The sequence below is a fragment of the Anolis carolinensis genome, chromosome 4 (genome assembly GCF_035594765.1).
Source record: "Anolis carolinensis isolate JA03-04 chromosome 4, rAnoCar3.1.pri, whole genome shotgun sequence".
Classification (NCBI taxonomy): Eukaryota; Metazoa; Chordata; class Lepidosauria; order Squamata; family Dactyloidae; genus Anolis; species Anolis carolinensis.
The window spans coordinates 116,527,680-116,671,858 of NC_085844.1; the positions used below are offsets into that span (position 1 = coordinate 116,527,680).

The following is a 144,179-nucleotide window of genomic DNA, read 5'->3' on the forward strand; positions in this document are numbered from 1 at the left end:
TTTCTTCAATGCCACTGTCGAACATTTGTCCAAACCAAACTCCATGCTGATATCAGTGCTAAAAATTCGGACAGTGTTGGTCCGAGACTGGATTTCAGTTTCCGTTTTCCCATACAGCTTCAGGTCATCCATGTACATCAGATGTGAAATTTTGTGAGATTTCTGAGATGTTTGATAGCTGAGATTTGTTTATTATTATTATTATTATTATTATTATTATTATTATTATTATTATTATTATTATTATTATTATTATTATTACACAGCAAACAAGATAGATATGCTGGATTTTGTTTCACAAAATCACAAGTTGAACACTTCCCAAGTGTCTAGGACTGTGTGATGGTGATGATGATGATGATGATGATTATTATTATTATTATTATTCTCCTCTTGGAGAAAGGTCCTTATGAATGGGGCTGCGCTCCCACGCCCAGTTTCCCGAGTGGGGAGGGGAGGGGCGAGGAAAAATCCTCCTTGCTTCCTGAGCCTCCTCTAAAAAGACAATGCTGCCGCAGAACTCACTCCCTTTGGCCCCGCCTCGTAGTGCGCCTGCGCGGAGGGAATGGCATCCTCATAAATAGCCGGGGCGGGGAGCGGGTCCACCCACTCCCACCTGCAAACGCGAGTGTTGTGAGAACCGGAGACAGAGCCGCCATGCGGGAGATTGTACACATCCAAGCCGGCCAGTGCGGGAACCAGATAGGAGCCAAGGTACTATGGGGGGAGAATACGCGTGGAAAAGAGCCACGCGTGGAAAAGAGCCACGCGTGAAATGAAGCCGCTTCCATTGTTGAGCACGGGTGGGCGTGAGGCGCTAGCGGCATCCTCCATTTTCCTAGGCTGGAGATAAGAGATAGTTTCTAACAAAGCTTGGGAGAGCGTTTCCCCACAATCACGCGTGGCTTTGTGTCCTTTTGTGGAGTTTTCTTCCTCGTTCCTCCCATAGCTTTGTACTGACGCTACAATTAGGGCCTCCTTCGAGCTCCACTTTGAGAGCCACACCATTGTCTTTTCTCCTATGCCTAAATTCTCATGTATTTGTATGAGAGCAACTCTGGCTCCTGGGTGCCTCGCCCTTTTGATAGGGGATGGAAGAAACCTGTCTTCCTGCCACCGTGTCAGAAAGCGTGAGTGGGAAGGGAAGATCACAAAGCTCAATGGCAACACGCAAGGACGCCAACCATTTCTCTGGATTTAATGATATCGTGCCCAGCCCGCCCTCTGGCCACTCCCACAAATTATTATTATTATTATTATTATTATTATTGTATGACACAGCAAACAAGATAGATATGCTGGATTTCGTTTCACAAAATCACAAGTCAAACACTTCCCAAGTGTCTAGGACTGTGTGATGTATTTTCGGATGATGCGCGCAGATCCCAGTAGGGTGGCCTTTTGCAGTTGGCAGATCGTAATTTTGTCAATGCCTATTGTTTCCAAATGCCGGCTGAGATCTTTTGGCACCGCACCCAGTGTGCCCATCACCACCGGGACCACCTGCACTGGTTTCTGCCAGAGTCTTTGAAGTTCAATCTTGAGGTCCTGATAGCGGCTGAGTTTTTCCTGTTGTTTTTCGTCAATGCGACTGTCACCTGGGATGGCACCATCAATGATCCAAACCTTTTTCTTTTCCACAACTGTGATGTCTGCTGTGTTGTGTTCCAGAACTTTGTCAGTCTGGATTCGGAAGTCCCACAGTATTTTTGCGTGTTCATTTTCCAATACTTTTGCAGGTTTGTGATCCCACCAGTTCTTTACTGCTGGGAGGTGGTACTTGAGGCATAAGTTCCAATGAATCATTTGGGCCACATGGTTGTGCCTCTGCTTGTAGTCTGTCTGTGCAATTTTCTTACAGCAGCTGAGGATATGATCAATGGTTTCTTCGGTTTCCTTGCACAGTCTGCATTTTGGGTCATCAGCTGATTTTTCAATCTTGGCCTTAATTGCATTTGTTCTGATGGCTTGCTCCTGGGTTTCAAGGATCAGGCCTTCTGTCTCCTTCTTCAGGGTCCCATTCGTGAGCCATAGCCAAGTCTTCTCCTTATCAGCTTTTATTATTATTATTATTATTACTACTACTACTACTACTTTCCAGACACCTGTTGGTGCTTTTTTAGGGATGATAAAGGCCCACTTCATCACATTGATTAAATTCCACTGAGTGCTACACTTAAAACCCGGAGTTCTCATCACATTAGTTTGGCTTCAAGTGTAAGATAGAGCATTATTTACATTTAGCATTTAGAACTGTGTGATGCATTTTCGGATGATGTCTGCAGATCCCAGTAGGGTGGCCTTTTGCAGTTGGCAGATCGTAATTTTGTCAATGTCTGTTGTTTCCAAATGCCGGCTGAGATCTTTTGGCACAGCACCCAGTGTGCCCATCACCACCGGGACCACATGGACTGGTTTTGGCCAGAGTTGTCGTCATTGTCGTCGTCGTCTTCTTCTTCTTCTTCTTCTTCTTCTTCTTCTTCTTCCTATTACTATTACTATTACTATTATTATACCATGTCTCCATGCTGTGCAGTCCTGGGAGTCATAGTTTCCCAAGGTCCATACCCTTCTCTTGGTGCATTTACACTATGGACTGAATGTTCTTTATCCCCACGTTAAATACCATAGCCTCATCCTATGTGGTCCTCAGAGCTATAGTTTCCCAAGATCCATACTCTTCTCTGGATGCATCTGCACTGGAGAATAAATGCAGTTGGAACCTATTTTAAATGGCAGTATTATTATTAAAATACGATGTCTCCATGTTGTGCAGTCCTAGGAGTTAGTTTCCCAAGGTCCCTATATCCTTCTCTTGGTGCATTTACGCTATGGAATGAATGCTCTTGGACCCCACTTTAAATACCATAGCTTCATACTATGTGGTCCTGGAAGCGATAGTTTCCCAAAGTCCACACTCTTCTCTGGATGCATCTGCACTAGAGAATAAATGCAGTTGGAACCCATTTTAAACACCAGTATTATTAATATACCATGTCTCCATGGTGTGCAGTCCTGGGAGTTATAGTTTCCCAAGGTCCCTATACTCTTCTCTTGGAGTATTTACAATATGAAATGAATGCTCTTGCAGCCCACTTTAAATACCATAGCTTCATAGTATGTGGTCCTGGGAGCTATAGTTTCCCAAGGTCCATACCTTTCTCTGGATGCATCTGCACTGGAGAATAAATGCAGCCGGGACCCATTTTAAATGCCATTAAATAAAATGCCATTATTATTACTGTTGTTGTTATTGTTATTATGCCATGTCTCCATTCTGTGAATTCCTGGGAGTCATAGTTTTCCAAGGTCCATACCCTTCTCTTGGTGCATTTACATTATGGAACGAATGTAGCCGGAACTTACTTTAAATACCATAGCTGCATTCTATGCAGTCCTGGGAGTTATAGTTTCCCAAGGTACACACCTTTCTCTGTGGGGCAGCCAAGAGAGAGAAAGAGCATAGCCACTTTCCCTCCCTGCTTCCGGAACTGAAGACACGTAACAGCTGAAATCTCAGTGTGATGAAGTGAAAAGTAAGGTAGATGAATAGGTCAGCTGGCCTCCTATAGACTTTCCACCCTTGTGGTTTCCCTCTTTGAAGTCGTCCAGCAGAGCTGGAAGGCATTGGGTTGGGCAGCTTTGCAGCATGGCATCTTTGCAAGGAGGGAGGGCATGGTTGGGTGTGGCGTGGGTCAGGTCGGCTTCCTTGGCATCTTTTGGCAGCTCATGGCTCTCGAATTCTATTGTAGTTCTGGGAAGTCATCAGTGATGAGCACGGCATCGATCCCACTGGCAGCTACCAAGGAGAAGCTGACCTGCAGCTGGAGCGAATCAGCGTCTATTACAACGAAGCTGCCGGTAATAAATAGCACCACTTGCAATTAAAGTGTCCCTCCATTTGTGGGTTTCCTTCAAGGCATGTCACTACAGAAATTGGGTAGAACAATTCAGATAGGGCCAATGGTGGTGGTGGGGGAGGGGGGGGGGGTGTCAGAGAACTGGTTTTTATGACAACCTGGTTATTGTTTCAGACTTACAGCAACCTTGAAGCGAAGTTATTTTGGAGTTCACTTCCAAAGGCTTTCATAGCCAGAATCACTGGGTTGCTGTGGGTTTTCCAGGCTGTATATCTATCTGTGAAACACCCAGGCTGGGAGAAAGAACTCTTGTCTGCTTGAGGCAAGTGCAAATGTTGCAATTGGCCAGCTTAATTAGCATTGAATAGCCTTGAAGCTTCAAAGCCTGGTTGCTGGGGGAATCCTTTGTTGGGTGGTGTTAACTGGCCCTGATTGTTTCTTATCTGAAATTCCCCTGTCTTTTGAGTGTTGTTCTTTATTTACTGTCCTGATTTTAGAGTTTTTTAAACATTGGGCCCTGATTGTTGCAATTAATTATTCTCTCTTGACGTTTCGCCCACATCTATGGCAGGCATACTCAGAGGTTGTGAGGTATATTAGAAACTAAGCAATATATCGAGGGTGGGAGAAAAAACTCTTGTCTGTTGGAGGCAAGTGTGAATGTTGCAATTAATCACCTTGATTAGCATTGAAAAGCCTTGTAGCTTCAAAACCTGGCTGTTTTCAGCCTGAGATAATCCTTTGTTGGGAAGTGTTAGCTAGCCCTGATGGAGCCTCCAGTGGCCCAGGGGATAAAAGCCTTGTGACTTGAAGGTTGGGTTGCTGACTTGAAGGCTGCCAGGTTCGAATCCCACCCAGGGAGAGTGCAGATGAGCTCCCTCTATCAGCTCCAGCTCCATGCGGGGACATGAAAGAAGTCTCCCACAAGGATGGTAAAACATCAAAAACATCCAGGCGTCCCCTGGGCAATGTCCTTGCAGACAACCAATTCTCTCACTCCAGAAGCAACTCCTTTTGCTCCTGACACGAAAAAAAAAGCTAGCCCTGATTGTTTCATATCTTGAATTCCCATTTTCAGGGTGTCGTTGTTTATTTACTGTCCTGATTTTAGAGGGGTTTTTTTTTAACATTGGGAGCCAGATTTTGTTCATGTTCATGGTTTGTTCCTTTCTGTTGAAATTGTCCACATGCTTGTGGATTTCAGTGGCTTCATTGTGGACAATTTCAACAGAAAGGAGGAAACAATGAAAATGAACAAAATCTGGCTACCAGTATTTAAAAAACTCTAAAATCAGGATCATAAATAAAGAACAACACTCTAAACAGGGGAATTCCAGACAGGAAACAATCAGGGCCAGCTAACACATCCCAACAAGGGATTCCCCTAACTGAAGTTAGGAGTAATATACCAAATGTATTGTTTATATATAAGACCTCATGTTATTCTACATTTTACTAAGTTTTTAAGGTCCCTTTTTTTTAGATTAATGGTGATATTGTCATGAACATGGTTCTTGATAAGGCCCGGGCTGTGGCGCAGGCTGGTGAGCAGCCAGCCAGCTGCAGCCAGCTGTAACAAATTACTCTGACCAAGAGGTCATGAGTTCGAGGCCAGCTCGGAGTCTATGTTTGTCTTGTCTTTGTTCTATGTTAAAGGCACTGAATGTTTGCCTTATATGTGTAATGTGATCCGCCCTGAGTCCCCTTCGGGGTGAGAAGGGCGGAATATAAATACTGTAAATACATAAATAAAGAAGTACCTAATAAGGCTGCTATGCCTACAAGCCTGGCTTCTGTTTTCCCCCCACAGGAAACAAGTATGTTCCACGTGCCATCCTTGTTGACTTGGAGCCTGGAACAATGGACTCAGTCAGGTCTGGACCTTTTGGCCAGATCTTTAGGCCTGACAACTTTGTCTTCGGTACGTAGTTCTTCTTTTAGTGCCTGCAATCATACATCTTGCCTTGTGTCAAATTTTATCTCAACTAGCTCTGGTAAAAGGACAGACAGTTACTTGTTCCAAATGTTCTATCCACTTTTTATGCATGAAATTCAGAAACACAGGCATATCTGGATATGTAGTAGACACCTAAGTTCATTTATCATAAGTAGTGTTTGAATAATCCTATTAATTCAGCTTTTTTGTGACCATAAATATAAACTGTGAATGACAATATAGGAAGAAGAACCTGAGCATTGATGGCCTAGTAGGCTTGTGCACAGATTTAGTTTGGTTGGTTCCCTTCGGCCAATCCGGCTTGTTCAGCTGGTCGTAACGGGCCATGCAGCAGCCGGTCACGGCTCCTCCTCCCCTATTCGGCATCATGTGGCATACGAAGAGGTTGCCGTGTGCTTCCACGGGGTTTCCCTGTGAGCCCTGCCTTTTGGGCCAATCAGAATAGAAGAACGCTGTGACTTGTCTTACACAAGCTGTGTCTATTTAATGGGGAAAGCGCCTCCATTGCTCTCAGTTGCGTCCTGGCTCTAGAGATGGAAGGATCCCAGGAACTGAAAAGGGAAGCCTTGTAAGTTCCCCATTGCCGCCAATAGGCTAGATCTTCCTGGAAGTTTCGGCAGCCCAACCGAAAATAGATTTTTCCATTAGCCGATATTAGGGAGACTCCCAAAAATGGATCTGGGCACCCAAAGAAATTCGGATTCCAAAAATGGATTGCCCTCCAACTGAATTGCACAAGCCTATGGCCTAGCTAGCAGAAATGTGGTGCAGCTAGAGGCTCTGGTGGCCTAGGGGATAAAAGCCTCGTGACTTGAAGGTTGGGTTGCTGACCTGAAAGCTGCCAGGTTCGAATCCAACCTGGGGAGAGCGCGGATGAGCTCCCTCTATCAGCCCCAGCTCCATGCGGGGACATGGGAGAAGCCTCCCACAAGGATGGTAAAACATCAAAAACATCCGGGCATCCCCTGGGCAACGTCCTTGCAGACGGCCAATTCTCTCACTTTTTTTCTCTCCTGCCAATCTATTAGTTCAAAAACATGCAAACATGAGTAGATCAATAGGTACCGCTCTGGCGGAAAGGTAACGGTGCTCCATGCAGTCATGCCGGCCACATGACGTTGGAGATGTCTACGGACAATGCCGGCTCTTCGGCTTAGAAATGGAGATGAGCACCAACCCCCAGAGTCAGACATGACTGGACTTAACGTCAGAGGAAACCTTTACCTTTACCTAGAGGCTAACTTGACATAGATTATATTAAGAGTGGGGTTATTTGTGGATGGACAAACCATCTTGCTTATCATCTTGCCCCAAGCTAGTGAAATCTGTTGGGAAAGGCAATCTGACAACTGTTGGTGCCAGGCATGTAGCTGGGGGGGGGGGGTGTCGAGGGGCTTCAGCCCCCCCCCCCCCCCCGAAATTCTCAGGGTGGTCCATGAGAAAGCCTTACATTTATTATTTAAACTGTTATGTTTATTCATATCATGATCTGATCACCATGCTCAATATATCCCATATACATGGGGGTATTGGGATAATGATACGAAAGGTTTGGTAGGGTAGATCATCTCTCACTCAGACTCAGCCCCCCCCCCCAAACCAAAGTCCCACCCCACCCCACCCCCCAAATCAAAATCCTGGCTATGGGCTTGGTTGGTGCCAATTTATTTTTCTATTTTGTTCTCTGGCACAAGAAATATCTCTAAACCCACTCTTTGATTCTGCCATCAGATGATCGAAAAGATGAAGGAAACTCAACATCTCTAGATTTTTTTAAAGTTAGTTAAATCTACAAAGGATCCCCGGTGGCGAAGTGTGTTAAAGCACTGAGCTGCTGAACTTGCACACCGAAAGGTCCCAGGTTCAAACCCCGGGAGCGGTGGGAGCAGCCGCTGTTAGCTCCAGCTCCTGTTAGCTCCTGCCAACCTAGCAGTTCGAAAACATGCCAATGTGAGTAGATCAATAGGTACTGCTCCGGCGAGAAGGTAACAGCGCTCCATGCCATGTCATGCCAGTGGCCACATGACCTTGGAGGTATCTACAGACAACGCCGGCTCTTCGGCTTAGAAATGGAGATGAGCACCAACCCCCAGAGTCAGACATGACTGGACTTAACGTAAGGGAAACCTTTACCTAAATCTACAAAGTTTCCTAGGCCAGCAATGGAAAATTATTTTATCATCACTGTAGACAATTAAAGAGGAGCTTTATAACCTGTGCTTCTGCTTTTCTGATAGGTCAGAGTGGTGCTGGGAACAACTGGGCCAAAGGCCACTACACAGAGGGTGCCGAATTGGTGGACGCTGTGCTGGATGTGGTCAGGAAGGAGTCCGAGAGCTGCGACTGCCTTCAGGGCTTCCAGCTCACCCATTCGCTGGGCGGTGGCACCGGCTCTGGGATGGGCACCCTCCTCATCAGCAAGATCAGGGAGGAGTATCCCGACAGGATCATGAACACCTTCAGCGTAATGCCCTCACCCAAGGTGTCGGACACAGTGGTTGAGCCATACAATGCCACCCTCTCCGTCCACCAGCTGGTGGAGAACACAGACGAAACCTACTGTATTGACAATGAGGCTCTCTATGACATCTGCTTCCGCACACTGAAGCTCACCACGCCGACCTACGGGGATCTCAACCACTTGGTCTCGGCCACCATGAGCGGGGTCACCACCTGCCTCCGGTTCCCCGGACAACTCAATGCAGATCTTCGCAAGCTGGCGGTCAACATGGTGCCTTTCCCTCGCTTGCATTTCTTCATGCCGGGCTTTGCTCCGCTGACCAGCCGCGGCAGCCAGCAGTACCGGGCCCTGACGGTGCCAGAGCTCACCCAGCAGATGTTTGATTCTAAAAACATGATGGCGGCCTGCGACCCACGCCACGGACGCTATCTGACTGTGGCGGCCATCTTCCGAGGCAGGATGTCCATGAAGGAAGTGGATGAGCAGATGCTCAACATCCAGAACAAGAACAGCAGCTACTTTGTGGAATGGATCCCCAACAACGTGAAGACGGCCGTATGCGACATCCCGCCACGAGGCCTCAAAATGTCCGCCACATTCATTGGTAATAGCACAGCCATCCAAGAGCTGTTCAAGAGGATCTCAGAGCAGTTCACAGCCATGTTCCGGCGCAAGGCCTTCTTGCATTGGTACACCGGTGAGGGCATGGATGAAATGGAGTTCACGGAAGCCGAGAGCAACATGAACGACCTGGTGTCCGAATACCAACAATATCAAGATGCTACTGCTGATGAGCAGGGTGAATTTGAGGAGGAGGGCGAAGAAGACGAAGCTTAGGATTGAAGTTGGTTTAGTAGTGTTTGGGATGCAGTCTGTTTAACTCTACTGGTGCATGCTTTTTCATTTATAATTTGTATTGATTTTTTAAATTCTCACCTCTAGCAACTGTTTTTGCGATCCTCATGTAAGTCCAATGTTTATTCATACATTAATTTTCAGGATCATGTGATCTAGAGCAGTGGTTTGCCAACTTCCAGATTCCCTCGATCTCTTGGTTAAAAGTCAGGGATTCTGAGAGTTCTAAAACATTTGGAGAATCCAAAAAATGAAAACACTGCTCTAGAATGAGATTTAACAAATGAAAAAGTCATATAGGTGATATGAATTTGTCCTCGTACTTCAGTGACTGTCTTGGTAGTCTAGAAATAACTAAAATAATTCTTAAATCTTAGAAATTAACTGCTGGGATTAAGCAATATCTTGTTCTTGTATTGCTGGCATTAGAAGTTATATTGCAGAGATTTTAATAGAGATCTTAAAAATAAGGGGACTATATCAGCTGCTTTACAATAAAATGTAGTGGCTAAACTGTTTTTCCTCTACTGCAGTGGTTCTCAACCTGTGGGTCCCCAGATGTTTTGGCCTTCAACTCCCAGAAATCCGAACAGCTGGTAAACTGGCTGGGATTTCTGGGAGTTGTATGCCAAAATACCTGGGGACTCACAGATTGAGAACCACTGTTCTCCTGGAAAGTAGAATTCCTGGATGCATTAGATTGTGAAGCAGTGCATTCTCCCATTCACAACAATGGAATAGATTTTGCAAGGATCAAGAAACTATAATTACAGCAGGGGCAAGGGCTGTTTGAGCCTTTTGAGCAACTCCGATCATTTGCTAGAGCTAATGAAAATTGTAATGCAGCACCCTTATGGCTACATGGCTCCTATCCGTGCTGCAGAACTGCACAGATTTATGGTATGAATATTTTGCCTCCTCCCCCCTTGTCTTCCTTGGGTTCTCACAATGCAGAGTGTTTTTATATTTGCAATATTGTGTCCCAAGTATGCAGTATGTTTTGTGGGAAAATGTCTTTTAGGGCAGGACCCTCATCGCTGGGTTGTACAGTTAGGAGCTATCTTTCAGTCCAACAGTTAGGATATATTTCTGATCTCATGTCTGCCTGTTAGTTTTTCGATGTAAAGCTGGATCTAGCTTAGATCTTACTACTTTTAGAGGATGGAGAAATATGTACGGTCTGGTGGGGTGGGTGTTGGAGGGGGTGGGCACATCAGCCGCTAGAATGCAAATAGAGTAGGCATGGATTCTGATAGCAATGACGACGCATGCTTTCTGTGGCAGTGTGTGATGCTGGCATTCTTTTGTGCATTGTGTAAACTCATCAAAGATGTCTGTCAGGAAATTAAACTATACAGCGGCTTTTGTGTGGTGTTCATGTTTGAGGACTCTATATAAAGGCATGCATTCTGAACAATGATTTCTGTTTTTCTTCAAGATGGATCTTGGCAATAAAATATTTATTACAATTGGTCCTGGTCTCTTAATTATTGCGGCGTTGCTAATTAACACAGGAGTCCTTGTTAAGCAATGGTAGGCTTTAATCCTCATTTAGTATAAGTTAAAAAACCACACGGGGAATATTTCTTCATATAGGAAAACTGCTGGCACAGAGGTATGTTATAATTTGGGGACAATAAGAACACAGAGAAATTTGGTTCCCTTTCCATCCCATCCCTGCTACTATGATTATGAACACACAAGTGTTTGGCAAGCATTTAATAGCAATGCTTTATAGAAGGGACATTTTGGGGGTTTCGAACTCTCAGCCAGGCAGTCCCTTGAGAACTAGCCTCTTAATCCTTAGGCAAACTTGGCAGCTTTATAGAAGGAACTTTTCCACCGCTTTGTTAAATTCTTCTGCAAATCGTAGGTGCAGATTATGTTTTCCTTCAGGCACAAAACGTAACCTGCAAAATATAAACTCTGAATCAGTTCAGGAGTGCAGGGAACAATTCTTTACTTATTCGTTACATTAAATATTGCACAACTAATCTGTTCATGAAACCAAGTTACCATAATGGAACTGAAATAGGCAGAAATGACTTCAAGGTTGGGGCTGCTGTGGCACTGCAGGTTAAATCACTAAGCTGCAAAACTTGTTGATCGGAAGGTTGGTAGTTCGAATCCACGAGATGGGGAGAGCTCCCATGGTTAGCCCCAGCTTCTGCTAAGTTAGTAATTCAAAAACATGCAAATGTGGGTAGATCAATAGGTACTGCTCCGGTGGGAAGATAACACTCCATGCAGTCATGCTGGCCACATGATCTAGGAGGCATCTACGGACAACACTGAAATGGAGATGAGCACCACCACCCAGAGTCGGATTTGACTAGACTTAATGTCAAGGGGAAACCTTTACCTTTACCTATGGAAACAGCCTAAATTCTTTTCCTAATTCCAAATAGAACAGATGACAATTTAACAGGAATTAATTCAGTGAGCTTACATTAGTATGTTATTATTATATTAAGTCTATCATATTAACTTAATTTTTATACCCCACCATCATCTCCCCAAAGGGACTTGGGGCGGCTCACATATGGGACAGAAAGTCCAGCAGACATAAAAGCAAGCAATTAAAACAAAACCATCACTGAAATAAAATAATAACAAAGTAAAATACAACAATCTGTATAAGCGCAATTAAAATAAGAGAAAAATCAGCAGCACTGAGGCTCTATCAGACGGTGTTCAACAAAAGCCAATGACCATAATTACAAAAATGGGTGTGACCTGGCTATAAAAAGGTCAGGCATGGGAAAGTGCAAAACAATGTACGATAGGGCTGGAGAAATGGATGAGGTTCAGAGAACAGAGTACTATATGGCGACCTAGGGACTGGGCATTGATGCAGTGGGTTAAACTGCTAAGCTGCCGAACTTCCTGACTGAAAGCTCGGCAGTTTGAATCTATGGAGTGGGGTGAGCTCCCACATTTAGTTTGAAAACATGCAAATGTGAGTAGATCAATAGGTACTGCTCCATCTGGAAAGTAACGGAACTCCATGCAGTTATGCCAGCCACATGACCTTGGAGATGTCTACGGACAACACCGGCTCTGCGGCTTAGAATGAGATGAGCACTAACCCCCAGAGTCGGACTTAATGTCAAGTGGAAACCTTTATATATGGAAACAGCCTAAATCCCCTTCTTAATCCCCCCAAAAAAGATGACAATTTTAAAATAATTAATTCAGTGAGCTTACGTTAGTATAAGTTAGTATGATGAGCCTAAGATATTTTGCTGTATTGTCCAGGATAACTAGAGAGAAATACAGCCCATTTCTTTAAAAAATAACATGGGAACAAACACAATCACGCTTGGATTACGGCCTTGTTTTAACCAAGAAAAAAGTATCTTCCTGTGACTCATTCCTTAAAGGATGACATAATGGCAACATGGTTATTTTTTATCAGTGCAAGAAGTTCAAAATGTTAACAACTGAAATATTTACATAAGTCCAGAAGACTTTAAAAAGTGACTCACTGTGAACCTATGATATGCTTGTGAAGATACTCTGGGTGAGCACGTGGTACCAACGGATCTTTCTCCCCATGTAGTATTAAGGTTGGGCACTTAATATGAGGCAATACAGATTGACAGATGCTACCTGTGATGGGAGATAAATGACAAAACATGCATACATAGCTCAGTTAATGAAGTTGCTGTATTCCTGGACATTTTTTATTTAAAAGAAATGTTTACCAGAAACAGAAACAACAAGAATAGGGATAGGTTCCTACACTCTCCAAAGGCAATTCAATATGTTCCAGCAAACTTTTTATTTAAAACTATGTAACAATATGCATATATGAAATGAAACAACATGACCAGGTAAGCCTTGCATAAGCAAACAAGACAATTTCAAACCTTCCAAGGAGCACTTGAGGGTTTATCCCAAAATGAATCCAGGGTTGACTTTCTTTTAACAATTTCCACATTATTGTTGACACAAAGACATAGTATGACACAGCAAATGAGATGTATATGCTGAATTTCGTTTATTTATTATGTGAATTTCCACATTTTATTATTATTATAAGTATGACACAGCAAACAAGATAGATATGCTGGATTTCGTTTCACAAAATCACAAGTCAAACACTTCCCAAGTGTCTAGGACTGAGTGATGTATTTTCGGATGATGCGCGCAGATCCCAGTAGGGTGGCCTTTTGCAGCTGGCAGATCGTAATTTTGTCAATGTCTATTGTTTCCAAATGCTGGCTGAGATCTTTTGGCACGACACCCAATGTGCCCATCACCACCGGGACCACCTGCACTGGTTTCTGCCAGAGTCTTTGAAGTTCAATCTTGAGGTCCTGATAGCGGCTGAGTTTTTCCTGTTGTTTTTCGTCGATGCGACTGTCACCTGGTATGGTGACATCAATGATCCAAACCTTTTTCTTTTCCACAACTGTGATGTCTGGTGTGTTGTGTTCCAGAACTTTGTCAGTCTGGATTCGGAAGTCCCACAGTATTTTTGCGTGCTCATTTTCCAATACTTTTGCAGGTTTGTGATCCCACCAGTTCTTTGCTGCTGGCAGGTGGTACTTGAGGCATAAGTTCCAATTAATCATTTGGGCCACATAGTTGTGCCTCTGTTTGTAGTCTGTCTGTGCAATTTTCTTACAGCAGCTGAGGATATGATCAATGGTTTCGTCGGTTTCCTTGCACAGTCTGCACTTTGGGTCATCAGCTGATTTTTCGATCTTGGCTTTAATTGCATTTGTTCTGATGGCTTGCTCCTGGGCTGCAAGGATCAGGCCTTCTGTCTCCTTCTTCAGGGTCCCATTTGTGAGCCAGAGCCAGGTCTTCTCCTTATCAGCTTTTCCTTCAATTTTGTCAAGCAACTTTCCATGCAATGTTTTGTTGTGCCAGCTGTCAGCTCTAGTTTGTAGTGTGGCTTTCTTGTACTGGTTTTTTGTCTGCTGTGCTTTGAGGAGTTTCTGATTTTTGACTTCAATCAAAGCAGGTTCTTCACTTTGCTTTACATATTCTGCCAGGGCATGTTCTTCTTCTTTGACTGCTTGTTTTACTTGTAAGAGTCCTCTGCCCCCTGATCTTCTAGGCAGATACAGCCGGTCAACATCACTGCAAGGGTGCAGTGAATGATGAATGGTCATGAGTTTTCTTGTTTTTCTGTCCAAATTGTCCAGTTCCATCTGTGTCCAGTTTATGATGCCAGCAGTATATCTTATGACAGGTATGGCCCAGGTGTTTATGGCCTTGATGGTGTTGCCTCCATTGAGCTTGCTTTTGAGAATTTTTCTGACCCTTTGTGTGTATTCTTTGCTGACCACAGTTTTCACATGTTCATGCTTGATGTTGTCCAGCTGTAGTATGCCCAGATATTTATAGGCCTCTGGCTGGTGACACTTTATTGTTTGGCCATTAGACATATTTATGCCCTCACTTTCAATGATTTTTCCCTTCTACAATGCCACTGTCGAACATTTGTCCAAGCCAAACTCCATGCTGATATCAGTGCTAAAAATTCGGACAGTGTTAGTCAGAGACTGGATTTCAGTTTCCGTTTTCCCATACAGCTTCAGGTCATCCATGTACATCAGATGCGAAATTTTGTGAGAATTCTTAGATGTTTGATAGCCGAGATTTGTTTTTTGTAAGACTGTTGACAGAGGGATCATGGCAATAATGAAAAGCAGAGGGGACAATGAGTCTCCCTGGAAAATTCCTCTCCTGATGTTGACAAGTCCATAGCTTTCATTTCCAACAAACTGTTCAGTTTTCCAGTGCTCCATCATGTTTTCAATGAAGGTGCCAACGTTTTTACTAATCCCGATGGTGTCCAGGCACTTGATGATCCAGCTGTGTGGGAGTGAGTCAAAGGCCTTTTTGTAGTCAATCCACGTCATGTGAAGATTAGCTTTTCGGCTTTTACAGTAATATATTTTTATATTTGTAATTCAAATGTAGACATACTTGGGGAAGGTGATGAGGCAGGCTTATTTACTCCCCCTTTTCTCTGTTTTGCTGTTTGTGCACTCAAGAAGGGAATCTGGAGTCAACTGTCAAGTCTGTGGGGTCTTTTGATATTGTCCTTATGTATTATGTTTTTTTATTTTTTGGTTTGGTTTTTATATTATGGTTAATTTTTTGTTTGGTTTTTTGTTATTATCATTTGTGTATTACCTTGTAATTTGTGTTCTGCACTGTGTTTCTACTTTTTGTAAGCTATCCCGAGTCCTGTTTGGAGAGGGGCGGGATAAAAATAAAGATGGTGCTGATGCTGATTATTATTACCTTGCCTGTTCTAGTTAGTTATGGTAACATTGGCTAGAAGAATACTGCTATATTTATTGCAACATTATTACATACACACATGCTGCTGCAACCTAACAACAAATGTCTAGAGCAGTGGTTCTCAACCTGTGGGTCCCCAGATGTTTTGGTCTTCAACTCCCATAAATCCTAACAGCTGGTAAACTGGCTAGGATTTATGGGAGTTGTAGCCCAAACCACCTGGGGACTCACAGGTTGAGAACCACTGGTCTAGAGCTTCTTCTGTCCTCTCAGTCTTCCAGTATCAATGGCGCTAAAAATATTTCGGAAAGACAGAAGATGAGGAGGAAAGAGGGCTTTGTGGACATAACAATACTTGGTTAAAAATGTAGCTCCTTGTGAACAAGGTATGTCTTCAAAAACAACCATGAAACTATATACAGTACAGTAGAGTCTCACTTATCCAACATTCGCTTATCCAACATTCTGGATTATCCAACGCATTTTTGTAGTCAATGTTTTCAATACATCGTGATATTTTGATGCTAAATTCGTAAATACAGTAATTACTACGTAGCATTCCTGCATATTGAACTACTTTTTCTGTCAAATATGTTGTATAACATGATGTTTTGTGCTTAATTTGTAAAATCATAACCTAATTTGATGTTTAATAGGCTTCTCCATAATCTCTCCTTATTATCCAACATATTCGCTTATCCAACGTTCTGCTGGCCCGTTTATGTTGCATAAGTGAGACTCTACTGTAGTAGCATTGAACAGCAAGAGAAAATAAACTATTTATGGGTTTACAAAACATTGTAAGAGTCCGAGGGTATTTCCAGATAAATCTACAGAAAGTATAAGTCCTTATGAAAAAGTTCTTTGGGTTTTGCTGGTTGCTATTACCTTTACATCCACTTATTCCATTCTTTTGGAGAACTGATTGTAACCATTTATTAGCTAGGACTCTTCTAACTTAAAAAAAAAAATTCAGGACATGGTCTGCTAAACTGCCCCTCTGGTTTGAAGGGCAAATTTTCTCCTCTCTGAATGTGCAATTTATTTATGTACAATTATAGTACAAACGTGCCATTTCACTAATGTGTTTTAGCACTATAAAGCTTTTGTATAAAGAAAGAGGAACATATTGTTCTGGAATGTCTATGAATGAGAAAGGAATCCATTTAATAGTGGAAACAAATATTGCAGTTTGTGCCACAATGTAGTTCTGGATAACAGAAAGATGGTTATTTTTAAAATACCCGAGAACCATAGCAACAAATACTGCAACTTCCCAGTGTTTTTGTCATATTGAGATGAGTCCTTATTTACAGTATTTATTTTTTATTTACAGTATTTATATTCCACCCTTCTCACCCCAAAGGGGACTCAGGGCAGATCACAATGCACATATACATGACAAATATTCAATGCCATTAGACAGACGACATATAGACAGACACAGAGGCAACTTAGAAGACTAGCAGTTTGGAGTCTAGCTGGCTTAGTCGCTGTTGCAGCAACCTGATTCCATATGAAAAGTCTGCTGAAATCTTGGAGAGGCTGGTTAAGTGAAATTGTGTTTGTAGTGTTTCTATCATTTTGGCCTAGCATTTTACTTTAGTTGGCTTTTGTGAGTGTTAAAAAGTTTTCTTTTACAGTAAGCCCGCTTCATCTGCAAGTTTCGGTTTTGTGGAATTCATTATTTTCAGATTTAATTAATATGTCCTCTCCAGAAATCCATAGGTCTCCCAGTGTGACTCTATTGTCAACCTCTGCTGGAAATTAACTATAGGGTTGAACCCAAGGACCTAGAGATGCCCAAAGATATTAACCAAATCCGAGAATAATCATAAATAAATTTCTGCTAGAAAATGACCACTGGGTTGCACTCAAGGACCTGGAGAACACTTCTCTAGACATTTATAAATCTTCTAGTGCAGTGGTTCCCAACCTTTTTTGACCAGGGACCACTTTGACCAGGGACCACTCTCCAACATTAGTACCAAAATGGTTACGAATCAGTTTTTGGTCAACTTCAGATTCAGTTTAGTTATTTGGGGTACTGATTCAAAAAATTGCATTGGATAGATCACATCAGCTCCAGTTTCTGATACAGAACATATGTCATCCAGTAGTTACCATCTCTTTGATCACAGAAAACCATATTTAATAATCTAGAGCTGATGTGGTCTATCCAATACAATGGTCAGCTCTATGGAAAGAAGTAGAAATAAAATAAATAAATAAAGAGGAAGGAGGTTACGGACGAGATTTTTGTTCTTGCAGCCCACTGCTGGATCGTGGCCCACAGGTTGAGAACCACTGCTCTAGTGTAAATTTATGGTTGAGCACTAAGTTGTGTGGGGGACCTAAACTAGATCAACACTCCCATATAAACCAGTATCTGATCACTGATTATCTGCTTTGAACTGGATTTATATGAGTCTACACTGCCATTATATTATACGGCAGTGAAAATGGGGCCCTAGAGATTTCTAGAAAAATATTCTTTCAGAACAATTTTTTTTATTCTAGAATTTACCACTTTTGCAGAGGTTGTATCCCCTTAACTTCAGATAATGTTGGGGTTATCTATTATACTTCTCAAGAAGCTATAAACATTTTGGTAGAGGCTAAACATATAAAATATATATTACTATGGATACTGATATGGCATTTTGTGTTCTATACATTAAAAATATAGTATGGTACCCGCGGGAGCCCCGGTGGCGAAGTGTGTTAAAGCGCTGAGCTGCTGAACTTGCGGACTGAAAGGTCCCAGGTTCAAATCCCGGGAGCGGAATGAGCGCCTGCTGTTAGCCCAGCTCCTGCCAACCTAGCAGTTTGAAAACGTGCAAATGTGAGTAGATCAATAGGTACCGCTCCGGCGGGAAGGTAACAGCGCTCCATGCAGTCATGCCGGCCACATGACCTGGAGATGTCTATGGACAACACTGACTCTTTGGCTTAGAAATGGAGATGAGCACCAACCCCCAGAGAGTGGTCACAACTGGACTTAACGTCAGGGGAAACCTGATTTTGCATAGACATGCAAAACTATGTTTAATAGCGAACCTGACTGGAATAAAGAAGTTCTGGCCTGAGAAAACCACAGAGTTGTGCTGGAGGACCTAGAAGATGCCTAGGGATGATGTATTTTGATAGACATTGATGCATGAAACCATGGATGCTAGATCCATGGATATGGGAGTTGTATTGCAATGGATTCTACATTTCAGAAGTGCATGAACTGCAGAAATGTAACAAAACCATGTTACTGAATTGTGAAGATGCACACCTATTCACGGGAAAGAATGTTCCAATATGCAAGTGGTACTTCCAATGTGCATTAGGTATTGTTTTAAAGTTTATGCCATGAATATAACTCTTTTCATGTTCAGAATCATTACACATCAGGATTTGTTAGTTTTTCGAAAGGAACACATATGCACTAGTATTTCTTGCATATTGAGTGTGGTCAAGATGTCAAAGTTGTGGATAATTGCTAATTTCACTTATTGTTGATGCTAATTCTGTGTCCTTAACTGATTTAACCTCTTTGTCTTTGCTATGCTGAAAAGCACCTACCATTCAAAAGGCACTTTTGATGTCCTTGGTAGAAAATGTAGAAATTAGTCTTGAACAGTTATTGCTTTTTAACTAGCACAGGTAATGATTGACTCAGCCTGAAAAATATACGCAGGGAAAATTAATTTGTATTTAAACTGGAACAAGGAAAAAACACACCTTATAAGCAATTAGAGTGTGTCCTTTCCCTCCTAGGCTTTTCAACAAGCTTACTTACTCAAAAACAGAACTACTAGGGAAATGTACACATTTGAGTAGGTCAAAGCTAATGGGAAGGGGAGAGCCAGTTTCAGAGCTGTTGAAATTTCCGTTTATTTGCATATGAACTGCCAGTGCAACTCTGTGAAAGCAGCTTGGGTTAAATTTTGTCTGGAACAGACTGGTTTTTTCCCAATCTAAAACATTTTAGCCAGCATACTTACCATATTTAAAAATTCCATGCACATAAGATTCCCATTTTTCAAAACAGGGTCATACACTGAGAATGTGTAATGAATCTGTGCTTTCTTGCTGCATGTCCAATGTAAACTGCCAACTCTTTTCCATGCACTGTAGTGGCATATAATTGCCAGAGTGAAAACTAGAGAGGGGGAATTTTAGCAGGCATTGCTTGTTATACAACCAGGTAATAAGCAACAGCTACCGAAATGTCCTCTGCTACACAGCTACTGAATGCACAGGTGCATTATATTCCAGAATGAAAACTGGAGAGACTGTAGCTTCTGTGTAGAAGAAAGAAAGAATGAGCCTGCCTCTATGGTTAAAAGACTGTGTCACGTACAAAGGTTGTAAGACATATAGAGGACATGGATATACAGTTTGGAGTCATCCAAAAGTTATTTTAAAGATGAACACTGATACATAGTTTTGGCTTTTTAGGCCCCTTTTACACTACCACATAAAATCCAAATTATCTGCTTTGATAATCTGGATTATATGGCAGTTTAGGGCCTTAGAAATAGCTACAGGGGCTGCAAGCAGCCAACAGGCCTAATTTTCCCTATCCCCGAGTTAAATATTGTTTGATGCTCATGGATTATCGACTGACATCTAGGCCATTTATATATATACTAGCTGTGCTCAGCCACGCGTTGCTGTGGCGAAGTATGCTGGTATGGGAAATAAAGTATTGAGGGATTGGTGGTAGTTAACGTAAAGGGTAAAGGTTTTACCTTACATTAAGTCCATTATAAATGGGTTCTATAGCTGTGTGGAAGGGCCTTGAGTCTACACTGCCATATAATCCAGTTAAAATCAGATAATCTGTATTTTATAGGCAGTGTGGAAGAGGCCTAAGTGAGGCCTAACTCTGCCTGTCCCCTGGGCTGAGTGGGTTGCTAGGAGACCAAGTGGACGGAGCTTAGCCTTCTAACTGGCAGCAATTGGATAAAAACAATTCTTCCTCTCCCTCTAATTAGGACTTTATTTTTATTTTATTTTTGTTGTATGAACGTAGAGGCATGGATGAGGGGTTGTGCTGCCAAGTTTAGTGTTTCTGGGATGTGTAGTTTTGTTGTTTTGTCCTAGGATGAAATTTCATTACTCTTTTATATATATAGATAAATGTAATGTGCATAATTCCCATGGAGTAAACAACAAAACCACTAGACCAAATCACACCAAATTTGGCCACAAAAAGACATAATCATCCAATCTATGTCTTTCCATCAAAAAACCCTATAAAATTAGATCCAAATTACAGAAAAAATCCCAAAACCAAGAATTACTAACCACGCATGCGCAAAGGCCCTCCGGGAAACTTGATGACAATAGCTAGGTGGGCGGGGCTTCAACGGCCACTGCATGCTGACGGCGAGGCATAGATTGGGTTCCTGAGAACCATAAAAATGAACAAAACCTGGCAGCCAGCATTAAAAAACTCTACAATCTGGACAGTAACTAAAGAACAACACTCTGAAAATAATGGTATCCCAGACAAGAAACAATCAAAGCCAGCTAACACTTCCAAACAAAGGATTCCCCCGGGGATGAAACAACCATGCTTTGAGGCTGAAAGTCCATTCAGTGCTAATCAAGGTGACTAATTAGAACATTCATACTTGCATCCACAAGCAAAAAACCCACTTAGGATGACGCCACAGCAATGTGTAGCTAGTTTCCTTCTAAAATGCAAAAGCTGCGTGTTGGTTGGTGTGTACTGTCAGATTAAGATTAAATGAAAATATCTGTATCTTTTCACTATATCAAGTTCTTGGGAACAATCCCACAACTAGAAAATAAAAACCAACTTCAGAGAGAGTTGCTATCTGCTTGCTATAATTGTCCAGAGAGAGGAGGAGTGAACAGATATGCCCGTTTCTCATTTCCAAATCCTCCTTGCAGAAGTTGAAAAGTTTCTTGGTTCTTCAGGCTACGTGATGCTTTGCCAACCCATGGCACTATGTTAGAAAATGATCTTCGCCTAACGGAGGCTTTCCCAACCTAAGTGCTCTCTAAATTTTTGGACTACACTTCCCACCAGCACCTGCCAGCAAGTTCAATGCTCAGGAATGCTAGGAGGTACAGTCCAAAATATTTTAAAGCTGAATGGAAGGTGCCTTTAAGGTAGGATGAAAAGTCTGTGAACAGGATGCACTTCAGGGAAATGTTTCTCTGCTGAGTCCCAATTTGCTATGCACGGCAAAGAACTATTACAGCTGTGTTCAAAGTTAATTGAGTTATTTGCTGCCACAGGTGGTCATTATTGTATAATGTATTCAAGATCTCTGCATCCCATTTCTTCAGCCCAAGGGCTCCCACATAATTTTTTTTAAAAACTATCATGAATTCAAGGTCATCTGTGTTATCCAGACCTTGCATGAGCTACTTCTTTGGGTAACTCCCACGGTCATGCTGGCTGGGAGAGTCTCAGAGTCTAAAAAATCAACATTTCCAAGTTCTGGTTAAAATGAAACAAATCTGTGGAGTGGGGTGAAAAGGGGAGATGTGGTTTGGGGCCATCTATAAGGTTCTGACAAGAATGGGAATTGGGTTGTTGTGAGTTTTCCACTGTCCATGTTCCAGTAGCATTCTCTCCTGATGTTTCACCCACATCTATGGCAGGCATCCTCAGAGGTTGTGAGGTCTGTTGGAAACTAGGCAAGTGGGGTTTATATATCTGTTGAATGTCGAGGGTAGGGAGAAAGAACTCTTGTATATTTGAGGCAAGTGTGAATGTTGCAATTGGCCAGCTTTATTAGCATTTAATGGCCTCGCAGATTCAAAGCCTGGTTGCTTCTTGCCAGAGGGAAGCCACTGAAATCCACAAACATGTGGACAGAGAAGCCACTGAAATCCACAAGCAGGTGGACAATTTCAACCGAAAGGAGGAAACCATGAAAATGAACAAAATCTGGCTTCCAGTATTTAAAAAAACTCTAAAATCAGAACAGTAAACGAAGAACATTCAGAAAACAAGAGAATTCCAGACAAGAAATAATCAAGGCCATGTAACACCTCCCAACAAAGGATTCCCTCAGGCAAGAAGTAACCAGGCTTTGAAACTGCATGGCTATTCAATGCTAATCAAGGTGATCAATTGCAGCAGTCACACTTGCCTCAAGCAGACAAGAGTTCTTTCTCCCAACTTTCCACAGATATATAAACCCCACTTGCCTAGTTTCCAACTGACCTCACAACCTCTGAGGATGCCTGCCATAGATGTGGGCGAAACGTCAGGAGAGAATGCTTCTGCAACATGGCTATACAGCCCGGAAAATTCACAGCAACCCAGTGATTCTGGCCACAAAAGCCTTCGACAATAGAATGGGAATTATAACCTATGACTTTTCAGTCCAAGAGCAACAATATCCACTGTGCTCTTGGGGTGGTTTTTAGCTCCCATCAAAGCAAGTTAGAGCCCCTTTGCAGTCTGTAGCCTTTTGTTTCTTTGAGGGCTGGGTCAATGAGGGAATGTCAGCAGGTGCCAGGCTGGAAAAGGCTCCACCTGCCACCATTCTTTCAACAACACAACTGTCAGGGCACAACAGCCTTAATGCTGGAAGGCTGTATTTTTAACCTCTGAAGTGCTCCAAGAAGACAGTGATGACTCAATTAAAAAGCAAGGAGGTGAGAGGGAAAGAAGGATGGAACTAGATAGATAGAGTATTCCTTCCTTTTGCTTATCCACCCTGATTTTTTCAAAACTTTCACAAATTTAGTGCTAACTTCACAAGACGTTTCTTGCCCTTCCACCACACTAAGAGAACTTCTAGAGGCATCTGCTTATCCATGGCTGCAGACAGAAGTGCTTTATTCCCAGAGCATGACTGAAAAGTGCTTGTCAGAGGCCCCTTCTACACTGCCAAATAATGCAGATTATCAAAGCAGATAATCCACATTATCTGCTTTGAACCGGATTATATGTCCATACTGCCGTATAATCAAGTTTGAAGCAGATAATCTGGATTTTATATGGCAATGTAGAAGTTTCCTCTAAATTTTACTTATTTTAGTTTCCTCTAATTTTTACTTAAATAAATCATGGAACCCCGGTGGTGAAGTGTGTTAAAGCACTGAGCTGCTGAACTTGCAGACCGAAAGGTCCCAGGTTCAAACCCCGGGAGCGGCATGAGCGGCCTCTGTTAGCTCCAGCTTCTGCCAACCTAGCAGTTCGAAAACATGCCAATGTGAGTAGATCAATAGGTACCACTCCGGTGGGAAGGTAATGGTGCTCCATGCAGTCATGCCGGCCACATGACCTTGCAGGTGTCTACGGACAACGCTGGCTCTTCGACTTAGAAATGGAGATGAGCACCAATCCTCAGAGTCAGACATGACTGGACTTAACGTCAGGGGAAACCTTTACCTTTACTTAAGTCATGGTGGAGTGTGAGAGTCAGCACGGAGTAGTGGTTTGAATGTTGGACTTGGATTCTGGGAGACCAAAGTTCAAACCACACTTACTGCATGACTTTGGGCAAGCCACACTCTCAGCCTAAGAGGAAGGCAAGGGCAAACCTCCTCCAAATAAATCTTACCCCATAGTATTGCCATAAGTTGGAGTCAACTTGGCACGCAACAGCAACAACAAAGTCATAATGAGAAAGCGTCTTCCATTTCTCCAGAGAGCAGGAGATGAAGCCAGGTCCCATAGCATACACAAATCCCAACACACAGGAATAGCTGGAAACTGAGGAGGAATAGTAGGATGTTTCCTAATACCATCTGCCTAAAGCAGATGTCTCACTCTGCCAAATGGTAGGGCCAGATTTTCTGGGCTACAATAACCTTTGGTCCAATTTCAAAAAGCATGTTATATTCTTACGGCAGCGGCTACAACACAATCCTGTTTCCAAGTCCATTTCCTTTCCTTCTGTCAATTGCACATCTTTTCCTGGATATTGCATTCATTTTTATCAGAGTGGGTGTGGGTGGAAATATGCATATTTAGCATGATTGAGAAGAATATTTTTTTTGCATATTGCTGAGAAGAATGCTTTTTTTGTGTGTCAGGAGCAACTTGAGAAGCTGCAAGTCGTTTCTGATGTGAGAGAATTGGCCGTCTGCAAGGATGCTGCACAGGGGACGCCCAGATGTTTGATGTTTAACCATCCTGTGGGAGGCTTCTCTCATGTCACCACATGGGAAGCTGGAGCTAACAGAGAGAGCTCACCCACTCTCTCCGGATTCGAACCGCCAACATGTCAGTCAGCTGTCCTGCCGGCACAAAGGTTTAACCCATTGCGCCACCGGGGGCTTCAAGAACACATATGCATGTATGGAGCATACCAATATTAATTTGAGAATGACAAGGGAGTGAACAACAAAAACAAAAAAAATCAGAGAAGCTGAAACTTTATCTTCCCTGGTCACTTTTCTCACCATTTGGCTGATATATAAACTGGCAGATGCCGTCCACCCAAGCTGCACAAGTTTTGCTCAAGTATTCACGTCCATACATTTCTTCCATTGGCTTCCTTGCTTTTTCACTCCATTTTGAAATATCACGGATACCTATAGATAACAAAACCAAGCATATACATTAAAGGCTTTTTCAATAGCATGAAAAGGCTCACTGCGACTTGATTTTTAAGGTCTAAAATGTCACATTTTGCAATTAGGTTAAACTGCCTGAAGCAAATTTTAAAAAGAAAGACTACAAGGCTGAAGAACAGATCGTCTGGTATTTATTTGTTCACTAATTAGGTCTTAAAATATTTATCTTCTGCTTAAGGCACATGTGTCAAACTCAAGGCCCTAAGGCCAAATCCAGCCCACCATGTTATTTTATGTTGCCCTCCAGGTGTTAGACTATAACTCCTGTGTTTCTCATCATTAGAAATCAACTAGAGCTGATGGGGTTTGTAATACAATACATTTTGGAAAGGCATGACCTTTTAGAGATCATAACCTTTTGGAAAACCAGGAATACAACCTTTTGGGAGTGTGACCCTTTTGGAGATTAATTGGCATTCACGCTATTTGGAATAATCATAACCTTTTTGTAAAGTATCATCTTCCTGAGAAGAGTTAAAAACTCACTTGTGTAAATCTTCTCCTTAATGGTAAATATCCACTAATATTCATTCAAGGCAAATCAGGCTTCTCAGTTGTTACTGATATACCTGGTTATCTCTCTAAACTGTCAAAGATATGTCAATGCACAAAATATATAGCAGATCTTCAGAAGTGTTATTTCAGTTACCCAAAAAACATCTAGGTAAAGGTAAAGGTTTTCCCCTGATGTTAAGTCCAGTCATGACCGACTCTGGGGGTTGGTGCTTATCTCAATTTCTAAGCCGAAGAGCCGGCATTGTCCGTAGACACCTCCAAGGTCATATGGCTGACATGACTGCATGGAGCGTCATTACCTTCCCATCGGAGCGGTACCTACTGATCTACTCACATTTGCATGTTTTCGAACTGCTAGGTTGGCAGGAGCTGGGGCTAACAGCGGGAGCTCATTTCGCTTCCGGGATTTGAACCTTGGAACTTTCGGTCTGCAAGTTCAGCAGCTCAGCGCTTTAACACACTGTGCCACCACCAGCCCCCCTCCCCCCAAAAAATCTACTCTCCCATAAAATATATTGGTTCTAAATCATGCTCTCAAGAAACGAAAAACAGGTAGTCTCCATTAAAAGTTAGCATAGCTGATTTATTTACGAACATCATGTATTCAGCATACAAGTACATTTCTTATTGGTTGATTGTTTAAACAATAAGTTCTCTAAAGCATTCTGTTTTAGCCTCTTCTCTATTGCATACAAACTAAAACTCTCTTCAGTCTAATACATCACTGAACATTGACTCAATAAAGACTGACTGTTCACTACAGCATACTGACATTACCAACTGCATACTAACACTGCTGAGTTCATAAACTGTACTGTATAAAATCACACATTATCTGCTTTGAACTGGGTTATATGGTAATGTGGACTCAGATAACCCAGTTCAAAACAGATATTGTGGATTATCTGCCTTGACATTCTGGGTTATATGGCTGTGTGGAAAGGTCCTCAGTCTAAATAATCCCAGATCTGGTCACATGGTCTGCAGTTCATCCCACAACCTCAAACAACATAGAGTTAAGGGAAAACTGCATATCAGTATATTCATACACTATAGTAAGGGGCCTCTGGTGGCACAGTGTGTTAAAGCACTGAGCTGCTGAACTTGCGGACCGAAAGGTCCCAGGTTCAAATCCCGGGAGCAGAATGAGCACCCGCTGTTAGCCCCAGCTCCTGCCAATCTAGCAGTTCGAAAACATGCAAATGTGATTAGATCAATAGGTACCGCTCCGGCGGGAAGGTAACGGCGCTCCATGCAGTCATGTCGGCCACATGACCTTGGAGATGTCTATGGACAATGCTGACTCTTCGGCTTAGAAATGGAGATGAGCATCAACCCCCAGAGTCAGACATGACTGGACTTAACGTCAGGGGAAAACCTTTACCTATAGTAAGTACAGTCGAGTCTCGCTTATCCGTCATAAACTGGCGGGCAGAATAATGGATAAGCAAAACTGATGGATAACAAGATGGGTGCTCACTCGTCCACCCTCCCTCCCTCACTCACTTACCAAGCCCGGTCCCAGCAGAGGCGGCAGCAACACTGGGACCCGGCGGGGTGAGTGAGTGAGTGAGAGAGCAAGCGAGCGAGGACATTTGCCATTGGATAATACAGAGTGTCGGATAAGCGGGACTCTACTGTAATCACAATTATATACATAAGAAATAACTAGTATAGGAGGCTTGTAGAAGGTTGCTATTTCCAACAGTAAAATCTGGAAGGCTGCAGTATGTTCAGGATAGTGGAATTTGAATTTAGATGCAAGTCTTGTGGATGCGATGTCTGACTTCAAAATGTCCTTTAAACTTTCCCTAACCTCAGAGCCACAGCGCTGTTGGATTGCAATTCCAACTATCCTTAGTTTGTCTGATGGATAATCAAAAGTGACTGACATTGTCATTCAATAACATCTAGGGACCGAACCTACATTGGGTAGAAACTAAAAAGTACTGACCACCATGTAAAAAAAATAAAGTTGGTCCTCTGTATGCATGGATTCTTAATCTTATGGATTCAAGGCTACATACATCTGATGTAGCCCTTGGCAAAATGAAGCTGGACACTCTTGGCTTAATGGCTTAGTCAATCTATGGAAAGAACCACAGGATCTGATTCAATTTCTTCCATATTGTTCTGGAATATGTGTAGTGGAAATATTGTGGATATTGAAAAGGCAGTATGGTATCACAACTGCTCTGTTTATTCCCCTAAAAGGCCTTAAGGGTTAGAAGCTTCTTTAAGCTCTATTTTTGCTGAATATGTATCTTAAAAGTCAAATTTAATTGGGAAGGTATGACCTTGAAATGCAGGATATCTTGTACTGGGGAGGTTGCTCTGACTATCCAGTAGACCATCATTCGCCTGATTGGGTTGTCTGGCCAGTGTCTACTTATTTAATGTTTTCAGTAGCCCAATTAAAGGCATAAATATGATTGAGATATAACGATTAGCTCAATCAAGTAAGACAAAGTACTCGGGCAACTGAGGTGTCTATATAAGTCAAGAGAAGTCAGCTTAACATTTAACTTCTCTACAGATCAAGATTAGTGCTGTAGATTGGCATTGGGGCACTACTTCCCACTGTTCCTGGAGTTTCCAACAGGCTAAACGGAGGGAAAAACTTGCTAGATTCGTATACTTTCTGTGGTGCTTTGCCTATTTTTCAGTAAAACCTTGTACTCTTAACCACGTGTATATTTATTGCCCTTAAATCCAAAAAGAATCCTTTGCTCTTGGCAAAACAATATGCAAGTTTTGTTCTCTACTTCAGAGGGTTTCTCATTCAAATACTTTGTGACCCTTCAAACTCTTTATGGTTATTTAGGGGACACTGATTTTTAGGAGATGTTATTTCTGGGCAGATATAGGTCAACGGGGTGGTCATGCAACGGGATCTGGTGGCCCAACAGATGCTTCTCTAGTCGTGCAATTTAAATATTTTAACCAGTGAGCAATATGGGGTAGGAGGAACTCTAATGTTATGTATGTGGGTGGGTTGAAATATTTTGCCTCCTATGTCATAAAAAAGTTATGAATGAACATATAACAGCAGAAGTTGCTACAGATCATAGTCTGAACTATCTTCTAAACAAAATTACTGTTCAACATAGGTAAAGGTTTTCCGCTGACATTAAGTCTACGTGTCCGACTCTCGGGGTTGGTGTTCATCTCCATTTCTAAGCCAAAGAGCCGGCGTTGTCTGTAGACACCTCCTAGGTCATATGGCCAGAATGGCTGCATGGAGCACCGTTACCTTCCCACCAGAGCGTACCTATTGATCTACTTACATTTATATGTTTTAGGTTGGCAGAGTAGTGGAGTTTTAGGTCAGTGGAGTAGTGGGTTAAAGCCTTGTGACTTGAAGGTTGGGCTGCTGATCTGCAAGCTGCCAGGTTCGAATCCCACCTGGGGAGAGCGCGGATGAGCTCCCTCTATCAGCTCCAGCTCCATGCGGGGACATGAGAGAAGCCTCTCACAAGGGTGGTAAAACATCAAAACATCTGGTCGTCCCCTGGGCAACGTCCTTGCAGACGGCCAATTCTCTCACTCCAGAAGTGACTTGCAGTTTCTCAAGTCGCTTCTGACACGGAAAAAAAAAGTTGGCTAACAGTGGGTGCTCATTGTTGTGACTCAGCTGGGGTCTCAGCGTGACTCTGATGGGGATTGTGGGATTCAGGTTCCTGATGTTCAAGATGATGGGATTCAGGTTCAAGATGACTCTGATGGGAATTATGGGATTCAGGTTCAGAGTGTCCCTGCTGTGAGAGATGAGGAGCAGGGAGACATTCCCACGGCAGGGAATGGGGTTGTTGATAAAGAAGATGATACCGGAGCTAGCCAGGTGCAAAGGGAGGCTCCTGGTTAGATAATGTGCAGACAGAGGCTGCTGTTAATGAGTTCTCTGGCCTTGACTGAACAGAATCTTCTCTGGATCGAGCTGGCTGTTTGGAATTTTGGCGCAGGAGTGTTAGAATAGCAAACAAGAAAGAGAAAGAGGTCAGAGGCCAAAGAAATGCATTCATGCTGTGCAGAGAATATTAAAGGATGTGCTGAGAGAGAAATCTATCAAAAGCAATGTCTCGTTTTGGAGTATAGAAGCCAGCTCTTGCTTTCCTGGATTACCTTACAGCCTTGTGTATTCAAGTTATGGGACTTTGTCAAGCATTCATGGAAGCTTGTTTTATGCCTTATGTTTTCTTGGATTACTCTTTATAGCCTTGGTTTTGCAACAATCTTTGGGATCTTTACTTTTGCTTTTTAAGAACTATTCATTTTTTATTTCCTAACTACAAAAGACTTCAATCTGTGTACAATCTGGTGTGTTCAGCATGGTGAGGCTAACCTGAGGTGCGACACTCATTCCGCTCCCCAGATTCGAACCACCAACCTTTCGGTCAGCAAGTTCAGCAGCTCAGCGGTTTAATGTTTTTATGATACAGAAGGCAAAACTTTTTGACTCACCTGCGTATATCTAGCTCTGTATGACATAGCCACCCTGCCAAACACTGATGGTCTTTCCTACTCACCCAAGTCTTCTGTCTATCCGCTCACCTATTCTCAGGTTATCTTTGCCCACCCACACATCACAATGCTCTTTCTCTTTCACCCAACTAGGTGGTATTTCTCTCTTCCTAATAGTATTTTTCCTTCTTCATCTAATTGACCTTTCCTCTCTCCTAGACCCTGGTGATTTATCTCTTTTCCTTTTCTTATACTCACCCAATCAGTGCCCTCCCTCCTTTTGCAAGCATCACTGTATTCCTATTCCTTTCCATCTTTCTTACATATTTGAAAAGGTTGGGCCCCTATGGAGGGATTCAGTAGTTATGGCCAGCATGCTGATTCCCTATTGAACTTCTGCAGCTGCCTAGAGGCCCTTTGGAAAAATAAATATGCCAGGCATGACTAGTCCGTTGGCATTTGTGGTTAAGCATTCACGTATTTGATTATTCATGGATTACTGTATCTGCTGATGCTCTGCTGCTGCTCTCATTGTGGCCGAAAAAAAATACATTATCTACGGGCATTTCTAGGTGAAATTTTATGATTAACTTCCACAAAGTTATTTTTTGTCCACATTATTTCAGTTTTGTAATCTTTACAGAGGTTTAGAAAAAAGTTAGGAACAGAGCTTTACTTGTCTAAGGGCTCTGCCACACTGTCATATAACTCAGAATATCAAGACAGATAATGCACAATATCTGCTTGGAACTGGATTATCTGACATATAATCCAGTTCAATGTTTATTGTATACAGCTATGTGGAAGTGGCCTAAGACTTACCATTGTAAAGGTTCACATCCTCCTCTGTAATGCTGGAATTGGCTCCCCAAACCACCATTTTGTGGATAAGATCTGGATATTTTGCAGCAGCAATGAGTGCAGTTATCCCGCCATCACTCCATCCCAGCAGAGAGAATTTCTTAAACTTCAGTGCCTTATTTAATAGATAAAAAGAGAATGGAAATAACCAATGTTCGTGGCTGAATGCCTTACTTGATGAGAGATGTCGGTTCAGAAAGAATGCTTCCATTCTTTGACCTCATGTTTTGCAGCCCTTAAATCAGAGAGCGTCCCATTGGGATTTAGTGAGGATCTCAAATCTCGTTCCCGGTTCATGTCCTAGTTCAAGAACCAAGATTATGGATGCATATTATAAGAGGTTTTATACTATGTATACCCGCCCCTCTCAAATCTGAACATGCCCACCTTTTCCAGTTCTTGGTTAGGATGCTGATGGATGTATTTTATGATGTTTTTACTTTTCTTATTTTAATAGTTTTAATTATGTATCTTTGAATTTCTTGTTTATGCTCGGCTTGGTATTCATGTAAGCCGCCCTGAGTCCCTTCAGGGAGATGGAGGTGGGATAAGAATAAAGTTGTTGTTGTTGTTGTTGTTGTTGTTGTTGTTATTATTAGAGAGACCAAGAAGTTTTAACCAGAATAGTAGGATTGCCCTCAGTGAAATCTGCCTACATCTGCAGCCCTGATTGATAGTAGCCAAACAGAAAATTTCTTTTAAGTCTTTCCTCTGATTTTGAAATAAAATGTTATCTTTGGGAAAATAAATTCTTGGATGGACCCTCACGATTCTCTCCATGGGCCTTATTAGGACAATTATTACATTTTAAATGGACCCAAGAGCTAATGGCTTGGGTAGCTGCACACTGCCCACAGGACACATTTCACCTGCTTTTGGTCTGGGAGAAACACAAAAAGCATCCTATTTCCAGCAACAACCAAATATGATATGAGCACCAGGTTGAGGTTAACAAAAAATTAGTGGTGTTTGTAGCATGACTTTAAAATGTTCTTTTCCACTTGTATATCTCTAGTACTGGTGTAGAGATAGGAAAGATTTTGTATTATTTTATTTTATTTATATTCCTCCCTTCTCCCCGCAAGAGACTGGACACGTGGGGACTGAGATAGGCCCCTTCCACACTGCCCCTATAGCTAAGGATCTGATCCCAGATTATCTTCTTATCCCAGATTATTTGGCAGCGGAGACTCATATAATTCAGTTTAAAGCAGATAATCTGGGATCAGATCCTAAGATATAGGGCAGTATAGATCCAGCCATAGAGGATAGTAAAATTGAAAGTCCAGCATGTCATTGACTTTTGTAAAGTCAGAGTCCCCTTTCTTAAGCAGAGATCACTAGATTTCTCAATAAGTACCTACAATGCTACACCTGGACATACATTTAAGAACTATATAGGTAAAACTTGCAGCTTCTTGTTCCTCTATCTTTAGGTTCTTTTGTTTCTAAATATATTAATGGTTTTGAACACTTTCATGATGCATTTTGTGCTACTGTTGGCCTCAAAAAATACATCACTGCTTTGTGTATGTTGTATGTTGTTGTGTTTTGTTCCATGGTCAACACACCTATCCTTGGATATGTTACTTGAATGGAAAGCTGCAACATCTGGAGCAGGATGGGAACATTTGTTTTCTAAAGCCATTGGGATCCCTTCTACGCTGCCATATAATCCAGATTATCAAAGAAGATAATCCACATTATCTGCTTTGAACTGGATTATATGAGTCTACACTGCCATATAATCCAGTTCAAAGTAGAAAATGTGGATATTTATGGCCATGTCAATGGGGCCTGGGATCCACAAACCAATATCAAAGCTGCAGTATGGTGGCAGTTGCTGCTAGTCACTATACTGACATATAATCCAGATTATCAAATCATGTAATCCACATTATCTGCTCTGAACTGGATTATATGAGTCTGCACTGCCATATAATCCGGTTCAGAGCAGATAATCTGGATTTTATATGGCCATGTTGATGGGGCATGGGATCCACAAACCCATATCAAAGCTTCAGTATGTTGGTAGTCAAAAAGGGAAATACAGTAGAGTCTCACTTATCCAACACTCGCTTATCCAACGTTCAGGATTATCCAACGCATTTCTGTAGTCAATGTTTTCAATATATCGTGATATTTTGGTGCTAAATTCATAAATACAGTAATTACTACATAGCATTACTGCATATTGAACTACTTTTTCTGCCAAATTTGTTGTTTAACATGATGTTTTGGTGCTTCATTTGTAAAATCATAACCTAATTTGATGTTTAATAGGCTTTTCCTTAATGTCTCCTTATTATCCAACATATTCACTTGTCCAACATTCTGTCAGCCCGTTTATATTGGATAAGTGAGACTCTACTGTATAAGAAACTATACAGGAGCCATGCAGCTTTCTTCAAAGGAAAATTCCTGCTTAGTTCATCCACTTGGTGGCAAATTTGCCACAGGAAGCAGGCACAAAACCAGGAGGGATTTAATAGACTTTGAATAAGTTATTTGAGCAAATACTAGAAAATATTCCAAATATACCCAGTTCCTGCATGTATTGACTGTACCACACCTAATGCTTATAAAATTGCCAAGGCATGCTCTATTATTTAAAGGGTTATTTATTTATCCCTATGAATAATGCTGAGTTAAAATCCCAGAAAAATAAAAGGTAACCATTTCTCTGAACAATGTCTTACACCAGCAGTTTCTTAGCATAAAAAAGATTTACCTGCATCAGGTCAATAGCATCTTTGGCGTCTCTTTCGAAAAAATCTGGAGGAAAATCTCGATCCGGGGGGATAGATTTTCCATATCCCCTTGGATCCCAAGCGACTAGAGTGAAGAGCTGTTTGTTCATAGACTTCAGTTGTGGTCCAAAGTCAGTCTGGCCACTTCCTAGAGGGGAAAAAGTAAAACAAAAAGTCTAAGATTTTACATCAAAATATAAACTAAGTATGCAGGCCATAGGAGTAAAGGAGGAACATGTGAGGTCTGTTGTAAAGTGGGGTTTATCTATCTGTGTAATGTCCAGGGTGGGAGAAATAATTATTATCTGTGTGAATGTTGCAATTGGCCACCTTGATTAGTACTGAAAAGCCTTGCAGCTTCAAATCATGGCTGCTTGCTGCCTGGGGGAATTCTTTGTCGGGAGGTGTTAGCTGGCCCTGATTGTTTCTTGTCTGGAATTCCTCTGTTTTCGGAGTGTTGCGCTTTATTTACTGTCCTGATTTTAGGTTTGTTTACTATCAAATAAGCTTGGCCTAGATTTTGGTTACTTTCTCTACCGTCTTCCCCTAGTTTTTCTCTTAAAGATGAGAAGGGTGTTATGATCAAAGTGCATAAAACCATAAAATACGTCATGTCTGCATGCTGTGTTCGCTTATCATTCAACTTGAGTTAAAGATACTGTAACAAGGTACGGAGAAGCCTACACAAATGAACAATGAAATGTTTGAAGACAGTTTATTACTCTGATTTTTGACATAATCTTTTATTTTAACAATTTAAGCCAATGTTTACAGAAGCTTGGAAAAACTAGCACAACTTCTCCCCACCCCTAAAGCTTGCATGTTAAAAATGAAGCAAGCTGGGGTGGGGGCTGTGAGTTGATTCCAATGTAAAAGAACCAAAACATGATACTAAAAATACATTTTTAGTATCAGGTACTTATTTCTACTTATTCTATGTCTATATTCTATACGAATTCAAACGACCTAAAAAAAATTACAGAATTGGGCCAAAACTAGCAAAATGAATTTCAACAAGAAGAAATTTAGGCTGTTCTACTTAGGCATTAAAAATGAAATGCACAAATACAGAATGGGTGATGCCTGGCTTCACCTAGAATACTTTTGGAAAACAAGAATCTCCATAACGTTTTGGAGAAAAATGGCATTCACAACCATTTGAAAATCATAACCTTTTGAAAAAGTATGATCTTCCAGAGAAGAGCTAAAATAACTTGTTGGGGTAAATTCTTCTCTTCAGTGGTATATAACCACATGTACTCCTGTAAGGCAATTTGGTTTCCAGTTATATTTGATCTGTTAGAAACAGAGATCATGACAATAAACAAAATATAGCAGTTCTTCAGAAGTGTTTTCTTTCAGTTGCACAGAAACACCTACTCTCCTATAAAATATCTTGTTTCTATATCACAAAAATAGACTGGTTTACTCACAACCTTCATGTATTCAGCATACAGGTTAGGTACATAACTTATCAATCCAGTTACAGATAGATTTGAAGTGCTTTCTCTGTGCAGATAACACAGGGCATCTATCTTACAATCAACAGCAACATGAGTTTGCCCTTAACAGTTCAAAGTTTCTGAGTCTGAGATCTGAGCAGTCTCAGATCTGATCATGTGGTCTGCAGCCCCTCCCACAACCTCAAAAAACACAGAATAAAGGGAAAACTACATACCAAAACATACATATACAAACAAAATCATATATAAAACAAAGTATTAGTGGAGGCTTTAAGAAGGTTGCTAATTCCAAAAAATACGGTATCCAAATATTATGGACACCACAATTTAAGAGGGACATTGATATGTTGGAGGGTGTCCAGAGAGTGACTAAAATGATCAAAGATCTGGAGACCATGAATCCCTATGAGGAGTAGCTTAAAGAACTGAGTCTGTTTAGCTTGCAGAAATGAAGGTTCAGAGGAGACATGATTGCCATGTATAAAAATGTGAAAGGATGTCATAAGGAAGAGGGGGAAGGCTTGTTTTCTGCTGCCCTGGAGACTAGGGGCCCTTCCACACTGCCCCTGTATCCCAGGATCTGATCCCAAATTATCTGTTTATCCCAGGTTATCTGGAAGAGGGGACTCATATATTCCAGTTTCAAGCAGATAATCTGGGATCAGATCCTGGGATAAAGGGCAGTGTGGAAGGGCCCTAGGACTCAGAGCAATGGGTTCAAATTACAGGAAAGAAGATTCCACTTGAGCATTAGGAAGAACCTCCTGACCATGAGAGCTGTTCAACAGTGGAACTCTCTGCCTCAGAGAGCAGTGGAAGCTCCTTCTTTGGAGGCTTTTAAACAGAAGATGGATGGTCATCTGTTGAGGGTGCTTTGATTGTGTTTTTCCTGCATGGCAGGGAGTTGGACTGGATGGTCTATGCAGTCTCTTCCAACTCTATGAGTCTATGATTCTAAGATCCCAAATGCATAATACTGTATTTTGAGCTGCTCATTTTATGAAGGGCATAGAAAAATTGGAGCAAGGTAAGAGAATAGCATCAAGAACAATAAAGTATGGAGAACACATACGATAAGAGGTTGAGGGAGCTGGACATGGGCAGCATGGTGAAGAGAAAATTGAGGGATGGCATGCCTCTGAAGCTGTCATAGTTCTCTGCTACCCCAGAAGGTACGAGGGTTGAATGAAAAGTAATGCCTCCACCTTTGTAACTCCTCAACAGATGGCAGTACTGGTATGCGGCAGGTACTGGCTTGTTCAGTAGACTCTCATCTACAGTTCCATTTGGTGGGAAGCCTTAGCATTGAACGGTTGTGTTGTTAAAGTGCAAAGTATGGAACTCTGCACAGACGGTCGGTCAATGCGACTTAAGCAACATGCAGACATTGAATTCTTGACAGCAGAAGGTGTCACCCCAAAGGAGATTCATCAGAGAATGCAAGCTGTTTATGGTGATTGTGTTGATGTGAGTACTGTGCGTCGTTGGGCAAGTAACTTTAAAGATGTTGAGATGGGAACATGTGACTTGCAGAACAAACAAAAAGTTGGACGTCCTGTGACAGCAACCACCGAGTTTCACAAGCAAAAGGTTGACAGATTGATTCAGGACAACTGTCGTATCACTCAGAGAGAAATTTCAAGCATAATCAGCATTTCACAAGAACGTGTGGGTCACACTATTGCTTTGCTTGGCTATTGGAAGATCTGTGCACGATGGGTACCCAGGATGCTGACGCTTGAAATGAAAGTGCACAGACTTGAAATTTGTCAGGAATTCCTCTCGCATTATGAGAATGAAGGTGATGCCTTTCTCTTCAATTGTGATAGGAGACGAAACGTGGGTACACCAGTACGACCCAGAGACGAAGCGTCAGTCTATGGAATATCAACATAAAGACTCGCCCCAGAAAAAGAAATTCAAGACACAGCCCTCAGCTGAAAAAATCATGGCTACAGTGTTCTGGGTTGCAGATAGTGTTATCCATGTTGATTTCCTTGAATGTGGAACAACAATAAATTCAGAGTGTTACATTACAATACTGCAAACTTTGAAACGACGCTAACAAGGGTCCACAAGAAAAAGGGAAATGTTTTCCTGCAGCATGACAATGCCAGACCACACACTTCACATGCCACCACAGCAGAACTTCAGAAACTGCATCTCACAACCATATGGCATCCTCCATACAGTCCAGATTTAGCACCGTCTGAATTCCATCTGTTCCTGATAATGAAAGAAGATCTGTGGGGACATCATTATGCTTCCGATGAAGACGTTGAGAGAATTGTGAGACGCAAGTTGCTGAAACATAGTGTCGACTTCTTCCGTGACGGCTTCAGAAAACTTGTTCATTGTTGGCAGAAATGTATCCAACTGTCTGGTGATTATGTGGGAAAGTGAATAGTGATAGTTAAAGAGCACATTCTAAGGATTATTTCTGGGTTTGATTTATTAAAATATTCCCATCCAAACCCAAGGAACGAAGGTGGAAGCATTACTTTTCATTCAACTCTCGTAGAAACAGGTCTAATGGATTTAAGTTACATTTTGGCTGAACATTAGAAGAATTATCATGACAGTAAGAGTGCTTTGGCAATGGAAACAACTGCTTGGAAAGGTGGTGGGATCTCCTTCTATGAACAGCTGCTGATGGGAATGCTTATGCTGGAGATCCTGCATTGAACAGAAAAGTCCCTTCCAATTCTATGGTTCCTTGAGCTTTAGAGTGTATAACACATTGGTCAGAATAGATCTAGGCCAAGAGGATCTAGGATGAAACCTTTATCGGCTATAAAATTCAGTAGATGTGGTCTTGAACCACAACTACTGAGTCCACTTTGGGGAGATAATACTAATAATAATAACTAGTAACTTACTTCTTATGAATAAATAACTCTACACTACAGACTAGTTCAAGAAAGGGAAACCTCTGGTAAGTTCTACATAAAGCAAAAGCTACAAACCTAACATGCCAGGAAGTAGCAGGACGACGTGGTTTCCATCTCCTGTCTGCTGATAATGCAGGTGGACACCATTCACTTCCACTTTTGCTGAGGTCACTGCAGTGCTAGAAAAAATATCCCCCCAAAGAAACATTCAGCATTTTAGCTCTGTTGTATTGAAGCTATTTAACAAATAGATAGCTATTGGTCACAGATGTTGACTTGCAATCAACATGAGTGCATGGTGTGTATAGAAATGCTCAGACTCTCAAGAATATCCTTCTGCTAAAACGAGAAGCAAATAGCTCAATTTAAAATAAAGCAGTGGGAAGCAGTTAGCAGCAGACTCTCAAGTGAACTTGGAATACTTAGCATTCATATTAATATAGTCACACTAACATAACGGACTTTAACAATTTCAATGAATTTTACAGATCTGACCAGTTATAGGTAAAAGGTAAAGGTTTTCCCCTGACGTTAAGTCCAGTTGTAACCGATTCTGGGGGTTGGTGCTCATCTCCATTTCTAAGCCGAAGAGCCGGCGTTGTCTGTAGACACTTCCAAGGTCATGTGGCCAGCATGACTGCATGGAGTGCCGTTACCTTCCCGCCGGAGCGGTACCTATTGATCTACTTACATTTGCATGTTTTTGAACTGCTAGGTTGGCAGGAGCTGGGGCTAACAGCAGGTGCTCATTCCGCTCCCGGGATTTGAACCTGGGACCTTTTGGTCCACAAGTTCAGCAGCTCAGCGCTTTAACACACTGTGCCACCAGTTATACATAGTAGCTATTAGTATGCATTCATAATGTTACATTTTCTCCCTCAAAAATCAATTATTATTACTATTTTTAATCCAGGCATCAACTCCCCATCCCCAAAACTAACAAATTGAAGTAATGAGTGACACATTAATTCCAAGTTTAAGGACTATGAGCATTTTCTCCATGATGTGTGTATATTTTATGACTTGGGATTGTGATTCATTGATAGAAGATAGGCTCTAGTTTGGCATCACTGCTGAAAAGATAAAAGAAGCTATACAAGTCTTTTTGTGATTAAGGGCTGAAGATCTGCATGTACCAGGGAATGTGGGCTACTTCTCGTTAAGCAATCTATATACAGTAGAGTCTCACTTATCCAAGCCTCGCAAGTTTCTGGATTATCCAAGCCATTTTTGTAGTCAATGTTTTCAACATATCGTGATATTTTGGTGCTAAATTCGTAAATACAGTAATTACAACATAACATTACTGCGCATTGAACTACTTTTTCTGTCAAATTTGTTGAAAAACATGATGTTTTGGTACTTAATTTGTAAAATTATAACCTAATTTGATGTTTAATAGGCTTTTCCTTAATACCTCCTTATTATCCTTTTTTATTTTTGGTTTTTTTTTTTTTGCAGTAAGACAAGTGACGATTTAATGGAATTCCAATATATTGCATTCATTAAATAAAAGTAAACAGAAAATACTGAAATATTGAACATTTCTTATTGAAATTCAGTAAGTTAGTGGTATACAAAGGGTGTTCTGGGATGCAGAAGAAATGCCTTCCCATGTTAACCTAGTTTTTTTTTTAAAAAAAAATATTATTATTATTTCTTCATACAGATAACAAAACAATACACTGCAAACCTTTGCCATCTAAATGATAACACAAAAACTGATTACAAACTTTATGGCTGGGATGCAGGTTCCAATTGTGATTCCCTTTACCATATATCTTAATTAATTACCCCTTTAAACCCCCCATCCCACCCACCCTTACCACCCTCTTCCAACCCCCCGCCCATCCCCATCTGGGTTGCTTGAATCAATACATTGATTTAATTGTCTGGAAGGCCTGATTTAAAGTTTTGTACCCATCTTTTCCTTCCATTTTGTCGATTAAACAAGACCATTTCCTATGCCAATCTTGTCTTGACTGAGTATTCAAATATTTATTTTTCTTTTCATGGATGAAATAATTAATTAAATATTCAGAGAGATACGACCACCAAGTTTTCAGGTCCCCCTCCTTATTATCCAAGATATTCGCTTATCCAAGCTTCTGCCGGCCCGTTTAGCTTGGATAAGTGAGACTCTACTGTATATATAAAAATGTTCTGATCGTTTCTGCTTTAAGGTAAACAGCAAAACTAAACAACCAAAACAGACGAAATTTGGCCACAAAAGACATGATCATCCGGACTGTGTTTAGACATCAAAAAACAAAAACAATTCAATTGGGAAGTCACTCAAAACACCCAAAAAACTAATACTGCTCTCTGCGCATGCGCTGAGGAGCCCCTACCCTTGGAATGCATACGTCACTGACAGGCAGCAGCGTGTGCATCCCAACCGAACTTTGAAAACTGTTACTGCACTGGCCGGGGCAGGCAGATTGCGTAACGCAAGGGAGGAGGACATTAGGCCTACTCAACCACATCAGCCAAGTCCTCCAGAGTGTGGAGGTGAACGAGGCAGAGGAGGAAAGGATAACGGGGAGCTTTCTCCTTTACCTGCTTTTAAAAAATTATTTTCTTTTAATTCAGTCAGGGACTTCTCTCACAAAATGGGCCCCCATTCCCCCTTCAGCGGCTCTTCCATCCTCCCTCTCGCCCTCCCTCTGGCCGGACCCGTCCGAAAAGGGCAGAGTGCAAACGCTGGTGGGAGGAGGGAGGGAGGACAAAAGAGCCGGCAGGCAATAAGCCCCTAACATCTTATAAACAACAAGGACAATATACATACTAATCAGGGAAAATACTTCCAACATTGTGAAAACAGGGAAATTCCAAACAGGACACACCCAGGGCCAGCTAACACCTCCCAACACAGAATTCCCCCAGGCAGGAAGCAGCCACTCTATCACGCTACAAGCCCATTACATGCTAATCAAGGTGACATTCATGCTTGCGTCCAACAGACAGGAGTTCATTCTCCCACACTGCACAAACTGTATTCCACAAGTATATAAACGACACTTGCCAGTCTGGTTCATAGCAGAGGAAATCCATTGAAAAACAACAAAACCTCGCTCCCACTATTACAACACTCTTACTTACTCTGGAAAAATAATACAAAACAAAATCATGTATAAAAACAGGACAACAAATAAAGGGGAACCATCAGAAAACAAGGGAATTTCACAAATAAAACAATCAGGGCCAGCTAACACCTTCATACAAAGGATTCCCCCAGGGAAGAAGCAGCCAGGCTTTGAGGCTGCAAGGCCATTACATGCTAATCGAGGTGACTAATAACAGCATGCATACCTGCTGCACCGAGACAATTCATTGTATTCCAGCTCACCAAAGTAGAATTCCCCTAGGAAGAAAATGGCCAGGCTTTGAGGCTGCAAGGCTATTCACTGCTATTTCACTTAAGCCACAGCAACGCGTGGCCGGCAAAGCTAATCAAATCATAAATTCTGTCTTCTACTAAGGAACTATGGTAATTTCCCCTTCTATCAAATATCTCATCCCATTATGACCGGAGTTGCTTCTGGAGTGAGAGAATCAGCCGTCTGCAAGGACGTTGCCCAGGGGACGCCCGGATGTTTTTTTTAAAAATAATTTTTATTAAAATTTTTATCAACATAAAAAGAGTGAGAACAATAGTGAGTAAAGGAAAGATAGTGAAAGGGGAGGGGGTCGTGAGAATGGGAGAGGAAAAAAAAAAAAAGTACTTCCCGTCTTTTCTTTTGGGTAATGAAAAATTTCGTATTTGTTGTCACTATAAGTCCACTCCGACATTATGGTTCTGTAAAAAAATTTTCTTGTTCTATATAGGTCGTTAGTAGTGTCCAATCCGTTTCTTTTATTGGTTTGCCATGGTGGGTCTTCATATAGTATGTCAATGTGTCCATGTTCTTTATGTCCATGATTTTTAATATCCATTCTTCTTTAGTTGGTATTTCTGTTGATTTCCACTTTTTTGCGTAGACTATTCTGGCTGCGGTTACAAAGTAATTAAATAGAATCTCTTGATTTCTATTGAGGTTCGTATCAATCATTCCTAATAAAAAGTATTCCGGTCTTAATTGAATGTTAACTTTAATGATTTTTTGTATCGCTTCTTGTATTTTTTTCCAATAACCTTTTGCCAATTTGCATCCCCACCACATATGAAAGAATGTGCCTGTCTGTTTCTCACATTTCCAACAATGATCCTTTACATTTTTATAGCACTTTGCCAGCTTTTGAGGAGTCATATACCATTGGTACATCATTTTGTACCAATTTTCCTTGAGATCGTATGAAATCGTATACTTCAATTTGTGGTTCCACATTTTCTCCCATTCTTCCATGTTTATTGGATGTCTCACATAGGATGCCCATTTTATCATGCAGTCCTTGACTTGTTCTGTTTCTGTAGTCCATTGTAACAATATTTTATAATTTTTAGTTATTTCTTTTCTCTCATTAAGTCTGATTTTATCCCATAAGGTATCTTTTTCTGCAAACCCATTTTTTTTTATCTCTGTTGTAATATTCTTGAATCTGTCTATATTGAAACCACGAGACCTTTTGGAATCTATTTCTTATTTCTTCTTGAGTTCTCAGTATAAATTCCCCATTCTGTTTTTTCAAAACATCTTTATATGTTGGCCATTCTTCCCATCTTAATTCTGTTCTTTGTATCGCTTCTATTGGGGATATCCAAAGAGGTGTTTTCTGATAAAATCTTGCTTTATAATTTTCCCATATTTTGATTAGGGCCGATCTAATAAAGTTATTTCCAAAATTCTTTTCCACTTTTTTCTTATCGTACCACATATAGGCATGCCAACCATATCTTAGGTCGAATCCTTCTAAGGTTAAACTTTTGATTTTGTTTAAATTTGACCAATCTTTGATCCAGGTTAGACCACCAGCCTCATAATATGATCTCAGGTCTGGTAGTCCCAGTCCTCCTCTCTTTTTTTCATCAATCAAGTTGAGGAGTTTTATTCTCGCTTTTTTCCCTGTCCAGATAAATTTAGTTATGTCTGAATTCCATTTTTTAAATATTTGATAGTTTCTTATTATAGGGATTGTTTGGAAGAGGAACAAGATTTTTGGTAACACGATCATTTTGACCGTTGATATTCTTCCGAGTAACGATAGATTTAGATGTTTCCACGATTCCATGTCTTTTTTTATTTCCCTCCATTTTTCTTCATAGTTATTCTTTAATAGTTGCGCATTTTTGGGTGTAATGACTATTCCTAAGTATTTTATTTTATTAGTAACTTTTATTCCTGTTATTTTTCCCAATTCTTCTTGTCTTTTCCTTGGAATGTTTTTAGTCATTATCATTGTTTTATTCTTGTTGATTCTCAGTCCCGAGATTTTACCAAATTCTTCTATTTTTTTTAGCCACTTTTGGATGCTTTCTAGTGGGTTTTCGATTATACAAATCATGTCGTCGGCGAATGCCCTTATTTTATAGTCCTTTTTTCTTATCTTTATTCCAATTAATTCTTTGTCCTCTCTTATGTTATTTAGGAGCATTTCCAATGAAATAATAAAGTATGAATAATAAAGGTGAGAGTGGGCAGCCTTGTCTTGTGCCTTTTGCTATATTAAATTTTTTTATTTCTTGGCCATTTATATAGATCTTTGCTTCTTGTTTAGTATATATTGATTTTATTCCTGTAATATATTGATGTCCCATGTCCAATTCTTTTAACAACATAATAAAGAAATCCCAATTAATATTATCAAACGCCTTCTCCGCGTCTAACGCGAGGAAGGCACATTCTTTTTGGTTATTTCTTTCATAATATTCAATTGCATTTAATATTATTCTGACATTATCCTTTATTTGTCTCCTTGGAAGGAATCCGGCTTGGTCTTCTTTTATCCATTCTGTTAAAAAGGTTTTCAATCTCTCTGCCAGTATGTTTGTAAATAATTTGTAGTCTGTGTTTAAAAGCGAGATTGGTCTATAGTTTTTAATGTCCTGAGAATCTGATTTTTCTTTATGAATTAATGTTATTGTAGCCTCCTTCCACGAGTTTGGTATTGTCTGGTTTTGCATTGCTTGATTCATTATTCTTAGAAGTAGTGGTGACAGTTCTTGTTCAAATGTTTTATAGTAACACGCTGTGTATCCATCGGGTCCTGGAGCCTTTGAGGAGTCCAGTTTCCTGATTGCTTTGTGTAGTTCTTCTTTTGATATTTCCTTATTTAGATATTCTCTATGTTTATCTGAGATTTTGGCTAGTTTCTGGTTACTTAAATACTTAGCAATCTCCTCCTTTTCTATCTGGTCTTTTGTATATAAGGTTTTATAAAATTTGTAGAATTGGTCCATTATTTCTTGATCCGACGAATATTCTTTGTCCTCTACTCGTATTGAAGAGATGTGTTGTTTTTGTCTCTTCTTCCTTATTTTAGAAGCCAACCATCTTCCCGGTTTGTTGGCGTTTTCATAGTGGCATTGTTTAATAAATTTCAAGTTTTTTGCTAATTCCTCTGATTCTAGATTTTCTCTTTGTCTATGTAACGCTTGTAGTCTTTGTTGGGTATTCTTATTATTGGGGGATTTTTTTAATTCATTTTCTATTTTGCTGATTTCTCCTAAGTTTTTCTTAATATCCAAATCTCTCTTTTTTTTTCCTGATTGAATTTTGTTGAATGAAGTACCCCCTCATTACCGCCTTGGAGGTATCTTTCAAAATTTCCTTATTTTTTTTATATCCCCTTCTTCCTTTAGTAAGTTATCGTTTAACCTCCATTTCCATATCTTTTTTCCTTGATTTAATGTCATTTCCAATGGGCAATGGTCTGTATGAGTTCTGGGCAGTATTTTGATGTAATTAATACTAGTAGTTAGTGTGTTAGAAGCCCAAATCAAGTCAATCCTTGTCTATGTTCGGTGTCTATTGGAGAAGTAGGTGTAGTCCTTCTCTTCTTTATGTTTCATTCTCCATATATCCTTCAAGTCTAGATCTTTATAAAGTTTCATAAAATTAATTGGTGTGTTAAGTCTTGGGTTTACATATATTACTACTCCACGCTTTTTTTCAGGAGCTGAAGAAAAATATTCTTGTCCAATTGATTTTTGAGTCAGATGTGATATATGTTTTTGGGAGATATGGGTTTCTTGTAGCGCCGATATGTCATATCTACCCTTCCTAATGGCGTTGAATATTTTTTTTCTTTTCTGTGGAGAATTTAGTCCGTTGACATCCGTAGAATCTGATTTCCATCGTCTTTGTTTTCCTCTTCCTCTTCTACTCCTTCTTCTTCCTCATCTTCTCTGTCGCAGTTTTCTTCCTCTTTTCCAGATTGGATATCTTCTTCTTCCGGGGAATCAAACCTCGCTCTCTCTTTTTTTTTGTGTCTCTTGGATCCTTACATTCTTTAGGTTTACTTTCTCCCATATCACTTTTAAGTTTTTTGTGGAAGTCCCTGGCCTTCTCTTCCGTTGTCAGCCAATATTTATTCTCTTTGTAGGAGACCATAATGCCCTCCCTTCTTTCCCATCTAAATCGTATTCCCAATATTTTCAGATCCTCCGTTAGGAAGAAATATTTTCTCCTCTTTATCAGAGTCGATGTTGGAAATTCTTTGAGTATTGCTACCCTTTTCCCTTTAAATATGGTTGGGGTTTGGCTATTTTCTTTCAGGATTTCATCTCTAATTCTTTTTCGTCCAAATTGGACTACCACATCTCTATCAGCTTTGTTTCTCTTGGAGTAGTTCGTAGTTACTCTGTATACCCGGTCGATGTTTTGGTCTGCTTGGTCTTCCGTCATCCGTAGTATCTCTGCCACCATTTTGGTTATGATTGCTCTGATGTTTTCCTTTGCTTCTTCTTGGATATTTCGGAATCTTAGTTGAAATTCCAATTCCTTTTGCTCCCATTGTTCGTATTTGTTTTCTAGTTTAATATTTTTTTCCTCTAATCCTTGCATTTTATTACATATTTTGTCCTGGGTTTTTTCTATTTTCTTTGTTTCTGTCTTTGTTTGTTTCATTTCTTGTCTTAGGTAGTCCAAATCTTTCTTCATAGCCCCTAGTTCCATCGTAATTTCCTTTTTTAATGTATCCATTTCTTCTCTCATTTCTTTTCTTGCTTCCATTCTTTGTTCCTCAGCTATCTTTTGATATGCGTCTTGTTTTTCGGAGATTTTCTGCATCTCCTTCATCAGATCACGTAAGGATAGGTCGTCCGGTATTGAGCCTCTTCTTCCTGCTCCCACTCCCGTTGCCTTCTTGTCTTCTTTAATCTTTAGGAACGACATTTCGCTTTTCTTTTATTTTTCTTTTCTCAGTTTTGATACGTGTTTCTCATGCAAAGAAACAATTTAGCTTTTACTGTATTGCCTTTAATTGGTCTAATTGATTTTGTTTAATTGATCAAAATTCCATGTTTTTTATAGTTTGATTTGATTTTTTAATTTATTTATTTATATAAGTGTTATATTTAATTTTGGTATTTGATATTTAGTATTTAATATTTGTCTTTATCAATTTATTCTGTCTTTTCTTTATTCGTATATTAATATAGTATATTGATATTTAGATGAATTTATTTTGATTGATCTCTTGTTTGTAATTCCATAAAATATAGGATATAGAGTTGTTGTTTTTTTGTTTTGTTTTGTTTTTTTTGTCCCTTTAAAGTCCTACCTCTTCTATATCCAGTCTTTTCTCTTCACTTCTATCTCTTCTTCTTTTATTCCCCTTTTAAGGTGGCCCTGTCGTATACCTGCTTTTCTCCTTCTTCCCGTTCGCTCTTCTCCTTTCTTTTCCACCTATCAAGCCTTTTGGGCCCCCTCCCGTATCTTCTTCGTTTCTTTCTGTTTTACTTTACACTTGGTTCCCTTCCTCTTATCAGGGTGTTTTCGCTTTGAGCTTTTGTTTCCCTCCGTGCCAAGATTTGAGAGCACCTCGTCTGTCACAGTTTGTTTTCCTCCTCTTCTCTCCCCTGCCCGTATCTCCCTTGTTGGCTTCTTCCGCCCAGACTTCTCCTATTTCCGCCCTTTTGTCTTTCCACCTTCCGTCCGCACCTTCCCGCTCCTTCCACCTCCTTTCGTCGCAATCACTCAATCAATCTCCTCCGCCTGTCTCCTCTCCTCTCCTGTTTCCGGTCTCTCTGGACCTTCCCCCACAGAGCACTCCCTTTCCAAACTCTTTGTTTATTGCAGGAGGCTCCGTAGACACAACAATTTTCAGCAGATCTCTTCTTCAAGGTCAGTGCGGTCCCATCGCCATTTTCTTGAGGTTTATTTGCGTTTTAAACTCAAATGAGTTTAAAACGCAAATAAACCTCAAGAAAATGGCGATGGGACCGCACTGACCTTGAAAGATTCTCAGATTCAAATAGTTCTTTTGAATCTTTCGCTTTCTCTGTTTCTTTTGATTTTGAGTGTGGTTTGAAATAAATTGTAGAGCCTGGCGTCTCCCAGTCTCAATGGTTATCCGCTGTTTTCCGTTCTTAGTATGATTATATAGTTATAGTTGTCATCAATATGAACCCACCTAAGTAAGTTAGCGGAGGAGGTCCCCCTTAGAAAAGAACGTTTGTTTCCACTTACTTTTTTTGTAGTCTTCAGCTTCTTAAATTTAAAAATGGGCATTGGTAGGCTGTTATCCCGAGATGCTTGCCTTGGTTCTCCTAGCGCTGCCCTGGGGGTCTATCCCGCTGGATCTCGGACCGACCACCCTTGAGGGGTAGCCGGACACTTGACCCTGGGATGATACCCTATGGGCTTGGCTGTCCTTCAGGCATCTATCCGTCTGAAAGTGAGAGTAGATTACTCTTCTGAATCGCCTATAGGAACTGGCGTTGAGAGAGCCCTCTCGCCGCCCTGCCAGCCTCCATGAACGCCTCACCGGAACGGACGCCCGGATGTTTTGATGTTTTACCATCCGTGTGGGAGGCTTCTCTCATGTCCCCGCAGGGAGCTGGAGCTGATAGAGAGAGCTCATCTGCACTCTCCCCGGGTGGGATTCGAACCTGGCAGCCTTCAGGTCAGCAACCCAACCTTCAAGTCACAAGGCTTTTATCTCCTAGGCCACCGGAGAAATCAAGCAAATAAGGTTATCTCACACATGGATATTCAAGGAATCTCATATTGTACTTCTGTTGTTTAAGGTTCAAAAGGTTCTCTGCTCTTTGTCCAGAACAGATAAGAGGAAGAAAATCCTTTCATACCTAATCTGCAAGAAAAACCAGAATAGCAGCAATATAATCTACAGAATTCTTATTCTAAGCACCAACATAGGCCTTCAAGGTCTCACAATGACTGGGAAGAGCAGCAAGTTAACCCAAGCAGCATCTGTTGCAGGTTTCCACTGGGGAAAGAAAGTCAAAATTGTCCTGCTAAATCTAGGATTGTAGCTGCTTTCTCTTTCTCTGGAATAATGTCCAAGGTGGGAGAAATAACTCTTGTCTGTTTGAGGCAAGTGTGAATGTTGCATTCAATGCAACATTCAAGGTGATTAATTGCAATAGTCACACTTGCCTCCAACAGACAAGAGTTCTTTCTTCCAACCTGGAAATTCCACATATATAAATCCCCACTTGCCTAGTGTCCAACAGACCTCACAACCTCGGAAGATGCCTGCCATAGATGTGGGTGAAATGTCAGGAGAGAATGCTTCTGGAACATGGCCATACAGCCCGGAAAACTCACAGCAACTCAGTGATTCCATGAAAGACTTCAACAATTCTGCTGTTAAAAGGCTGCTTTCAGAAATCTGGCAGAATTTTAAAAAGAACCCTGGTGGCATTCACCATGGTGGACTTTGACTCCCCTCTTACACTACCATATATTCCAAGTTATCAAAGCAGACAATCCACATTGTCTGCTTTGAACTGGATGATATGAGTCTGCACCAGTGGGTTAAACTGCTGAGCTGCTGAACGTGCTGACCGAAAGGTCGCTGGTTCGAATACGGGGAGCGGGGTGAGCTCCCGCTGTTAGCCCCAGCTTCTGCCAACCTAGCAGTTCGAAAACATGCAAATGTGAAATCAATAGGTACCACTCTGGCGGAGAGGTAACGGTGCTCCATTGCAGTCATGCCGGCCACATGACCTTGGAGGTGTCTACGGACAATGCCGGCTCTTCGGCTTAGAAATGGAGATGAGCACCAACTCCCAGAGTCGGACATGACTAGACTCAGGGCCATAGGCAGAAAAAAAATTCTGGGGGGGGGGGGGATGAAACATATTTTGGCAAATCACGATGAGGAGTTCCATAATGCAAAATACTGTAGAGTCTCGCTTATCCAAGCTAAACGGGCCAGCAGAAGCTTGGATAAGTGAATATCTTGGATAATAAGGAGGGATTAAGGAAAAGCCTATTAAACATCAAATTAGGTTATGATTTTACAAATTAAGCACCAAAACATGATGTTATACAACAAATTTGACAGAAAAGTAGTTCAATACGCAGTAATGTTATGTCGTAATTACTGTATTTTCGAATTTAGCACCAAAATATCATGATACAGTAGAGTCTCACTTATCCAACACTCACTTATCCAACATTCTGGATTATCCAATGCATTTTTGTAGTCAATGTTTTCAATTTATCATAATATTTTGGTGCTAAATTTGTAAATACAGTAATTACAACATGACATTACTGCATATTGAATTACTTTTTCTGTCAAATTTGTTGTATAACATGATGTTTTGGTGCTTAATTTGTAAAATCATAACTTAATTTAATGTTTAATAGGCTTTTCCTTAATGCCTCCTTATTATCCAACATATTCGCTTATCCAACATTTGCCGGCCCGTTTATGTTGGATAAGTGAGACTCTACTGTATATTGAAAACATTGACTACAAAAATGGCTTGGATAAGTGAGACTCTACTGTATTAGAAATCAGCCTCTATGGATAAACTTCAGTGGACACTCAAGACCAGGGGTCCTCAAACTTTTAAAGCAGAGGGCCGGTCCACAATCCTTCAGACTGTTGAGGGGCCAAATTATCATTTGGGGAAAAAAACGAACAAATTCCTATGCACACTGCACATATCTTATTTGTAGTGCAAAACAACAATAACAATGAAAGAACAATACAATATTTAAAAATGAAAATAATTTTAACCAACATAAACCTATCAGGATTTCAATAGGAAGTGTGGGCCTGCTTCTGGCCAATGAGATAGTCAGGTTAATTAGGGTTGTTGTTGTGTGTCTTCAAGTCATTTCAGACTTTGGGCGAGCCTAAGTCCAAAATTATTTATTTATTCATTTACTACATTTATATCCCACCCTTCTCACCCCGAAGGGAACTCAGAGCAGCTGTATGTACATACAATATATTATATTATTAGCATAGCACAATATTAGCATTATACTATATTGAACTATACCACTATACTGTAATATTATATGTAATATATAACATATAATTAATATTATTATATGGTATTATTGTTAGCATTATATTGTATAAAATGATAATATTCTTATCAATATTATATGTATATACAATATATTATATTATTAAAACTGATATAAAAATATTATATTATAAATGAGGGCGGGGGCCAGGTAAATTATCTTGGAGGGCCGCATCCGGCCCCCGGGCCTTAGTTTGGGGACCCCTGCTCAAGACAGATAAACTTCAGTGGACACTCATGGGGATTTGGTTAATCAGTTATAATTCAGGAGTAAACCAGGTTATTTTTTAAAACCTGAAATTTTTCAGGGGGGGGAGGTTGAACCCCTACTCCCCCCTCCCCCCCCCCCCCCTTGCCTACAGCCCTGACTAGACAATGTCAAAGGGAAAACTTTTACCTTTTTACACTGACATATCACCCAGTTCAAAGCAGGCCATTTGGAGCAAATGAAGCCTATGAATCTTGGGAAAGAAATCTACACTGTAGAAACAATGCACTTTGACCGCACTTTACTTGCATTTACTCTATGCTACCAGATCGTGGAGGCTGTGGTTTGGGGAAGCACTGGCGCTGTTGAGCAGAGAAGGCTCTTGTCGAACTACAACTCCCAGGATCCCGTAGCATTGAGCCATGGCGGTCTAACTCCAGGCGAAGAGCTCATTCCACGCCCTCCAACTCCAACAGCGAGCAAACCTTGGTCACCGACCACGCAGGCGCGCCCAGGGCAGGTTGAGCAGGCAGCCCTTCCCGCCGCTTGGCTGCTTCCCTTCGCCTTTGCGAGCAGGCCTTTACCTGTAGAGAGCCGGGGGCGCTCTCCGGGGCCGGGTCCCCCGCGCGGAGGGGGAGAGGTGGGCGAGGAGGCGCAGCAGACCCCCGCCTCCGGAGCGAGCCATCTCCCGAAAGCCTGCTTGCCGCTCGGCTTCCCTTGAGGCAACGCCCCCGCCTTCGCCTGGCTCCCTCCCCGCAGGAGTCAAGGGGCTGCGACGCGAGCAGGCGAGAGTCCACCAGGCCAATCGCTCGCCAGGGCCAAACGCCACGCAGAAGCACAGGAGCATAATAATATAATAATATAATAACAATAAGAATAGTAATAATAAATCTTTATTTGTATCCCGCTTTTCTCCCACAAAAGGACCCAAAATGGCTTACAACATATTAAAAGCAATACAAGTCCAAAACAATTAGAATATACAAAACATCAGTAAAGATTTTTTCGACATTAAGTCTAGCAATGTCCGACGCTGGGGATTTCTAAGCTGAAGAGCCGGCGTTGTCTGTAGACACCTCCAAGGTCGTGTGGCTGGCATGACTGCATGGAACGCTATTACATTCCTGCAGGAGTGGTACCTATTGATCTACTCACATTTGCATGTTTTCAAACTGGTAGGTTGGCAGAAGCTGGGGCTAACAGCAGGAGCTCACCCCGCTCCCCAGATTCAAACCACTGACCTTTCGGTCAGCAAGTTCAGCAGTTCAGCAGTTAAACCTGCTGCGCCATCGGGAGCATCACAACACATAAAACCATCTATAAAATAAAACATAAATATGTATTTAAAATAGAATAACTTTTATTGTCATTGTTCATCGTACAACGAAATTATATGCCATCCCCAATGCACATTATATATGTAGAATTACAAAACAAAACATCCATCCTTCCATTCTAATCCGTACTGCACAGCTCCTAATGCCATATCAGTGTGAAACCCTAGAGTTCAATAGGATAAAAGCTATCTCTCCATTTGCCCTCATTCTTATCATCCTATACCCAAAATAAAGTCAAAAGTCATAAAGCCTTGTGCCCACTTATATTGTTTTTCCTAAAATTGTAGGAATTCATGATGATGATGATGATGATGATGATGAATAATCATCATACTCCTGACCTCATGATTGTGTTAAAAAACAAAGTATGGATTGTCGATGTTGCAATCCCAGGGGACAGCAGGATTGAAGAAAAACAGCTGGAAAAGCTGACACGATACAAGGATTTAAAGATCGAATTGCAAAGACTCTGGCACAAGCCAGTCAAGGTGGTCCCAGTGGTGATCGGCACACTGGGTGCAGACTTTGACCTGCACTTAAACACAATCGGCGCTGACAAAATTACCACCTGCCAGCTGCAGAAGGCCACCTTACTGGGATCTGCACGCACTATTTGCCGATACACCACACAGCCCTAGACACTTGGGAAGTGTCCGACGTGTGATCCAATACAACAGCCAGCAGAGTGTCTGCTGTGGACTCATCTTGTTGTGTTTCAAATAATAATAATAAACTTTATTTATAACCCACCCTCTCTCCCTGAAGAAACTCGAGACGGTTTACAAAAAAAGAAAAATGGCAAACATTCAATGCCCAACAAATTAACAGCAATCAAGGCAAATCAATAAGTAAACTCGATATAACTTATGAACAACGAAAACCAAGGGTTAAACTAAATAAACATAATAAATACAAGGAGTCAAATCGATTAAACCACAATACTGTACATTAAAAGCATAATATGATAAATCACATCAACAGGCTAAAGTAAGTATCCGATGTCACAGCAAGAATATGTGTAGGAATGCTAATCCTCCTCCTCTCCATAAACTAGATTACACAGATGGGTCTTTACAAACTTTTTAAAGGAGAGAAGACAGGGACCATTTTTTTGTTTTTTAGGGAGGGAGTTCAAGAGGTTGGGTGCAGCCATGGAGAAGGCCACCTCTCTCATTCCCACCAACTGCACTTGAGATGGGGGTGGGACCGAGAGCAGGGCATCTTCTGCGGATTGTACCCGGAGATGAGGTTTTTCAAATAGTCTGGGCCTGAACAGTTTAGGGATTTATAAGTAATAGCCAGCACTTTGTATTTACCCCAAAAAATGGACTGGCCAGTGGAACTGCCGTAACATGGGAGTAATTCTCTCCCTGTACAGCACTCCAGTTAGTAACCAGGCTGCCGATCTCTGAACTAATTGTAGTTTCTGAACTATCTTCAAAAGCAGCCCCACACACGGCCCTTCCACATAACCCTATAACCCAGAATATCAAGGCAGAAAATCATACAATATCTGCTTTGAACTGGGTTATCTGAGTCCACACTGTCATATATCCCAGTTCAAAGCAGAAAATGTGGGGTTTTCTGCCTTGATATTCTGGGATATAGGGCTGTGTGGAAGGGCCCGTAGAGAGCATTGCAGTAGTCCCAACGGGAAGTAACCAAGGCATGGACTACCGTGGACAGATCTGGCGTCTTGAGTCTCATGAACAGTTTGGCAATATGTTCTAAAATACGTGTATTTCTATCCTTTAAATTTCATGGCATTATTGAAGGGGGAGAATACTTGCTATATAAAATTCAGAAAAAGAATAATCACATTTTTATCATTACTATTCCAGCAGCATCAAGGTGAAAATCTGGCACCATATAAAACATTTTTATGGCAATGAAAGGAAAAAAGTGAGCATGTGCTACTTGTAGAAAAGTTGTCTCTCAAAGAGCAGAGTTCTCTGCTTGTCTCTCATTTCTTATTCATTTCAGACTCCTGGTTAATTTTTACAAGACTGTTCAGGAGATCAATCTTCTGGCATGCATAGAGGGCTAAGGCCAGCTTCCCCACAGTCGCCCCTTTGCTGCCTTCTCTCATTTGCCACCACTGAAACATCTGGTAATTTTTTTTTTTGAGTCCATAATATTTGTAGTCCTCTTCAATTTCATCCAACTCTGGATCACTGAAACCCAAGTTACGGGCACAGTATTTCCAATGCTTTCCCAAGTTGCTCCTTACAATGTTGAGATGTGTGTCAGAAATGGGAGCAGTGCTCTCTGGCGGTGGAGAAAAGGAAGGGAGAATAATCAATGACAATATAATTTCCCCTTTTCCCACAGACAAATCTCCCAATGTATTAAAAGTGTATAAGACCAGATAGTGAAGACTAGATCCATTAGAACATGTAAAACATACTGTCTAAAAAATTCCAAATTCTCAGAAAGGAAAAGCTAATTTATAAAAACCAAAACTGCCAGAAAGCCATAGCATTCCTGGCGGGGAAACAGGAACTGATGTCAAAAAATAGCTGCTTTTCCAAAGCCTGGACATCTATCTGTCTGCTTATGTGGTTCTTTCCAAGGGAAGATCCTGATCCATTCAGGAAATGCATTCAACACATGCGGTTATAGGTACATGCGGAGATCTACTTCACATAGTAAAGTCCTTTTCAATCCATGTGACATTACACACCCCTGATGCCAAGTCCCCAACTAAAGGACCAATGGGAGTGTTTCCATCCAGCACTTTGCTTAAGAGCTCCAAGACATTCCTTCTCTGTATGAGGAACAATGCAGAGAGATATAGCATTCTTAGGGCGCATCTACACAGCAAAATAATGCATAGCTCAACACTGTGGAATTCTGGGATTTGTAGTTTGGTAGAGGCACTACCAAACTACACTCAGTGGCACAGCGGGTTAAACCATTGAGCTACTGAACTTGCTGACTGAAAGGTCAGTGGTTCGAATCCGGGGAGCGGAGTGAGCTCCCACTATTAGCCCCAGCTTCTGCCAACCTAGCAGTTCGAAAACATGCAAATGTGAGTAGATCGATAGGTACCGCTCCGGTGGGAAGGTAACAGCGCTCCATGCAGTCATGCCAGCCACTTGACCTAGGAGCTATCTACAGACAACGCCGGCTTAGAAATGGAGATGAGCACTAACCCAAAGTTGGCAGAACTAGCCTTAATGTCAGGGGAAAACCTTTACTTTTACCTTTAGAGGCATTAGCACTCTTTGTTAGAAAGCCCCCTGCTCTAACTGGCCGACTAGAAATGTTTGGGCATGATGTACCTTGACAGAATAAATGATCTTTCGTTTGACTCAGTGCCAAAACTCTGGTCCCTTCTACACTGCCATATAATCCACATTATCAAGGCAGATAATCCACATTATATGAGTCTACATTGCCATATAATCTAGTTCAAAACAGATGACCTGGATTCTATATGGCAGTGTAGATGGGGCCTTTGAGAAGTAAAAGCAGAAGAAAGTCCGCTTTGCTTTTTTACTTACCAAATAGCTCACGGAAGGCTTCGTGATTATAGTGAAAAGGAGCTGGAGGTGTGCTGGGCAGTGACTGGTCTTTAATTTCCAAGTGGTTGTAAGGGCCTATTTGAATTCCAGTACAGTTAAACATGTTGAAAAGTGGAGGTTCTCCTGTACATATGATATTTTAAAAAACACAACCACAGTAATTTTTCAAAAGAAGCATAAAATGACATAGAAACAAATATATCTGGGATAATATGAATAGTAGGAATGCATTTACATATACAGGTAATAACAGCACGGCAAATGTATTCTTTATATATGACATTTCTATAGTATGTAAGGTTACCGGTTCAAATCTGCGAGACCAAGTGAGCTCCCGTCTGTCAGCTCTAGCTTGTGGGGACATGAGAGAAGCCTCCCAGCAGAATGGTAGCACATCCGGGCATCCCCTGGGCAATGTCTCTGTAGATGACCAATTCTCTCACACCAGAAGTGACTAGCGGTATATTTTCAAATCACTTCTGACATGATTTTTAAAAAATTGTTTCATTTCTATACTGATTTTCTCACCCCTGGAGGGGCTCAAAGTGATTCATAAAATAATAATGACAAAATTCAATGCCTCACATAATATAAAATACATCACATATCCAAACTAACCAATAACTGTGGATTAAAACCATTAAAACTATAAAACGTCTTGCATAGACATGTTGGTCCGGCTTCAACCATGGGCCTTGACATTTTTGAATTTCTCAAGAACCCGGGATTTGAAACTGGGACCTTTCGGTCTGCAAGTTCAGCAGCTCAGCGTTTTAACGCACTTCGCCACTGGGGCTCCAACTTAAGTGGTCCGTAATTTATCTACTTGCAGCTGCAGCTTAGGTGGACAGTAAACTAGGCTATTAAACAGTTGGGTGTTTAATCCGACTCGGGCTTCGAACTTGCCACCTTCCGATTGGCAGTGACCTATTGCTGCTGGCGATTAACCAGCTGCACTACAGCCTGGCCCTTTCGAAATAGACACATCGAAATAGACACATTCAGCAATATAACATAATTACCTTACAACCAAAATATCATAAACCTGTTAAAACACACTAAAAATAAAAAATAAAATATTTTTAAAAACCCAATTCATTGTAGATCCGTTAATAAAGGGTTCAACAAACCAATGGACAGGATTAGAAGATGAATGTGGACAACTATAAAAGGGCTGGGCCAGGAACAGTGCAACAATTTATCAAAGGGCCAGGGAAGTGGATGAAGTGCAGGACAGAGTGCTATCTGGTTACCTAGGGACTGGGCCTGGAGACGAATCATTCTCGAAAATTTGCTGGAACATTTGGGTTTTCAGATCCCTATGAAAGGAGGACAGTGGGAGCTTGCCTAATTTTATTCAGTTGTATGGAAAGGGCCTGAGATATCAGTATGGAAGTGATATATACAACACTATTGTTAGTTTTAACCAAAGAAGATCCTACTAACAAACAATATTTTTTCTTGGTCTTGTTCTTTTTCATTTCATTCTCACTCGTTTCACATATCTGAAATAAAATTATTCCCATATTAAAATCAATATACAATGTCATTTATGGATTTGAGACATGATGCTGCTGGTGTTGATAGTAATAATAATGACCCAGAATGAACTCAGGAAAGAATAGCCCCGTGCCCATTTATATTTTTTTATTAAAAGTATGCAAATGCATAAATAATTTGGCAACATGTAAAATATCGATCCCTCTTTTAATTTTATGGTGTCGTTATATAGAGAGTAGCGAGAGTATAGAGAATAATCACATTTTTATCACTGTTATTCTGGCAATGTCATGATGAAGATCTGGTAGCATTCAAAGCATTTCTTTTGGCAATGAAAGGCAAAAGCGAGCACATGTCACTTGTAGAAAAGTTGTCTCTCAAAAAGCAGAGTTCTCCAGATGTCTCTCATTTCTTATTCATTTTGGACTCCTTGTTAATTTTTACAAGACAGTTCAGGAGGTCTATCCTGTGGCATGCATGGAGGGCTAAGGCCAGTTTCCCCACGGTAGCCCCTTTGCTGCCTTGCCGCATTTGCCACCGCTGAAACATTTGGTAAACTTTCTCTTTGAGTCCATCACGTTCGTAGTCGTGGTCAATTTCATCCAACTCTGCATCACTGAAACCCAGTTTACGGGAACAGTCTTTCCAATGTTTTCCCATGTTGTCCCTTACAATGTTGAGATGTGTCTCAGAAACAAGAGTGGTGCTCTCTGGTGGTGGAGAAAGGACAAGGAGAACATTCAGTAACAGAACAGATTTTCCTCTTTTCACGAGACACCTTTAATGTCTTAAAAGTGTATAGAAGCAGATAGGGAAAACTGGATCCATCAGAACATAGAATATTTACTCTTGTGATTCAAAACTCCCAGAAAGGAAAGAGCTACAGAAAGTTACATTCCTAGCTGCGAAATTTTATGAGCTGAGGTCAAAATATAGTCACTTTTATGAAGTCTGGGTTCTACTCTGCTCCTAACATCCAACCATCACGTGAAGCAGCTTTACATGCTCGCCTGTACATCTATCTGTCTGCTTGCTTGTGTTGTGAGGTTCTTTCCAAGGGAAAGTCTTGATCCATTCGGGAAAAATCTACACATGCAATCATGAGTACATGCACAGATCTGCTTCACACAATGGTCAAAAGCCTAGACATTTTGTGTGCTTTTAAGAAATTAGTTTTGCCCAAACCACTCTAATAATAAATCTGCTGACCAATGCATTTCTAACCTGCCCTACATTCAAGGAGCACCAATGAAGCCACCTTGTTATCCTCATGATCCCCTTGTGAGAAGATCTCATGCTTTTCTTGATGCCTGTGCAAGCCTAAAATTCATACCCCACCATCTGTTTTGATTTGTCAGAACCAGTCCATTAATCCAATTACCTTTTCCTTTCCCCCTTTATCCTAATCTTACTTCTATTGCTGCAAAACTGTGTACAACACACAAAAGTGGTTTGCACTCAATTAATTCACAGGGAGGCTCAGTAGACTCAGGCAAATGCAAACTGCTGCAACCTCTCTTGGCATATCTATTCTTCCTCGTCAATTACTTTAACCATCAGTGCACTCTGATGTCACTTGTTTCCTGATTTTCATTTGTGACAGGTTAGAGAATATGTCTTAGCCTTCCCCAATAGTCCCCCAAATACAAATACAGTAGAGTCTCACTTATCCAAGCCTCGCTTATCCAAGTTTCTGGATTATCCAAGCCAATTTTGTAGTCAATGTTTTCAATATATCGTGATATTTTGGTGCTAAATTCGTAAATACAGTAATTACAACATAACATTACTGCGTATTGAACTGCTTTTTTTGGTCAAATTTGTTGTAAAACATGATGTTTTGGTGCTTAATTTGTAAAATCATAACCTAATGTGATGTTTAATAGGCTTTTCCTTAATCCCTCCTTGTTATCCAAGATATTCGCTTATCCAAGCTTCTGCCGGCCCATTTAGCTTGGATAAGTGAGACTCTACTGTAACTATGCTATACTAAGGGCCCTTCCACACATCCCTATATCCCAGAATATCAAGGCAGAAAATCCCATAATATCTGCTTTGAACTGGGTTATCTGTGTCCACTGCCATATATTCCAGTTCAAAGCATAACGTGTGGAATTTTATTCAGCTGTGTGGAAGGTGCCTAACTACTTTAACTCAAGGTCAAGAAACCATATATTGAGCCTGGAAGTTACATCTTCCCTGGAGTTTTCCTTAAGCCAGATGAGTCCACACACCCATGACACCAACAAGTCCTCAATTAAAGGACCAGTGGGCGCTTTTCTGCAAAGATACAGAATGGGGGATGCCTGACTTGACAGCAGTACGTGCGAAAAGGTTCTTGGAGTCCTCGTGGACAACAAGTTAAATATCAGCTAACAATGTGATATGGTGGCTAAAAAAGCCAATGGGATTTTGGCTAGATCCAGGGAAGTCATGCTACCCCTCTATTCTGCCTTGGTCAGACCACACCTGGAATAGGTAAAGGTAAAGGTTTCCCCTGACGTTAAGTCCAGTCATGTCTGACTCTAGGGGGTTGGTGTTCATCTCAATTTCTAAGCCGAAGAGCCGACATTGTCCATAGACACCTCCAAGGTCATGTGGCCGGCATGACTGCATGGAGCGCTGTTACCTTCCCGCCGAAGCAGTACCTATTGATCTACTCACATTTGCATGTTTTCGAACTGCTAGGTTGGCAGGAGCTGGGGCTAACAGCGGGTGCTCATTCTATTCCCGGGATTTGAACCTGGGACCTTTTGGTTCACAAGTTCAGCAGCTCAGTGCTTTAACACACTTCGCCACCGGACACCTGGAATACTGTGTCCAATTCTGGGCACCGCAATTGAAAGGAGATGTTGACAAGCTGGAAAGTGTCCAGAGGAGGGCAATTAAAATGATCAAGGGTCTGGAGAATAAGCTCTACAAGGAGTGGCTGAAAGAGCTGGGTATGTTTAGCCTTCAGAAGAGAAGGCTGAGAGGAGACATGATAGCCATGTATAAATATGTGAGGGGAAGTCATAGGGAGGAGGGAGCAAGCTTGTTTTCTGCTGCCCTGCAGACTAGGATGCGGAACAACGGCTTCAAACTACAGGAAAGGAGATTCCACCTGACCATCAGGAAGAACTTCCTCACTGTGTGAGCTGTTCGGCACTGGAAATCTCTGCCTCGGAGTGTGGTGGAGGCTCCTTCTTTGGAGGCTTTTAAGCAGAAGCTGGATGGCCATCTGTCGGAGGTGCTTTGAATGAGATTTCCTGCTTCTCAGCGGGGGGTTGGACTGGATGGCCCATGAGGTCTCTCCCAACTCTATGATTCTATGATTCTGATTCTATTTTCTATCTGATGCTTTGCCTAGAAGCCCTCAGCCAGAGGTGTATATCATTCTCCGGGTGCACCTACACTGTAAAATTAATACAGTTTGACACCACTATAATTGCCATGACTCAATGCTATGGAGTTCGCGGAGTTGTAGTTTGATGAGATACTAGAACTCTTCAGCAAAAAAGGCTAAATATCTTGTAAAACTACAACTGCAACTTGTAAAACTATGACTTGACTGAAGAGATGATTCAGTACTAAAATTCTTGAACACTAAAAGCTGAAGAAATCAGTTTTGCTTTCCTACTTACCAAATAGATCACGGTAGACTTTGTGATTATAGAGCAAAGGAGCTGGAGGTGTGCTGGGCAGTGACGGATCTTTAATCTCCAAGTGGTTGTAATTGCCTATTTGAATTCCAGTACTGTTAAATATGTTGAAACGTGGAGGTTCTCCTGTAAACACGATATTTAAAAAAAACATGACAACACTCATTTTTTTAAAAAAAGCATAACATGAAATGGGGACAGTTTAAAGAAAAATAAGGAATGTACTTACAGATAGTTTGCATTTAAAATAGAAATATTACTAGCATGATAAATGTATTCTTTACAGACTATATGTCTATAGCAGGGGTCCTCAAACTTTTTAAGCAGAGGGCCGGTCCACAAGCCCTCAGACTATTGAGGGGCCAAATTATCATTTGAAACAAACAACAAAATGAACAAATTCCTATGTACACTGCACATGTCTTATTTGTAGTGCAAAAAAAAAAAGAAACCCAACAACAATGAAAGAACAATACAATATTTAAAAATAAAAACAATTTTAACCAACATAAACCTATCAGGATTTCAGTGGGAAGTGCTGGCATGCTTCTGGCCTGAGATAGTCAAGTTAATTAGGATTGTTGTTGTTGTTGTTGTTGTTGTGTGCCTTCAAGTCATTTCAGACTTTGGGCCAGGTATATGACCTTGGAGGGCCGCATCTGGTCCATTGGTCTTAGTTTGGGGACCCCTGGTCTATAGTATGTATTTTCATAAAAGTTAAAGAAGGTATAATGCCCTTTCCTAGATTTTCCATTCCAAGGATGGATTCACTCAACCAAATTTCCATCTCTGGCGGATGACTAGTATAGTTACTTTTGTTTTTCAGTGTATGCTGAAATCTGAGCAATCTTTTCACTTTCGTTAGTTGGGGATCTAATTCCTCATTCAGGCCCCTTCTACACTGCCATATAATCCTGATTATCAAAGAAGACAATTCACATTATGTGTTTTGAACTGGATTATATGAATCTACACTGCCATATGATATAATCCAGTTCAAAGTAAATAATCTAATAGCTTAGAAAGGACCTCAGTTTCTTCTTGATGAGTAATTTTAACAATTTTCTTCCAGCTGTGAGAAAATCTTTGCAAACCACACAACAGTAGAGTCTCACTTATCCAAGTTAAACGGGCCGGCAGAATCTTGGGTAAGCAAATATCTTGGATAATAAGGAGGGATTAAGGAAAAGCCTATTAAACATCAAATTAGGTTATGATTTTACAAATTAAGCACCAAAACATTATGTTATACAACAAATAGTCAGAAAAAGTAGTTCAATACGCAGTTATGTTATATTATAATTATTGTATTTACGAATTTAGCACCAAAATATCACGATGTATTGAAAACGTTGACTACAAAAATGGCTTGGATAATCCAGAGGCTTGGATAAGCGAGTGTTGGATAAGTGAGACTCTACTGTATTTATAATTCAGGACTTTTTCTGTGCCAAATTCACACATTGTTGTTTTGCACAGAAAACAGCATTTTATGAATAAAAACTAGCCTTTTAATGTAGACGTATTAATTTCTTTTTCACAATTTATCAAATATTTCTGAATATTCTTTTCATTTCCAAGTTATTTATATCTTTAAGATAAAGGAATGTGCTCCCTAAAGATACTACAGCTGGATTTCCCAAATATGAGACCAAAGCTAACTATAACGTTCTTCGCTAGCCTCAAAAAGGGCCTCAGATGAGCATTCTGCCCTATGGCCTCTCCATGGTCCCATCTATAGTGACCATGTAACTCAGTGCAAAGCTAGCTTCAAACTGCAGCAGGCAGACAACAAACTCAAAGAATCATAGAATGGGAAGAGACCACAAGGGCCTTCCAGTCCAACCCTCTGTCATGCAGGAATACACAACCAAAGCACAAACAGATGGCAATCCAACCTCTGCCTAAAAACCTGAATTTGTTAAAAGTAACAAATTCATCATTTCACACTGCCTGCTTCATTTCCCACCCTCGGCTTATACTCGAGTCAGTAAGTTTTCCCAGTTTTTGTGGTAAAATTAGGTGCCTCGGCTTATATTCGGGTCGGCTTATACTTGAGTATATATGGTAATCATAATAACTAATTCAACTTGCCCATCTCTGGATTTTTATAAAATGTTATTTTACCTGTACTATCCATGGGTGTGGCTGTATAGGGAATGTTCTTCTTTGTAACAGGCCTTGATTCCCTTGGACCTAAACAGTTATGCAAAAGATAATCTATAGTTTATACTTTTAAGAGTATAGCATGCCTTCCCCATTTGTAGTTTTGACTTTGGTGTATTTGATGATTCACAGATTTAAGATGTTCTGTCAAGCAATCTCTAGGTTCCCCAATGTGACTATATAGTCAGTGTTTTCAGTTACACTAGATTAGTGGTTCTCAACCTGTGGGTCCCCAGGTGTTTTGGCCTACAACTCCCAGAAATCCCAGCCAGTTTATCAGCTGTTAGGATTTATGGGAGTTGAAGGCCAAAACACCTGGGGACCCACAGGTTGAGAACTACTGCACTAGAGGATCTGGAGATCCTCTCTCTAGGAATTTCTAGGTTCTCTAGTGCAATTCTATGGTCAGCTTCCAGGATAAGTTGACTATAGAGTTGTGCTGGAAGACCTAGTGTTCTTTTAGGTAAAAAAATGTAACAATGTCTGTAGTCATGGTTTTTCACTTTCACAGGGGTCCTGGCCCTCCAACCCCATTGAATATGGAGGTCTGAGTATACAAACACATTAATTCAACCAATCCTCTGGTGAGAATACTGCTGTGTTTCTCCAGAGGATGTCGGACTGCAACTCCCATGACCCTTAACCATTTGCTAAACATTTTAAGTCTGATAAAGGTTGCAGCTCAAAAAATCTGGAGGGTCCACATGTCCTCCAGCCCTGATTTAAAAGCAGTAATAGCAGTCAAAGTTTTTTTACAGCAATATTCTCAACAAATGAGAATGATAAAACACTTCTCAAAGAATAATTCAACACTTAATCATTTAGAGGAAACAGGGATCCAAGTAATTAAGCAGAAAAACTTTAAAATATAGTTTGTGTGTTTTAAATTGGTATTTTTTAAATGACTAGCCAGGTATGTTTTTAAAAGAAAACTAGACTACTTAGAAACATGATTTTCCATTATGCAGTTTATTCCAATTTATAGAAGGGTTAGGTCTGCACTTTTTGTTCAGCACAGCATTGATATAATACTACGCTTAGAACAAGCTTCTCCAGCACAGCACTCTTTAGGTGTGGGGTATAACTCCCATCATCCCTATCATTGGTCCCACTGCCATATAAAATACATATTGTCTGCTTTGAACTGGATTATATGGCAGTGTAATCCAGTTCACGGCAGATAATATGAATTATATGGCAGTGATAATATGGATTATATGGCAGTGCTGAAGGAGCCTTTGGTAGCATAGGACCCCTTCCACACTGCCATATAACATCCAGATTATCTGCTTTGAACTGAATTATCAAAGAAGATAATCCACATTATCTGCTTTGAACTGGATTATATGAGTCTACACTGCCATATAATCAAGTTCAAAGCAGATAAAAAGAGCCTAAAAACCTGGCTTTTCACCCAGGCCTTTGGTTAAGATCGCCCATAATCATAATTATATTCCCCAACCTTTTTGTATTGTATTTTGTACTGGTTACTTTACATTAGCTCAGAGCTCCTCTCATCTCAAATTGACCTCAAACGAATTTGTGGCACTTTATCCATGTTTCTAAGTTCGCAACTTATAATGTGCACTTTGCTAATGTATCATTACAATCTCACTGTTTTTAGTTCTATGTTTTTAGTAAGTGTGTTTCATTTTTCTGGTCAATGTTTAAATATTATAACTGGTGCATGTTATTGTTTATTGATGCATTGTACACTGTTATTATTTTGTATCTGATATTTCTGTGAGCCGCCCCGGGTCCCCTCCGGGGGAGATGGTGGCGGGATACAAATAAACTTATTATTATTATTATTATTATTATTATTATTATTATTATTATTATTATCATCATCATCATCATCATCTAGATTTTATATGGCAGTGTAGAAGGGCCCTTAGTCTAACATAATTCATGGGATTTCTTGTGAAAATAAAATGCCATGTGGTGGCAGATCAAAAATGATAGCATAAGTAGAGTGAGACTGAAGTATCAGAAATGTATATATGTGTTCACTGCTCAATATGAGTTTGAAGTGGGGGAGTACGGATATATTTATCTGAGCAATGGGCAATGTGAATTTTTGTCAGAAAAGATAGCAGGTTCAAACACAGAAGAGCGAATTGCCCATTTCCATTTGTGATGTAACTTGGGAATCACCGTTTTCTACATCAAGAGTGGGTGATAATGACATTCCAGATGTTTTTGAACAGCAATTTCCCTAATCTGTCAGTATTGGTTAAATTGGCAAGCTTCAGTCCAGCCACTTCTGGACGACTATCTGCTCCAACAGATTTCCAGGTGATACTTTGCTGCAGATTGGCAAGGTTTTCTGGCTCTCAAGGATTTAACAGCAACATTTATGCATAAATACATACATCAATCTCTTACTCCTTTCCTGCTCTAAATTATTTTGCTGAAATGAAGGAAGTTTGGGGCAAGTAAAAAAAATTTTTTTTGTGTGAAAAGACTGCAAGATCCCTGAGTTCTGGTATGCAACACACCAGATAACGAAAACGATGGAAAAATATTTAAGTTCCACTACAAGAAAATTTAGATATATTATTAATGGGAGTGCTAGGCAATGCCAGAATCAATACAAAAGAGCAAGAATTTTTCAAAAGTATGATCCGGGAAAGGCAAGCAATAATAGCATGGGGGTGGAAAGACAAAAAAATGGATGATGAAAAATTGGAATAATTATTTACCAGGTTCAATTTCAAATTATAACAAGTGTAACGGGATGATACGCAAGAGGGCAAAATAGAAGAAACAAGAAATAAATAGATTTTTTTTCTGTGTCAGGAGCAACTTGAGAAGCTGCAAATCATTTCTGGTGTGAGAGAATTGGCTGTCTGCAAGGATGTTGTTTGATGTTTTACCATTCTGTGGGAGGCTTATCTCATGTTCCCACATGGGGAGCTAGAGCTGACAGACGGGAGCTCACCTCACTCCCCGGATTTGAACTGCCAACCTTTCGGTCAGCAGTCCTGCCGGCACAAAGGTTTAACCCATTGCGCCACTGGGGGCTCCATATATGGAATGTTTTTAAAATGGTGAAGCCAAAACAATCATAAAACAGAAATTAAGACAACTTGTGTACATGGATAAAGATAGCAGTAGAGAGAAAATATGTGGTCAGAGAGATGGATGAGTAACATGGGTGTTTGTTTATTATGAACAATTGGTTAAATGTTAATTTTATAAAAGGATGTATATAGGAAGACATATGTAAACAGTCTGCCGAATGAACGTGGAACGTCCCAAACAGCACATGTACAACCATACATTGTAATTTTGCAGAATTGTATAAAATAAACTTTTGGAAATGCTAAAACACACACACACACACACACACACACACACACACACATTATGGGCCTCCAAATACATTAATTCTGTATTTTTAAACCTAGCTTTAATTGGTGGCTTTCAAAGTTTAAACAAAGTAGATCATTTAAGTCTGAAGCTTGCTCACTCTTGATATACCTAAAGATTACTGTGTGCATTTCCCCATCAAATTAGGTAAAGAGAACAACACCCATTTACTCACCAGTTTGAGTACTGAGGCTTTTAGGTACATCGTGAGGAAATCGATCTATTTCTGATTCTGGTACAGGTGGTTTATAGAAACTAAAAGGACTGGTTGAGTGCGATCTGTACATATCTTCGGCGCCGAATGAACTGAAATTTGAAGGCCTTGCGCCATTAGGACTCTTTCGATCCAATGTTGCATTTCCATTTTCTGGACCTGGCCCAGCTGGTGATAATGGCCATGGCCAAGGAGAGGTATAAGGGCCCCCAAAGGCATTGCTAGGATTGATGCTGGAGCCAGAGTTTGCCTCTTGTGCCCGAGGGGCAGCGGGCCCCTTTGTAACTGGGTCATTGGACACCTTCATCTTCCTCTTTTCATTCCACGCCGCAGCGCTGTGTGTCGCAGAATAGTTCTCTGGCCTGTCCATTCGGCTGCCACGCGTATGGTAGTTCAGCTCATCTTGCAGTTTCCTCTCCAAGGTTACGAAGGGATCGGAGGCATTTTCACAGCTCTCCACAGGTTCATTCTCTGGACAAGCAGAAAACTGGGTGTCATCCACAGTGTTGTTCCCAAGTTGCTGAGAGCTGTGTAGTGAACTGGGAAGATCTGCAAGAGAGTTGGCAAAGGTTCTTCATCCAAATCAGCAAAGGGAAAAGTTACATCTTTGGATAACCATTCCCATAGTCTCCCAGTCACTGGAGATTTTGGGAACTGTAGCTCAAAACTAACTGAGACCCTTTCTACACAGCTGTATAAAATCCACATTGAACTGGATTATATGGCAGTGTAGACTTATATAATCCAGTTCATAGCCGATAATGTGGAGTCATCGGTTTTAAAGAAGAATTTGGCTTACAGGATGCCTGGAGACTACATCACGCAAATAAAAGAGATCACACGTTTTATTCAAGTAGACACAAAAGCTGGTCCAGAATAGATATGATATGGACCACAAAAATGCTAACATCTAATAGTAACAATAATGATAGAATAAAATAATAGATGCAATAATAATAAATAGAATAAAATAATACATGCAATAATAATAATAGAGAAAAATAATAAATGTAATAATAATAGAGAAAAATAATAAATGTAATAATAATAAAAATGTAATAATAATAACAATGTAACAACAAGGAGCCCCGATGGCAAAGTGCATTAAAGCACTGAGCTGCTGAACTTGCAGACCAAAAGGTCTCAGGTTCAAAACCCGGGAGCGGAATAAGCGCCCGCTGTTAGCCCCAGCTCCTGCCAACCTAGCAGTTCGAAAACATGCCAATGTGAGTAGATCAATAGGTACCGCTCCAGCGGGAAGGTAACGGCGCTCCATGCCGGCCACATGACTTTGGAGGTGTCTACGGACAACGCCGGCTCTTCGGCTTAGAAATTGAAATGAGCACCAACCCCGAAGTCTGTCACGATTGGACTTAATGTCAGGGGAAAACCTTTACCTTTTAAAATTAATATGATAAAGGTCTTACCCAGGAGAGATTCAGACCACTGCCTGATGGAAACTAATATAAATCAGAGAGTTAAAAGTAGAAAGTGGAGACTGAATGAAAACTTATTGAGATCAGAAGAAGACATAGAAAAGAATAGAAAAGCCCTCAAAGAATACTTTTTGCTTAACAACACTCCTGGAATAGACAATCAGGTGATTTGGGACGCAAGCAAAGCGGTGATGTGAGGCAATTTCATACAACAAAATGCAGTTAAGAATAAACAGAGAAAACAGAAAATGAGACCAATTCAACAGGAGATAGAAGTTACAGAAAATAAGTTAAAAGTACACCCAAAAGACAACAAACTAACACGAGAAATTGCACTTCTAAACAAGCAAAAGAACTTCAAGGAAAAAGCTCTATTTGTGAACATGGCTGCGATAATGTGAACTGCTTTGATCATACGGATTATATGGCATTGTAGAAGGGGCCTAACTCTGTCAGCACAATCTTAAAGGAGTTATTTATTTATTTATTTATTGTATCAGAAGCATAACCAAGTGTACAGTTGTGATATATTTAAAAATACAAACAAAGTTTTAAAAAACTGAATGTCCTTTGATCAGTAGCTGGCCACTTGGAGTGCCTCTGGTGTTGTTATAAGAAGGTCCTCTATTGTGCATATGATCTTAAAGCAGTGGTTCTCAACCTGGGGTCCCCAGATGTTTTTGACCTACAACTCCCAGAAATCCCAGCCAGTTTACCAACTGTTAGGATTTTTGGGAGCTGAAGGCCAAATCCCCCAGCATCTGGGGACCCCAGGTTGAGAACCACTGTTTTAACAGGTGCAATACTGAGAATGCATCCAATTAAATCCTCCTCCTAAACTTGCTCAGGATTGCATTATATGTATGAGAAATTCATTCAGTTGCCTCCATTTGTAGCAGATTCACTTCTCTGCTCTCTTGCAAGCAGCCATGTTCACAAGTAGAGCTTATTCCTAACACAGAAGATGAGCAAAAAAAAGTATGCTAATAAAGAACCCTTTCAACACTTCCATATAACCTGTATTATCAGATAATTCACATTATCTACTATGAACTGGATTATGAGTCCACACTGCCATATAATCCAGTTCAAGACAGACAATATGGATTTTATATGGCAGTGTAGACGGACCTAAGATGGGGATGATGGGAGTTATACCCCATACCTAAAGAGTGCTGTACTGGAGAAGCTTGTTCTAAGGGTAGTATTACACCAACTCTGGCCCTTTGAATACTGCCATATAATCAAGTTCAAAGCAAATAATCTGGATCTCTAAGAGCTTTATACAGTGCTCCCTCGCTACTTCGCGGTTCGCTTTTTGTGCCCTTGATGTTTTGCGGGTTTTTGATAAATATTAATAAATATTAATGTAAACCATTTATCATGGTATTTTCGCTGTTTTGCGGGTTTCAAACAGTTGAAAATCAACTAACTAAAAGATCTCTCCAGCTACTACAAAGATAATCAACTGAAGCATAACCCTGCCAAGACACAAGTGTGTCCTTTCCATCTACGTAATCATAAAACCAACAGGAAACTGAAGGTTACCTGAGAAGGCCAAGAGCCTGAACAGTTTCAACCCTATATATTGCGGCATCACCTTAGATTGAACACTAACATTTAGGAAACACTGTGTGAACACCAAACACAAATTAGCTGCACACAATAACATCCACCACCACTTCTATCCCACAATGGCCTGCCTCATGCACAGAGGAAGAACTCTTTAAAGCTACAGACAATGCAGTCGCTGTTGCCCGTTTTTGGTCTAAATCTATTTAGCAGTTTGTGATCCCTTTATTTTATCAGTTTTAAACTTATCTATTTATGCAATGCTTTTGACACAAAATAAATAAATAAATCTGGATTTTATAGAAGGGGCCAAAGTTTCACTATTTCTGCTTCATTTGTTCATTCATAATATTGATATGTAGCATTCTGAAGTCAACACTTGCCAACATTTCCCAACATATAAATTGACAATTTAAAATCCATGCAAATTTAAAATAATAAATCATCCTGAACTATAACTGAGTGGAAACCAAGAAGTTTAGGAACTTCTAAATACAGTAGAGTCTCACTTATCCAAGCTAAACGGGCGAGCAGAAGCTTGGATAAGCAAATATCTTGGATAATAAGGAGGGATTAAGGAAAAGCCTATTAAACATCAAATTAGGTTATGATTTTACAAATTAAGCACCAAAACATCATATTATACAACAAATTTGACAGAAAAAGTAGTTCAATACGCACTAATGTTATGTTGTAATTACTATATTTATGACTTTAGCACCAAAATATCATGATAAATTGAAAACATTGACTACAAAAATGGCTTGGATTATCCAGAGGCTTGGATAAGTGAGACTCTACTTTATTAAACAAACAAAAAAAGGAAATATTGTTAGAAGTTACAGCTACACTGACAACTCCTAAAGCAAATTATTACTTCTTGAAACAAATTCCTAAGATCAGGCATACATGAGCAGTGAGGATGTTGTGGACGTCAACTCCTAGCCAGCATGGGCAGAGGTAAGAGAGAATGGGAAATGTAATCTAAAACCATTTGGAGGCCTGAAGGTTCTCCATCTCTGGGATATATGGTATACAAGGGTCCATACCCTTCCCATCAAAACCCACCAGATGAAAGGCATTATAAAATGTTTGAAATAAATAAATACCAGTTTGGGAGCTGTTACTTGGTGGTTCTGCCACAGCATCTACTTGGAGAGACTGCATCCTTTTTACAACTTCAATTGGTTCAGGATACACTTCCTATGCACAAAACAAAATAACAATCAAGCAATAATTTCAAATAAACAGGTATTTTATGGTTAAACAGCTCAGGATACCATCCGTCAAGGGAAAAAAGCCCAATCAATTATATAACTAAGGGTATCATAATTTTGTAAAACATCAGGCTGTGGCGCAGGCGGGAGAGCAAGCCAGCTGCAACCAGCTGCAATGAATCACTCTGACCAGGAGGTCATGAGTTCGAGGCCCGCTCGGAGCCTATGTTTGTCTTGTCTTTGTTCTATGTTAAAAGGCATTGAATGTTTGCCTATATGTGTAATGTGATCCGCCCTGAGTCCCCTTCGGGGTGAGAAGGGCGAAATATAAATGCTGTAAATAAATAAATAAATAAATAAAATTTCTGAACCCTAGGTGTTTGATAACTTACTTTTATCTTCTTCACATCATCTTCAACATACTTTTCATAATTCTCTTGGTAAAATGGCTTGTATATTATATTGATTTCTGTAAAAAAAAAAAAAAAAAGACAGATGAGGATTTTATTTGCCCCCTTTTTTATAGAAATTATCCAAAATTGATGATAAACAGTTAGCTGAGAAGTAAAACTGACAGATCCCTTTATTCTGATTACCTGCAAAAGTTAGGCGTTCCTCTGGCTTTTGACTCCAGGATTGTTTCATTAAAGTAATAATTTCCCTTGGACATTTGTTTTCTACTTCTTCCATAAGTGGCCTCTCCCCGTTAATGATACAAAAGCACACTTGCATGTCATTTACGGCATCTGTAGAGGGTGGTGATAGTGGTAGAAATGAACATGGTAAACATGACTTTGACTAGAAACAGCAGGAGTCCAAAAGATTCTTGACTGCAGACACTTACTCTCGTAAGGCTCTTTGCAGGCAAAAATGGCCCATATTACAATGCCAAAGCTGTAGACGTCGGACTTCTCCACCGGCACAGTGTTGATATGTTCCAAATGCTCTGGAGCCATGTAGAAAAGGGTGCCGGCGTTGCTCTGGGAGCTGCACTTGATCTTCCTCTGCCGGCTGGTCTCTTCTTTAGTCAGCCTGCTCCAGTTTTTGAAGCAAGCTACACCAAGGTCTGCTATCTGCAAGACAAGTTGGGAAACATTTCTGGTGGGAGAAGGACAGAGGAACTGGAATCCAACCGAGAAGACCCAGGATCCTTATGTAAGGCGCAAGCTGGTGAGCAGCCAGCTGAGACCAATCACTCTGACCAAGAGATCATGAGTTCGAGGCCAGCTCGGAGCCTATGTTTGTCTTGTCTTTGTTCTATGTCAAGGCATTGAATGTTTGCCTTATATGTGTAATGTGATCCGCCCTGAGTCACCTTCTGGGTGAGAAGGGCGGAATATAAATGCTGTAAATAAATAATAATAAATAAATATCCTGTTGATTGAGGCATTGTATGAGCATTTCGTTCAATGTTTTCATTGACACTGATTCTCTGCTTCCTGCACAGAGTCAAGACAGCTCATATGGTCCTCCTGCTTTGTATTACAACAGTTCTATGATGTAATTTACGTTGGAGTTCAACCACATACTGCCCAAGTTCTGCAGTCCTCAATGAAGAGTAGTTACCGTATATACTCGAGTATAAGCCGACCCGAATATAAGCCGAGGCACCTAATTTTACCACAAAAACCTGGGATAACTTACTGACTCGAGTATAAGCCGAGGGTGGGAAATGCAGCAGCTATGAGTCAAATTCAAAATAAAAATAGATACCAATAAAATTTCATTAATCGAGGCATCAGTAGGTTAAATGTTTTTGAAGATTTACCGTATTTCAAAGAAAAACAATAAACTAGCTCTATAAGTGGAAAAGTAGGGGCAACAAAAACAATATGGTATCAACAATAACATAATAATAATAATAATAATAATAATAATAATAACAACAACAACAACAACAACAACAACAACTTCATTTGGATCCCATCCTATCTCCCCTTGGGGATTCAGGCCGGCTTCCAACATAGTAACAAGCAAACATTCAATGCTTATATAAACAATGCAAAGCTAAATATAGATCTATAATTATAGATACTAATTTCACATATGCATTTCCCCCTGAAATGTTTGCAAATCCCGTGTGCGTACGCGCACATTTCCCCTACAATATTTGCAAGCCCTGTGTGTGTGTGTATGTATATGTGTATGTGTGTGTGTTTGTGTGTATATATATATATATATATATATATTCATATCTATCTAGACATGTCTATATATATTTGTGTGTTTATTTCCCCCCTGTAATATTTGAAAGCCCTATATATAGGTAGGTAAGAATATATTCATATCTATCCAAACATCTCTCTTTATATAGATATTTGCAGACTTGCAAACATATAAGGGTAAATTCATATATAAAAATAATGTATATGTATGGCTACAGATACACAGGTACATGGATCTATATGTATAAAGGATTTGCAAAGACCTGCAAACATATGAAGGGAAATTCATATATAAAATTAATGTATCTAGATAGATACACATATAAAGGTACATAGAGATGGCAAACACTTGCAAGTGGTTAATGCCTATATATCTGTTAGAGAGTTTAACAAATATTTCAGGGAAAAATGCTTTTATAAGATTAATGAATATATATTTTTCTTCTTCCTGACTTGCAAGGGTGTCTTTCTCTTTTCAAAACATTCCCTTGATTAAGAGCGAGGGAGGCTTTGCAAAAGAAAACACACTGATAAGCCAGGAGGAGAGAGAAATAGATCACATATTGCAAGCAATAGCCTGCAGGCTCTGTTGCTGGCCTTGACCTTGACCCGATTATAAGCCGGGGGAGGCTTTTTCAGCTCATAAATAAGGGCTGAAAAACTCGTCTTATCTTCAAGTATATAGAATAGACTGAGGGAAATCTCCCCCCCTCTCCTGAATGACAGTTGGAAGGTAACTATTTCTTCTCTCCTCTGTTTTTGCTCTCATTCTGATTGGTTGCATTGAATGAATACTTTGCAGGTGCATGCCTTCTGTCTCTGACTTCTACTGTTCATCTTGGTGTGTGCTGGATGTATTGAGATCTCTCTCTGCTTGTGTGTCAGGAGAGATGCAATGCTTAGAGATTTCCCCCTCTCTTTGAACCCTAGAAGTGATGGGGTAGGACCTAGGTCTTTACTACTAAGAAATGTAGATGTTATTTTTGTAAATAAACCTTTTGTGATTTTAGAGATTGAACTCTAGATCTTTTCCTTCTAAGCTCTAAACTATTTACAGCCACACGACACTTCACGCTCTGCTTGCTGTGAGCTGTATGCTCAACTATAAGTATTTTGTTTTTGCATGTTTTGGATGCTCTGCAGTTTTTGGGTAGTTTTCCCTAACACCCAGAAAATCCTAACAGTTTAGACTACAAGAGACAACAGTGGCCCCCCAATTACCCATAGAGTTTAATGGTGATATGTGAATTTTACTGTTCTCCTGAATCTTACTATAGTAATAAGACTGCGTCTGTCTATGTTATGGCATGTTTATATTGGAAGATTTAAACCAAGTGCCCAATTTAAACATAAAGAAAAGGTACATGGTACAGCTATTCGTGGCATATTAGATCAGTAACAGGACTATATATATGTATGTATATACACATATACATACACACACACACATAAAGTAGAGTCTCACTTATCCAACATTTGCTTATCCAACGTTCTGGATTATCCAATGCATTTTTGTAGCCAATGTTTTCAATATATTGTGATTTTTTGGTGCTAAATTCATAAATACAGTAATTACTACGTAGCATTACTGCATATTGAACTACTTTTTCTGTCACATTTGTTGTATAATATGATGTTTTGGTGCTTAATTTGTAAAATCATAACCTAATTTGATGTTTAATAGGTTTCTCCTTAATTTCTCCTTATTATCCAACATATTTGCTTATCCAACGTTCTGCTGGCCCGTTTATGTTGGATAAGTGAGACTCTACTGTACACACACACGCACACACATATATATATATCAAACTGTGTCTTGATTTGTTTCCTGTTCGTTAAATGTTATAATTGACATCAATTCTCCATTTTAAAATTTCACGGCATATACATTAACATCATGTATAGTGTGTTGTAATCCTCTATGTTGGAATAAAAGGTTATACAATTTTAAACAATATTCAGAGCTGGGAATTCACGTTGATTAGCTCCTGCTCTTTTTTTTTTTTAAAAAATCATGCCTATATGTAAAACTGGCATTGGCACAGGCTTGCTTGTTTATCACAGTGGCATCTGGATTCCTCAATTAAAAATAAGCTGGTTTATTAGAATCCTGGGTACTTTCACAGGACATAATTATAGTGCTATATTCCACGTTATCTGCAATATTTAGACCTCTCTGTCAGTGAGGTCTAATGCTCTATAAATCCCTTGCTTCTACAAACTACAAATCCCTCGGTTCCATAGAAAGCAGTTACATTGAATATTCAGGAAGTCAGAATTATTAGTTACCTCGTTCTGTGATAATAATTTTGAACTGTGTGAAGTGCCAAACAATGGTATTGCTTTGCTTATTGAGGGGCCCTCCAGACAGGCCCTTTATCCCAGCATCGGATTTCAGGTTTTCTGTTTATCCCAGATTATGTGGCAGTGTGGACTCATATAATCCAGTTTAAAGCAGAAAGCCTGGAATCAGATCCTGGAATATAGGGCCTGTCTGAAAGGGCCCTGAGTTATTGTCTGCTCATCTAACTATATAGCAGATGAAATTGTGTTAGCTTTTTTTCATAATAAATGCAGAAAGCCCACCTAACTATCCTGCTTCATTCCACGTACTTGATTATATTTTCCTCCCCACAACCCAGCTGATACTAGAAATGAACAAGGAGGGGAGAAACAGGAGAAAGCAGCAAAATATAGTGGTATATGCTGGAAAAAAAGAGAGTAGGATTTGCTCAGAGCTTAGAAAATCTCCTTTTTGGGCTACATCCTCTTCTTACTGCAATGACCATTATCATTAAAATTATTTAGCCCCCCCCCCCCATTTTTCTATGCCAAGAGGAAAGTACATATTTAACAAACCCAGACACCTTTTCAGTTTAGCAGTAAAAGTGATATACCACTTTTGACAGGCTAAGCCAGGAGCACTGAACTCACGGTACCTTGATGTGAAAGTCTTCATCTACAAGGATGTTTTCTGGTTTGAGGTCCTTGTGCACTAAGCCCTGCTCAGTTAAATAAACCATCCCTTCAATTATCTCAAAGATGAAGCGTCCTTTCAAGGGCAAAGGAATAGGAGTCTGAAACAGAAAAAAGAGTAATACATTTCAAAATACATGGTTTCCCTCATAGGAATAATATTAAAATCTGATGGCAAATCAGCATAAAGAACTTAATATTAAAAATGTCCGGAGTCAGGATGCATCTGCACTGTAAAATTAACTACAGTTTGACATCACTTTAACTGCTATGGCTCAATGTTATGGAATCATGGGAGTCTTTAGTTTTCACAGTTCAGAGTACTAGAGCCTTATCAAACTACAAATCCCAGGATTCCATAGCATTGAGCCATGGCAGTTAAAGAGAATCTTAAAACATATTATATAAGTAGACTTTTATACAGCATAATTCGGATCAGTTTCTATACACTTCTCCTGATTTCAGTAGTTGCTTAAACTTTCCATGTTATTTGAAACTTTGGATCTTGCATGTAGAGGAAATAAATAAATACATACATATGGTCTCTCAGTTTTTGATTTACGGTATTATGACTGCAGAATAGAAAGTGTATTACATATTTGTATATTTTAAGTTGTATGCTGATGCTTTTATGTTAAGCAGCTTTAAGTCTCCTGTGGGAGAGATAAAGCGGGGTATAAATAAATATAATAATAATAATAATAATAATAATAATAATAATAATAATAATAGGTAAAGGTATCCCCTGACGTTAAGTCCAGTCATGTCTGACTCTGGGGGTTGGTGTTCATCTCCATTTCTAAGCCAAAGAGCCGGCGTTGTCCGTAGACACCTCCATGGTCATGTGGCCAGCATGACTGCATGGAGCGCCATTACCTTCCCGCCGGAACGGTACCTATTGATCTACTCACATTGGCATGTTTTCGAACTGCTGGTTGGCAGAAGCTCGAGCTAACAGCGGGCGCTCACTCCGCTCCTGGGATTTGAACCTGCAACCTTTCAGTCTGCAAGTTCAGCTCAGTGCTTTAACACACTTTGCCACCGGGGCTCCAAATAATAATAATAATAATAATAATAATAATAATAATAATAATAATAATAATAATAATAAATATTCGAACCCCTTCATGTAGGGTTTGCAACATCAGGATTTTCAATTCCTTATCCAACGTACAGTTGTGAAGAAACTATGTCCCCACAGATGCTTAGGACTTTGGGTGCATCTATACTGTAGAATTAATAATGTTTGATATCACTTTTACTGTCATGGAATCATGAGAGTTCGGGTTCCAGTATTATTTGGCAGAGAAGAAAAAAAATCTCATAAAACTACAACTCCCATGATTCCATAGCATTGAGCCATGGCAGTTAAAGTGGTGCCATGCTGCATTAATTCAAGCCCAAGGCATTGTGAGATTTATACTCAAAAGATATTTGGAGAGACAAAGTCCCTAACATTTGATGTTAGTTTGTCATTGCATTCTAAATACATCCTGATCCATCATTTGGGTATTACATGTTCAAACCATTTTCACTGCAACACTGAGAATATCAATGAAAACAACCGTCAGGCAGTCACCAACATGTTCAATATAATTTTCTATTTTTTATATGCTATTTCCAAATAACATCAATTTCTCTGCAAGTAATCACTCGCTCTACTCACTGCCTTGAGTACGGACATCAAGTTTCCTCTGGGTAAGTATTCCATCACAAGGGAGTAGTTCCCATCTTCCAAAATGACGCCCAGAAGCTTGACAACACGGTCATGGTGTAATTTGTGCATAATTTTGCCTTCTTCTAGAAGAGAATTATTACATCTGGAAAAGAGATGCTAGAGAGTTATCATGGAGCATGACTGTCAAGAACAGACAAGGACCACAGGATTGTGGTCACTCACTTCAAAAACTTGATTTATCCATGTGCACAGGATCAACCCCAATACATGATGGCAGGCAGCAAAGGCACTGCAAGCTTTTGCAATCTCTAAGTACCTTTATATGTGTATCTATCTATATACATTAATTTTATATATGAATTTTCCCCTCATATGTTTGCAGGTCTTTGCAAATCTTTTATACATATAGATCCATGTACCTGTGTATCTGCAGCCATACATATACATTATTTTTATATATGAATTTACCGTCATATGTTTGCAAGTCTCTGCAAATATCTATATAAAGAGAGATGTCTGGATAGATATGAATATATTCTTACCTACCTATATATAGGGCTTGGAAATATTACATGGGGGAAATGAACACACAAATATATATATAGAAATGTCTAGATAGATATGAATATATATATATATATATATATATATATATATATATATGGCTTAAAATGTTGTAGGGGAAATGCACACACACATACAAAGAGAGGGGTGGATATGCAAACATTTCAGGGGGGAATGCATATGTGAAATTAGTAACTATAATTATAGATCTATATCTAGCTCTGCATTGTTTATATAAGTATTGAATATTTGCCTGTTACTATGTTGGAAGCTGGGCTGAGACCTCATGGGAAGATAGGGTGGGAACCAAATGAAGTTTTATTGTTGTTGTTATTATTATTATTATTACTATTATTAGGTTATTGTTGATACCATATTGTTTTTGTTGCCCCTACTTTTCCACTTATAGAGCGAATTTATTGTTTTTCTTTGAAATACGGTAAATATTCAAAAACATTTAACCTCAAACATTTAGCCTCAATCAATGAAATTGTATTGGTATCTATTTTTATTTTGAAATTTACCCGTCGCTGCTGCATTTCCCACCCTCGGCTTATACTCGAGTCAATAAGTTATCCCAGTTTTTTGTAGTAAAATTAGGTGCCTCGGCTTATATTTGGGTCAGTTTATACTCGAGTATATATGGTATATTAAAAATGATTAAAAAATGGTCCCCAAAACCTGGGTCACCTTATCCATGAGTCAGTGCTGAAAAAGGATAACAATTATAACATCTCAAAAAGTTCTGTGCTCCCTGAAATTTTGTGTGCTTGAAGTGGGAGCAGAGTGGTGGTGGCCATTTTTAATAGGGGCTTAGTAGTTGAGGCTCATGCAATAAAACCCCTATTAAAAATGGCTTTCACTGCAAGGTGACACTTATACAGTAATCCCATATTAAAAACTGTAGCTGTCTCCGATCTGCAAGTGCCCAAAATGTTGGGTGGGCAGAATTTTTTGGGCAATCCTCCTTTTCTATTGAATGCTGCTCAGGCTAAAAAAGAAGATGGGAAGGGAGAGTTCCTTTCTTCCTCCAATTTGGAAAAGGAGGATTAATGGGATGGGAGTGCTGATTCCAAACCTCACCACATGAAGATGAGCTTCTCACCTTTTCCTCTTCTCGCTTCTTTCACATTGCATCCCTAACAGAGGTTGCTTTTCTTGTTGTTCTTCATCCCTCCACTTGCTATATGTCCCTAAGTTTTACCCTGGACTTATCCATGAGTCAAAGTAAATTCTGTAATTTTGGCCCCCAAACTGGCTCTTTGTTGATTTGAGATCAACAAATATATGCCATGCTATGACTGTTACGAATATATTATTCAATTACGCTATGTAACATTATTTTTGTTCCTGGGTTATAAATGTCATTTCCTAATTGGTTCTATCATAAGAACATGGAAAAGACTTATTAAACTGCAAAAACTTTATTTTTGCAGGACATCCTGCAGCACATTTTGCTATAATCTTTCAATGAATATCTCATCGAATCTCAATCAATTCAACATAGTTTGTGGCAGCCACAAAAACAAAGTTTCTGGAGTATAACAACTACTTTTAAAATAAGCATTGCACAACTGAGCAGGAAATAACATTTTCAAACCAGGAACATAATTTTTTTTTTCAAATTTACATAGTGTTATTTCTATGCCACTCTTAATGATTGGTCACTATGTCCCAGCTGCCTTGGGCTGAGAGGAACTGCTATTTTAATTTTCCACAATGGAGCACTTTCTTAGAGTAAACTGGAATGCTGGCTTTCCCAGACCCAGAAGCCTTGCTCGTACTGAAGTACTGCTGTTAATAATACTACTAAACAAAGCTGCTGGTGACCCTCTGATGTGCAAGTAGGTGAGGGACACCAAAAGAGCAAATCATTGAGGCTCCCCAATGAAAAGATGTGACATATTCATCCTGCAGCAGAGGCTGATTGGGACACAGTTAAGGCTAGAACAAAAAGTGATACACAGACAGCAGTGAGTTTTTCTATGGCATCTCATTTGAAACAACAGGAGACTTTTACTTGTTAAATCCAATAAATTGTCAATATTCATTGATATAATATCAATGAAAATGAATTATTTAATGGACTGAATTTAAATTAAATTATGTGTTTTCACTAGCTGGAAAATAACAGCATAAGAGAGCTATTATCTTGTTTGTAGGCTTCTCTAGAACATTGGGTTTGCCATGGACAGAGACAAGAAGATAGGGTGATCCGCCAAGACTCTTCTGGTGTTTTATGCCATTTTATTTGGTAATTTCCAGCAACAGAGTAAGAGTCAATTGACAGTCCAGTGAGTTTTTGAGTGATGCCAATACCATTTTATCTTACTAGGCAGTAAAATGCTGTGCTAGCCCTGCTTAAAAGAAATCCTAGAAAAGCCAACAGCAGAGGCCATGTCAATCCAAAGTTAAAGGATCCACCAGTATTCAAAAAAAATCTTTAAAAAGAACTTGGATTTCAAACCTGATTATTATTTGTTAAACATCACGGATTTTCATTTAGAAAGAAATGAAGATATATTATTTTTTATATAACAGCAGCAGCAAGAGCCTCAATAGCTCAAAAATGGCGTACGAAGGAAATTCCGTCTGAAGACTCTTGGATCATCAAATTAAGGGATTACATGGACATGGACACTATGACTTTTTTATTACAAGACAGTACAAAAAAACAAAGGACAGATTGGACACCAGTCAAAAAGTTCCTACAAGAAAAACGCCACATTACCTTTGAGTAGATTGCTTTAATGACATTAGTCATGCAAGGAAACAGAGAAATGTGGAAAGCAAGGAAGAGAGCTTAGGAAATATGTGCTATAATTTCAAGGAACTCTAAACCCTGTGGAATTGAATGGAAGTCACTTCCCATTGCCTGGTTATTTCCAAATTATTTTCCTTTCTCAATTTTTTTTCTTCTTCTTAATTTTTTATCTTTTTTTCCCTGCCTTACTTTTCCTTTTTCATCACTAACTTATCTTTCTTTGTATCTATATCTTTTCTTGCCATTCTATTTCTTCATTCTATTTCTTTTCTTCATTCTATTTCCCCTTCCCCTCACAATTGCAATTAGCAATTATGTTTTTGTTTTCGTAAATCCTGTTGAAAATGAATAAAAATTACTTTTTTAAAAATCCAAAGTTAAAGGAATTGTCCAAGGTGCTGGGGTAAGACTGAATGAATGAATGGGATAGGATTCAACATGGGTTGGATTACTGACATGGAAACCACTAGCCCTCAGTGAAAGTTAGGGAGAATCCAATCAGATAAAGAAGGACCTGATCCAGCCAGTAATCACCAGAAACTTATTGGTGAGCTTCCCTCGCCTTTCTGCAACTTACTCTTTGCGTTGCGGTCCTGTGTATACTGTTTTTAAGATCACGAGTCCATGGCTCTTGTGGGAACATAATGAAATCATTCCAAATCCACCAGCGTCCAGTTGCTCTTTGTGCAAAAGGTCTGCTGAACTCATCTGGATATCAACCAAGGACATGTTTGCAATTCACAAGGCAGTTCACCAACTCATTGAATGAAAATCCAGGGCCTGCAATATGAACATAACACACAAAATGTTACATGCTCTTTTTCCACTGCCAAGTCCAGAGCAGTATGTATGTATTTTGTAATAATGAAATGATATACCAAGTTTAAATAAGTATGTCCAGGGCTGCTCACATAAAATAGGTGTAACAAATGCACAATCAAATGACAATGTAATGAAAACAACCATCACAAAAAATAACACCAGAGCTTAAAATATCCCATCCAGTTAGATGGCTAAAGAACACAAAAGGATGGTATTTGTATGGTACTGTAAATAATAATAATAATAATAATAATAATAATAACCTGGCTATGGCTCACGAATGGGACCCTGAAGAAGGAGACAGAAGGCTTGATCCTTGCAGCCCAGGAGCAAGCTATCAGAACAAATGCAATTAAGGCCAAGATCGAAAAATCAGCTGATGACCCAAAATGCAGACTGTGCAAGGAAGCTGACGAAACCATTGATCATATCCTCAGCTGCTGTAAGAAAATCGCACAGACAGACTACAAACAGAGGCACAACTATGTGGCCCAAATGATTCATTGGAACCTATGCCTCAAGTACCACCTCCCAGCAGTAAAGAACTGGTGGGATCACAAACCTGCAAAAGTATTGGAGAATGAGCACGCAAAGATACTGTGGGACCTCCAAATCCAGACTGACAAAGTTCTGGAACACAACACACCAGACATCACAGTTGTGGAAAGGAAAAAGGATCATTGATGTTGCCATCCCAGGTGACAGTCGCATTGACGAAAAACAACAGGAAAAACTCAGCCATTATCAGGACCTCAAGATTGAACTGCAAAGACTCTGGCAGAAACCAGTACAGTTGGTCCCAGTGGTGATGGGCACATTGGGAGCCGTGCCAAAAGATCTCAGCAGGCATTTGGAAACAATAGACATTGACAAAATTACAATCTGCCAAATTCAAAAGGTCACCCTACTGGGATCTGCAAGCATCATCCGAAAATACATCACACAGTCCTAGACACTTGGGAAGTGTTCGACTTGTGATTTTGTGATACGAAACCCAGCATATATATCTTGTTTGCTGTGTCATAATAAAATAATAATAATACATTTCTATACCAACCTATCTCCCAAAACGGACTCAGGGTGGTGAATAACAAAAGATCGGCAAATATTCAATGCCTAGAAACATAACATAGAAAACACTTTGAATAATAAACAATCAAATGAAGTCGGAAGTGTGATTGGCCCTTTGAGGAGGGATTTGTTTAAGGGTGGTATGATAACAGAGATCTTCTTTCCATTGAACACATAGTAAGGTAAAGGTTTCCCCTGATGTTAAATCCAGTCATGTCTGGGGGTTGGTGCTCTTCTCCATTTCTAAGCCGAAGAGCCGGCGTTGTCCGTAGACACCTCCAAGGTCATGTGGCCGGCATGACTGCATGGAGCGCCGTTACCTTCCCGCCAGTGCAGCACATTGGCATGTTTTCGAACTGCTAGGTTAGCAGAAGCTGGAGCTAACAGCGGCTGCTCACGCCGCTCCCGGGGTTTGAACCTGGGATCTTTCAGTCTGCAAGTTCAGCAGCTCAGTGCTTTAACACACTTTGCCACCGGGGCTCCTTATTGAACACATACCTCTAGTTAAATGCTGTGGGATATACATGTAAAGCAGGTACCAATCAATTACAAATCACCACTAAATTACATTGAGTCAGACCACTATCTTCCTAAATTGACCAACAGATGCTCTTCACTGTTTCACATAGGGTTTTTCACAACCCTTTCCTAGAGATGCCTGGAAGTGATCCTAGGATCTCGGTTCACAATGTCAGCTCTCTGTCCAGCACCACATTTAATCCCTCGCAGGTTTCCCATTCATTTCAGTCTTCTGTTATATATAGCCTTTGATTTGTCTATGATAAAACATTGGCCCTTCAGATGTTAGATGTTAGTGTTATTCATGGACTCAATTAATATGTTCTCTCCAGGAATTTCTAGGTTCTCAAGAGAACCTGGAATACCTAGAGATTCCTTGAGAGAACGTATTAATTAAGTCAATTAATAACACTATCTGAAACAATTTTTGTTCCTGGGTTATAAATGTCATTTCCTAATTGGTTTTATCAGAAAAACATGGAAAGCAGTTTATTAAACTGCAAAAACTTGCTTTTGTGGGACATCCCGCAGCACATTTTGCTCTAGTTTTTCAATGAATATGTCACCGAGTCTTAACCAATTCAACATAGTTTGTGGCAGCCACAAAAACAAAGTTTCTCAAGCAGAACAACTACTTTCAAAGTAAATACCACACAATTAAACAGGAAATAACACTTTCAACCCAGGAGTTTTTTTTCCAAATTTTGTTACATAGTGTAATCAAATCTACACAAGTGAAAGACATGAATATGGAGGGCTGTCTGTACTTGCATTACGATTATCAATAAAGGCTGAGAATGTAGGCAGATGCTCAAAATCTCCATTTCAAATCTACAACTGGTCTTGGTACTGCCTTTAGACAGAACAAGTATCAGGCAGTGGATACAGAGAAGCAGTGAGACATCCTCTCACTGGTTTCCACTTTTGGAGAAAAGTTATGTTGGAGGACAGTCTCCCCACACTAGAGTTAAAGACTCAAGTGCCAATTTGGTGAATCCCAGTCCATTTTTTCATCATGTCAAAAGCGACTTAAGAACATGCTGCAAGTCGCTTCTGGTGTGAGAGAATTCGCCATCTACAGAGATGTTGCCCAGGGGATGCCAGGATGTATTAGCTGGGAGGTTTCTCTCATGTCCCTATAAGCTAGAGCTAACAGATGGGAGCTCACCCCATCTCGCAGATTTGAACATGCAACCTTCAGGTCAGCAACCCATACCACTTTTCTCTACCCCTGGGGGGGGGGGGGGGCGGACTCAAAGCGGTTCACAACAAAGTAAATGGTAAAATTCAATGTGTCACAAAATATAAAATACAACACATAACTAAAATAGCATATAAAAATAGATTAAAAGCAATAAATTAAATAAACTATAAAACATCAAACATAGACAACAGTGGTTCTCAACCTGTGGGTCCCCAGATGTTTTGGCCTTCAACTCCCAGAAATCCTAACAGTTGGTAAACTGGGTGGGATTTCTGGGAGTTGTAGATCAAAAACATCCAGGGACCCCAGATTGAGAACCACTGACATAGAACATTGGACATTGCACCAATTCCGAAGTTATCATGGCTGCTTCATCTCACTCTCCAAATGCTTGCATAAAAAGCCAAATTTTACATAGAGTCTCGCTTATCCAATGTTCTGGATTATCAAACACAATCTGCCCCTGGCCGCGTCCACAGCTGTTTCTCTAGGCAGCAAGGACTGAACTTTTTACGGATTTAATTTCCGACAATGTTGTTACTATAAGATCATTTTATGCAATTCTATATTTATTAGTAGTCAATTTTTTAGAAGCCAATGTTTTTGTAGTCAATGTTTTCAATACATTGCAATGTTTTGATGCTAAATTCATAAATACAGTAAATACAGTAATTACTACACAATGTTACTGTGTACTGAACTGCTTTTTCTGTTGATTTGTTGTAAATCATGATGTTTTAGTGCTTAATTTGTAAAATCATAACGTAATTTGACATTTAATAGGCTTTTCCTTAATCCCTCCCTATTATCAAACATTTTCGCTTATCCAACTTTCTGCCAGCCTGTTTATGTTGGATAAGCGAGACTCTACTGTAGTTTCCTAAATGCCAGGAGGGATGGGGCTGATCTGATCTCATTGGCAAGGAAATTCCATAGCCAAAGTGCCACCACTGAGAGGCCCTGTCTCTTGATCCCACCAGCCGTGCCTGCGAGGGCGATGGGACTGAGAACAGCACCTTCTCAGCCGCTCTTAAAGCTCTAACTGGCTCACAAAGGGAGATACGTTTGGATAGGTAAGCTGGACCAGAACCATTTAGAGACTTATGGGCTAAAGCCAGCACTCTGATATGTGCTTGGTAGCAAACTGGCAGCCAGTGGAGCTGGCTCAGCAAAGGCGTTATATGCTCCTTGTACGTCCCTCCAGTTAGAAACCTGGCTGTCCCCCGTTGGACTACTTGAAGCTTCCGAACAGTCTTCAAAGGCAACCCCACTTGGAGTGCATTGCAATAGTCTATTTGACATGTAACAAGAGCATGGACTACCGGGGCCAAGTCTGACTTCCCAAGGTACGGGCGCAGCTGACACACAAGTTTTGTGCAAAAACTTCCCTGGCTACCACTGAAACCTGGGGTTCCAGGTTCAGCGATGAATCCAGTCGAACTCCCAAGCTGCAAACCTGTGTCTTCAGGGGAATGTAACCACATCCAGCATTTACAATGTTCATTCACTACTTCGCGGTTCACTTTTCACGGATTCGCTGTTTTGCCGTTTTTCAAAAAACTCTAAAAGGCTATTATAAATCATAAAAAATTACAACTTACAGCCTAAGGAAGGGAGGAAGGAGAAGCCAAAGGGAGAAAAAAGGACCCCAAGTAGCAACGGGAGGAGGTGGCAGCGATTTATCAACACACAATGGGTTGATAAAGACTTAAAATAGTGTATCACTACTAAAATAATGTAGGTAAAGGTAAAGGTTTCCCCTGACGTTAAGTCCAGTCATGTCTGACTCTGGGGGTTGGTGCTCATCTCCATTTCTAAGCCGAAGAGCCGTCCGTAGACACCTCCAAGGTCATGTGGCCGGCATGACTGCTTGGAGCACTGTTACCTTCCCGCCGGAGCGGTACCTATTGATCTACTCACATTTGCATGTTTTCGAACTGCTAGGTTGGCAGGAGCTGGAGCTAACAGCGGGCGCTCAAGCCGCTCCCGGGATTTGAACCTGAGACCTTTCAGTCTGCAAGTTCAGCAGCTCAGCGCTTTAACACACTTCGCCACCATATAAATATTAAAATAAATATAGCTTCCCTACTTCACAGATTTTCACTTATTGCAGGTGGTCCTGGAACCTAACCCCAGCGGTAAGTGAGGGAACACTGTATACCCTGTTTGGCCTTACGACTGACAAGGAGTACCTCTGTCTTGTCTGGATTCAATTTCAATTTGTTCTCCCTCATCCAGGCCGTCAAAGTTGTCAAATACCAGTTCAGGACCTGAACAGCTTCCTTAGCAGCAGGTGGAAAGGAGTAATAGAGTTGGATGTCATCTGTGTACAGATGGCATTGAATTCCAAAGCTCTGAATCATCTCCCCCAGCAGCTTCATGTAGATGTTAAACAACATGGGGGACAGGACTGAACCCCATGGGACCCCACAAGACAATGGCTGTGGAATTGAGCAGGTGTCGCCCAACAACACCTTCTGGAAATGATCCTCCAGGAAGATCCAGAGCTACTGTAACACAGTACCTCCGAGTCCCATTCCCGTGAGGCATCCCAGAAGGATACAGTTCAAAACAGATAATCTGTATTATCAGCCTTGATATTCTGGATTATATGGCAGTGTAGAAGGGCCCTACAATTCTAAGTTCCATCTAAAGGAAAACTTCCTTCCACACAGCCCTACATCCCAGAATATCAAGGCAGAAAATCCCACAATATCTGCTTCAAACTGGATTATCTGAGTCCCTACTCAGATAATGTGAGATTTTCTGCCTTGATATTCTGGGATATAGGACTGTGGGGAAGGGCACATTGTTGGCTCTTGGCAACTAGACGGTGTCCCAAGCTTCCCATTCCTACCAGCCCATTATGTTGCTGTGTGCCTTTGGTTTTCAACTTTTGACAACCCTATCATGGGAAGCAGAGGCCCCACGTGGAACAGCGTGTTAAAAGTGCTGAGCTACTGAACTTGCGGACCAAAAAGTCACAGGTTTGAATCTGGGGAGCAGAGTGAGCACCAGCTGTTATCCCCAGCTTCTGCAAACCTAGCAGTTCGAAAACATGCAAATGTGAGTAGATCAGTAGGTACCACTTCGGCAGAAAGGTAATGGCACTCCATGCAGTCATGCTGGCCACATGACCTTGGAGGTGTCTACGGACAACGCCGGCTCTTTGGCTTAGAAATGGAGATGAGCACCAACCCCGAGTCGGACACGACTGGACTTAATGTCAGGGGAAAACCTTTACCTACCATGGGGTACATCTCCACTGAAGAATGAATGCAGCTTGGCACCACTTTAACTGCCCCTGGCTCAATGCTATGGGATCCTGGGATTTGGTGTGGCACCAGCACTTCTCTTTGGCAAAGAAGGCCAAGGTAGAAATTAGGAAAGGTAAAGGTTCTCCCCTGACATTAAGTCTAGTTGTGTCCAACTGTGGGGGTTGGTGCATCTCTGTTTCTAAGCCGAAGAGCAGACGTTGTCTGTAGACATCTCCAAGGTCATGTGGCTGGCATGACTGTTACCTTCCTGCCAAAGCGGTACCCATTGACCTGCTCACATTTGCATGCTTTCGAACTGCTGGGTTGGCAGAAGCTGGGGGTAACAGCAGGAACTCACTTCGCTCCCTGGATTCAAACAGCCAGCCTTTTGGTCAGCAAGTTCAGCAGCTCAGTGGTTTAAAATCACATCTGATTGTGGTTTATGTGGTTTTAATATGTTGCAAACCGCTTTGGGTCCCATGAGGGAGAAAAGAGGGATAAAATCCTCCCTTCTTTGCATATTTTCCATTATTCTTTTGCTGCTGGGAGATCTTCCTAGTTACAGCATAGGAGCACTTAAATGGCTGTGTGCTGTTAGAGTTCAGAGGTGCTGCCTTCACCCGCTGCAGTCTCATTTTCTTCTATTGATATTCTGCTATGCTATTGAATGTAAAGAAAGTTTTGACATTGAGTGGTCTCTGTATCCCTTTCCTTTTGCTGATTCAAAAGTGGAGTGGGAGCACTATGTACCTGAATGCTAATAATATCAGGCCCTGGAACTCAAGATGACAAATAAATGTTAAAACAAATAAAGATGAAAGTTCACATGATTGAAACATACAAAAGTTGTGTTGTCGAAGGTTTTCATGGCCGGGATCACAGGGTTATTGTATGTCTTTCGGGCTGTGTGGCCATGTTCCAGAAGTATTCTCTCCTGACGTTTCGCCCACATCTATGGCAGGCATCCTCAGAGGTTGTGAGGTATGGATAAACTAAGTAAGGAAAGGAAAGAATATATATCTGTGTAGAGTCCAGGGTGTGTCAAGAGTCCTTTGTCACTGGGAGCTGTCACTGGGAACATTAATGCTCGCTCCCAGTGACAAAGGACTCTTGACACACCCTGGACTCTACACAGATATATATTCTTTCCTTTCCTTACCTAGTTTATCCATACTTCACAACCTCTGAGGATGCCTGCCATAGATGTGGGCGAAACGTCAGGAGAGAATACTTCTGGAACATGGCCACACAGCCCGAAAGACATACAACAACCCATACAAAAGTTAATTACAGGTTCAGTATCCCTTATCCAAAATGTTTGGGATGAGAAGTTTTTTGGATTTCAGGATTTCTCTTAAATTTTGAAATATTGTATTTGCACATGCAAACACACATAACTTGAAAGTTATTTAATATAATTTTTAAACAATTTTGTGCATGAAACAAAGTTTATGTACATCGAATCATCAAAAAGTAATGGTAGCACTTTCTCAGCCACCTATGTGGAGAGTTTTAAATTTTGGAGTAATGTTGGATTTTGGAATTCTGGTTGAATTTTGGATATACAGTAGAGTCTCACTTATCCAACATAAACGGGCCAGCAGAACGTTGGATAAGCGAATATGTTGGATAATAAGGAGGGATCAAGGAAAAGTCTATTAAACATCAAATTAGGTTATGATTTTACAAATTAAGCACTAAAACATCAAGTTAAACAACAAATTTGACAGAAAAAGTAGTTCAATACACAGCAAAGCTATGTAGCAATTGCTGTATTTACGGATTTAGCATCAAAATATCACGCTGTATTGAAAACATTGACTACAAAAATGTGTTGGATAATCCAGAATGTTGGATAAGTGAATGTTGGATAAGTGAGACTCTACTGTACATATACAATAGAGTATTATTATTATTATTATTGACACAACGACGTTGTATGACACAGCAAACAAGATAGATATGCTGGATTTCGTTTCGCAAAACCACAAGTCGAACACTTCCCAAGTGTCTAGGACTGTGTGATGTATTTTCGGATGATGCGTGCAGATCCCAGCAGGGTGGCTTTTTGCAGTTGGCAGATCGTGATTTTGTCAATGTCTATTGTTTCCAAATGCCGGCTGAGATCTTTCGGCACGCACCCAGTGTGCCCATCACCACCGGGACCATAATTATTATTATTATTATTATCATTATTAACCCACTCGCTACCGAGGCACCTGCCAAAGACCTTGCCAAACTACAACTCCCAGGACTCCATAACATAAAGCCATAGCAGCTGAAGTGGTGTCACACAATGAAGATGCACCCACTAAATTTCCTTGGCAAGAACTGTTTTTCAGATGGAGGTGAAAGCAACCCAAGGCCCACCCAATGAAGGCGATGCCTCCATTGGCAGGATGTAACAAAAGGGCAAGAGAAACTCGACTTAAGAAACTTAGTTTCATTTTCGAAGGCGTCTCCCCCTCCTCGGCCCTAAACACCAACTCAAGGAGGAAGTCTCCCACGGCCAACCCAAGAATCAGCTATGGCGTGGCCCTCGATCTATGTATGGGGCGCCCATCCAGTGAGAGGGGCCACTTCCTCGTGGGTCCTTGAAGGGAAGTTCCATTGGGAGCGCCTTGGGACGCCACTTTCTCGAGAAACGGAGGGAGAAAGAAGAGGAAGAAGCAGCAGCAGCCCCGACGGCGCCTTTACCTTCTCTTCGCCCTCTTTTCTGCTCATGGAGGGAGGCGATCCTACAGATCGGGACCCCTTTCCTTCCTTCCAAGAAGGAGGAGGCGCGCCTGGATGGCTCCCTTCTTCCTTCCTCTTTCGCGGAAGTTTTCTCGGGGCGGAGTTTCGCCCTGACCAAAGAGCACGCCGGGTCTTTCCCAGCCTATCAGGCTAACTTTTCCTTTTTTTTCATTTTCCCTGCTTCCAAAAAAGGCTGGCCTTCAATGACCCAGACAGGCTGCACCCACACTGCAGAGGTATTATCTTTTGACACCATTTGAACTGCTGTGGGACGGTCAGAGTTGTAGTTTTACCCAAACTTAAATTCCCAGGATTCTATCCCAAGTGGTGTCAACCTGCAATCATTCCGTAGTGTAGATGCACCCACAGGCTGCCTGATTGCACTGAAATCTTTCAAGGAAGGCTTAGCGTGCATCGCCACTGATGAATTTTGCATCGCCCGGGCTGTGGCGCAGGCGGGAGAGCAAGCCAGTTGCAACCAGCTGCAATGAATCACTCTGACCAGGAGGTCATGAGTTCAAGGCCCGCTCGGAGCCTATGTTTGTCTTGTCTTTGTTCTATGTTAAAAGGCATTGAATGTTTGCCTATATGTGTGATGTGATCTGCCCTGAGTCCCCTTCGGGGTGAGAAGGGCGGAATATAAATGCTGTAAATAAATAAAATAAATAAATTTTTATTTTTCCAATAAGTGTTTATTGGCCTATATTGGCATCTATCTATCTATATATACAGTAGAGTCTCACTTATCCAACATAAACGGGCCAGCAGAAAGTTGGATAAGCGAATATGTTGGATAATAAGGAAAGATTAAGGAGAAGCCTATTAAACACCAAATTAGGTTATGATTTTCCAAATTGAGCACCAAAAACATCATGTTATACAACAAATTTGACAGAAAAAGTAGTTTAATACGCAGTAATGCTACGTAGTAATTACTGTATTTACCAAGTTAGCACCAAAATATCACGATGTATTGAAAACATTGACTACAAAAATAGTTTGGATAATCCAGAAACTTGGATAAGCAAGGCTTGGATAAGTGAGACTCTACTGTATATAGGAGCCCCGGTGGCGAAGTGTGTTAAAGCACTGAGCTGCTGAACTTGCAGACCGAAAGGTCCTAGGTTCAAATCCCGGGAGCGGAGTGAGCGCCCGCTGTAAGCTCCAGCTTCTGCCAACCTAGGAGGCCGTCCAGATCCTGAACCGGTGCCTGGCTGCTGTGTCAGACTGGATGAGGGCGAACAAATTGAAGTTGAATCCAGACAAGACAGAGGTCCTCCTGGTCAGTCGTAAGGCCGAACAGGGTATAGGGTTACAGCCTGTGCTGGATGGGGTCGCACTCCCCCTGAAGGCGCAGGTTCGCAGTTTGGGTGTCCTCCTGGACTCATCGCTGAGCCTGGAACCCCAGGTTTCGGCGGTGGCCAGGGGGGCCTTCGCACAACTCAAACTTGTGCGCCAACTGCGCCCATACCTTGGGAAGCCTGACATGGCCACGGTGGTCCACGCTCTGGTTACAATAGTTTGGACTATTGCAATGCGCTCTACGTGGGGTTGCCTTCAAAGACTGTTCGGAATCTGGAACTAGTCCAACGTTCCGCAGCCAGGTTATTAACTGGAGCGCCGTACAGGGAGCATACAACTCCTCTGTTGAAGCAGCTCCACTGGCTGCCTGTTAGCTTCCGGGCACAATTTAAAGTGCTGGCTTTGGCCTACAAAACCTTAAACGGCTCTGGTCCAACTTACCTCTCCGAACGTATCTCCCCCTATGAGCCGCCCCGCAGATTAAGATCTTCCAATGAGGCCCTGCTCTCGGTCCCGCCGCCGTCACAGGTGCATTTGGCTGGGACGAGGGACAGGGCTTTTTCGGTGGTGGCTCCGCGGCTGTGGAACTCCTTGCCAAGGGAGATTAGGGAAGCCCCCTCACTCATGTCTTTTAGGAAGCAGCTGAAGACCTGGATGTGGGACCAAGCTTTTGGCCCATCCTAAGATACGGTCGATATAATCTGATGTATTCGCTGTGTAATTGAATACAGACTGGCTCTGACTTTTGGCCCAATGTTACTGGCCCTGTTGTAATGGCCACACAGTGCTTTACTGTTTTAAATGGGGTATAATATTGGTTTTTAAGTGTGTTTTTACGATCGTTTGTTTTACTATATTTTGTATTATATGTGGCATTAATCTTGCCATTATGTAAGACCGCTCTGGGTCCCCCTGGGGGAGAAGAGCGGTATATAAATTAATTAATTAAATAAATAAATAAAACCTAGCAGTTCGAAAACATGCCAATGTGAGTAAATCAATAGGTACTGCTCCGGCGGGAATGTAACGGCACTCCAAGCTGTCATGCCGGCCACTTGACCTTGGAGGTGGCTTTTCGGCTTAGAAATGGAGATGAGCACCAACCCCCAGAGTCAGACATGACTGGACTTAAGGTCAGGGGAAACCTTTACCTTTACTTGTGTATATCAAGACAGTGTAAAATGCAGAGTATATTATACAATAGAAAAACTGGATTGTTGTATGTTTTCCGGGCTGTATGGCCATGTTCCAGAAGTATTCTTTCCTGACGTTTCGCCCACATCTATGGCAGGCATCCTCAGAGGTGTGAAGTATGGAGAAACTAGGAAGGTTTATCTGTGGAAAGTCCAGGGTGAGAGTTGTCAGTTGGAGGCCAGTGTGAATGTTGTAGTTAGCACTGAATAGCTGCATCTCCTGGGTTCTTCCTGCCTGGGGCATCTTTTGTTCAGAGTTGTTAGCTGCCCCTGGTTGATTCATGTCTGGAACTCCTCTGTTTTCAGAGCATTGCTTCTTATTTACTGTTCTGATTTTTGAGTTTTTTTAATACAGTAGAGTCTCACTTATCCAACATAAACGGGCCAGCAGAACGTTGGATAAGCGAATATGTTGGATAATAAGGAGGGATTAAGGAAAAGCCTATTACACCTCAAATTAGGTTATGATTTTACAAATTAAGCACCAAAACATCATGTTTAACAACAAATGTGACAGAAAAAGTAGTTCAATACGCAGTAATGCTATGTAGTAATTGCTGTATTTACGGATTTAGCACCAAAATATCACGATGTATTGAAAGCATTGACTACAAAAATGCGTTGGATAATCCAGAACGTTGGATAAGCGAGACTCTACTGTATGTATATCAAGACAGTGTAAAATGCAGAGTATATTATACAATAGAAAAACTGGGTTATCCCACTTTATCTGCTTTGAACTGTGTTATCTGAGTCCACACTGCTATGTATTCCAGTTCAAAGCCAATAAAGTGGGATTTTATTTAGCTGTGTGGAAGGGGCCAGATGCATATATTGCGCCATGGATTCTTTATGTCTGGGTATAACAAGAAATATTACCTTGTTGCACATCCTAGGGTGTATCTACATTGTAGGATTCATGTAATTTGACACCACTCTTAACTGCTATGATCCAATGCTATAGAATCATGGGAGTTGTAGTTTTATAAGGCCTTTAGCTTTCTCTGCTGGTGCCTTTCCAAACCACAAATTGCAGGATTCCATAGTACTGAGCCAGGGCAGTTAAACGGTGTCAAACTGCATTCATTCTAGATATATCTGTACTTTTCTTTCCCGTTCTCTGCTGCATTTAATTATAAATATGCTAGGAGAAGAGACCTGTGAAACTTGGAGACTTGCGCATTGCTTAGCATGACCATCAGTAGCAGATACAATGCCAGGGACAAAGGATCTGTTCCTAATGGGAGATAAAACTCCAGGAGCAATAAGTTGTGTGCAAATAAGTTTTTATTTTGTTTTCAATATTTTGTTTTCAATAAAAGAAGAAAAAATAACTCAAATAACTATTTAAAAAGGGGAAAAAGAAGGGAACGCTGGGAAACATCACAGAAAATAGTATATAAGTTATGGAGCCATGTTAGTTAAATAGTTCTACAAATGAGTATCTTTTATATATATTTTTAGTATAGGGAGGAAGTGAAGTAAAAGAAAAAAGTTCAAACTATGACATCTTCTCTAACTAACAGATTATCCTTCAAGATTTTTGTTTATTTCTTTTAACTTCTTATATTGTCCCTTCTTTTCTTCTCTTCCAACTCTGCATAGTATTCCTTCTCCCTATGTTATCTATTAACTAATTCAAACTATTTTCTCTATCCTTGATGGCAGTCAACTATATTCATATCTTAAAGTTAATTTCTTTTGTTAGTTGATTAATAATATACTAATACTGTGGCATAGACACCGAGAACTGGGAAGCTCTTCCCTTTGAACACTTTAGCTGGAGGTCAGCTGTGACCAGCAGTGCTATGGAATTTGAAGAGGCACAAATGGAGAAATGTGCCAAGAGGAAGGCGTGGCAAGCCAACCCTGACCGGACTGCCTTCCACCTGGAAACCAAAGAACATGCGGATCAAAAATAGGGCTCTACAGACACCTACACATCCACCTCCAAGACACTACACTTGGAAGACATGATACTCAGACAATGAGGGATCCCCTAGCTAAGTAAGTAATATACATGTAAATATGTATTATAATTATCATTCACATAAGATATACACACAATAAATCTTATATAAATATATGTATCTATACTATCAACCTTCTTGAAGTTGTACACTTTTCTACTTCAACTCAGAAGTATTAACATCAATTTTCTAAAACATTTTTGGCTCTTAGATATACAATTTATATAGTTTATACACATGTATTATTTCATAATACTTTTAGTTCACTAATCCTGTTGCAGTCATCTTCTAGTTTTTGATAAAATCCATAAAAGATTTCCATTCTTCTTGCAGTGTTTTTTATCTTGTTGTAGAATTAAAGTTAATTTGTCCATTTTAGCCATTTAAAAAAAAAAAGAAAATTGCAATCCATTCATCTGGTGTTCTTTGTGGCTTCCATAGTTTCACATATTCAATTCTTTCTGCTTTAGTCATTTAAGGAAGATCCTTTCCTGGTGTTTCGGTATTTGCTTATCTAATAGTTCCAATAAAAAGCTTTCTGGTTTCAGTGCTACAGTAGAGTCTCACTTATCCAACATAAACGGCCGGCAGAACATTGGATAAGCGAATATGTTGGATAATAAGGAGAGATTACAAAAAAACCTATTAAACATCAAAATAGGTTATGATTTTACAAATTAAGCACCAGAACATCATGTTATACAACACATTTGACAGAAAAAGGAGTTCATTACGCATTAATGCTATGTTGTAATTACTGTATTTACGAATTTAGCACCAAAATATCATGATATATTGAAAACATTGACTACAAAAATGCCTTGGGTAATCCAGAACGTTGGATAAGTGAGACTCTACTGTACTTTGTTTTTTTATTATGCTTTCAATATCAGTATGCCCTTTTATTCAGAAGACTTTAGCCTTTGGGCATGTCTACCACATATGATAAAAGTTTCCAGTCGTTCGTTTACATTTTCAGCATAAATTCATTTTTTTATTTATCTTTGAGAGTTTTTTTTTGAATATGTACCATCTGTCGATCATTTTGTAAAAATTTTCTTTGACAGAGTAACTTCCTGTAAATTCCAATCTTTTCTTCCAAAGTTTATCCCAATCTTCTTAATGTATTGCCAAGTGCAATATTCACCGTGCCAATTGCAACATTCATACTTGCCACAAACAGACAAGAGTTCTTTCTCCCACCCTGGACCTTCCACAGATATATAAACCCCACTGGTCTCCAACAGACCTCACAGCCTCTGAGAATGCCTGTCATAGATGTGGGTGAAACGTCAGGAGAGAATGCTTCTGGAACAGGGCCAGACACCCTGGAAAACTCACAGCAACCCAGTGATTCTGGCCATGAAATCCTTCGACAACACCTTGTTTTTTGTCCGAGCAGAGTCTCTGTTGAAATCGATTATAGTGGAACCATGTCATTGTTGGATCTTCTTCTTGTTACTCTTGTAGTTTTTAGTTCCTGTAATGTTCCTTTTTCAAGTAGGTGTTTGTAAGACAAACATTTGCTTCTTGATGTCAAAATTTTGGGGAATAGCTTCTTGTGGATTCATCCAATCCGGTATTTTGTTGTAAAGGACTCTTGTATTTCTTCGAAACTCTTAGTAGTGAATTTCTTATCTTATGTTTTCTGAAGTTGAGATCTGTTTTTGTTTTCTCATAAATGAAGTATGCATGCCATCCGTATTTTAGATTTGGCTCTTCTATTGTGAATAGCCTTTCATTTTTTAGTGAAATCCATTCTTTTATCCGTATCCAGGCTGCCGCATCATAATATAACCCCATATTTGGTAACGCCAGTCCACCTCTGTCATTTGAGTCTTGTAAATTTTTCATTTTAATTCTAGGTTTTTTTCCAAATAAATGTTGTCAGTTCTTTCTTCCAATCTTTGAAGAGTACTTCTTTGGACACAATTGGTATTGTTTGAAATAAATGTAACATTTTAGTCATTACATTTTGATTCTTCCGAACAGGGACAAGTCTAGTTTATTTTATCTTTGTCTTTTTGCATTTCTTTCCATATTTTTTTCATATTTTTAAATAAATCTGAATTATTGCTTGTCAAATGGATTCCCAGATAATGCGTATTTTACTTTCTTTGTTATTTCTACTTTTACCTTTTGCATTAGGGTCTCTTGATTCTTTTTGCTCATGTTATATGCCAGAATCTTTGTTTTATCTCTGTTTACAAATAGGCCCACCACTTTTCCAAATTCTGTTATTTTTAATGCTTTTGGAATATTATTTGCTGGATTTCTAAGTTGTCTGTAAAAAGTCTTATTTTATAAGTTTCCTTTTTCATTGTTAAACCTTTCTAGTTAGCACTTGCTCTGATCTGTTTTGCTAGCACATCCACTGCTAAAATAAAAAGTAATGGAAAAAGAGGACATCCTTGCCTTACTCTTTATTGACACAATATATTGATATGAGTCTATGCAACCGCTAACAGGTATGGAGACGTTTGTGGAACATGGTTACACTTCGAAATTTGCATCTTCACTACTACACTTCAAATATTTGCCACTACATCAAAGATCCAATTGTGAATACCATAAATCCTGCAAATTCTGCTTAGCTTTCAAAATCTTCCCTTGAGTTTATGTAGTTGCTTTGTGAATTTATGACAGGGTTAGCATTGCACAGGGTGTCCAGTTGATAATGCTGAGATTTGAGACATCTTAGACATACGAATTACGGTGTAAGTTTTGTGATGTAGATTTTTTTCTAATTAGATTTTGCAAATGCAATTGTTAGGCACATATGGATATAAAACGTGTGCGCAGTGTAGAAGCGGGCTTTAAGGGACAATGAAGTATAAAAAAGCAGTTGGTGACAGTTCAGTTTCTAGCAAAGATGGGCAACACTTGGGTTGCATGTGGCCACCAATTGTTTTCTAGGTGGATGAGAGGCCACATTTGATCTACAGTTTTGCAGGGTTTTTTGTGTCAGAAGCAACTTGAGAAACTGCAACCTGCTCCTGGTGTGAGAGAATTGGCTGTCTGCAAGGACGTTGCCCAGGGGACGCCCGGATGTTTTTATTTATTTATTTACAGTATTTATATTTTGCCCTTCTCACCCCGAAGGGGACTCAGGTGCGGATCACAATGCACATATACATGTCAAACATTCAGTGCCATTAGACATACGACGTATAGACAGACATAGAGGCAATTTAACATTTTCCAGCTTCCAGCTTTATGAGGGTATGCTTGATACCGGCCACAGGGGGAACTGCCGCTTCATTGTCCACCTGTGACACCGAGTCCTTGATGGAGTACTTCCTCATTCTTTCCACATGCTGCTGGAGGTTTTTATGGTGTCATAAATTAGTTAAATTAGCTTCCCTGCATAAAGCGGTACCTAATTTTTCTACTCGACAGATGCAACTGTCTTTTGAGCTGCATAGGTCAACAGCAAGCTAGGCTATTAATGGGTCGGAGGCTCAATCTAACCTGGGCTGACTTCTCAGTCAGTAGTGATTTATTGCAGCTGGCTACTAACCAGCTGTGCCACAGCCTGGCCCTACCATCCTTGTGGGAGGCTTCTCTCATGTTCCTGCATGGGGAGCTAGAGCTGACAGAGGGAGCTTATCGGTGGTCTCCCCAGGTTGGATTTGAACTGACAACTTTTCAGGTCAGCAACCCAACCTTCAGGTCATCAGTCCTGCCGGCACATGGGTTTAACCCACTGCGCTACCAGACTCTGCTCTGTTGTGATTCCTGTGTTGTTGGTGTGTTTTCAAGTCATTTGGGGACTGATAGTGTGTGATTTACCCAAGTTCACTCAATGAGTATACATGGCTAAACGGGGAATTTAACTCATGTCTTCAGAGCAGAGGAGGCCAACGCTACTACTAATACGATATAATACTAATAACACAATATAATAATATTAATTATATATCATATTTTACATGTAATATTACTAATAATATTACAATATGTTGATACAGTACAATATAGTAATTTGTTACCAGTATTGTACTATACTAATATAATATTGTATGTAAATTTAATTTGTAAGCCGCTCTGAGTCCCCTTCGGGGTGAGAAGGGCGGCATATAAATGTAGCAAATAAATAAATAAATAAATACTACTTTTTTGTCAGAAGCGACTTGAGAAACAACAAGTTGCTTCTGGTGTGAGAGAATTGGCCGTCTGCAAGGATGTTGCCCAGGAGACATCCAGATGTATTGATGTTTTTACCATCCTTGTGGGAGGCTTCTCTCATGTCCCTGCATGGAGCTGGAATGGATAGAGGGGGCTCATCTGCGCTCTCTCTGGGTTGGATTTGAACCAGCAACCTTCAGGTCAGCAACCCAACCTTCAAGTCATCAGTCCTGCCGGCAAAAGGGTTTAACCCACTGTGCCACTGGGGCTCTTGGCCAACACTCAAACCATTTTTTTGCATCTTCAAGGCCAAACTGTTTCACTTGGTAATGTACAGACCAAGGGTGACATCTTGTGGCAAAATGAAAGGTTACCTTTCTTTAACATTTAATGTACTTATATGGAGCTTCATTTATTTATCGTGTCAGAAGCAAATTGAGGGTACATTTATAATGTATTTAAAAACACAAACAAAGTTAAAGAAACTTGGCATTATACTAAATGTCCTTTGACCAGTAGCTGGCCACTTGGAATGCCTCTGGTTTCTCTGTAAGAAGGTCCTCCATTGTGCATGTGGCAGGGCTCAGGCTGCATTGTAGTAAGTTGTTTGTGCTTTGCTCTTCTCCACACTTGCATGTCGTGGACTCCACTTTGTGGCCCCATTTCTTAAGAATGGCTCTGCATCTCGTAGTGCCAGAGTGTAGTCTGTTCAGTGCCTTCCAAGTTGCCCAGTCTTCTGTGTGCCCAGCGGGTAGTCTCTCATTATCATCATAGTCTGCTAATGAATGAGCTTCATTAGCAGAATATGGAACAGAATTGCAAAGGGCAGCTCAGCAAAATGCTGTGGAAGGTGCGGGTTTTGTTAAGAAACAAGGCAGGAATGCTAATGCTTCACAGTATTCAAATTGCAACAAGGGAGAATGTACCAAGAAAACATTTTGCTCAGTTTCTGGAATGAAATCTATTAAAAGTACCAAGAATTGCAAGCACCAAGATGTGTTATACCCGAATAAAGCATATCTCAGAACATTGCTAGCCTGACATTGCTTATGAAATTTCAGTGTTTTGGGTTCCAAATTTTACATTTTACTTATTTTGATAGAATGGAATTCCAACAATACAGATGTCCTAGTTTTTGCCTTGTTCTTAGGGAACCTAGAGAAGTGTAGTTTTTAAAAAAGGCTTGTATGTGGCACAATATCCAGAGCAAGGGTGAAAATGGTTCTAAATGCTCCAAAGCCATTTTCTTTTGGTCTATAGCTGATGCTTTTGTCACATACAGTAGAGTCTCACTTATCCAACATAAATGGGCCGGCAGAACGTTGGATAAGCGAATATGTTGGATAATAAGGAGAGATTAAGGAGAAGCCTATTAAACACCAAATTAGGTTATGATTTTACAAATTAAGCACCAAAACATCATGTTATACAACAAATTTGACAGAAAAAGTAGTTCAATACACAGTAATGCTACGTAGTAATTACTGTATTTACGAATTTAGCACCAAAATATCACGATGTATTGAAAACATTGACTACAAAAATGCGTTCGATAATCCAGAACGTTGGATAAGCGAATGTTGGATAAGTGAGACTCTACTGTATTACTAAATGGTACAAAGCCGACATAGAACATTTTGCAACATATAGTTAGTTCCAGAATTTAGAAACATTACTTGGTTGGGATTTTGGGAATTGTCCAAAAATGAGGGGAGCAAAGAGACAGCAAGAGAAATTGCAACTTTTCCAAACTCTGACCAATGGGATTCTAGAATAAGCCATTCTAATTATTTTATAATCCACAAAAAAATTGGCCAAAGAGCTCAGCCTCTTATCTGCCAATTATTCCTAAGGAAGCATAAAATGAAGCATCAGCACAAAGCATTTATTTGACAAAAAAAAATCCATGTGTAAAAAAAGATGATTTGTAGGAATTTTCTGGTTTATATGATTTGGCATTTCATGCCCTAACTCAAATAGCAAAACGGCAAAGTCACAATACAATGTTGTGTCTTGCAAACCCCAATTGACCCTATTTTTTCCTCACTGTTGTAGAACGATCATGTTTTGGCAATATGATTAACCATGGGGTCAGGCTTCATATATTGCACATATATCAGATGATATTACATATATATCAGATGATATTACATATATATCAGATGATCTGATTTTTATTTAGACATTCCTTATGGCAAAAGGGCAAAGAATGAGAGGCATGTGTTTCCTCCACCATAGACATCCATTTGTGTGGAATTTGCATGACCCCGCCCACTGGCTCTCCCATAACCCTTTCCCATTCTTGTCTATGGTACACAGCAAACAGAGGAGTTGATCAGCAACTGAACATACAAGAGAGGTTTGGGGAGAATTCACTATGATTTATAGGAGTTGTAGGGCCCCTGGTGGCGCAGTACGTTAAAGCACTGAGCTGCTGAACTTGCGGACCAAAAGGTGCCAGGTTCAAATCCCCAGAGTGGAATGAGCACCCACGGTTAGCCCCAGCTTCTTTTAATCTAGCAGTTTGAAAACATGCAAATGTGAGTAGATCAATAGGTACCGCTTCGGCGGGAAGGTAACGGTGCTCCATGCAGTCATGCTGGCCACATGACCTTGGAGGTGTCTACGGACAACGCCGGCTCTTCGGCTTAGAAATTGAGATGAGCACCAACCCCCAGAGTCGGTTACGACCGGACTTAACATCAGGGGAAAACCTTTACCTACCTATAGGAGTTGTAGGTACTGGGATTTATAGTTCACCTGCAATCTCAGAGCACTCTGAACTTCACCAACAATGGATCTGGAACTAATTTGGCACACAGAACCCCCATGACCAACAAAAAATACTGGAGATCTTTGGAGGGATGTATAGGAGTTGTAGTTCACCTACATCCAGAGTACACTATGAACACAATGAACTTGGCATGCATACCCGATATGCCCAAATTTGAATACTGGTTGGGTTTTTTTTTTATATAAAATAATCTTTATTAGTTTTAACAGAATAATAAAAAGCAAAAACTCCTAATTGGGCAAAAAAGAAAAGGAGAGAAAAGGTCAAGAGAAGACAGGAAGGAAATCCAAAAAGAAAAAAGAAAAAGAAAAAAAAAGAGATTTTAAAAAGTGAATATAAAAATGACTTCTCGGCAGTTTCTTCAAGGTAATTTGCCTTTTCTTTCTTCCTTAATTCTCCTTAAATTCTAACTCCTTTTCTTCTTATTTCCTTCTCCTTTCTGTTGAGGTTATCTTTCTTTCTCTTTATATTTTGTTTTTCCTTTTCCTTTATCATCTATTTTTGCTTCTTTCTCTCATCTATCCATTTTAGGTTTTCCATCATTCTGTCCCAATTTGTTTCTTTGATTGGTTCTCCTTTATTTTTTGCTAGTAAGAAAGTCAGCCTGTCCATGTTACTTATTTCAAGCATCTTTATCAGCCAATCATCTTCCTCTGGGATTTCTTCTCTCTTCCATAATTTGGCATAGCAAATCCTTGCCGCTGTTGTTAGTAAGAATAATAATTTGTCTTCATTATTTTCTATTTTTATTTCGTGTATCCCTAATAAAAATGTTTCTGCTTTAAATGGTATTCTAATCTCCAATATTTTTTCTAATTTTTCCTGTATCTTTTTCCAGTATTTTTGGGCCTTTTCGCACGTCCAAGAATACTGGTTGGTTTTAAGGGGAATTGACCTGGATATTTTGGAGTTGCAGGGACTGGGATTTATAGTTCAGCTGCAATCTAGGAGCACCCTGAACTCCACCAAAGACTGCATTGGACCAAACTTGGCTTACAGAGTCCCCATGACCAGCAAAACATACTGGAGGTCTTAGGGGGAAATTCACCTTGATTAGTGGGAGTTGTAGTTCACTCACAACCAGAGAAATGGTGACCTCCACCGAGGATGGACCTGGACCAAACTTGGCACACAGAACCTCCATGACTAATTCAACCTACTGGAGGGTTTTGAGGGGACTGACTCACCATAGCAGGAGATGTAGTTTACCCTACAGCCAGAGAGCACACTGAACCCCACCGAAGATGCATTCAGAGCAAACTTGCCCAGCATAACAAACTTCAAGTACTGATGGGAGTTTTCGGGGTTAACCTGGCATGATGTTAGTTGTAGTTCACCCACAACCTTATGCATTTGTACAATTAAAAAACTGACTTTTTCAAATAACCCGGGCAACACCAGGTACCCAAGCTAATGTAAAAATTAAAAATGATAAAAATGGAGGCAGGGCGTGAGAGAAAAGCAAATCTTTAATCTTTCTCAAACTTTAGTTTAATATCACTCTAGAATGCAGGGTATAGGCTTCTCTTCCCAGATTGTCTTCAGCCGCTTCTCCCAAGAAGTCAGCATTTGCCTTCTTTCTTCCAAGGGCGCATATTCTGGGGCAAAGCAGATCTGAGGGGCAAGGACATCGAAGCCACAGAACTGCAGGATCCCAAACTGGATTTGAAAAAATAGAGGTGGGGAGAAGAGGGGGAAAAACGACAAAACCAGAAAGATTAGTGCTTAAATCACTAGCAAGCATTCGAACAGTGAGCAGAGTGAACAGCAGCTTTTTGCTGGAGTGAGTTTCAAGAGATATGCACAGGACTATCAAGTGCAAAGAAAAAAGGGAAAAAGAGAGGTGAGGTACACTTGTGTCCCCAATAGTTGTACAACAGTCTCATATATAGCTTATGCATGAAGGACAGGTTATCTGGATTCTTAGGCCGGATCTACACTGTCCTGAATCCCAAGATCTGATCCCAGATTATCTGCTTTGAACTGGATTATATGAGTCTACACTGCCAGATAATCTGGGGTCAGATCCTGGGATAGAGAGGAGTCTAGATCCAGCCTTAGATTTTTGTTACTGCTGTTAACTGCTCTCAATTTGACTATGATTTATGGTGACCCTCTAAATCCGTGGTTCTCAACCTGTGGGCCAAGAACAAAAATCTGGTCCACGAATCTCCTTCCTCTTTATTTATTTTATTTGGCACTGTATTTTGTTTGCCACTGTATGTTGGAATCCGCCCTGAGTCCCCTTGGGGAGATAGGGCGGAATACAAATAAAGATTTTTATTATTATTATTATTATTATGATGATGATGATGATGATGACACAGCAAACAAGTTAGATATGCTGGATTTCGTATCACAAAAACACAAGTCGAACACTTCCCAAGTGTCTAGGACTGTGTGATGTATTTTCGGATGATGCGCACAGATCCCAGTAGGGTGGCCTTTTGCAGTTGGCAGATCATAATTTTGTCAATGCCTATTGTTTCCAAATGCCGGCTGAGATCTTTTGGCACGGCACCCAATGTGCCGATCACCACCGGGACCACCTGTACTGGTTTCTGCCAGAGTCTTTGAAGTTCAATCTTGAGGTCCTGATAGCGGCTGAGTTTTTCCTGTTGTTTTTCGTCAATGCGACTGTCCCCTGGGATGGCAACATCAATGATCCAACCCTTTTTCTTTTCCACAACTGTGATGTCTGGTGTGTTGTGTTAAGAACTTTGTCCGTCTGGATTCGGAAGTCCCACAGTATCTTTGCGTGTTCATTTTCTAATACTTTTGCAGGTTTGTGATCCCACCAGTTCTTTACTGCTGGGAGGTGGTACTTGAGGCATAAGTTCCAATGAATCATTTGGGCCACATAATATTATTATTATTATTATTATTATTATTATTATTTTATTTCCGCTCCTTTCTGCAGAGCCGACAATTGCGTTGGACAGACCACATCAGCTCTATATTATTAAATATGGATTTTTTGTGGGCAAACAGATGGCGACTACTGGATGGCATATGTTCTGTATCAGAAACCAGAGCTGATGTGGTTTATCCAGTGCAATTTTCTGTATCAGCATCCCAAATAACCAAACCAAATCTAAAGTTGACCAAAACTGATTCATAACCCTTTTGGTACTAATGTTGGAGAGTGGTCTCTGGTCAAGTGGGCCTGGTCAAAAAAAGGTCAGGAACCACTGCTCTAAATGAAAAGACTTTTATATATTTATTCATCAGTATTTGTAGCCCAATTTTAGTTTTCAAGGTGTCCCCATTAGTAGTGTTGTTGTTGTTGTTGTTGTTGTTGTAGTATGCCTTCAAGTCATTTCTGACTTCTGGAGATCCTAGGGAGACCTATCATAGGGCCTTCATGTAAACAATATTTTTCAGAGTAGGTTCACCACTTACCATTCTGAATGCTATTTCTGGTCAGATGAAATCCAAAACATCTGAAGCACCAAATGTTGAGAACTACTGTCCTGGGCACCTTCACCTGGGTGGGACAGAGGATACTCTCTCCCTTTGCAGTTGTTAAACTAGGGGTCGACTGCCATTCTGGCTAGTTGTGGGACTCATGCAAAGAGTCCCTTTCCATTAGGTAGGAAAATGCCTGGGAAAAACTCTGATCCACTCATAACCATCACAAATTCAGACAAGAGATACATCAGAGGAGGCAGAACTTGTTACCTGCATGGGCCATAGGACGTAACTAATGTCACCACTGATTCCTTCTTTTGTGTACATTGCTTGATTTCCTCCGGTGGTAAATGAAAGCAAGGCCTTTTTATTCTGGCATGACAAAGGGAGAAAGCGCACATCTATTATTCTTTTTCAAGGAAAAGAACTCGGCACCATCTACAACCAGAATGCTCCTGGTGCCTTATTGTTTGGAACTCTTAACAAAGATTCTAATCAGCACGGTTGTTATTTTAGGTTAAGAATTAAAAAAATCTAAATAAGTGTGATTTCAAGCCTGCACAGGTCAGGGATTATGGAAGGTACTTCTGTAACTTTTTTACATATCAGAAGTGACTTGAGAACATACTGCAAGTTGCTTCTGGTGTGAGAAAATTGCCTGTCTACAGAGATGTTGCCCGAATGTGTTGCCATCCTTCTGGGAGGTTTCTCTCATGTCTTCACAAACTAGAGCTGACAGACAGGAGAACATCCTGTCTCGCGGATTCGAACTAGCAACCTTCAGATCAGCAACCCAACCTTCAGGTCAGCAGTCCAGCTGGCACAAGGGTTTAACTCATTAGGTCACTACAGCTCTCAACCTCACGAAAGTCCAGCCAAATGGGAGATGTACTCTGAAAAAGTTTTAAGCTCCTTGCTATATTCGTATCATATTTATAGATATGTGGTATGGTCATTTATAAGGCCTTGTATGTAGCATCTAACAATTTGTAAATGCAGATTGTATCTGATTTCTGGATCGCAACAAGTGTACAGTAAGATCAAACTCTAAGAATGTTTTCCATTATGACGGCAAATTGAGAAAACACTTTAGTTCTCTCCAACAACCAAATTAGGAGTAGGCTAAGTGGCTCTTTATCAAGTTTCAGCATGTTTGTGCCACGATGCCTGCATGCACTAAGCATCTCTGCTGGCATAGGCCAATGTTTACAGCAGTCATTGTCTACATCTGAGGAAGTGGACTTAGTCTACAAAGACTTATGCTATCTGTTGTCTCAGTCCCTAAACTAATACTTAAATAACCGAGCTTCTCATTTTTTTGGTCTTATGTCTTGCAATAATAATAAGGTTATATAAAAGTGAAAAGGCTTCCAAAAGTGTAGGGAAACCCATTTTTTCCAGTCCACACAAGTCCTAACTAGTTCATTTGGAAGAGAATAATATTGTGTCAGATTTACCTAAAAACCACTTTGATTTTAGCTCCCAAGAATTCTTAGCACAGCTAAGGATTTTGGCAGTCTAAGAAGTAACTTTTCAAATCTTAGGTCAGTGTGAATAGACTACAATCTTTAAGTGGAACAGTGAAAGACATATTATAAAAATTATCCAAATGTACAAGACATTTCATAGAGTGGGTAAACATACCTTGAGTAAACCAGACCCACTACCCTTTGGGATATTGAAGGCAAATCCTTGGACCAAAACTCTGTCCATCCAGCCTTTCAAGATTGCTGGCATGCTGTACCAATATAATGGAAACTAGATAAAAAAAGAAAATAAAAAAGGAAAGTGCCTTTGACTTTAAGGGGACATTTTGTAGCCATCAGCTTCATCCTCAGCTTCTTAAATCAGAAGGTCAAGAATAATATTTTGTCGACCCAGTAATATGTCCTGGATTCCTTTGACTCACATCATACTGGATGGCAAAGTCCCTTATTGATTACAGGTAACAAATACACGAATTCAGTACAACTACAAGGGATTGTAAGGTCCCTTCTGGATCAGACCAAAACCCCATAAAGTGCAGCACTGCATTCCCATACTGGCCAACAAGCCAGATACCAATGCCATAACACGTACCAACTCATATTCTAAAGAAACTGATAGCCATCTTGACAACAGTGACTACATAATTTGGAAGTAATAAATGACTAATCACAATTAATTACTTTCCCCCAAATTCAGAGATGGCCAGTACCTTTATTGGACAACTAAAATGCTTTAAAAGTGATGCAAACATTGGAGTTTTCCTGAACTCTTCATCATGCAAAATTAGAGGACAGGGAAAGAAATGTGCCCAGAATTTGGCCATTGTGTATTACCCTTTGTATCTTGCTGTACTTCTGCAACCTCTAGCTGCATAGTCATTACTTCCCCCCTTTGCTTTGTTTATTTTTTAAATAATAATCATTTTTGCAGTTTATTCCTGTTGCTATTCTGGATTCTTTTAGTTGTATGGCATCCCCACTACCCTGGAGGATATAGTGCCATGATATTTTTTGAAAAGTTACTGCCCAATGTGTGCAGTTACATTTGCACACATCCTAATAATGATGATTTGTTAATTAAGATTGCCTTTTAAATGTTTAAACTTTGAATCGTGATGTGATACACTGTATTCAAATTGACAGATATTTTCACCAATAGGAACTCTTGGAGATCTGCCAGCCCCAGGACTCCAAAACAAGGTTTGGCACTGAAAACTATACCATCCCTTGGTAGCATAAACTAATGTATATAAAGGATAGGGACTGCAACATTAATATTTATTATATCATCTATACGAATTACAATTGGAGGTATGGAGACATTTACACATACTGTATATACTCAAGTATAAGCCTAGTTTTTCAGGCCTTTTTTTAAGACTGAAAAAGCCCCCTTGGCTTATACTCGGGTGAGGGTCCTGGTTGGCTTATATTTGGGTCAGCTTATACTCGAGAATATATGATACTTTATTTATTTATTTGCAGTATTTATATTCCGCCCTTCTCACCCCGAAGGGGACTCAGGGCGGATCACATTACACATATAAGGCAAACATTTAATGCCTTAACATAGAACAAAGACAGAGACAAACGGAGGCTCTGAGCTGGCCTCGAACTCATGACCGCTTGGTCAGAGTGATTTGTTGCAGCTGGCTGCAGCTGGCTGCTCACCAGCCTGCGCAACAGCCCAGGCTATTATTATTCTCTATTATTATTGGTATTATTACATTTATTATTTTATTATTATTTTATTATGACACAGCAAACAAGACAGATATGCTGGATTTCATATCACAAAATCACAAGTCGAACACTTCCCAAGTGTCTAGGACTGTGTGATGTATTTTCGGATGATGCGCGCAGATCCCAGTAGGGTGGCCTTTTGCAGTTGGCAGATCGTAATTTTGTCAATGTCTATTGTTTCCAAATGCCGGCTGAGATCTTTTGGCACGGCACCCAGTGTGCCCATCACCACCGGGACCACCTGCACTGGTTTCTGCCAGAGTCTTTGAAGTTCAATCTTGAGGTCCTGATAGCGGCTGAGTTTTTCCTGTTGTTTTTCGTCAATGCGACTGTCACCTGGGATGGCAACATCAATGATCCAAACCTTTTTCTTTTCCACAACTGTGATGTCTGGTGTGTTGTGTTCCAGAACTTTGTCAGTCTGGATTCGGAAGTCCATTATTATTATTATTATTATTATTATTATTATTATTATTATTATTAATACATTTATTATTTCACTCTGATCTTATTATTATTATAGCATTTTTTATTTTACTCTATTTATTATTACTTGTATTACTTTCCTGTATTATTATTATTATTATTATTATTATTATTATTATTATTATTATTTGTATTATTTTACTCTATTATTATTAAAAGGATACATAAGCACATTTACATTGAAAAAGATGAGAATAATGATTTGATCAGAGTTGGACAATCTTATCTTAAATTTGAGCTTTATGTAAATATTCAAAAACATTTAACCTACTGATGCCTCAATTAATGTAATTTTATTGGTATCTGTTTTTATTTCTGAAATGTACCAGTAGCTGCTGCATTTCCCACCCTCGGCTTATACTCGAGTCAATAAGTTTTCTCAGTTTTTTGTGGTAAAACCAGGTGCCTCAGCTTATATTCGGGTCAGCTTATACTCGAGTATATACGGTATATGGCAACCCAGAACAGTGTTACTGTGCCACTGGGAAATGTAATGAAAACATAAAATGATGGATTTTCATAACCTAAATCTCAAAATTGTACTGTTCTTCCATTAAAAACAAGGGAGCATGGCCTTCGAAGGGGAAAGTACTAGTCAGGAGGTATGATCTACCTGATGATGTGGCAAGTAGACAATGCAATATATAGTTAGAGACAGACCATGGAATAGGAGGAAGGGCTATGCTGGCATGTTCTACCTTTCTATGAGAAAGAGTTTACAATGCTTAAACATGCTATTGTTTTTTGATATAAAATGGGGCAGCAGTAGTGCAGTGGGCTAAACCGCAATGGAATGTTAGCTGGGAGGCTTCTCTCATGTCCCTGCAAGCTAGAGCTGACAGGCAGGAGCTCACCTCGCAGATTTGAACCGGCAACTTTCAGGTCAGCAACCCAATATTCAGGTCAGCAGTTCAGCCGGCACAAGGGTTTAACTCATTGCACCACTCAATTCTGTATTAAAGCTGTGGAAATTGGGAACTATTGCTATATCTTGTTGACATGTATTATGTAGAGGTCATTTCCGTATATTCAGTTTCCTTTTATTATCTTACAAGCATCTTTTTTTTTCCTGCCAAGACCATCAAAGTATTCTGATCTGTTGAATACGAAACAACATTTTTGCATATGCCCAGGTTTTTGCATATGCCCAAGGGCCAGCAGAAAATGTCATTCATTTTCTCAATGTTTATGAACCATGAAAAGTTCTTTGATAGACTACCTATTGAAATGATGGCACAAAACCAGGTCCACTGTGTAGACCACAACTGAAAGGACTTACTAATGTGTGGCTACTGCTGAACTACCAGGTGCGTTGATGTAATTACAACTTCATCAGCCTCAAAAAAGCTTAGTCAATGGTGAAGGATCAGGAGAATTACAACCCAACATTCCGGGTCATACCTACACAGCCATATAGAATCCGAATTATCTGCTTTGAACTGGATTATATGAGTCTACACTGCCATGTAATCCAGTTCAAAGCAGATAATCTGGATTTTATATGGCAGTGTAGGTAAGGTCCAGGATATTCGATGGCGTGGGATTGGGGCATATGCACCCCATACCTGAAGTATACCAAAAGTAGAATATCTCAAAAGAGTTGTTTTAATAAGACTAACCTGAAAGATCACCAGCTCAGCTTCTATCACTTTCCTGTGTTCCTCCTTCAGATCTTCAGATAGGCACCCATTTTTGTAAGCCTCAAATGCCTCAACTCCATAATTTAACTGTTCTGGGTTATACAGCTCACCTGCAGAAGAAATATGACAGAAATCTTCCTGTAAGAAGCAAATTCATTAAGTTTTGATCAACTAAGAGAGGTTTTAATTAGGACGCTGTGATCTTATCCTATTGCACATGTCAATTGGTTTGTTTATGGTCTGCACAACTGTCTGGTAAATGGCCAACAGTAATAAAATATGTTGTTGAAGGCTTTTATGATCAGCATCATTGGGCTGCTGTGAGTTTTCCAGACTGCATTGCCATGTTCCAGAAGCATTCTTTCCTGATGTTTCACCTGCATCAATGGCAGGCATCCTCAGAGGTTGTGAGGTCTGTTGGAAACTAGTCATGTTCCCATCCACTGTTTTGATTTTAGAGTTTTTTAATACTGGTAGCCAACACTCTGAGGGCAGAGCACAGCTAATGACTAACAAAGGATGCCCCCAGGCAAGAGACAAAAACCTTTCCAATGCTAATTAGGGTGATTAACTGAAACATTAATGCTGGCTTCCCAGTGACAAAGGACTCTTGCCACACCCTGGACTCTACACAGATATATATTCTTTCCTTTCCTTACTTAGTTTATCCACACCTCACAACCTCTGAGAATGGCTGCCATAGATGTGGGCGAAACGTCAGGAGAGAGTACTTCTGGAACATGGCCACATAGCCCGAAAGACATACAACAATCCTGTGATCCCGGCCATGAAAGCCTTCGACAACACATTAAAAAGGAACAACTTTCCTTTATGATGAGGGACACCAATAAATTATCCTGCTACCCCTAAAAGAAAGTAAGAGATAACTTTGGATGGTCTGATTTCCACAGCATAGTCTATATACTCACCAATTATGTCCTTTCTTGTTGATCTTGGCTCAAATTGCATTTCATATAGATCAGAAACAGTTACGCTGCAACCCTGTTTACTCAGCTCCTCCACCGCAACGGCTTTGTAGGACCCATTCATAGATTTGGGCTCTTGGTGTGCATAGACGATTAATGCTTTTTTCCCTGAAGAAAATGATGGGAAATAAAACTGACTGCAAGCAGTAGCTTTAAAAAATTTAGAATGTGTGTGATTATCTGCAGGAAACTGGTACCATGTGGGGAAAAGATCTGTTCTGGATTGTAGAATGAGGATAATTTCTGGATTGTAGGATGAGGAGTAATTTCTGGATTGTAGGATGAGGAGTAATTTCAGGATTGCAGGATGAGGAGTAATATCTGGATTATAGGATGAGGAGTAATTTCTGGATTGTAGGATGAGGAGTAATTTCTGGATTGCAGGATGAGGAGTAATTTCTGGATTGCAGGATGAAGAGTAATTTCTGGATTGTAGGATGAGGCGTAATTTTTCTTCAAAAGTAGCCACCTCAACGCATTATATTTAATTTAAAACTCACTTTTCTGTCCATGGGCACAAGACAGCATTCGGAGTTGTCCCTTTTTCTGTCTCATCCTCACAAACATCTTGTGAGATAGGAAGAGTTGAGAAATAGTAACTCTGCATATCCCACTCTGCTTCATCAATAACCCTTCAATATGAGAAGATAATGTGTTATTATATTTATTTACCCCTGATGGTCAGTGGATCAGGATGAGACTTTGGAAAAATGTAATATTTTTTAAAATCTAACCTAAAGGAAAAAAGGGAACTTACCAGCCATTTACCCAGAAAACTTGGTGTCTACAAAAACAAAACAGCAGGTTAATATCCACTTGAAAAGACCTTGGTTTTGAAAAAAAGAAAACACATTTGTATAATAAATCCCGTATTCCTGCCTCATATTTTTTTTTAAAATTTGAAACATAAACCCCAAGTAATAAAAACAGATCTCATGCTATGCAACAAGGCTCTGTACAGCTAAATGGGCAATTCAGCACCCAGTCATCTAGTCACCCCAATACACACAGTTGCTCACTAATCAATCCCTGGGATGTATTTAGGTACCATCTACACTGCCATATAATCTAGTTTCTGATCCAGATTATCTGCTTTGAATTGGATTATATGGCAGTGTATATCCACCTCAATGGGATTTGCTCTTGAGGAAGTGAGCACAGGATAAGAAAACAACTCTCTATGCTTAGAAATAAGGCTTGTGGTGTTCCACTGTTGATCCATGAATTACAGTATCACGTGCTTAGTAAACCCCAATGAGCTTCACATTTTCATACCTCTACATATATACACAGATATCCACACACATACACAAACACATATATCAATTGAATCAATTAACAAATAGGACCAAAAATATAACATAACCAGAGCCGGCCCTAGATAATTTTCAAGTGTAAGCGAACAGAATTTTGGTGCCCCCTCCCGAATTTTGCCATTCCCCCCCCCCCCGAATTTTGCCACCCCCCAAAAAAACCAATAGCTCAAAAATAAAAGTATAGCAGAGTCTCACTTATCCAACGTTCTGGATTATCCAACACATTTTTGTAGTCAATGTTTTCAATATATCGTGATATTTTGGTGCTAAATTCGTAAATACAGTAATTACTACATAGCATTACTGCGTATTGAACTACTTTTTTCTGTCAAATTTGTTGTATAACATGATGTTTTGGTGCTTAATTTGTAAAATCATAACCTAAATTGATTTTTAATAGGCTTTTCCTTAATCCCTCCTTATTATCCAAGATTTTCGCTTATCCAAGCTTCTGCCGGCCTGTTTATGTTGGATAAGTGAGACTCTACTGTATTGCTACATTCACACTTGCCTCAAACAGACAAGAACTCTTTCTCCCACCCTGGACATTATTCCACAGATAAATAAACCCCACTTGCCTTTCTTCCTGAATCCTACAGACCAGAAGTAGGGAACTTTATTTTTTGATTTTATTTTATTTTTACATTTTCCCCCTTTTTATTTTTTCTCTTTTTCTTTTGTCTTTTGGCATTGCCATGTTTCTTTTATCATATATATGTAAAACCTGAATAAATATTTTAAAAGAAGAAGAAGAAGAAGTGGTTTGATAAAGCTATATGAAGTTATCTGAACCAACTCTGTACCCACATATTCAACCATCAATAGCTTGAAAATATTTTTTCAATCCAAAAGGACATCATTTCACTAACCCACTGGAGACATGATAGTTACCTTTATGCAGGATGACTTGAAAGAAAAAAAGAGGAGAGACTTGAGAGAGAAAAAAGGACCTGTCCGAACAGATGACTATCCAGCCTCTGCTTTAAAAAAGCACCAGATAGGCAGATAAGCAGACTCCCAGGCAAGGAGATACAATTAAAACCCTCCCGACAGATGGCCATCCAGCCTCTGCTTTAAAAAAACACCAGATAAGCAAACTTCCCCAGATTCCCAAGCAAGGAGATACAATTAGAACCCTCCCAATAGATGGCCATCCAGCCTCTGCTTTAAAAAAGCATCAGATAAGCAGACTCCCAGGCAAGGAGATACAATTAGAACCCTCCCAATAGATGGCCATCCAGCCTCTGCTTTAAAAAAAAGCACCAGATAAGCAGATAAGCAGACTCCCAGGCAAGGAGATACAATTAGAACCCTCCCAATAGATGGCCATCCAGCCTCTGCTTTAAAAAAGCACCAGATAAGCAGATAAACAGACTCCCAGGCAAGGAGATACAATTAGAACCCTCCCAATAGATGGCCATCCAGCCTCTGCTTTAAAAAAGCACCAGATAAGCAGATAAGCAGACTCCCAGGCAAGGAGATACAATTAGACCCCTCCCAATAGATGGCCATCCAGCCTCTGCTTTAAAAAAGCACCAGATAAGCAGATAAGCAGACTCCCAGGCAAGGAGATACAATTAGAACCCTCCCAATAGATGGCCATCCAGCCTCTGCTTTAAAAAAGCACCAGATAAGCAGATAAGCAGACTCCCAGGCAAGGAGATACAATTAGAACCCTCCCAATAGATGGCCATCCAGCCTCTGCTTTAAAAAAGCATCAGATAAGCAGACTCCCAGGCAAGGAGATACAATTAGACCCCTCCCAATAGATGGCCATCCAGCCTCTGCTTTAAAAAAGCACCAGGGAAGGAAATTTCCTCAGACTCCCAGGCAAGGAGATACAATTAGACCCCTCCCAATAGATGGCCATCCAGCCTCTGCTTTAAAAAAGCACCAGATAAACAGATAAGCAGACTCCCAGGCAAGGAGATACAATTAGAACCCTCCCAATAGATGGCCATCCAGCCTCTGCTTTAAAATAGCACCAGATAAGCAGATAAGCAGACTCCCAGGCAAGGAGATACAATTAGAACCCTCCCAATAGATGGCCATCCAGCCTCTGCTTTAAAATAGCACCAGATAAGCAGATAAGCAGACTCCCAGGCAAGGAGATACAATTAGAACCCTCCCAATAGATGGCCATCCAGCCTCTGCTTTAAAAAAAAGCACCAGATAAGCAGATAAGCAGACTCCCAGGCAAGGAGATACAATTAGACCCCTCCCAATAGATGGCCATCCAGCCTCTGCTTTAAAAAAGCACCAGATAAGCAGATAAACAGACTCCCAGGCAAGGAGATACAATTAGAACCCTCCCAATAGATGGCCATCCAGCCTCTGCTTTAAAAAAGCACCAGATAAGCAGATAAGCAGACTCCCAGGCAAGGAGATACAATTAGAACCCTCCCAATAGATGGCCATCCAGCCTCTGCTTTAAAAAAGCACCAGATAAGCAGATAAACAGACTCCCAGGCAAGGAGATACAATTAGAACCCTCCCAATAGATGGCCATCCAGCCTCTGCTTTAAAAAAAAAGCACCAGATAAGCAGATAAGCAGACTCCCAGGCAAGGAGATACAATTAGACCCCTCCCAATAGATGGCCATCCAGCCTCTGCTTTAAAAAAGCACCAGATAAGCAGATAAGCATACTCCCAGGCAAGGAGATACAATTAGAACCTTCCCAATAGATGGCCATCCAGCCTCTGCTTTAAAAAAGCACCAGATAAGCAGATAAGAATACTCCCAGGCAAGGAGATACAATTAGAATCCTCCCAATAGATGGCCATCCAGCCTCTGCTTTAAAAAAGCACCAGATAAGTAGATAAGGAGACTCCCAGGCAAGGAGATACAATTCCCTATAGATGGCCATCCAACTTCTTTCTCCCACTCTGGACCTTCTACAGATATATAAACCCCACTTACTTAGCTTCCAACAGACCTCAAAACCTCTGAGGATGCCTGCCACAGGCCCCTGAGGGCGAGCGAAGGGCCTGGAGGCCGGGAGAAGGCCCCGTTGGGTGGATCCAGGCCTCGGAGGCCGGGAGAAGGCCCAGGAGGGCGGATCCAGGCCTCAGAGTTTGGAGAGAGAGAGAGAGAGAGAGAGAGAGAGAGAGAGAGAGAGAGAGAGAGAGAAGCAGGGAGGGGGGAGAGAGGAGAGAGAAGGGAAGAAAAAGCCATGCCTGCCGCTGGAAAGCTTCATGGAACATGGAAAGCTTCAACTGAGGCCTATCGCATTAGCCGTCGACGGAGCCAGTGGTCCCCGCGGGGGGGGGGGGGGGCGCTCAATGGCGCCCCTGGGGACCTGCGCCCCAAGCGGGGGCTTCATTGGCCTCCATATTGAACCGGCACTGAACATAACCAAAATGTTTTCACTTCTGAAACTCAAGGGCAGACAGTGTGGATCTGTGAGAAACTTTGGAGAAATTATTAATTTTATGTTTGATCACATATACATAAATATTTGTACATCAAGGACACTAGATCCTGCCTGTATAGGAATTTAAGCAGGGTCAGAATTGTTTAGCACTTGGATGGGAGGCCACCAATGAATACCAGCTGTCGTAGATTATATTTTAGAGCAGGAGTTCTCAAACCTTTTCAGCCACTGAGCCCTTTTTGAAGCAAAAGTTTATCATGGAGCGCCAAGAAATGTTTATGCATTATATTATATACTAGCTTTGCCTGGCCACGCATCATCGGAATGATTTGTTGGCCAGGTGGAATAGCAGTAAATAGCCTTGGTTCTTGAAAGTCTGGCCGTTTTGTTGTTCTGGAAGTCCTTGTTTGATGACCTGGATTGCAATGAATAGTGTCGGTGCGGCAGGTCTGAATGGTGTTATTAGTCCTTTTGATTAGTATTTAATAGCGTTGTAATGTGAAAGCCTGGGTGCTGTGCCTGGGGAATTCATGTGTTTGGAGATGTTAGCTGGCCCTGATTGTTTCGATTGCCTGGTGGAATCCTTTGTTGGGTGGTGTTAGGTGGCACTGATTGTGTCATGCTTTGTATGTTCCAAGCCTGGCTGATTCCTGCCTGGGGTAATCCTTTGTTGGGAGGTGTGAAGTGGGACTGATTGTTTTGTGTTGGTGGTAGACCTGTTTTGAGAGTGTTGTTCTTTATGCGTTTGTGTGGAGAAGTGTGGTGGTGTGGTTTCTAAATTGTAGCGGTATTTTTATTTTTATTTGTGTATTTTGTTATTTTTATTTATGCTGGTGGGCAGGTTTGGGGGTATTGAGGTCAATGGCACCGGCAGCGGGAATGGAGAGACGGCCATTGAGGGTAGAGGGTGGTGTGTGTTGAGCGTGCGCTGTTGAAATTTTGTGGTTTTTGGGCTTTTTTGGGGCCAGATTTGGTTCCAGATGTTTATTTGTTTTTTGTGGTACGAACCTAGCGGCAAGGGCGCTGGGTTCCGGTGGCAAGTTTCATGGTTCTGCGATGTGTACTTTTGTTGTTTTGCTCACAGTCCTAATTTCATTACCCTTTTATATATATAGATTGTCTTCCCAACCCTGGTCTATGCCTGCGAAACGTGGACTGTCTACAGACATCACACTCAAATCCTGGAGCGTTTTCATCAGCGTTGCCTCAGAAAAATACTGCAAATCTCTTGGGAAGACAGGCGGACAAATGCCAGCGTGCTGGAAGAAGCGATGCTCCTACGCCATCAACTCCGCTGGACTGGCCACATTGTCCGAATGCCCGATCACCGTCTCCCAAAGCAGTTACTCTACTCCCAACTCAAGAATGGAAAACGGAATGTTGGTGGGCAGGAAAAGAGATTTAAAGATCGGCTTAAAGTCAACCTTAAAACCTGTGGCATAGACACTGAGAACTGGGAAGCCCAGGCCCTTGAGCACTCTAATTGGAGGTCAGCTGTGACCAGCAGTGCTGCAGAGTTCAAAGAGGCATGAATGGAGGGCTTAAGGGAGAAACATGCCAAGAGGAAGAAGCGTCAAGCCAACCCTGACCGGGACCGCCTTCCACTTGGAAACCGATGTCCTCATTGCAGGAGAACATGTGGATCATGAATAGGTCTCTTCAGCCACCTACGGACCCACCCCCAAGACCCCAAAAATGGAGGACCATCATCCTCAGCCTAAGTATATCAGCCATGGGCAAACTTTTTGATGCATTGTGTTTTAAAATTTGACAGACAGACTGGACCAGTAGCAGATGGATAATAGTGTTTGTGTGAACTAATTGAAAAAAAAAAACCCCGAGCAAAGCCCTATGCACAGTACACATATTTCATTTGTAGTGCAAAAAAAGGAAGGAAGATAGAACACAGTATTTCAAATGGAGAACAATTTAAACCAACATAAATTTTAACAGTATTTCAGTGGAAGTCCCCAGGCATGTGTATGTGCCTTCAAGTCTACTTTGAAGTCCCATACCTTGAGAAGTTTGACTTGGCCACGGTAGTCCACGCTCTGGTTACATCTCGAATAGATTATTGCAACACGCTACGTGTGGGGTTACCTTTGAAGACTGTTCGGAAGCTGCAACTGGTCCAATGAGCGGCAGCCAGATTGATCACCAGAACTGCATACAGGGAGTATATAACCCCCTTGTTCCACCAGCTCCATTGGCTGCCAATCTGCTACTGAGCACAATTCAGAGTACAGGCGTTAGCCTATAAAGCCCTAAACGATTCTGGCCCAGCTTACTTGTCCGAACATATCTCCCTCTATGAACCATCTCGGAGTTTAAGATCATCTGGAGAGGCCTTGCTCTCGGCTTTGCTTTCTTTGCAGGCGAGTTTGGTGGAGACGAGAGACAGAGCCTTCTCGGTGGTGGCCCCTCGGCTATGGAACTCCCTCCCCAGAGAGATTAGATCAGCTCCCTCCTTCCTGACCTTTCACAAAAAAGTGAAGATGTAGCTCTTTGACCAAGCCTTCAAAAATCTAGTGCAATAATTAGATATGAAACGTGTAATTGACCTATAACGGCCCCGAACTACGCCTATGGATCACGTGATTTTAACTTGTTGTATGAACTCAAATGCTTTAATTGTTTTAATGGTGCTGCTTATTTTTATTGTACTATGTTTTTAAAGGCATTGCCTATGTTGTGAAGCCGCCTTGAGTCCCCTCCGAGGTTGAGAAAAGCGCAATAAAAGAGCCGTAAATAAATAAATGCTTGAAGGCACATACACATATACAGTACATGTGCATATAAAGAAGCATTACTAGGATGGTACGGAGCGTATGAACTGAACAGTGCGACAACTACCAAAATGACTATTTTTGTGCAGTATTTCAGGATAATCTTTTTTAATTAAAAACATAACTAAACACCAGTTTACATGTACTGAAGTAATTGACATACATGACCAAAACTCTGCTAATTTACTTTTAGAACTTTCCAATGCATATATACTCTGATCAGAGCTGTCGCTATTACTCAGTGACAGTGTGCTGATTCAAATGGGGTTGTTTCATCTGCATATGCTACAAATACACACTGTTTTAGTAACGGCTGGCTTTTGAAAATAGTTGTTGATTTTATCGAATTTTCTGGAATGGAAGAAGGTCCATGTAGTATGGGATATGTGGTAAGGGAGAAGGTCTATGAGAACACCATGATTACCATATATACTTTAGTATAAGCCGACACGAATATAAGCTGAGGCACCTAATTTTACCACAAAAAAACTGGGAAAACATTGACTCCAGTATAAGCTGAGGGTGGTAGATTTCAGAAATAAAAATAGATACCAATAAAATTACATTAACTGAGGCATCAGTAGGTTAGGAGCCTCTGATGGCCTAGGGGATAAAAGCCTTGTGACTTGAAGGTTGGGTTGCTGACCTGAAGACTGCCAGGTTCGCATCCCACCCGGGGAGAGCGCGGATGAGCTCCCTCTATCAGCTCCAGCTCCATGCGGGGACATGAGAGAAGCCTCCCACAAGGATGGTAAAACATCAAAACATCCGGGTGTCCCCTGGGCAACGTCCTTGCAGACGGCCAACTCAGGTTGTTCCTGACACGAAAAAAAATAGGTTAAATGTTTTTGAATATTTACATCAAGCTCAGATTTAAGATAAGACTGTCCAACCCTGGTCAAATCATTATTCTCATCTTCTTCAATGTAAATGTGCTTATGTATCCTTTTAATAATAATAGAGTAAAATAATACATGTAGTAATAATAATAAGATCAGAGTGAAATAATGGATGTATTAATAATAATAATAAAAATATAGTAAAATAAATGTAATAGTAGCAACAATAATAGAGAAAAATAATAAATGTAATAATACCCATAATAATAGAGAAAAATAATAAATGTACCATATATTCTCGAGTATAAGCTGACCCAAATATAAGCCAACCAAGACCCTCATCTGAGTATAAGCTGAGGGGGGCTTTTTCAGTCTTAAAAAAAGGGCTGAAAAACTAGGCTTATACTCGAGTATATACAGTACACCAGATGACACCAATCCTAGTCAAACTACAGATGATAGCAATATCGGGAATCATTAATGGATTGTTCCCAATATGGAAAAATATATAGTATTACAGAAGAATTTCACTTATCGAACATAAATGGGCCAGCAGAATGTTGGATAAGCGAAAATGTTGAATAAGGAGGGATTAAGGAAAAGCCTATTAAACGTCAAATTACGTTATGATTTTACAAATTACGCACCAAAACATCATGTTTTACAGTGTGGCTGCAATTGTGTTGTTGTTGGGCACGTTGCTGCCTAGAGAAGCAGCTGTGGATCTGGGCGGCAGGCAGACTGTGTTGGATAATACAGAATGCTGGATAAGTGAGACTCTACTGTATATATTTTTTCCTAATATTATATATATAAAACCATAGGTAGATAAATAGATGGATAGATCAGAGGTTCGAATCTGGGGAGTGAGGTGAGCTCCTGCTGTTAGCCCCAGTTTGTGCCAACCTAGCAGTTCGAAAACATGCAAATGTGAGTAGATCAATAAGTACTGCTCCAGAAGGCAACAGTGCTCCAATAATTTTATATCCTGCCTCCATCTCCCTGAAGGAACTCGAGACGGCTTACATGGGGACAAGCCCAAACCAACAAAGATTAAAACCAAACATAGATTTTAAAATAGCTCAATATAATCAACAACATTACAACAAGACAATAACATAAAAACAGTATAATCGACCGCCAATAGTCTGAGCAGTAATGGGTACTGAAATTCGGGGGGAAGGGAATGGTGCAAAAGAATTTCAAAACAGGGCTGGTGGACAAAAGTGAAAGGTCCAATAATAAATTAGAAGTAAAAGAGCAATGTCAGTTTAAAATACTAAACCTATAGGAGGAAGGACAGGGAGAAAGTGCGGGAACTGCTGTTTAAACAGGGTGATGGACCACTCCCTGTAGTTCGCTCAGTTAACAACCTAGCTGCCAACCTTTGTACCAACTGCAATTCTTCAAAGGCAGCCCAAGGTAGGCAACCTTTACCTGTATTATGTAAACCTTTATTTAATATATATAAGAGGGTAATGAAATTTCGGCCTAGGACAAAACAACAAAACTACACATCCCAGAAACACTAAACTTGGCAGCACAACCCCTCATCCATGCCTCTACGTTCATACAACAAAAAGCTCCAGCTACTCCAGAAAACGGCCAGGCTTTGAGACTGCAAGGCTATTCACTGCTATTCCACCTGGCCAACAAAGGATTCCCATTAAGCCACAGCAATGCGTAGTCGGGCAAAGCTAGTATTATATAAACCTTTACCCTTACTATATATGTAAATTATATATACTGTATAATATATATAAAGTATGTTCCCACAACAATTGAACTGCACTCAGCCTTCCACATTAGGAGCCCAGGACCCTATGAAAACGAAAATCCTCTAATTGTGTTTCTTGCCTATCGGTATTGCAATCCAGTTCAAAGCAGATAATTAGGGATCAGATCATGGGATATAGGACAGCATAGAACCAGGCAGAGAGATATCTATACATATATTCACATATAATAGGATCTAGCTTTTGTCTATTACATGTCTTTTAAGTTCCCAATAAAGTTTCCAAATGGTATACAGTCCTAATAATCAGGACTGGTCTAGTTATCAGATGTTGGGAGATATGATTTCATACACAGAGCCCAGCTTTGTTCGTCTTTGTAAATTCCCAAATAGTAAACTTGCACCTAGGATTTGGCTAGCCCAGGCATGGGCACACTTGGGCCCTCTAGGTGTTTTGGACTTCAACTCCCACAATTCCTAACAGCCGGAAGGCTGTTAGGAATTGTGGGAGTTGAAGTCCAAAACACCTGGAGGGCCCAAGTGTGCCCATGCCTGGGCTAGTCAGAAGGGATATACTATTACATTATTACATATTACTATATTTTGACACACACAGAGTCCAGCCATTGTCTATTACACATCTTCCTAAATCCCCAAATACAAAAGTTGTATATAGGGTTGGGCTAGTTATAAGACCATTTGGCCATATTTTCCTGAGTGCTTTTCCAAAACTCATCTCCCGGCTTGCTTTTCTGTTTTGAAAGTCAGGTCACGTCTACAAACAGATAATCCACATTAACTGAGTCTACACCATATAATCCGGGTTATCCAAGAAGATAATCCGGATTATCTGAGTCTACACTGCCACATAATCCGGATTATCCAAACAGATAATCTACATCATCTGAGTCTTCACTGCCACATAATCCGGATTATCCAAACAGATAATCTACATTATCTGAGTCTACACTGCCACATAATCCGGATTATCCAAACAGATAATCTACATCATCTGAGTCTACACTGCCACATACTCCGGATTATCCAAACATTTAATCCACATTATCTGAGTCTACAGTGCCACATAATCCGGATTATCCAAGCAGATAATCCACATTATCTGAGTCCATACTGCCACATAATCCGGATTATCCAAGCATATAATCCACATTATCCGAGTCTACACTGCCACATACTCCGGATTATCCAAGCAGATAATCCACACTATCTGAGTCTACACTGCCATATAACCCGGTTCAAAGCAGATGATCTGGATTGTATAGGGCAGTGTATAAGGGGCCTCAGAATGGTATCTGCACCGTGGAATTAATGCAGTTTGACACCTCTTTAACTGCCATGGCTCAATTCTATAAGGTCGTGGGAAATGTAGTTTTACAAGCTCTCCGGCCTTCTCTGGCAAAGAGGGCTGGTGCCTCCCCAAACCACAACTCCCAGGATTCCATAGCATTAAAGTGGTATCAAACTGCATTAATTCCACAGTGTAGATGCAGCCCAGCCTTGGCGTTACCTTAGCAGTGCAGGCGAGAGTGTCCTCCGGATAGTTTTGCAGCCATCCAGTAAAGCGGAGAGCAGAGCAAGCCTCGCCGGTAGGAAAACCAGATTCCCCTAACTCCGCCTCCTTGGGTTTACATCTGCGACTCTGGACCAATGGGAGTGAGATCCGGATTATACTCCCAGTTCCGTATCCGACGACCAGGCCCAATAATTTACTGTTTACCCTGGAATTACATTTCATAATTGCCCATACATCTTCTGGGACAGGCCTATTTCCTTATCACTGGATCTCCAGTCTCCTAAATTCCATGGATAATCTCTATTTAGAGCGCGTCTACACTGGAGAATTTAATGCAGTCTGGCCACCTTAACTGCCCCGGCTCAATACTAATAAAGCAATGGGAGCTGTAGTTCAGTGGCGCCCTTAAGCAGAAGAGGCTAAAGACCTTGTACGGTATCAAACTGCTTTAATTTTGCAGTGTATATGTACCCTTATTTTTCTTTGGCAAAGAAGAATGATAAGAACAGTGTGTTGTCGAAGGCTGTCATGGCCGGAATCGTTGGGTTGCTGTGAGTTTTCTGGACTGTATGGCCCTGTTCCAGAAGCATTCTCTTCTGACGTTTTGCCTGCATCTATGGTAGGCATCCTCAGAGGTTGAGAAAGAACTCTTGTCTGCCTGAGGCAAGTGTGAATGTTGCAATTGGCATTAAATAGACCAACAGCTTCAAGGCCTGGCTGCTTCCTGCCTGGTGGAATCCCTTGTTGGGAGGTCTTAACTGGCCCTGATTGTTTATTGCCTGGAACTCCCCTGTCATCTGCCTCAAGGCTATTCAATGCAAATCAAGGTGGCCAATTGCAACATTCTCACTTGCCTCCAACAGAAAGAGTTCTTTCTCCCAACTTGGACTTTCCACAGATATATAAACCTCACCTGCCTAGTTTCCAGCAGACCTCACAACTTCTGAGGATGCCTGCCATAGATGTGGATGAAACGTCAGGAGAGAATGCTTCTGGAACATGGCCATATAGCCCGGAAAACTCACAGCAATCCGATAAGAAAAGTGTTTGTAAGAGGATGTTGTACGGATATAATTGTACTACAGTAGAGTCTCACTTATTCAACATAAACGGGCTGGCAGAAAGTTGGATAAGCAAATATGTTGGATAATAAGGAGAGATGAAGGAGAAGCCTATTAAACATCAAATTAGGTTATGATTTTACAAATTAAGCACCAAAACATCATGTTATACAACAAATTTGACAGAAAAAGTAGTTCAATATGCAGTAATGCTACATAGTAATTACTGTATTTATGAATTTAGCACCAAAAAATCACGATATATTGAAAACATTGACTACAAAAATGCGTTGGATAATCCAGAACGTTGGATAAGCGAATGTTGGATAAGTGAGACTCTACTGTATTTCGGAACTGATTTTTGCCATTTTTAATTGTATTGTTTTGGTGGCCTTCATATAGTGAAAACCAATCTCTTCTATGTTTCTAGGTATATTGTACTTGTTTTAGACTTTTCTACATTGCTTTTCTACACTATAATCCGGGTTATGAAACCAGATAATCCACATTATATGATTTGAACTGTAATATATGAGGCCTCTTCTACATTGTCCTATAAAATCCAGATTATCTGTTTTGAACAGAATTACATGGCTGTGGAGACACGTATAATGTAGTTCAAAGAAGATAATGTGGATTATCTGGTTGGATAATCTGCATTATATGGCAATATAGAAGGGCTTCGAATCTACACTGTCATATAATCCAATTCAAAGCAGATAATCTGGATTTTATATGACAGTGTAGATGGTTCCTTGATTTGTAATATGTCGTTTTGAGGGAAAAGTGAGGCCGAAATAAAGAGCAGGAGCATCTTCATAATCTCACACCCATCTCTTTAACTTTACCTTTTAAAATGACATTAATGACAGTTATTAATTGTCTTATGCTGGGGTGGACATTGTGGCCCTTAAGATACTATCAGACTGCAACTCCTGGTAGCCGCAACCAGTTTAGCCATGGGTGAGAAATGCAGAATATGTAGTTTGGCAACATATGGAGTTGGAAAATAGTATTTGCTGGGGTTTGGTTTCAGGACTCTCTTGGATCCCAAAATCCATGGATGCTCAAATGCTATTTATTATATACAATGGTGTAGCAAAATGGTGCATCTTACATAAAGAGAACAACCAGGGTTTTCTTTTTGGAACATTTTCTTGCATATTTTGAAGCCGTGGATGGCCAAAATTCATGAATGCAAAACTCATGGATATGGACGTCTGACTTTACTCCCAGAAGTCACACCATACAAGCTTCCCCCAATTTGCCTGAATGAAGCTTCATGTATTTTTGTTCTCCTTTAAACTTGGAATTGACAGCTGCTTTATTAATATTTAGGGCCCTTCCACACAGCCATATAACCCAGAATATCAAGGCAGAAGATCCCACAATATCTGCTTTGAACTGGGATATATGGCAGCTTGGACTCAGATAACCCAGTTCAAAACAGATATTGTGGGATTTTCCGCCTTGATATTTTGGGTTATATGGCTGTCTGGAAGGACCCTTAACTGTGATAATTATTTCCCTTCTTAGCTGTGATAATTATTTTTCTCTCTTTAGCCTTGACTCTTTTTGACTACTTACTTTGTTGGGGATTTGCATTACTTTGAGAATTTGAAACATTCATTTTTGGAAGGTATTTTGTGACGCTACTCACAAAACAGGGTTTCGCCCATCATAGATAGAAGGCTGTAGTTTCCCCGAAGTCTTAAAAACAAAAAAGATGTGTGTTTGGAAATGTATTGTACTGATTTTACTGGCCAGGTGTGCAATAGAAAAGAAGATAATCACAGAAATATTTAAATTCTTTTTGTTTGCTTCCGTGTTGGAATCATCCTTAATGGTGTGTTAGATCTTTGATGACAGATCTCCTATGTACAGTAGAGTCTCACTTATCCAAGCTAAACGGGCCGGCAGAAGCTTGGATAAGTGAATATCTTGGATAATAAGGAGAGATTAAGGAAAAGCCTATTAAACATCAATTTAGGTTATGATTTTACAAATTAAGCACCAAAACATCATGTTATACAACAAATTTGACAGAAAAAGTAGTTCAATACGCAATAATGTTGTAATTACTGTATTTACAAATTTAGCACCAAAATATCACGATATATTGAAAACATTGACTACAAAAATGCATTGGCTAATCCAGAACCTTGGATAAGCGAGTCTTGGATAAGTGAGACTCTACTGTAATTCATCATTTATTAAATAGCATCAGAGAGAGGGATCCAGCCAGGCCTTCAGTTCTGCAGCAATTACACTATGTAACAAAATTTGAAAAAAAAATATATTCCTGGTTTGAAAGTGTTATTTCCTGTTTAATTCTGTGGTACTTACTTTGAAAGGCATTGTTATACTCCAGAAACTTCGTTTTTGTGGCTGTCACAAACTGTGTTGAATTGGTTGAGACTCAATGAGATATTCATTAAAAACTATAGCAAAATGTGCTAATGTGTGTCCCGCAAAAATGATGTGTTTGCAGTTTAATAAACTTTCCCCATGTTTTTATGATAGAACCAATTAGGAAATGACATTTATAACCCAGGAACAAAAATTGTGATAAGGTAAAAGGTAAAGGTTTTCCCCTGACGTTAAGTCCAGTCGTGACCGACTCTGGGGGCTGGTGCTCATCTCCATTTCTAAGCCGAAGAGCTGGCGTTGTCCATAGACATCTCCAAGGTCATGTGGCCGGCATGACTCCATGGAGCGCCATTAACTTCCTGCCAGAGCGGTACCTATTGATCTACTCACATTTGCATGTTTTCGAACTGCTAGGTTGGCAGGAGCTGGGGCTAATAGCGGGCGCTCATTCCGCTCCCAGGATTTGAACCTGGGACCTTTGGGTCTGCAAGTTCAGCAGCTCAGCGTTTTAACACACTGTGCCACCAGAGGCCCCCAAAAATTGTGATACATAGTGTTATAGGCTTATTTACCCGCCACTAAACCAGCCTGTCCATGAGAACTTCCATAGCAATGACACTTTGGGGCAATAGAGGGGCACATAAGGCCTTGCAGATGTTGCTAGGAGAAAGGCTCCATTGGTCTTGGCCAGCATAGCAAGTGGTGATGGATGCTGGGAGTTATAGTCCAACAACAATCCTGCTGTTGTTGTTATATGCTTCAAGAACTAATTGGCTTACAGAGAATTTGTCCTACAGTTTATTTGGCAAGATTTCACAGTTTGCTTTGACCTTCCTCAGAGGTTGAGAGAGTGTGACTTGTCCAAGGTCACCCAATGCTTTTCCATGGCTGATTCTGACCTCCCAGGCCCCTTCCACACAGTGGAATAAAATCCTACATTATCTGCTTTGAACTGGAATATATGGCAATGTGGACTCAGATGACCCAGTTCAAAGCAAATATTGTGGGATTTTCTGCCTTGATATTCTGAGTTATATGGCTGTGTGGAAGGCCCCCCAAAATCCTTGTCCACCGCATAAAACCACCCCATTTGCAAGTTATCATAAGATTATTTTTGGTTACAGAATAAAGCGTTCCATGCATAATCCGTAAAATCAGTAACATATTTAGAAGGTACACTAGCTGTGCCCAGCCACGCGTTGCTGTGGCGAAGTATGGTGGTATGGGAAATAAAGTATTGAGGAATTGGTGGTAGTTAAGGTAAAGGGTAAAGGTTTTCTCCTGACATTGAGTCCAGTTGTGTCCGACTGCACACTGAAGTGGATTATATGGCAGTGTGGAGTCAAGATAATCCAGTTCAAAGCAGATAATATAAGATTATAAATGGGTTATATAGCTGTGTGGAAGGGCCTTGAGTCTACACTGCCATATAATCCATTTCATATCTGATAATCTGTATTTTATAGGCAGTGGGGAAGAGGCCTAAGTGAGGCCTAACTGCCTGTCCCCTGGGCTGCGTGGGTTGCTAGGAGACCAAGTGGGCAGAGCTTAGCCTTTTAACTGGCAGCAATTGGATAAAAACAATTATTCCTCTTCCTCTAATTAGGATTTTATTTTTATTTTATTTTTGTTGTATGAACGTAGAGGCATGGATGAGGGGTTGTGCTGCCAAGTTTAGTGTTTCTGGGATGTGTAGTTTTGTTGTTTTGTCCTAGGCCGAAATTTCATTACCCTTTTATATATATAGATGAAATTTGCTTGATAAAGTAACGCTATTAGTGCAAATGATAAAAACTTGTCAGTTGGGCTTGTAAAAGACAGGTGTCTAGAAAAAACAGATCTGCTTTAATATGAAAAGCCAACACTGCATCCCCTCAAGATCAAAGTGATCATGAAAAGGTTATACATTACTTGTCTGTTTGTCCATCTTTCTGACAGATGCTTTGCCTGGATTCTGTGAACTGTGTTATGAATTCAAAAAAGGAAGCTAAGAATCTCTTCTGATTATCCCTGCAAACTAACTGCATGATGGGTTAGTTTTTTATTCTGTCATTACTGTTGGATGCAGTTTGAAAGAGGAATGTAGTCATTTTCTTCTCATGACTCTCATTTCAGGGTGTAGTGCTGGTTATTTCCCTAACTGCTACATTTTTTGGTCACAAATAGCTGTCCTATTTTCCATCAACTGTCTTGCTTGATCCCATGACCATCTAGTGACTTTACACCACATAAATTGTTTTATCTATGCTCCATCAATGTAATTTCGGCTCATTTAAGTTGACTATGCATTTCAGGTATTTAAAAGGGGGATTAGGGGACAACTAATAATAACTAATAACTCATAATAGCTCCATGCAGTCATGCTGGCCACATGAGCTTGGAGGCATCTACGGACAAAGCCTGCCCTTTGCCTTAGAAATGGAGATGAGTGCCAACCCCCAGAGTCGGACACAACTAGACTTAATGTCAGGGGAAAACCTTTACCTTTAATAATATCCAGCCTGTTCTTAGTATTTCTATACTCACTTATTGAGCTGTAAAGGGAAATTGTCGGTCACTATGGGCGTCCTGATTCATAGGTGTTGCTGAAGATGACATAGGAATTACACCCGTGTTTTGGTGAAGTCCCAGAAATTACTGGTATGATCCAGAAGGATTGAAAAGAGTCTCAGTTAGGGCCCTTCCACACAACCAAATAATCAAGAATACCAAGGCAGAAAATCTCACAATATCTGTTTTGAATTGGGTTATCTGAGTTCCCACTGCAATATATTCAAGTTCAAAGGAGATAATGTGGGATTTTATTCCACTGTGTGGAAGGGGCATAAGTGGCACAAAGCAGGGTACATATTATCAGGGTTCTTTCCTCCCAATGACGTGCTTTTCCTAGAAATAAGGTCAACTTTAAAGCGGGAAGATATGTTGTCATATCAGCCCTCCTCGTTGTCACCTAATAGTGTGGCCCAACATTATTTTATTAAACCCAAAATGGCTTTCTTCACAAAGTAGGTCAGATGGCTGGGCTGTGGCGCAGGCTGGTTATCAGCCAGCTGCAATAAATCACTCTGACCAAGAGGTCATGAGTTCGAGGCCAGCCCGTGTTGGGGTGAGCATCTGACAATTAAAATAAAAAATAGCCCCTGCTCGTTGCTGACCTAAGTAACCCAAAAGACAGTTGTATCAAGTAGGAAATATAGATACCACTTATATGAGGGGAGGCTAATTTACAACACCATAAAAATCACCCAGCCGCCGTTGGAATGAGGAAGTTGCCGTTGCAGTGGATGATGAAGCAGCTGCTCCCCCTGTGGCCAGAATCAAGCATACCCTCAGGAAGCTGGAGAAGGTTTAAATTGCCTCTGCGTCTGTCTCTGTCTCTGTTCTATGTTATATGGCATTCAATGTTTGCCTTATATGTACAATGTGATCCGCCCTCGGGGTGAGAAGGGCGGAATATAAATACTGTAAATAAATAAATAAATATGGACAGAGGCTTCTCCTACACTGCCATATAGCCTAGATTATCAAAGCAGATAATCCACATTATCATCTTTAAACTGGATTATCGGAGTCTACACTGCCATATTGAAGGGGTACTTTGACCAAGAACCAATCGAGAAACCTTTCTTGAGTGAAGAACAAACACAGTTGTATTACAGCCGGAGTCAGGAGTCAGGTACGCCTGATAAATTACTCCCAAACCCTTTTGTGATGTAACTACAGACATTTTATACTGATTTTAAGTTACACTTTTCTTAGATAAGAAACACAGACATAACTGGAACATGGGCAGACCTTTCCATATATGGGAGACAAAAATTTTTGGACACATGCGTACTCAAAAAGTAAACAAATACAGTAGAGTCTCGCTTATCCAACATAAACGGGCTGGCAGAATGTTGGATAAGCGAAAATGTTGGATAATAAGGAGGGATGAAGGAAAAGCCTATTAAATGTCAATTTACGTTATGATTTTACAAATTAAGCACCAAAACATCATGTTTTACAACAAATCGACAGAAAAGGCAGTTCAATACATGGTAACGTTATGTAGTAATTTCTGTATTTACAAATTTAGCACCAAAACATCACTATGTATTTAAAACATTGACTACAAAAACATGGACTACTAAAAAATTGACTACAAATAAAGATAGAATTGCATAAAATGAACTTACAGTAACAACATTGTCGGAAGTTAAATCTGTAAAACGTTCAGTCCTTGTTGCCTAGAGAAACAGCTGAGGATCCGGACAGGAGGCAGACTGTGTTGGATAATCCAGAAGGTTGGATAAGCGAGACTCTACTGTACATGACATTCCAAACATCATTCCAGATACACTGGTAATACAACCCCCTTTTGCTAATGGCTTCTTCAATTTAATCCAGTTCAAAGCAGATAATCTGGATTTTATATGACAGCGTAGAAGGGGACAGAGAATGGTTTGCCCAAGGTTTTCCACTGAGGACTGAAACCTGAATCTCCCAAATCCTACTCTAGCATGCTTACCACATATTGGCTCCCTATAGAATTTTATTGTAAGCACAGGAAGCTGCCTTGTTACAGGTCAGAGATAATTCAGTGCAATATTGTCTAGCAGCAATCCAGAGTCTGTTGTCAAAGGCAAGTGTTTATTTAACTAGTACACACCCGTCCACATTTGTTAGGCTTAGAGACATGGGAACCCCTTGAAAGTGAAACATCATCATGAATATAAATAAACTGCTGTTTTTCTTAAATTTAGAGCACCTCTGCAGAAATGTCTAGGGGCCTTTCAACACAGCCATATAACCCAGGATATCAAGGCAGAAAATCCCATAATATCTGCTTTGAACTGGAATATATGGGCCAGGCTGTGGCACAGTTGGTTAGTAGCCAGCTGCAATAAATCACTACTGACCGAGAAATCATGGAATCGAAGCCCGGGTCAGATTAAGCTCCCGACCATTAATAGCCTAGCTTGCTGTTGACTTAAACAGCTCGAAAGACAGTTGTATCTGTCGAGTAGAAAATGTAGGTACCGCTTTATGCCTGGGAGGCTAATTTAACTAATTTACAACACCATAGAACTGTCAGCAGCATGTGGAAAGGATTGAGGAAGTACTACCATCAAGGACTCGGTGTCACAAGTGGACGGTGAAGCAGCAGCTCCCCCTGTGGCCGGAATCAAGCATACCCTCATGAAGCCAGAAGCTGGAAACTGTTAAATTGCATCGGTGTCTGTCTAGATATGTCGTATATCTAATGACATTGAATGTTTGCCATGTATATGTGCATTGTAATTCGCCCTGATTCCCATTCGGGGTGAGAAGGGCAGAATATAAATACTGCAAATAAATAAATAAATAAATAAAGCAGTGTGTACTCAGATAACCTAGTTCAAAGCAGATATTGCTGTAGTTGAGTCAGGTAGTAATGTTGCAAGCAGTAGTAGCAGTACCAGCAGGGGACAAAGGGGTAATTGTGTGCAGGTGTCAGATGTAGAACAGCAAAGAGAACGGATCCGGGATATACTTATGGCGCCTACTGATGAAGACACATTCGAAGGGTTTTCAAGTGGCGAGGAGTTGATGAGCGAGGAAGAAAATGTGGTGGATGGGAATAGAGGCACAAAAAGGGTTACTCGGGAGCAGGAATTGGATGAAGAACGGGAGAGGAAGAAGATCTGGGATATATTTACTGCTCCCACAGATGATGAGTCGTTTATGGGCTTTTCTGGGAGTGATGGGTCCGGGAGTGATGAGGATGGGGAGGACACAATGGATGGGACTAGAATACAAGAGGTTGGGAACATATGTGCAGAACCAATTTCTGGCAACACGGTTGTGGGGGTTTCAGGATGGGAGGATTGGCAACCGGGAGATACATCCGAGTCATGGGGAAACCTAAGTCTTGACAGGAGATGGAGGAACTGGAGAGGTGGAAACAGGGGTTCGGGTGTGGAGACAAGGACAGCTGCTAGAGATGATGATGGGGTGGAGGCGAGCTCATCATCAGATAATGATGTGTAAGTTAAAAGTAGGCTCTGAAATGGGGAATCTTTGCAGAAGGCAAAGTGTCGGTTTCGTATCGTGTGTATTTTGTCACTGCCTGCTCTCGTGTTGGGTTTTGGGTTTGGGTTCTGCAGCTTGGAGTTCTGCTTCCTGAGAAGTCTCAACGTTCGGACTGGCTTATCGTGAGTGTGGCTTTCTCCCTTCCTGGACTCTTGGATTGATTTGACCACGGCTCTGTTTGACCACCCTAGTGACGACATTTGGACTGGTTTATCATGAGTGTGGCTCTCTCCCTTCCTGGATCCTTGGATTATCTTGACTACGGCTCTGTTTGTCCAGCTGGGGAATGACGTTTGTTCGGACTCCTTTTACGGCGACTCCGGGACCTCGGCTGGCTTTGGCAACTCCCATTTGCAACTGACTCTTTTGGAACAGCGCTGTCTGTTGGAATCCTTTCGTTACAGCGCTGTTTGCTTGCGGTTTATTTTGACTGAGTTTTAATCCGGATTTTCTTTCTGTTAAATCCGGATTTTCTTCCTGTTTAATCCGGGTTATTTTCTGGTTGCTTTTTGAAGCCCAGTTGGGAGAACCCTTTAAGTTTTGGCTAGAGACACTGAAGTTAAGTGTCTCTGAGCGTATTATTGTTGCTTTATAATAAACCTTTGTTGGACTAAAAGCGTGTGTGGCTCTAAGGCTTCTGTGTCTCGACAGATATTGTGGGATTGTTTGACTTGATATTCTGGGTTATATGGCTGTGTGGAAGGCCCTCGGTCTTCCAATATGACCCTATCATGAATTTACACTGGAGGCTGACCACAGAATAACATTGGAGGACCTAGAGGTGTTCTCTAAAAAATCTGTAGATCCTCTAGCATGATTGGAGGAAATTTACCATAAAGTCACACTGAAGACCTAGAGGTTCCTGGAGCAGGCATGAAGCCGGGGGGGGGGGGGGGGGGGGCTTGAGGGGCTTCACCCCCCCCCCCCCCGAAATTCTCAGGGTGGTCCATGAGACGGCCTTACATTTATTATTTAAAGTGTTATGTTTATTCATATCATGATCTGATCACCATGCTCAATATATCCCATAAGCATGGGAGTATTGGGATAACGATACCAAAGGTTTGCTAGGATTGATCCTCTCTCACCCAGACTCAGCCACCCCCCCCCCAACCAAAATCCCAGCCCCTCCCGAATCAAAATCCTGTCTACGGGCCTGTCCTGGAGAGAACATTTTTAAAACAAAACCATGAATAATCAAATTTGAAGAAGTAAAAAACCATGACTGTATAAACAACAACAACAATCACAGCCTGAACATCAGAAAAACTGAGAACAAAATATTCTCTATTCACAATATTTGTAGGTGTGCACAACTGATTGTCTAGGCATTTTTAGTATTCCCCTCCCACTCATAGTTTATTTTCTAAATAACATGGAAAAACTCCAAACAAAAAACACAGAAACATAAACTAGAGATAAAAACAGTATTGAGTACCTTAGGAAAAAGAAGCCAAGTACTAATGCTTTATGGAGTTTTTCTGTCTTTGATTCTTGTGAGGTCACTTAACAGGAAATCAGCAACAACTATCAGGCTGAGAAATTCTAGCTGCTTGTTTAAAATAAGAGTTTGAGCAAAGAAAGCAATACAAACTGTGCAAACACACCCTTTCACATTTGAGATCCAGTCTTCACTGGGGAAAGGGTTGCTGTAGTCAAGAACCAGGACCTAAGGGACCATTTAGGCCCCATCTACATTGCCATACAAATCCAGATTATCTGCTTTGAAATGGATTATATAGCAGCATAGACTCAAATAATCAAGTTCAAAGCAGATAATGTGTATTATCTGCTTTGATTACCGGGATTATAAGGCAGTGTAGAAGGGGCCTTAGTTGAACTCTCTTTTCATCTTCCATACAGAAATAAACAATCAGAGCCGGCCCTAGGTAGTTTTCAAGTGTAGGCGAACAGAATTTTGGCGCCCCCCCCCTCCAAACCAATCACTGAAAAATAAAAGCGTTGGATAAGCGAAAATGTTGGATAATAAGGAAAGATAAAGGAAAAGCCTATTAAACATCAAATTACATTATGATTTTACAAATTAAGCACCAAAACATCATGTTTTACAACAAATCAATAGAAAAAGCAGTTCAATACATGGTTTATGTTATGTAGGAATTACTATATTTGCAAATTTAGCACTAAACATTGAACAGGGATATAGGGCAGTGTGGACTTAGATAACCCAGATAGCCCTCAGTATTGAAAAAAACCCCTCTAAAATCAGGACAATAAATAAAGAACAACACTCTGAAAACAGAAGAAACCCAGACAGTAAACAATCAGGGACAGCTAACTCCTCCCAAAAAAAGATTCTCCCAGGCAAGAAGAAGCCAGGCCTTGAAGCCACAGGGCCATTAAATGCTAATCAAGGTGATTAATTACAACATTCACACCTGCTTCAAAGAAAAGTTCTTTCTCCCACCCTGGACCTTCTACAGACATATAAACCCCACATACCTAGCTTCCAAGTTCCCACAGACCTCACAATCTCTGAAGGCCCCAAAAGTGGGCTCGCGTGGTGCGAAGGTGGGTCCGCGCTGGCCGAAAGGCCCAGCGCGGGCAGAGGGAGGCCCAGCACGGCCGCCGGGAGGCCCAGCGTGGCCGCTGGAAGGCCCGAAAGAGAAGGAGGTGGAGAGTGGTGCCCTCCTCCCAGGACAATGGCGCCCCCGGGATGATAGCGCCACAGGCAAGTGCCTAGTTCGCCTTATGGTTGGACCGCCTCTGTAAACAATTGAAGCATTACTGAGAAATGGCCATCCAATCTGTTTAAAAATATTCAGACAAGCAGCAGAGTCCACCACCCGTCTAAATGGACTTTTCCACAGTTGACAGCTTTTAACATTAGTGATGTTCTTTCTTTCTTTTTTAAGTGGAATTTCTTTTCTTGTAATGTGAATCATATTATTTGTATCCTGGTCTCTGGAGCAGCAGAAAACAAGTTCGCTCCGAATTCTACAGCCATCTGCTTAACTATAGCTTTGGTTCTGTTAGTATTATTATCTTCACATTGCAGATGAGGAGGCAAAATCTGAGCAAAGAATGTTTTGACTGAGGCTGGGTCTACATTCCCAAATAATGCAGTTTAAATCTGCATTATATGGTCATTGTAGACTGTATTTTTATTTATTGTGTCAGAAACCAATTGATATAAATATCAATTTATATCTGATATAAATCAGAATATAATCTAAGTGCCTAAACACTGAGAAATCTACATTTCTCCCCAAAGAGAGTAGTGCAAACACATATACAGTTTCTACATTTTAATAAAATAGTTAAAAAATTATTAAGCCACCTGCAAATTCTCCCACTTTACACATCTCGAATTTCTCATCCTTAAGATCCACTGCCTGTTTCACAAGCTTTTCAAATGGCTTAATCAACATATGGAACCTTTTGATCTTTCAGATGCTTCAGACTATTTAATCCACAATCCCATTGACTATTATATTTATTAATCATGTCAGAAGTAAATTGAGGGTACAGTTATAATGTATTTTAAAACACAAAACAAAGTTTAAAACTTGACATTGTACTAGCGCAAGGGCAGATGTCTTCACTGTATCTGGTTGTGATCTCCAGGTTGTGCCAGTCAGCTTTTGTATGATATTATTTCTAGCACCCACTTTTTGCTTGATAGTCAAGCAGTGCCTGTTGTAAATCAGAGTGAATCCCAGGTACTTTGGTGTGCTGCAATGATCCAGTGGGATTCCTTCCCAGGTAATCCTCATGGCTCAAAATGCTTGCCTGGTGTTAAGTTAAAAAGCACACGTCTGCATTTTAGATGCATTAGGAATCAGCTGGTTTTCCTTGTAATAGGCAGTAAGAGCACCTAAAGCTTTGGAAAGCGTCCGTTCAACAATTTCAAAGCTCCCTGCTTGAGCGGTGATGGCACAATCTTCAGCATAGATGAAACTCTCTGTTCCTTCTGGCAGTGGCTGATAAATGTGTAAATTTGTGTAAATGTTAAACATTGATGGAGCAAGCACGCTCCCCTGAGACAGGCCTTCTTCTGTCTTCGCCATCTGCTTCTCTGACTCTGGAACTCAACAAAAAAGCTGCTGTTTTGTAGCAGATTTCCTTTGTGATATTATACATTTTATATAATGCACTTCAGTGCAGATAACCTACATTATATGAGTCTACACTAACTCTAATTGCATTATTTGACTGTACATCCAGACTAAAGGGTGCATCTACACTATAGAATGAATGTAGTTTGACACTTTAGCTGTCATGGCTCAATGCTATTGTGTCGTCGCGCCTAGGGCTATAACTCTTAGCGAAAGAGGCATGGACGTGACATCTTTCCCCAGGGGATTGCTTCTTGCCCTCCTTTAGGGAAACTGGAACTCCCAAGGACCAAAACACTGTAGATAACTCAAAAATTGGTTTTATTGTTCACAAAAGGTTATCCCAATAAGCTGGAAGTTTCAAAGGGGTAAAGGAAAGTATACATTACAGTCTTTGGTTGTCTTAAGTCCAAAGAGCTCTGCAGCTGAGAAGCTTTTCCAGGTCCCTCTTTCTCAATGGCTGTGAATGCCAGAGCAATTCTCAGCCTCAGTCCAAATAGCCTATGTTTGAAGACACAGTCTTCCTCTGATGCCAAAGAACTGATTTGAAGGCGCTTGAGACTCCTCAACGTCGTCCAGGTTGGCCCTGAACATGAAGCATAAGTCTCAAGTGTAAGAACCTCAGAATTGGTGCTGAGAGGTAACTTAATCAAGGGCTTTTAGAGCCAAGTCTCTCTCTCACGTCCATCTGGTAGAAAGCTTGATGGTGGAATAAAAAAGGAAACACTGTCCTACTCCAGGAAAGGGTGGAGCCAAACAATTGAGCTGAGGGAGCAATATAACTGGTGCAAACAACATTGATTGACAGCTATAAATAACCTATTAATCCAACTACATTTACAGGGTAAAGGCAAAATCAGGCATGATACAACAATTCAAATCTTGCAACTTACAGTTTGATATATAGATGGCGCCATGCGCACCGTCACAGCTATGGAAGTCTAGGATTTGTAGCTTGGTCACCATCATCATTTGGCAGAAAAGTCTAAAGATATTGAAAAACCACAGCTCCCAGGATTCCATAGCACTGAACCAAGGCAGATGTTCTCTCAGGTAAACAAAATAGCAATTTCTATTCACTGTTTTTTATTTTCACAGGATCCTGTTTCCTAACCCCAGTGAATGTGGAAGGCTGATTATACACAGCTATAGCACCATGATTCCACTTCAACTGCCATCGCAATATTCTATGAAATCCTGAGATTTGCAGTTGAGAGTATTTAGAACAATCAGCTAGAGAGCTCTACTACCTCATCCACCCTACTCCAGTATCCCATTGAATGCAGCCATGCCCATTATAGTGGAATTATATATAACTAGCTGTGCCTGGCCACGCGTTGCTGTGGCGTATGGGAATTCTTTGTTAGGTAGGTGGAATAACAGTGAATAGCTTTGTAGCCTGAAAGCCTGGCCATTTTCTTATGTGAATCCTTGTTTGGTGAGGTGGAATAGAAAGGAATAGGCTTGCTGCTTGGAAGGTTAGATAGTTGCCTTTTAGGGGAATTTTTTTGGGGGTGGTAGAATTGTAATGAATAGCCTCGGTGGTTCAAAGCCTGGGTGCTTGCTACCTAGGGGAAATCTTTGGTTGGTCAGCTTCAGAGTAGTATCACTGTTTCAAAGCCTTGTCACCTTTTATGAAGGTTAATCTTTTATTAGTGTGGTTGAATTGCACTGAATATCCTTGCAGCTCCAATGTCTGGCTGTATTTATTATTTTGTATTTTATATATATATTACAAAATATAGAAAGCATGGCAATAAGAATAAGAATAGTAGAAGTTCCCTTCCATGGCAGCCCCCTCCCGAAGAAAGCCCCTCCTGTAATTCCTCGTCCTGTTTTTCGTTGTTTCCCAACCTTGTGTTCTATTGTCGGGTCTTTCCTTACCTTTGTTTATATTTTGTTTGGAGGGGAGGGAGGGGGGAGGGAGTGTGACCCCCCCTTCCCTTCCCTCCTCCCGCTTGGGAAGCCCATTCCCCTTCCCTCTTCCTCCCCTTCGTCCTCCTTTTCCTCTTCTTCCTTTGCCCCTATGGGGCAGCCGAAGGGGGAGCGGTAATTCTTCCAAAGGAAGAGAGAGAGCAGGAGGAGGAGGAGGAGACCCTTGCTTACCCTTTTCTTTTCCTTTTCTGGCCCTGGAAGGGAAGGCCGGAAAGCCCATGGATGCCAGTATGGCCCTGGGAGTTGGAAAGCCGTGGAGGGAACGGGACCAGGAGGTCCGGCGGTGGAGGGACGATAGGGAGGCCAATGGGTGCAGGAAGGTGTGGGCCCCGAGGTCCTGGAGGAGACCGGGTGCAGCCTGAATGGGCAGAAGGAAGGGGCCGGGGCCTGCCTGGAAAAGGCCAGGAGGCATCTGGTAAGGGTTCGCAGAGAAGGAGGGGGGACCTGAGAGAGGGAGCGAGTTGATCCTGGGCAGCCATGCTGTCCCGAAAAATACTTTGAGTTCCGCACGCATGCGTACATTGCCTGTTGTGGGTTTTGGCCTTTTTTGGTGTTGTGATTGTGTTTTTTGTGTGATTGTGTTGTATCTTACTGGAGGCAGGGATGATGGATTGTGTTGCCAATTTTAGAGTGTGGGGGGTGTTGGGTTTTGTTGTTTTGTGAGTCGCTGTGATGCCAAAAGCCTTATATATATATAGATTGTGTAGTGTGGGAGAGATCCTGATATCCTTTAAAGCGAAGACCTCTCCGATTATATCAGTTCTGCTTTATGGTCCATGATAAAGAATGCTGCCTGATTTGAGATTTGCCAAATGCAGCCATTTCTTATTCTCCTTTTGCCTTGGGGTACACCCAACACAGGAGCCCCGGTGGCGAAGTGTGTTAAAGTACTGAGCTGCTGAATTTGCAGACCGAAAGGTCCCAGGTTCAAATCCCGGGAGCGGAGTAAACGCCCACTGTTGCTCCAGCTTCTGCCAACCTAGCAGTTCGAAAACATGCCAATGTGAGTAGATCAATAGGTACCGCTCCAGCGGGAAGGTAACGGCGCTCCATGCAGTCATGCCGGCCACATGACCTTGGAGGTATCTATGGACAACACCGGCTCTTCGGCTTAGAAATGGAGATGAGCACCAACCCCCAGAGTCAGACATGACTGGACTTAACATCAGGGGAAACCTTTACCTTTACCCCCAACTCAAGGTGGCTCTGCAGGTGGCTCTAGAGGGAAGAGAAACAACCTTCATCGCAGAGAACAGCTTGTCCTTTTCCACTGAGCCCTTCAAAAGATCATCGAAACCATGCGGGGACGGGACCGCTATCACTTTACAAATACACAACATAGAGAAATCTATTTAAATGCATTTGGGAAGAACAAGTAGTTACTCTTGAATCTAATTTGATTGTATAGAATTGGCTACTGGGAGAGTACCATATCGCACCTGTTGCCATTTATTTATGCATTTTAAGAATGGGGGATTACCCTACAAAAGCCCTTTCTTTCCTCCCAGAACACGGTGTTCTCCTTATGGGGCATAGGTCATATGTTAAAACCATCCTGGAGAAACCATCTTGTTAAAAACCATCTTGGAGAAAAACTGGTTCTGAGGCAGCACAATGAAGCTGTTAAATAACAGTAACCAAGATAATTTATAGCAGTCAAGTAGACAGATCATGGCAAAAAATCTCTCTATGGAGAAAGACATGCAGCTATCATTATATTCAAATATTTCTGGTCAGTGTTTTCAGCAAATATACAGGCGGTGTAACCATTCATTAAATGTATATCTTGTCTTCCTGGGATCCCTTGAATCACTTGGCTGATCTCTGAAAGTCCTGCAACCAAAGTGTATAAACTAAGCTATGTTTTTACCTGCTGAATCAGTCTGCCCAGCTACTTTTTTCATTTCAAAGTTCTTTATATTCAGAACTTCAGGCAAACCCGAGCCACTAGAGGGAGGTATAAAACCAAGGAAGTGATGAATAATACAATATTTTTCAATGCTAGAGCCAAGATTTTTGACTACTGTTATACACCAATTGAATACATGTGTTTATTTTAAAGGCAGTCTCCTTGAAAATGGAGAGGGTGAAAATCCCTTCTTTCGGGCTTGTTGAAGCCCTGTGAAGTTAAAACAAGAGACTGACTTGCCAATTCAATATGTCTTTAACTTATAGAAACTATAACTTAAAGAAATTTTATAGAAATTGTTCCAGACTGGGCATATCTGCATTGCAGCAAATGGCTCTGTCATGGCTTCCCACAAGGAAAGAGATGTGCGAGGCAGAAGGGGATTAGGCTTTCATTGAGGCTTCCAATACATACATTTTTTTAAAAAGGCAACCCTTGCCACCCACCACTGAGCTGCTGAACTTGCTGACCGAAAGGTTAGCGGTTTGAATCCAGGGAGTGGGTGAGATCCTACTGTTAGCTCCAGCTTCTGCCAACCTATCAGTTCAAAAACATGCAAATGTGAGTAGACCAATAGGTACTGCTCCGGTAACAGGTAACAGAGATGCTGGCCACATGAACTTGGAGGTGACAATGTTCTACTAGAGTTTGTTATCTGGAGAAAAGGGTATAATCAAACACACGTGCAAGACTTTAAGAAAGCTGAATTCTTAAAGTAAACTTTAGGGAAAAACAACATGATCCCATGGTCAATAATACTAAGAGAGAAAGGAGTTCATGATAGGTGGGAGTTTCTGAAAAGTGAAATATTGGAGACACAGTTTCAACACTTCCAATGAAGAAGGAACATAAGTAATGTATAAAGAAACCGTAATGAATGTCTAAGGAATTGTCAGCTGAACTAAGATTTAAAAGGAACATGTTCCAGAAATTGATAAAGGGAGAAATCATCAAAGAGAAATTTAAACAAATAGCCAGCATATGTAGGGATAAAGTTAGAAAAGCCCGTGGCGGGGTGAGCACCCGTCAATTAAAAATAAAAAAATAGCCCCTGCTCGTTGCTGACCTAGCAACCCAAAAGATAGTTGCATCTATCAAGTAGAAAATAAGGTACCACTTATAAAAGTGGGGAGGCAAATTTAACTAATTTACGACTTGGAATGAGGAAGTGCCGGCAGAGTGGATGATGAAGCAGCTGCTCCCCCCTGTGGCCAGAATCGAACATCGCCTCAGGAGAAGGTTAAATTGCCTCTGCGTCTGTCTGTCTCTGTTTGATGTGTTTATGGGCATTGAATGTTTGCCCTATGTGTGTATAATGTGATCTGCTCTGAGTCCCCTTCGGGGTGAGAAGGGCAGAATATAAATACTGTAAATAAACAAATAAATAAATAAATAAATAAAAAGCCAAAGCAGAGAACATGTTCAGGCTTGCCAGAGAGACTAAAAACAAGGGCTTTTTTATTATGTCCATAGCAAGTAAGAACAAAGGAAATGGCAGGGCTGCTGCATACAGATGATGGTGTCATATGATGGCATCTATCGCACCCTAGACCTGAAGCACCTATGACCAAAGCATCACACAGGAATCCAGAGTAAAAGCAAACCGTTTATTGCAAAAAGCACACAAAAGATACATAGCAAAAAAGCAGTAATAAAGAAAGGTGTAAAATCCAAATAGTCAGCAATCAAATGTCTCTTGCAAATCAGAAAGCAAGACAGTTCCAGAATAGTCCAAAATCCAAAAGCAACTTGAGCCCATAGGCAAAACTTGAACAAGGATAATCAACATGAACATGAAAAACTCCCAGAATACTTGAATCTCAAAACCAAGACTAGAACTAGAGAACCCAGGCTTGACTGTAACTTAAAAGCCATGTTGCCTGAACTGAAGACCAAAGTGTTCACATCTCAGAATATATAGACATGAAAGCATTACGACTCCCCTGAAACTTTGGCTTCCCACAGAGATGTGTTGAGAGACATGTTGACTTACAAAGCTGGCCATTGGCTTGAATTTGCAGACAAGCCCCCTGACTTAGGTCAATATCACCAGGTGTGTTACTATGAGAATTTCTCAGCAACTCTTCTTTGCTAGACTCCTTTTCTGGAGAGGATGATTCAAACTCCCGTGAACAGCCTTGAAGGCCTGGAGGATCAGAGGCAATTATATCCTCTAAAGCAGTTTCACTTTCTGGCCTTTCTGCATGAGACTGAATCCCAGAGTCTGCATCAGAATGAATCCCAGGAAAGCCCCCAATCCTATCTGTCTCAGAATCATTAGGGAACCCATCAGCCTGCTGTGACTGCTTCTGAGCTACAACAGTATCCATGATGTGTCTATGAACTGTGTCTATAAGTGTGTGGAAATGGGAGGAGGGGATCTTGCGTGTGATTAAATTGTGAATCAACAGGGTGATGCAGCAGCTAAAAACCCAATGTGATGCTAGCCTGCATCAATAGGAATATAATGCCTAGATTGAGGGAAGTCATAATCCTACTTTATTTTGTTTTTATCAGACCTCATCAGGAATAATACTGTGTCTAGTTCTGGGCACCAAAATTCAAGAAGGATATATTCAAGCTAGAGCGTGTCCAAAGGAGAACAACCAAAATGATCAAAGGTTTGGAAGCCAAACCCAATAAGGAATGGCTCTAAGGTTCTATGAAGGTCTAACTACAACCTTATGGCCATACAGTCAACAGCAAAGACATATTTATTTATTATTTACAGTATTTATATTCCGCCCGTCTCACCCCGAAGGGGACTCAGGGCGGATCACATTATACACACCTAGGGCAAACATTCAATGCCCATAAACACATCAAACAGAGACCGAGACAGACAGACGCAGAGGCAATTTAACCTTCTTCTGAGGGGATGTTCGATTCTGGCCACAGGGGGGAGCAGCTGCTTCATCATCCACTCTGACCGCACTTCCTCACTTCCTCATTCCAACGTGGTAAATTAGTTAAACTTGCCTCCCCACTTGTATAAGTGGTACCTTATTTCCTACTTGATAGATGCAACTATCTTTCAGCTTGCTAGGTCAGCAACAAGCAGGGGCTATTTTTTATTTTTAATTGATGGGTGCTCACCCCGCCATGGGCTGGCCTCGAACTCATGACCTCATGGTCAGAGTGATTTATTGCAGCAGGCTGCTCACCAGCCTGCGCCACAGCCCGGCCCCCTAGATCTCTCACAGTCCTCTGGAATTCAGATGCCAGTGTACCTTACGGGGTGTCACTGGATTTATTGAGATGATAAAATAAATACATATAAATATAAATACACAAAGCAAAGCCCTATTTTGCTCGATGACAGCTTTGAGAAGTCAGCTAAGTTCTTAACTCAACAAGAATATTGTCTAGTTAGAAATGTTTTCCACCTGTTCACTGTAGCTTAATTCAAAGTACAGTAGAGTCACGCTTATCCAACGTAAACCGCCCGGCAGAATGTTGGATAAGCGAATATGTTGGATAATAAAGAGAGATTAAGGAAAAGCCTATTAAATATTAAATTAGGTTATGATTTTACAAATTAAGCACCAAAACATCATCTTATACAACAAATTTGATAGAAAAAGTAGTTCAATACAAAGTAATGCTATGTAGTAATTACTGTATTTACGAATTTAGCACCAAAATATCATGATGTATTGAAAACATTGGCTACAAAAATGCATTGGATAATCCAGAACATTGGATAAGCGAGTGTTGGATAAGTGAGACTCTACTGTACGTGAGTTTAGGATAGCTTTGTTATTCCTAAGTGGCTTTAATGACAATTCTCC

At 40.6% G+C, this 144,179-nt stretch overlaps 4 protein-coding genes across 8 annotated transcripts; 1 reads left to right on the forward strand and 3 right to left on the reverse strand.

Annotated features, from left to right (window-relative positions):
• Positions 1 to 556: 556 nt before the first annotated feature.
• Positions 557 to 10,606, forward strand: LOC100558358 (tubulin beta-1 chain). Its single transcript, XM_003224396.4, has 4 exons — positions 557 to 714; positions 3,753 to 3,861; positions 5,671 to 5,781; positions 8,055 to 10,606. Exons 1-4 carry the CDS (start codon positions 658 to 660, stop codon positions 9,113 to 9,115), a joined length of 1,338 nt encoding a protein of 445 aa, XP_003224444.3. The 5' UTR covers positions 557 to 657; the 3' UTR covers positions 9,116 to 10,606.
• A 47-nt stretch (positions 10,607 to 10,653) lies between these two features.
• Positions 10,654 to 51,354, reverse strand: bphl (biphenyl hydrolase like). The gene is made up of 7 exons (XM_008116319.3): positions 51,099 to 51,354; positions 37,988 to 38,091; positions 33,540 to 33,706; positions 30,770 to 30,923; positions 24,797 to 24,928; positions 12,622 to 12,745; positions 10,654 to 11,043 (listed from the first exon to the last, which is right to left on the reverse strand). Exons 1-7 carry the CDS (start codon positions 51,197 to 51,199, stop codon positions 10,956 to 10,958), a joined length of 870 nt encoding a protein of 289 aa, XP_008114526.2. The 5' UTR covers positions 51,200 to 51,354; the 3' UTR covers positions 10,654 to 10,955.
• Positions 51,355 to 51,391: 37 nt separating this feature from the next.
• On the reverse strand, positions 51,392 to 90,373 carry ripk1 (receptor interacting serine/threonine kinase 1). Of its 3 annotated transcripts, XM_003224386.4 has the most exons (12): positions 90,217 to 90,373; positions 81,224 to 81,426; positions 77,307 to 77,460; positions 75,604 to 75,741; positions 71,344 to 71,572; positions 71,096 to 71,245; positions 70,892 to 70,968; positions 70,392 to 70,485; positions 66,236 to 66,823; positions 62,647 to 62,715; positions 60,502 to 60,645; positions 57,011 to 57,588 (listed from the first exon to the last, which is right to left on the reverse strand). In XM_003224386.4, the coding sequence occupies exons 2-12, from the start codon at positions 81,373 to 81,375 to the stop codon at positions 57,284 to 57,286; spliced, it is 2,100 nt and encodes a 699-aa protein (XP_003224434.2). In that variant the 5' UTR covers positions 81,376 to 81,426; positions 90,217 to 90,373; the 3' UTR covers positions 57,011 to 57,283. The 3 variants fall into 3 exon arrangements, with proteins under 3 accessions (XP_062833740.1, XP_003224434.2, XP_008114524.2); XM_062977670.1 differs by lacking the exons at positions 57,011 to 57,588; positions 60,502 to 60,645 and adding an exon at positions 51,392 to 55,501; XM_008116317.3 differs by lacking the exon at positions 62,647 to 62,715.
• A 12,720-nt stretch (positions 90,374 to 103,093) lies between these two features.
• Positions 103,094 to 123,217, reverse strand: nqo2 (N-ribosyldihydronicotinamide:quinone dehydrogenase 2). Of its 3 annotated transcripts, none has more exons than XM_062977672.1 (7): positions 122,975 to 123,108; positions 112,153 to 112,179; positions 111,339 to 111,503; positions 110,389 to 110,519; positions 106,698 to 106,811; positions 105,324 to 105,425; positions 103,094 to 103,301 (listed from the first exon to the last, which is right to left on the reverse strand). In XM_062977672.1, exons 2-7 carry the CDS (start codon positions 112,157 to 112,159, stop codon positions 103,140 to 103,142), a joined length of 681 nt encoding a protein of 226 aa, XP_062833742.1. In that variant the 5' UTR covers positions 112,160 to 112,179; positions 122,975 to 123,108; the 3' UTR covers positions 103,094 to 103,139. The 3 variants fall into 3 exon arrangements, with proteins under 3 accessions (XP_062833742.1, XP_062833743.1, XP_062833744.1); XM_062977673.1 differs by lacking the exon at positions 122,975 to 123,108 and adding an exon at positions 115,633 to 115,774; XM_062977674.1 differs by lacking the exons at positions 110,389 to 110,519; positions 111,339 to 111,503; positions 112,153 to 112,179 and having other exon boundaries at positions 122,975 to 123,217.
• Positions 123,218 to 144,179: the final 20,962 nt, after the last annotated feature.

What these genes read in the sequence shown, in the direction of transcription:
- nqo2 (XM_062977672.1), bottom strand. An exon ending in CTGAGCTGGTGATCTTTCAG is followed by an intron (nt 106,812 to 110,388) that starts GTTAGTCTTATT and finishes TTTTTTATCTAG; the next exon opens with TTTCCATTATATTGGTACAG. An exon ending in ACGTCCTATGGCCCATGCAG is followed by an intron (nt 103,302 to 105,323) that starts GTAACAAGTTCT and finishes TTTCAAATCCAG; the next exon opens with TTTGGGATCCTGCAGTTCTG.
- bphl (XM_008116319.3), bottom strand. Translation starts at nt 51,199, where the DNA reads ATGGCTCGCTCCGGAGGCGGGGGTCTGCTGCGCCTCCTCGCCCACCTC. An exon ending in ATGCTATTGACCTGATGCAG is followed by an intron (nt 30,924 to 33,539) that starts GTAAATCTTTTT and finishes CTATTAAATAAG; the next exon opens with GCACTGAAGTTTAAGAAATT. An exon ending in GTTTATATATCAGCCAAATG is followed by an intron (nt 12,746 to 24,796) that starts GTGAGAAAAGTG and finishes CTCCCATCACAG; the next exon opens with GTAGCATCTGTCAATCTGTA.
- ripk1 (XM_003224386.4), bottom strand. Translation starts at nt 81,375, where the DNA reads ATGTCCTTGGTTGATATCCAGATGAGTTCAGCAGACCTTTTGCACAAA. An exon ending in ATGAAGACTTTCACATCAAG is followed by an intron (nt 71,573 to 75,603) that starts GTACCGTGAGTT and finishes CTTGTCTTGCAG; the next exon opens with ATAGCAGACCTTGGTGTAGC. An exon ending in CACACCCATGGATAGTACAG is followed by an intron (nt 60,646 to 62,646) that starts GTAAAATAACAT and finishes TCGTGTTTACAG; the next exon opens with GAGAACCTCCACGTTTCAAC.
- LOC100558358 (XM_003224396.4), top strand. Translation starts at nt 658, where the DNA reads ATGCGGGAGATTGTACACATCCAAGCCGGCCAGTGCGGGAACCAGATA. An exon ending in CTATTACAACGAAGCTGCCG is followed by an intron (nt 3,862 to 5,670) that starts GTAATAAATAGC and finishes TTCCCCCCACAG; the next exon opens with GAAACAAGTATGTTCCACGT. An exon ending in GCCTGACAACTTTGTCTTCG is followed by an intron (nt 5,782 to 8,054) that starts GTACGTAGTTCT and finishes CTTTTCTGATAG; the next exon opens with GTCAGAGTGGTGCTGGGAAC.